Below are 144,179 nucleotides of genomic sequence, written 5' to 3'. Positions count from 1 at the left end.
GCGGCTGTGTTTAGACACTGCACGCATCCCCCGTGAGTCTCCTGCGTCTCTATGACTGTAGAGGTATTTATACCACTTTTTTAGTATATGGTTTGTGACTTTCCTAGGGCTAAACGTATATTGTGCAGTGAACAACCTTTACAACGCAACTTTTACCACGCAGTGCCTTTACGACGCAACTTTTACAACGCAAACCATTACAACGCATTGCGCTGGGGGGCGCTCTAGGATAGGGAATAGATTTAATATACTATCCAACACCTTCCCTAGTGTCCACGGGGACTGGAGTTGGAATAGTAAACTAAATAATTCACTATCCAGCGCCTAAAAGCACTATGCATTGTAATGGTATGCGATGTAAAAACCGCGTTGTAGAGGCATGCGTGGTAAAAGCATGCGTTGTAACGTCATACATCCATATTGTGCTAATTTGCTGTGTAATAAATAAGTTTACTGAATGTACTTTTGTCTCTAGCCTCATAAAGAGACTAGAGGGATGTGTTTAGATTAAATACATATATTTTATATATATATACCTAGTGTGGTTCTCCTTTCATTTGGTTATTCATGAGATTATAGACTGGTAAAACAAGCTGCTTTACATTCCTTCAAGACTTAGCCTGAAGGCTGCTCTCAACAGCTATCACTAGGATAGTTTCTATATAGGTTGTCCTTAACCTACCATCAAGAAGGGTCATTTGGACTGGTGCAAGGTGCCCACTAGAATAGTTGACCTCATATGCCAGGCCAACTTCTCACAGAAAGTATTAATAAGTAAGGGGGAATAGAGTAGAGATGGGTGGTATTCAGTAAAATCATTAATTTTTTTGGAAGTAACATTTGTCTTTCTGACTTTATTACTAGTGCGTATTTGGGCCTCTCGTGTATAACTGATGTAAGCTGAGTCACATGACAGCTGCGCATGTCCACTGAAAGTGAACCCGGAATGATGGGACGAAGTTTGAACCAAAGCCAAGGGCACCGGATGTCCCAGTCTGAGAACAGACGGTGTAAAGTACAACTGCATGGACCTACATGTTAGATTTTAAACAAATGTTGCAAATGAAACATGAATGCAGGTGGGAAATAAAAATATGAATAAAAATTAAGGGGAGGGTTTGTGAACAATGGTTTCACTGAATAAAGTGACATATAAGCATGGTGTCATGATCTTCCCCCCTTGCCTGACCAATTAGATCTCGTATTTTTACAATATTAAAACTTTAGTGGGTGGTACAATAAGAACGAAAGGTGTAATTGAGATAGCCTTAGTTAGTCGGACCAAGATTTGCTGGAAGCTGCAGAGCTCGGGATACTGTCTGTATAGTGGGTGACGATGACGATGGGAGAGATGCTGTGAGATGCTGAATGCTGCAGAGCTCGGGATGCTGTCGGTGTAGCAGGTGATGATGACGCTGGGGGAGATGCTGTGAGATGCTGATGCTGCAGTGCTCGGGATGCTGTTGGTGTAGCAGGTGATGATGACGCTGGGAGAGATGCTGTGAGATGCTGATGCTGCAGTGCTCGGGATGCTGTTGGTGTAGCAGGTGATGATGACGCTGGGGGAGATGCTGTGAGATGCTGATGCTGCAGTGCTCGGGATGCTGTTGGTGTAGCAGGTGATGATGACGCTGGGGGAGATGCTGTGAGATGCTGATGCTGCAGAGCTTGGGATGCTGTTGGTGTAGCAGGTGATGATGACTCTGGGAGAGACGCTGTGAGATGCTGATGCTGCAGTGCTCGGGATGCTGTTGGTGTAGCAGGTGATGATGAGGCTGGGAGAGATGCTGTGAGATGCTGATGCTGCAGAGCTCGGGATGCTGTTGGTGGAGCGGGTGATGAGGCTGGGAGAGATGCTGTGAGATGCTGATGAAGAAGCCGAATGCAGAACTTTCGATCCTAATTTAATTGGGTTAGAAAGAAGATTGTAGAAGAATATCGAGGAGGAAGAGAGTGTCAGAGAGGGGTGCGACGCAACCGTCAGTATTAGAGAGGTCAACTATCCTATCCTGAATCCTGTCCTGAAGTATTTGTCGCCTGATCTATCCCGGGGGACCCTTACCAGCCCTTTGGCCAGGGGGTTGGTCTTCAAACCATTCTTGGTAACTATATTTTCGCGTTATTTACTGTTGTTCTTTTCTCCCTGTCCTTTCCTTTTCTGAGCATTGGTGTAAAGATCTACTCCACACAGGAAATGAAGAAAGTAAGTTCTATTGTAGAAGAAGAACAACAGGTACCTCCAGCTTCCTCCTCTGGCTTCACAGCTGTCATTCAGCTTCTCCTAACAATAACATTCTACCATGGCAACAGGCCTACATTCCATATGTATAAAAACTCCACAATTGGTCATTGCGTGAGTCCAAAATATGCGTTTGATGATTAATTAATTGAATTTTCTCTCCTAAGAATGATGGTGACTGCTCTGTGTATTTGAGATGGTTCACATAAATGTAATTCAGATAATGGTTTTGATGAAGCAAGGTGAAGAAATTACTAATCAACTTAGTTTAAGAATACATTCATCAGTACACGTGGGATAAACTAATGTGCTATATGTTGCAAACGCGAAGAAAAGAAAATAATAAACTAACCTTGTCTATTGTCTTTGTCAGTATTAAATGCGGCTGTTTAACTAATAGCATGTGCTTATTTTGTGTGCTAATGTTATGTCTTTTCTGTGATGAAAGCTCATGGAGTTCGTGTAGTTCAAAGAAGAAAAGTAAATATAATGCTGCCTGATTGTGCTTTTGATAGGTAACATAATTAACGAGATTAATTAGAAAAGGGGGTGGGTAACAGAATGGGTCTCAATTCTTTAATTAATTGATGTCTTGTGTTTGTTTAATAATAGTTTCCAAAGTGAGGCCTAAAGGTGGTTCAGAAAACATGGCTGGCAGAGTTGCAGACGCAAAAGCTTGTCCAGAGTGAAGTCTTCGCACATGCGTAGCTGTGAAGATTTTTACTGCACAGTCATCGTTAATTGAAAAAACAGTTCTTTGGTTAAGTTGAACGTGCTCAAGGAGAAAAGGCTCAAGGACAGGAACTTAAAGTGTCTGCCAAGGCTAGGAAGTAAATGTTTGAAACTCGAGAAAAAGTAACTTTCTTGAGGAAGCTGAAAGACGTGGAAGTGAAAGACAATAGGGCTTATGTGAAGCCTGGACTTGGCCAAGAATCGGAGATGACCTAATATAATTTATCATGGACTGGCACAGGACAGCCAATGAAAAGCTCGGATTTGCTCAAAAGAATGTAAAATGTAGAAAGTTTAGCTAGAAAAAAAGGTATAAAACCTGACACTATGAGCAGGGAAAAAACTCTTACTTTCCGATTCCTGAATGACGTGACATGCTGTTGGACTTTTGGCGCACGGAAGGACAGCAGACTTTAAATGATTTTTGCTTTCTAGGTGAAGTGAGAAATAGACAGGGAAATAGATTTAGGGAATGGAAACTGTTATTCTGCTAATATTTCATGTTTCTGAGCTTGCTTTGAAATTGTCAGTTTATTATTTCATTTCTTTATTAAAATGCTGCTTTCTTGATTGCTTATAAAAGAAAGATTTTAAAACGTAAATGCCTTTATCTTTATGAAAAATAAAGTTAATAAAATTAGATTTGAAAAGACAAGCTGGTCTTGTTTATTCATGGTCTAGTTTCCATCAGTTGATCCAATCGCCTTAGTGGCCTGATTATAAATGATAAATGTTTAAAACCATGGTGCGAATAGATAAACTGCAGTTGTATGTAATTATGTAAATAATATGTGAGTAGTTTTGATTAATCACACCACCTGATTCAGTTGCTGAAAAATTGTCTCATTGGTATTATGGGCCTTTATATGTGTTTCATGATTAATGGTGAGTATGGAGGTGATAGGTAGCGTTTAGGAGACAGTTTTTCAAACAGAGCGCTGGATCAGTTTTAAAACTTCCGGGGTCTGTGGTTATTTACTTTAAATGAATAAGATAGAGTTAGTGTTAATTTCCCCCATCAACTAGTTCAACTAATGGTTCATCGACCAGAGGAAATAACTTTTTGATCAGTGAAACATTAGTTAGGAATAAGATACAACTAATCCTAAAATGATGGACAATCTTAAACTTCAACTACAGTGGTTTACTCGATTGTGTGTGTGTTAATGGGCTGAGGGGAGTATATGGTAGGGGAGTATCTGATGGTGGTACGCCGCCGGATCAATAGGGCCGCTCACAGGAACCCAAGAGAAGGCTAAGGAAGCCAAAGCTTTCGGTAATGTGAATTCCCACGACGTGTTATTCGGCTGGGTGCAATGCGCTGTAATTTTCCTGGGGAATGTCAATTCCTTCCTGTCGGCAGAGAGACAAAGGTCCCTCCTGATTAAGGTGGACATTAAGCTGGGGAACTTGGCGGGGATTGAGGCAGGAGCAGCGGCTCAAGGGGGGCCATGTCAGAGAGCCCTTCATCAAGGAACTAGGGACATTTGTGGCTACATTCACTTTGTTGTATAAGACACAGGCTTCGATAAGAAGATCTTTCACCCCTGAATTGTTTTGGGGCCGTCCGTGGTAGAGGGCGCTCGGCCGGCCTGAGGTTCCGTGGTTTTCGGGACCGGACTCCATTTTGTTTGCGTTGTTCGAGACGCCATTTTGTGTTGCCCTCACGTAGGCCGTGGAAGTAAACGAATGAACAAAGTTGCATGGGCTTCGTTGTTCATGTACGTATTAACTTGGCCTTTTCAACATGCGAGTGATCTGCAAGACGCTGACCCCGTCACCTGAAACTGACCCTTTCACGAAGCCAATTTCTCTAGCTGCTCGTTGTCTGAAATTGCCAATCAATGTTCAGGATATCGTTAACTTTTAGTTCGCTTGCACATATCTTATCCTACTCAACATCTGAATTGCTCCTTTTCTTATGTCTTTTCATTACATGGGTAGTGCTTTCAATTATGGGTTTGTCCGGCTTGTGGTAATCGAATTTGGGACAGTCCTAATAATTAACTTGTGGGTTGGTACGATGTAAAGTGAGCTTCTTGGAATGTAATAATATGTGTGAAAATGTATTTGATTCGTCAGAATTTGCCGCAGTGGGTGTGCATTCGTAATGAACTAAAATTCTAGATAAAAGGTGATGTCTTGCTCTACGAAAATTGAGCAGTTCCCTGAGTTGTACACTGTGTTGTATTGCTTGGTTTACTGTTACTATCTGCAGCTAATAAATTTGATCTCTGACGCCACCTAGAAGTATTCCATGTCTCTGTTTGCCAGAACAGGGGAACCCGAAGACTCTGGGCGTGTCCCTGACGCCCCTGGGTTCTGAAAACCCGGTTCTTCAGGCCGCTTCTACACACAAGGAACTCCTTGGGGTAAGAGCTTTTGCAAAGGCCAGCATCCATCCCGTTCTGGGGAGTTCTTCACCACAAGAAGAGGCCATAGAGGCTTCAATGCTGAGGGTGCCTCCCGGGGGCAATTTCAGTCTGCCCAATCAGGAGAGTGTTCTACTTTCTTACAAACTAAAGGTGGAGCGTTGTCTGGCTTTGCTTCTTCACAATTGGAAGGCTCTTCCCTCCGATGCATGGATTCTGCAAACCATACAAGGCTTTCAAATAGAGATTTACGGTTCCCCCATACAACGTTTGCGTCCTCGTCCTCTAGTTTTTTCAGGGGACCAGGCTGCCTTAATAGATCAGGAGGTAGAAGATCTGCTCTGCAAGGAGGTGATCACCCCAGCACATCTCCATCTTTGCAGTTTTTCAGAAATCTCTTCCTTTTAAAGAAGCGGGTAGAAGGCCAAAGACAGGTGATTAACCTCAAAGAAGCCAATGGGTAGTTGTTGTACTGCTATTTCAAAATGGAGAGCATACAGCTTTTGTGCTACCTCCTGAGGCTGGCCGATTGGATGGTTCGTCTTGAACTCAAGGACGCTCTGCATTTTTTCCCCCTCATCGCAGGTTCCTTCAGTTCTAGTGGTGGGACGAGGTCTACGAGTCCAAGACCTTGCCGTTCGGACTCTTCTCAGCCCCCTGGGGCTTTACCAAAGTCTTGAACGAGTCATAGAAGCCCTCAGGTCCAGCGTAAGAGCCTCTAAGATCTCCTCCTCATTGATCAATTCCTGTTTACTTTGTTGGGGCAGCTGAAAAACTCAGTTCATTTGCTGTAAAGCCTTGGGTTTCTGATCAACGAGAAGAAGTTGCTTGTGAACCTGTCTAAACAGACCACTATTCTGGGATTCATCGTCAAATCCACAGAGACGACTTTGAGTCTCCCTTCTCGGAAGGTGGCTAAAATTCAGTTGGAACTGCACAAGACTCTGCCCTACCCATGCAACCTCGCTACGCCAGATCACCAGAGTAGTGGGACTCCTGTCCTCCTTGATCAAAGCGATCCTTCTGGGCCTGCATTTTCTGGGCCTTGTATTACAGGGCCCTACAATGACTCAAGGCCTTCCAGCTCCACAGGAGCCTTCAGTATTCAGAACAGGTTCCTTTGACTGAGGAAATCAGGAACGAGATGCGGTTGTAGTTGGCACACATGGAAGCCTGAAACAAGTGCACCATTTTCGGCTCGGATCTGGATATAGTCATCTAATCCGATGCCAGCAAGGTAGGTTGGGGCGTCCGTTGCGAGGACTCATTCACCAGCAGAAAACGGTCTGTCGAGGAGCAATCATGGCCCATAAGCTGCCTGGAGCTCATGGAGGCTTCCTTTGCTGTAAAGGGCTGAACCAAGGGAAAGGTGAGTTGTTGTTTTTCTAAAGATGGACAACGTTTCAGTGCTACAGTACATCAACCATCTGGGCGGCACCGGATTGAAGATACTGGCAGACCCAGCCAGGGATCTCTTGGCTTTTCGGCTGTCCAACAATGTAGCCTTCACAGCAGTCATTTCCAGGAGCGTCCAACAAGGTGTCAGATTCGTGCTTAAGGGAGTGGTCTGACATGAGTCTCTGGCGAATTAACCCACAGGTCTTAAAGGCGTTAAGGAAGAGATGGGGTCTGTGCAAAGCGGATCATTTTGCATCTCACCTTGACCAAGAGGTGGATAGGTTTTTTAGTTGGAGGCCAGATTCGCTGGCAGCAGCGACGGATGTCTTTCTCCAGGACTGGATGAAGGAGAAGGGGTGCGTGTTTTTCACCTCTTTGTAATGATAATGAGTCTCTCAAACACTGATGCGAGCCAGCAAGCAACCATAGTCCTAATCATGCCATAATGGAAGTCTCAAGCTTGGTTTTTAGTTCTTGTGGAAATTTCCTGGGATTTTCCAATCCTTTTGCCCTACGCACCAGATCTCCTTTGGGAGGCAAATCCTGGTCCTTTCACATGAAGCCGTCCTTGGCCTGGGCTGGCGGAATGTTGCAGGGATTCTCTGTAGACACAGAACTATGCTTGGGACCACAGAGCCTTAGCAGGTATCACACTATTTTAAATTGGTCCCCACTCTGTCGCAGAAATATATACTTACTCAGACCAAGTTAATATATGCATCTCTTTTTTTATTGATAACCTAGCCTTGAAAGGATATGATTACTGGAAGGACAATATTGACTTAAAATCGGTATGGGGCACTTAGTCCTGGCAGGTCCAAGGTGCAGAATCACTATTTCATGCATGTCTGATACCTATGCAAACTATATTTCTTAATGACTTGGTCCAACCGGTCGGACAGGGTGAGCATTATGGCCGGGAGACATGAATGTTTGTCATTCTCAGTTCGTGAATACTGCATCTGGGTTCAAATTAAATAGACCTGATCCCCGTTACACCCAAACCTCACATTCAAACACTGTTACTGCTTATTCCGTAAGCAAATAGTTCAACAATGGTTAGAATATTCCACATTGTCTGCAGTGAAAACAACATCTTTCTCTTCTGTCTGAAGATATAAGCAAATTGGATGTCTTTATGGGTCTATAATCCCTACGTTCGAAAGGATTTGTTTATGATGCTTATAATGAACTTTGGAAATTGTCGCAACTGGAAGCCGCAGTACGTTTATGCCAAATTATTCAAGATAATTTAGATAAAGTGCTTGCTGTTGTTGACAACAATATTAATACAATGTCATCTCGTATTTATACTTTAAACAATATTGTGTCATCAGTAATTGATATTGTAAAAAATGAGGTTTCTACCTGGTATCATGGACAGAATCAACTTCGATCAGTTCGATCAGCCTTCCTTGAGACACCACGCCTCGCCGGACCCGCTCCGCGGGTCCCGCTTCGTAGGTTGGCGGCTTCAGCTTAACCCAGGGGCAATTTCTGCAACACCGACACCGGCAGGGCTGCGAGGGTAGAGCGGAGGACTCCAGTGTCCAGGAGTCTCCGCGCGCCCGTTTCCAGCTGGGCTCCTCTCCCTGCCGGCCCCGCCCCCAACACAGCAAGATATAACGGGCTGAGAAGGGCTTGTCTGGTGGATTCCCTGCTTAAACGCTGCACTCTCCGCACTTGTTTCCCAAACCTCGGACCCAGCCTTCCTTGAGACACCACGCCTCGCCGGACCCGCTCCGCGGGTCCCGCTTCGTGGTTTGCGGCTTCAGCTTAACCCAGGGGCAATTTCTGCAACACCGACACCGGCAGGCCTGCGAGGGTAGAGCGGAGGACTCCAGTGTCCAGGAGTCTCCGCGCGCCCGTTTCCAGCTGGGCTCCTCTCCCTGCCGGCCACGCCCCCTCGGTGTAACCTTCAAAAGGAGGCACCTGACCCGCTGCGCGGGAGCGCGCGGGAGGGCGCCGGGAGAAGCCCGGGACAAGGGCGGGACCGTCTGTGGCCGTCCGGGGCCGAAGGAGGCCGGGCCGGGCCCATTCCCTAAAATTGTGCTGAAACTTTGATCTAGGTCATGCCCTCGCCAACAGTGTGTGAAACCCCATCAAGGGAGGGAGCGTCCAGTACTGGGACATTGGACAATTATTTTAAACCTTCTAAGGGAGAGGTGGCCAAAGAGACCTCACTAGAGAAGCGTAGGGCGGAGCGTAGGCGCTCCATTGAATCTATGAAAACTAGATCTTTGACAGATATTGTTCCCTACCCAATCTCTCAAGAGGACTGTACGCTCCTTGATAGCCCAATTCCCCTGACCCTTGAGGACTTTCCCCTCCTACTCAGGGAAATCCCCTGTCCCTCAGGGTTGGCATCGGGAAAACAACCGGTCCTGGTGGCGGATACTCAATCCGTCACTCCGGTTAACCCTGTAGCTCAACACTCTCCTTTACAAATGGCCAAGAAGAGCAAGTCAAAACCTATTGTTGCTGTTGAGGTGCATAGGCCTCCGCCCAGTAAACGCATTAGGAAATCAATAGGGGGTGGGGGGAAACCTAAATTATCTTATCTTGATTTTGGCAAGAAACATACCAAGCCATTCCTTCTAGGGAAGGTGGGTGAGAAAGTCCCCACTATCCCTCCAGCAAAGGTTCAGAGCCCTACCCAGGAGGTTACTAACACGAACCTAGAGGTCAATGTTTCAACCAAAATCCCCCCACCCCTATCCCTAGAGAGTATTGAAATTCTATTTCGTTCCCTCCTGCAGCCCATTAGCGTTAGTTTAGAAAAAGTGGAGAGCAGGCTCACTTCACTAGAAACATCTCTTACTACCTTGAGCACCATAGTAAGTAAGCAAGTGGGATCCAAGCTCTCGGCTGGGGACCATTGGGAAGCAGGAGTTCTAAAATCAGCTAATATAGCCTTGCCCCAGCATGCGCCCTCTGCCCCTCCTTTGCAGCCACTTATGGCTATCAAATTCCAGGCACAGCACCACAATCAAGTTAACGGGCTAGAGCAACTATCAGATTGCCCTCCCCAAAGAACACAGATAGAGCATAAGGAAAGAGGCCAGGAAACCGGTAAAGGCACCCCACACTCTCCGGTTGGGCCCTCCCCTAGACCAAGGAGGCCAGATCTCCCGCCTGAAGCCAATAGCCTCAAAGTAGTCTTAGCAGGCGCTCCCCACTTACGATCAGGGGAAAAAGAAGATTATTTATCCCTTAAGAAAAAGGTTATTAAATGGCTCAATTGGAACCGACCACTACCGCCTTATTTAAATAATGAGATTATTATGGTTAGAAGGGTCCCATGGTTAGGGAAGACCAGAAAATCAATAATAGGGGACTGTGTTCTGGTAACTTTTAAAGATCAGGGTACAGTGCTGCATATCTGCGAAGGCGTTAATAGATCCCTGGATTCTACCATCCAGACCTTGCCAGTTTCCTTTTTCTTCCCCCCTATTCGCATGCATAGGGTCCCAATGCATGATGAATGGACAAGGGTGGATCATAGACGCAGTCGCAAGGACCACAGTCAACGTCAGCACTTCTAAGTGCCAGAAACACCGTATTCTCATTTTAATCGTTTCAATTGTTTGAGTGCCCTGGATGGGGTTGACTGACTTGCTGCTCATAAGCTAGATACCTGGGATAATGGGGCCAGCAGACTTTTGGAACTCTCTATTCCAAAAATAGGTTTAGGTTCTGGCTTGGCGGATGATCAAGGGGTTTCCGAAATTGAAATCTGTGGCCCTTTCCACCTACCTTTGTTTAATGAGGACACAGCTAAGGGAAGTGCACAGGACTCTCTGGCAATGGTCAACGGCTTGCTCAGCCATTCTGAGCCATCTTTTTCTATCGCAGTTCCTGTCTTAGGCACCCCGATGGAAGGGGTACCAGGATCTGATGGCCCCAATCCCTCTGACCTGGCCGTTGTGGCGTCTGACCAGTTGAAGTTAATCTACTGGAACATTGCGGGTCTGGCCAACAAACTGGGCGAGCCAGACTGGGAAGATTATATTAAAACGGGAGACATCTGCATGTTCCAGGAAACTTGGGCACGAGAGGACTATGGGCATCAAGGCTATGCATCATTTTCCATTCCAGCACGGTGGGAAGGCAAAGGCCGCCCGTCTGGTGGGCTTACGACCTGGGTAGCTTCTCATTTTGGATGTGTGGCCACCCGACGAATGCTCAATTCCGAAGATATACTTGTGGTCTCGTTAATCTGGCCAAACAATGTTAAACTTGTGCTGATTAATCTCTATTCTAGGCCGATGGGAAGGGCAAAGGAATCACCAACCATTGATGAACTTTCGAGCCTTTTAACTGAACTGCCGAATGATTCATATTACGTGGTGGGTGGTGACTTTAACTCCCATTTTGAGCCATTACCTGGCCTTGCGGAAGGGCTCTCAGTGGAAGAAGATGCAAGGTGGGCAGTTCCTGCGGTGGAAACATCCCCCGCGAAAGCTTGGTCCCCACTAGCGCTTCAAATTACTGCTCTTACCCTAAGGTTCGGAATCAGAGCCTGTAATGGGCGGATGAAATCCGATACTCCAAGTAAAACCACCTACAATAGACGGGGGAGAGAGTCGCGTTTGGACTATGTCATGGTCCAACTAACGAGGTGGGCTACAATCCGGGACTTTAGGGTGGTGGAAAGGAATGAGAGCGACCACAATGCCCTGGAGCTTGACTTGGTGCACCCAGGCCCTTTGGCCTTGGGGCCTACAGTAGAAGGGAATAAACCCGTACTCCACCTTGATCGCAGTAGGAGAAGAATTAGGTGGGAAAATATGGTTGCAACCAAGGACAAACTTCCCCTACTATATGCTGAGATTGTCCCTATTCTGGAAGTCGTGGGGAGTTCTGACATTAAGGGAAATGATATAGACTCCCAGACCAGAGTTTTTAAGGCCCATGAGGACCTTACAAAAATGGCGGCACTACACTTCACTAGTAGTCCACGTAAGACCAGAGCAAGGCCCAGTGGCAAAGCATTGTGGTACAATCGAGCATGTAGACAGGCTAAATCAGAACTTCTCAAAGTAGTCAAGGAGGGGGTAGGAGGAGAATGCCTGAAACATAGCAGGCAAGCATATAAAAGGCTCCTCAGCCAGGCCAAAATAGAATGGGAAGAAAATCAGTGGGAGGAGCTCACAAAGGCTTTGGCACTCCAAAACCAACGGTTGTTCTGGAGGGTAGTGAACGGGGGGTCAGGGAATTTACAATCGGCACTGGAGCCAAATATAGCGCCTGGGGTTTGGCAGGCCCATTTCCAGTCGCTCTATAGTTCTGAGCAAGGAGAACTCCCTGCATCTATCGAGGTGGCGGGGTCGGGCTACCAAGGGGAGGCAATTACGCTGGGCGAGGTCATTGCCGCTATCTCGGGCCTGGCTTCTGCAAAGGCGCCGGGACTAGATAGCCTACCGGGGGACCTCTTCAAACAGGAGCCCATCGTCTGGGCGCCTTATTTTGTGGCCCTTTTCAACAGTGTTCTTGGTGGGATGGAAATCCCTGGTACTTGGCTGGGGGCAGAGGTGGTCCCTATTTTCAAAAAGGGATCCCCTCTTCTTCCAGCCAACTACAGGCCAATTAGCCTGATTGACGTCCCCCAGAAACTGTTTGGCAGGGTCTTGTTGAACAGGCTTCAGGACTGGATAGAGGAGGTGGGAGCCCTCAGTCCCTATCAGGCGGGGTTTAGGAAGGGGGTATCCACAGTGGACCAGGTATTTAGATTGAATTTAATCTATTGGAAGACAGCAAAGTTCGACGGCGGCAGTCTGTACACAATTTTTGTGGACTTACGGGCCGCTTTCGACCTGGTCCCCAGGGGGAAACTCTGGAGCGTCTTGGCAGAGATGGGCGTCCCCCCAGACATCCTGTCAATCTTGCAGAGGCTCCATCATGGTAATTATGCCCGAGTGAGGTGCGGGAGGTCGGGGGAGTTGACTGATAGGTTCCCCGTTGACCGAGGGGTAAGACAGGGTTGTGTGCTGGCGCCGACCCTGTTCTGCCTTTTTGTCAACGGGGTAATCGCCCATCTCAATGCCACTGATTACACCGACGCCCCTAAACTAAATGGCCGTAGGGTGCCCGCAATTATGTTTGCGGATGACACCCTGCTGCTTTCAAAAACCCCTATGGGTATCCAAAGGATACTTGACTCCTTCACTGCATTCTGCCTTGACAGAGGGTTAGAAATTAATGCCACTAAAACCAAATTTATGGTTTTAAACCCGAGCCATAAACTGCGCCAGAATCCTCAACTGGGAACTGCGCGGCTCGAGAGAGTAGCCACCTTTGAATATCTGGGTGTGACCCTCAATGAAACTATGACCTGGGGATCCCACCAGAGTAGGGCAAATCTTAAACTCGTGCAATCTACTGGAGGCATTGCACGTATAATGATTGGGTCGACATACCGGCCATTGGGCTCCTTAATTCAGATTTATAAGGCCCAGGCGAGGGGAGCAATTATGTACGGGGCCGAATTGTGGGGGCACACACCTTGTCATAGTCTCTCTCTTACAGAAAATAAGTTCATAAGAAAGGTGGCTGCTCTTCCCCCGAGCACACCGCTTCTTCCATTGAGGCTTGATTTAGGACTACGACCATTAGCGGATGAGATAGGCTTGAGACCCTTAGCCTTTTGGCGCAGGCTATGGAGCAGTACTGATCTCACGGATTATAGGGCAGAACTGGTCGAACTATTGAAACACCCGAAGGTGCTTAGTGTCCCTTGGGTTAAAAACATTCAAACCACTTGCATGGACTTGGGGCTCCCTGACTTATGGACAGACCCGGCCACGGCAGCACCTAATATTTCTAAGAAGTCCCTGGCGATTTTATATCATGAACGCAAATTGGCAGGGGCCATAGCTGCCCAGTCAGATGGGTCCCTATCAGCTGTGTTCCTGCAAAGCAAGGATACTTATATGCTTGAAAAGGCCCTGGATCCCATTTATCCCATACTTGCCAGAAAATTGTATCTCCAGTGGCGGTATGGCACATTACCCTTCCGGTCTTTCACCAGTCTGTGGTCGTCGGCTGCCCCTGTAAAGCACTGCCCTGTGTGCGAGGAACGGGAGGAAAATGACCTGCATGTTGTCTTTTTTTGCCCAGCCTATAGGGCAGCCAGAAAGTATTGGCTGCTTCCATTGATAAGGAACATGGGTGGCAGGGAATATGCACCAATGTACAGGATTTTAAAAACTGATGTTACTGGCCCAACTGTTTTCGCACTCTCTAAGTTTTTTTCTAATGTGTGGTATACACGAAACCGTCTTTTAAAAAATGTTGGGTAGTGTTTAAACATCTTTTTAAATTCATTGCAAAGTTGTTTAACCCTGTACAGACTTTTTTTATATATGTAACATTTTACCCGTAATGATATTTGTATAAGTGTATTGTGCATCTTTTATGACCAAATGGTCGAAATAAAGATTGGAAATGAAAATGATACTGAAATACGAGGGTAGTATCCCAATTGTTTGCTCAGTTGCAGGTTTTCTATTTTCTATGTGGTGTACCCGCAGAATATTCTTAAAAGCATCCTTAAATAGTTAAGATGATGATTCGGCAAGAAATGAAATAAGGGCACCCTTGAGGATACCTTCTTATCACCCTTGCCAGTTTTATAACTAGGTTTTATTTTTAAAACGATCAGCTTTACCTGAGCTATGTATGTAGGTTTTCCAATTATGTCACAGGAAAATTGTTTTTTTACTTCTTATGCTTTTTAATGTGTGTATATTTTCTATATTGTCTTAATGTTTTTAAATGTGAGTACTGTTGCCTGCCTTGAGTAGTCTACTAGTCTACTACCATAATTGCTGTGAAAACTTTATGCTGAAGCAGCCTGCCCCAGTGTTAGGTCATGCCAATTGCCGCATAACATTAGTGGTAATACTAGCGGTCATCTTTTTATGATAATTGTTTTTATTTATATTATTTATTTATTTACACTATGCACTTTTCAAAAGTGAATCCCTGTCCTCTGCCTTGAATAACCCACTGTTATATCTACTGCCTTCGCTTTCTTTTGCTGAAATAATTAGGACAGAGGGCATCTTAAAATTGAGCGTGGAAATTATTAGCTTCATATGTGTGCCAGCAATGTCTACTGTTTTTTTTATCATTTGTTTCTCACTACATGCAATTGATTTTCTTTGTATTTTTAAATGTATTTGTATGTACTGTGTCTGCACTTTTAAGGTCATGTTGACCGAAATAAAGTTTATTTAATGAAGATGCCATACCAGCAGATGTGTTCTTAAGTGATCGCCCATCCTGGTGCCAGTACTTTGTGTGGTTAGCAAACTCTGTGGCCAGAGGTGCACCTATACCTACCTCTTGGATGGGCGCAGAAATAATTCCAGTTTTTAAAAAGGGAAATAAATCACTACCCAGCAACTATAGACCTATTAGTCCTATAGACTCTGCCCAAAAAATTATAGGTCATTTAATACAAAATAAATTACAAACCTGGATCGATGAAAACAATATTTTATCCCCTTACCAAGCCGGGTTTCGTCCCTGCACAAGCTCAGTTGACCAGGTCTTCTTTTTTATAGCTCTTTACTGGAGGAATGTGTTGCTCACCAATGGAACACTTTACGCGGTATTTGTAGATCTAAAATCAGCCTTTGATCTTGTGAGAAGTTGGCCTGGTAGGGGATGTTTCCAATTCTGGAACCACCTACTACCTGACCAAACAATCCCTTATGGTGTCTGGTTGTAAGTCAACCTTATTAGACAAGCTATCCTAGGGGTAGCATGGACTAAGCAGCCTAAAGGCTTAACTTAAGAGGTCGTGTTAAGCGAGCTGTTTTACCACATACAATCCTGTAATACCAAATGAAAGGACACCACACAAGTATATATTATAAAAATATATGTGTTTATTACTAAAAACAATCCCCAGTATTCTTTATGAATAAAGGGGCACAAGCGTTAAATCAAAAGCACTGTTTAAACATACAAGTTGCACAATTATGGATGAGGGCGGGGGGCCACTCAAACCATATACTAAACAAGTGGTATAAGAGAGGCCACTCGAACAGTGGTTAGGCCTAGGGCCTAGGGAATCGCTGGGAGCAGTCAGGACAAGCAATGCTGAAGTCGGGAATGGCCCTCGGGATTCGGGAGATGTGCGGAAAGCGCACGCATGCACCAATGTTAACCAATGGTGCGTAAAAGTCAAATAGTTAAAGTTTAAGGACACTTCCGCTGAACCTAGAGGAACAAAACTTAACACACAGACCCTAGAGGTGTGCACCAGTGTGGGAACACCGGCGGAGCAAAGTTACCTCACCCACAGGAAGTGGGTGCACAGGGTCGAAGTGGCGTCGGGTTTTGACACGCAGGCTCTTGGTGCTTGAAGCTGAAAGGGCTGCAGGCAGGGTGAAGACGAAGTGTCCGGTGGAGTCCAAGAGTGGACTCAAGTTGTAGAGTACCTGAAAGCAGAGGGGACAGAGTCTGGGTCACTCAGCAGTGACCAGGGTGGAACCAGGACGGAACCAGGCAATGTCGGGCGCAATCAGGTGGTCGTCGAGGCGCTTCTCTTCGCTGTCACGTGGGCTCTGGGGCATCTGCGACGTCCAGGAGCAGGTCACGATCTGTCCCACGCAGGCTCTCACCGTCGGTGCAGTCGGCTTCCGGTTTGGAGCAACCAAGCCTTGGTAAGAGCAATCCACGCGGGATTGGAAGATGGCGTCTCACTCGGACCAGGAAGGTCAGAGTCGGGGCTCCCTTTCAGGGGAGCTGGTGTGGATCTGGAGCAACCAGAATCACGAGTCTTCTTTTGTAGTTCGTCGGCACAGGGACCACAAGCCAGCTGGCAAGTGACCGGGCCAACGCGTTGAGCCAAATCGTGCCAAAGGGCCCCACGCAGCACTCGTCGAGTGTGGAGGGCTGAACTTCGGCTCAGGAGTAGCTCAGGGTGGGGGCTTCTCAAACCCCGGTGTACAGCTTCGAGGGTCACTCGTGGGCTGCACGGTCAGCGTCTCGTGGTCACTTCAAGATGGCGTGCCCCACGCTTCCGGTCGCCTCCACGGGTCTCAGCTTTGCAGGGACTGTGGATCGGGCTGTTAGAAGCTGGGCAGGCTTGATCTCGTCGATCTCAGTCGCTCGAGTTCCGGCGGGAACTGCAACCAAGTAGACGTCGAGGGCTGGATGGTGCCTGCTGCTGCAGGGTGGTCACTCCTTGACCACAAGGGAGATTCTTCGGGCTTCCACGTTGAGATGGAGGGCGAAGGGTCCAGAATATCGTTTCAAATGTTTCTTCCAGGAAATCTGATGTGCATTGGCACTGCTCCCACTCTTATTCGAATCTGGTGGGCGTGATTACCTGCTAGGTCCCCTCCTATGGGTGGGACCCAGGAAGTGGGTGGATACACCCCCTTCCTTTGATCCAGGCCGCCCTGGCACGAGGGCTGGAGTGCCCCAGAACCGGTTTGGCCGGATTATGCAAGGGGCAGCCTTGTGCGCCCCAGGCAGTGTCTGGTTTCTTTCAAACCTCCCTGCTACAATACACTATCTCCTGTCTGGAGGGCGGTGACACCCTCCTGTGACAGGAAACCCTTTGTCCAGGACCCCCTTGACTGGGTTTCGGTCAGCTCCAGGGGTCCAGACATTTGTCTGTGGCAGAGGCATCCATTTTGTGGATCTTAAGGCCTTTGGAGAAATCAACCGCATTAAAGTGAAGTAACATGTCTTACCCCTCTAGAGGGGTGGAATGCCATCCCCGTCGCCAGAACTGGCGAGGGGATGGTATTCCAAAGCGTATGACACCTTACACGACATGTTTTGATAAAGCCAAACCAGAGTTGCTAAATAACCGCGAGGATTATAAGGCACTTAATAGTATATGGTATGGCATTATCCTGAAACAGCTTAGGGATTTGTTCCCGACGGCTGCAGACAGGCTCAGCTCATGCTAGAGCTCCATCTCACATAAAAACCATGCACCCAGCCTCCAGGATTGATGAGGCCTTTCTATAGGAGTGGCTCACAGGTTTTCATGTGTCCAGATATAGGTTTAGACATAGGTATACTATATCTAAGCAAGGGGTGTGTACACCACCTTACCCCAGCTGAGTGATCAGCCAGTTGTGTCAATTTAAGAACCAGTCAGGGGTGGCAAAAGATATGCTGCAGCCCCTGGTAGGCCTTAGTGGCCCCTATGCCCTGTGCACCTATAGTGCATTCTACAGGGGCTGACAAGGAGTCCATTTCCAATTGGTATGTACCTAGGGTACATGGAATCCATTTTACAGAGAGAGCAGATGGCCTGGGGCCCTGATTAGCAGGGAACCAGGTCAACTAAGTCAAAAAACCAGCTAAACACAGGCAAAAATCTGGGGTAACCATAGTCAGGTAGCCACCTTCCTACATAACCCCCCCCCAAACGAAAGGAGATAAGGCTATCCTTGGCCAGGTAAGCCTATATTGCCTGAGTGGCCATATAAGGAAGTACCTGCACTAGCATGGGTACCCCCTGTCTCATGGTCCACTAAGCAGTCCCTCACCCTTTGGGTATTAGAGGGTCTCCACCATAGGGAATCACTACCTTGGGTGTGTTTATGCAAAGTTAAAGGCTGGTTTGGATATGGAGTATTGAAGCGAGGCTCTACTAATTTAGGGCTTAGCTTCCTCCAATTATCTTCCACCATGTGTGCCTTTCTCTCTTTAACTGAGTTGCACTGTGCTCTCAGGGTCAACCTCTGGCTACCTAAAGCTGGAGGCTGGGTCCCTCTGTTTGGCTTGCTGGAGGGACAGTTCAGGTTTGGGCCCCTTGGGTCCCAGGTTTGGCTGTGCCCAACAGAATCCATCTGTGGGAGGTCCCTAACTGTTTTTAAGGGGGCTCCCTCAGGAGTTTTTAAAGTTTTCACCTTACTAGGGCTACTAGTTTTGGTGCACCTAATCTTTTGATGGGGGTGCTTTATTTGACAGGGGGCCCTCTGGGTCTCACTGTCCTTCTTGTCCTCTGCAGCCCTGGGCTGGCTAAGGCAAGGTAGAGAGGGGCAGGTTACCTGCTCCAGACTGGGTCCCACCTGAGAAGGTTCCACTGACATCAGAGGTTCTGTCAGGCTAGGCCCAACCACCTCTGGGGCAGTTCCTTCATCAGGGGTAAGATCAGTTCCCTGAGGAGGCTGATCCTGTCCTAAAGTCTGGTGAGGGGGAGATTTCTCTTCCTCCTCCATGCTCTCAGTTGGTGTGGAGTTATCCATCATTTCAGGTTTCACAACACACGTGTCAGTTTGAGTTTGGGCTGTGGCCATCACAGCCCCACCAACCTTTTCAGGAGGAGACTCAGTTTGGGTTTCTGCTGTTACCATAACAGCTTTGCTATTCTGTTCAGGAAGAGCTTTTGCTAAAGATGGGGCAGAGAGTTTCTCAGCCCTACCAACCTTTTCAGGAAGGACATCTTGAATTGGGGCTGTAGCCATTACAGCCCCACTAACCTTTCCATTGGAATTCACCATTCTAGAATGGGTTTCCTGTTCAACCTCAGCCCAGGCTGAGATCTCCAAATCATTACCAAGTAGGCAGTCTACAGGCAAGTTTGGTGACACTGCCACTCTCTTTGGGCCAATGACACCTCCCCAGCTGAGACTTACTACTGCCATGGGATGATTTGTTTGGATTCCATCAATGTTTGTAACCTGGTATGTGGCACCAGGTAAAAGTTGCTTAGAGGGGACTAGGCCATCAGCCACCATGGTGATGCTAGCCCCTGTGTCTCTAAAAGCCTCAACTTTCAAACCATTGATGATGGGTTCTTGTCTATACTTGCTCAAAGTATTTGGGCAAGCAGAGAAGTTGGCAAACCCCATGCCAACCTCATAAACAAGATCATTGGGTGATGGGGACCTGGATAGGCCAGGGTCCACCTGATTTCCAAAAGTAAACCCACCCAGATTCCTGGGTGTGCTTCCACTTCCTGGGGGATTACTGCTGACAGTAACAGGAGGTGTTGAAGCTGGCTTTGGAGGTATATTTTCTTTATTGTTATTCTTGGGACAACAGTTGTCTGTTTTGTAATGCCCCACCTGTTTACAGGCATAACAATAAGGCTTTTTCTCAGTTGAAGAAGTGTCTTGGGACCCACCCCCATCCTTGGAGTTTTGGGGCCCTGGGGAAGTCTTTTCTTTATTTTTATCCCCACCCTTATCTTGAGGCTTGGTAGACTCCTTCTTCTGGTTACTGTCCTGATTCTTAGGCCTAATCCTGGTTCTGACCCATTTGTCTGCCTTCTTTCCCAATTCTTGGGGAGAGGTCAGATCAGAGTCTACCAGGTGCTGGTGTAAGAGCTGGTTCTGACAATTACTTAGGATCTGCTCCCTCATAATCAAATTATACAATCCTGTAAAGTCATGTACTTTGCTGCCATGTAGCCAACCCTCCAGAGCCTTAGTAGCACAATCTACAAAATCAGTCCAGTCCTGAGTCTGTGTCTTCTGGGTGTCTCTGAACTTGAACCTGTACTGTTCAGTGGTTAAGCCAAACCCATCTATCAGAACACTCTTCAGGACTTTGTAATTGTTTGCATCCTCATGTCTGACAGTGAGGAGCTTGTCCCTCCCTTTCTCTGAAAAGGAGTACCATAAGATTGCTGCCCACTGTTCCTCAGGAACCTGCTGTACCATGCAGGCTCTCTCAAGAGCAGTTATCCACTTGTGGATGTCATCCCCTTCCTTGTAGGGGGGCACAATCTTTGTCAGGTTTCTACTATCATAGGACCTGGGTTTCTCTTTAGGAATATTGCTGCCACCAGTGACATCTAAGCCACTTAATTTCTGCTCTCTTGCCAAGGCAAGTTTAGCTTGAGCTAAGGTAAGCTTAGCTTGACTCAGGGCTACCTCCTCTCTCTCTATCTGGAGTCTGACAGCCCTCATTCTAGCCCTATGCTCAGCTTTCTGAGAAGCACTCATGCCTCTCTCTGATTCTCTGGAGGCACTAGAAAGATGAGAGTCCCCTGAGGGAGATCTCACTCTTCTGTTGCCTGGGAGAATCACATGTTGGGTTCTGGGGAGGTGCTGGCCCTCTCCATTCCCCAGTAGGTCCAAGTTGGCCTGGCTAAGCCTACCAACTGGAACCTGGCTACCCTGATCCTGTACTTCTAAGTCCCCAGCATCTGAGTCCTCATCCAAGTCATCATCATCCTCCTCTTCAGGGGGATCAACTACAGGGGGGTTCTCTCCATTTCCTGTGTCTAGGGAAGCTGTTTTAGCCTTCTCTAAGTCATCCTGTTCTAGGATTTCTACCAGGGTTAGGCAGGTGGGGCTTCTGCCCCTTTTTAACCCTCTTGCTTTGCACAAGGCAATCAAGTCTCTGCGGGTTAGTTTGTCATATCCAAAAGTTGCCTGGGTAGGGTCAACTGTCACAGGACTAGACCCTGAGGCCTTTCCTGTGTCAGACATGGTTACTAGTGAGGTGTAAGTGGTGCACTTACCTACACTAAGTGTTTTCCTACTGGACCTTGCTAGTGAGTTGTAGTCAGGGGTGTGCTACTCCCTTCAACCTACAACTACTAAGTTCAGTAGAACTTAATATGCTAAGCTTTTGATTTTATATGTACCTAGAGGTACTTGATGTGATCTTTCAATTTGATATAAAGATTGCAATGGTAAAACAACAGCAAGCTCAAATCCCACCGCTGCCACCAATGTGAGAAGTTGGCCTGGTAGGGGATGTTTCCAATTCTGGAACCACCTACTACCTGACCAAACAATCCCTTATGGTGTCTGGTTGTAAGTCAACCTTATTAGACAAGCTATCCTAGGGGTAGCATGGACTAAGCAGCCTAAAGGCTTAACTTAAGAGGTCGTGTTAAGCGAGCTGTTTTACCACATACAATCCTGTAATACCAAATGAAAGGACACCACACAAGTATATATTATAAAAATATATGTGTTTATTACTAAAAACAATCCCCAGTATTCTTTATGAATAAAGGGGCACAAGCGTTAAATCAAAAGCACTGTTTAAACATACAAGTTGCACAATTATGGATGAGGGCGGGGGGCCACTCAAACCATATACTAAACAAGTGGTATAAGAGAGGCCACTCGAACAGTGGTTAGGCCTAGGGCCTAGGGAATCGCTGGGAGCAGTCAGGACAAGCAATGCTGAAGTCGGGAATGGCCCTCGGGATTCGGGAGATGTGCGGAAAGCGCACGCATGCACCAATGTTAACCAATGGTGCGTAAAAGTCAAATAGTTAAAGTTTAAGGACACTTCCGCTGAACCTAGAGGAACAAAACTTAACACACAGACCCTAGAGGTGTGCACCAGTGTGGGAACACCGGCGGAGCAAAGTTACCTCACCCACAGGAAGTGGGTGCACAGGGTCGAAGTGGCGTCGGGTTTTGACACGCAGGCTCTTGGTGCTTGAAGCTGAAAGGGCTGCAGGCAGGGTGAAGACGAAGTGTCCGGTGGAGTCCAAGAGTGGACTCAAGTTGTAGAGTACCTGAAAGCAGAGGGGACAGAGTCTGGGTCACTCAGCAGTGACCAGGGTGGAACCAGGACGGAACCAGGCAATGTCGGGCGCAATCAGGTGGTCGTCGAGGCGCTTCTCTTCGCTGTCACGTGGGCTCTGGGGCATCTGCGACGTCCAGGAGCAGGTCACGATCTGTCCCACGCAGGCTCTCACCGTCGGTGCAGTCGGCTTCCGGTTTGGAGCAACCAAGCCTTGGTAAGAGCAATCCACGCGGGATTGGAAGATGGCGTCTCACTCGGACCAGGAAGGTCAGAGTCGGGGCTCCCTTTCAGGGGAGCTGGTGTGGATCTGGAGCAACCAGAATCACGAGTCTTCTTTTGTAGTTCGTCGGCACAGGGACCACAAGCCAGCTGGCAAGTGACCGGGCCAACGCGTTGAGCCAAATCGTGCCAAAGGGCCCCACGCAGCACTCGTCGAGTGTGGAGGGCTGAACTTCGGCTCAGGAGTAGCTCAGGGTGGGGGCTTCTCAAACCCCGGTGTACAGCTTCGAGGGTCACTCGTGGGCTGCACGGTCAGCGTCTCGTGGTCACTTCAAGATGGCGTGCCCCACGCTTCCGGTCGCCTCCACGGGTCTCAGCTTTGCAGGGACTGTGGATCGGGCTGTTAGAAGCTGGGCAGGCTTGATCTCGTCGATCTCAGTCGCTCGAGTTCCGGCGGGAACTGCAACCAAGTAGACGTCGAGGGCTGGATGGTGCCTGCTGCTGCAGGGTGGTCACTCCTTGACCACAAGGGAGATTCTTCGGGCTTCCACGTTGAGATGGAGGGCGAAGGGTCCAGAATATCGTTTCAAATGTTTCTTCCAGGAAATCTGATGTGCATTGGCACTGCTCCCACTCTTATTCGAATCTGGTGGGCGTGATTACCTGCTAGGTCCCCTCCTATGGGTGGGACCCAGGAAGTGGGTGGATACACCCCCTTCCTTTGATCCAGGCCGCCCTGGCACGAGGGCTGGAGTGCCCCAGAACCGGTTTGGCCGGATTATGCAAGGGGCAGCCTTGTGCGCCCCAGGCAGTGTCTGGTTTCTTTCAAACCTCCCTGCTACAATACACTATCTCCAGTCTGGAGGGCGGTGACACCCTCCTGTGACAGGAAACCCTTTGTCCAGGACCCCCTTGACTGGGTTTCGGTCAGCTCCAGGGGTCCAGACATTTGTCTGTGGCAGAGGCATCCATTTTGTGGATCTTAAGGCCTTTGGAGAAATCAACCGCATTAAAGTGAAGTAACATGTCTTACCCCTCTAGAGGGGTGGAATGCCATCCCCGTCGCCAGAACTGGCGAGGGGATGGTATTCCAAAGCGTATGACACCTTACACGACATGTTTTGATAAAGCCAAACCAGAGTTGCTAAATAACCGCGAGGATTATAAGGCACTTAATAGTATATGGTATGGCATTATCCTGAAACAGCTTAGGGATTTGTTCCCGACGGCTGCAGACAGGCTCAGCTCATGCTAGAGCTCCATCTCACATAAAAACCATGCACCCAGCCTCCAGGATTGATGAGGCCTTTCTATAGGAGTGGCTCACAGGTTTTCATGTGTCCAGATATAGGTTTAGACATAGGTATACTATATCTAAGCAAGGGGTGTGTACACCACCTTACCCCAGCTGAGTGATCAGCCAGTTGTGTCAATTTAAGAACCAGTCAGGGGTGGCAAAAGATATGCTGCAGCCCCTGGTAGGCCTTAGTGGCCCCTATGCCCTGTGCACCTATAGTGCATTCTACAGGGGCTGACAAGGAGTCCATTTCCAATTGGTATGTACCTAGGGTACATGGAATCCATTTTACAGAGAGAGCAGATGGCCTGGGGCCCTGATTAGCAGGGAACCAGGTCAACTAAGTCAAAAAACCAGCTAAACACAGGCAAAAATCTGGGGTAACCATAGTCAGGTAGCCACCTTCCTACAGATCTAGTTCCTCGTTCCAAGCTTTGGGGGGTACTTGCTGAAGCTGGGATGACCCTGGAACTTCTGACGCTACTCGTCCGCTTACATGAGAACAATTATGCTAGAATCAGGTGGGGTGCTCAGGGCGAGGTGACTGACACATTCCCTGTCGAACGTGGGGTTCGGCAGGGGTGTGTCTTGGCACCGACACTGTTCTCTATCTACATCAACGGGATTGTAAACCATCTAAGCCGTTCCCCCACCGATGCACCGATCTTGGCTGGAGCGCGTGTGCCTGTTCTTATGTTTGCGGACGACACGCTCATAGTCTCCCGAACACCTAGTGGGCTCCAGAAGGCAGTTAACGCCTTAGGAGAGTTCTGTAAAGCACATGGACTTGAGATAAATACATCTAAAACCAAGTTCATGTGCTTAAACCAGAGGAATACCTTCAGGGGTTCAATAAAATTTTATGGTATCCCATTGGAACAGGTTGAAGCCTTCACATACCTGGGAATAAACCTCCAACGTAACCTGAGCTGGAAAAAACATATTGATATGGCCGTGTTAAAGTTTCATCAACTGGCAGGATTAGTGGCTCACAAACATACAATTTCATTGACCAAGCCCATTACCCCCGCCCTAGAAATTTACAACATGAAGGTAATCAGTGCCTCCCTATACGGTTCGGAACTTTGGGGTTTCTCCAACCTGAAACAGCTAACATTGGTGGAAAATAGTTTTCTCCGCCGTTTGATTGGGGTTCCCCAAAGCACCCCCACCATAGCACTGGCATATGATCTGGGTAAGAAAAATATCAAGGACTTGCCACGGTTACGTCCGCTACTATACTGGAGACGCCTTATGACCACCCCTGAACTTGTGCACTTTGCAAATGCCCTAAAGGACATCATAAGGGCAGACCGCTTCCATACGATCTTATGGTTAAATGAAATTAGAGGTTTGCTTAGTAAGCTGGAATTAGACCATCTGTGGAATTCTCCCAATGTTGAAAGTTTCCCACCAAAGGCTACATTAAAAAACATGTATTGGGAAATGGTATGGACATCTACCCAATGTACAGGCTCTAATACAAACCTAACAGGACACTACTTGAACATTAAATCTGTACCATCATGCAAGCCTTACTGGGACATTATCGAAAGGCCACTTGACAGAAAACTATACTTTCAGTTTAGAATTGGGACGCTTCCTACAAAGGTGTTTACTCGTAAATGGTCGACTATCCAGTAGATAAATGTCCCCATTGTAAAGATTTGAATACGGCCCATATACTGTTTGTCTGCCCCTTATATGTTAATCCACGACGTAAATGGATAAAACCAGTGTGCCTAAATCTAGGAACACGAAGGTGCACAGAGGCGCTGGGAATATTGGAATCAGACTGTACACCTCATTTAGCGATTGCTGTCGCAAAATTCCTAGGTTGGTCATGGATTATACGCACCTCTACTTTACAACAGCTAGACACCGTTTAAAGATATCTTCGATATGGTTGTTTGTCAGGATTTTATGTAGCTAATCTCGTAAAAGACAGCATTATGTTTAATAAGTTTCTTAAAAATTGTTGATTTTAATTTTGTTGTAGTATTTATTGTGTATGTAAGAATGCAAACTGCTTTTATGACTGCTGTCGAATAAAGCTTTGAAATTTGAAATTTGAATTTGATGTGCTGCTGCCTAAACGATATGAGAGTCTTTATCCTAATTTATCGTGGGCATCTGACAAAAGCAAAACGGATTAGGAAATAGGTCAAGCTCCAGTACAAAATTGGGCTCGTAGAGATTATAGGCCATATGTAGACACCGTAATGTACAACGGGCCCGAGCATTGGTAGATATGGGAGCGGAGGCCACTTTGATATATGGAAATCTCATGAAATTCAAAGGACAATATTTTACTATCACCGGATTGGGTGGTAAAGAGACCCCAACAGTGCAAACTAATCTTCAGTTGAGAATCAGTAAAATACCAAAAAGAGAATATAGTGTATTAGTGGTGCCCCTTTCTGAGAATATAATTGGAATTGATATTTTAAAGGGAATGACTTTACATCTGAGTGATGGTTATTACCAATTTGGCTTGAAGAGTTATGTTTCGACTAAACCTGTGAGAGTAGGACGTTTAAAATTTCCTCCTGTAAAATTACCTCAAGCGACTAAGATTATTTCAATGAAACAGTATCGAATCCCAGGTGGGCATGATGAAATCAGTGCTACTATTCAAGACTTGATGGATGCCGGGGTTTTCATTCCGGTCACTTCTGCCTGGAACAATCCCGTGTGGCCCGTGCGCAAGAGTGATAACTCTTGGCGTATGAGAGTTGATTACCGTGAATTGAATAAACATACACCTACTTTGACTGTTGCTGTGCCAGACACTGTTACTTTAATAGAGAGAATCCAAAAACACCCAGGGACATGGTACGCAGCTATTGACATTGCTAATGCTTTCTTTTCTATTCCTATTGCTCCTGAATGCCAGGAACAATTCAGTTTTACATGGAATGGCCGACAGATGACGTTTCAAAGTTTGCCCCAGGGCTATTTACATAGTCCGACAATCTGTCAACGGCTGGTGGCAGAGCACTTAGATGAGGTACCGTTAAGTTCAGGAGTGCAAGTTTGTCATTATATTGATGACATCATGATTCAAGGCGAGACGCAGGAACAGATTCAATCTCAGTTCGATCAAATTGTAACCCATTTGCAGAACAGAGGATGGGAGATTAATCCTGACAAATTGCAAGGTCCAGCACAAAGTGTGAAATTCTTAGGCATTCAATGGCATGAGGGAAATCGAGAAGTGATTCCACAGGTGAAGCAGAAAATGAAGGAGTTCGCAGTACCGCGAAATAGAAAAGAAGCTCAGAGATTCATTGGTGTGTTAACCTCCCAAAGGTTTTCCAATGCTGCGGGCTTTATTTATAATTTAGCCTCACGCATTGGAAATAAACCTGTGGATCTTCTTTTGGAAGTTTTTAGGAGCAAGTGTTTACCGATCCTTACTCACGGGGCTGGTATTTGGGGGTTTTCCAACAGCCTTGCTCTGCAGACAGAATCGGGTTTTGAGACGTTTCTTAGGTGTACTCCTGCTTGCACTACATATATTGTGTTAATTTGAAATTTTTATAGAGACCCTTGTGGGTATCAGAGCGCTTTACAGTAAATGAGTTTAGTTATGTCATATATAAAAGATATGAAGGACCAAGATACATAAACATAAGAGTGAAAACAAAAAGCAAATCAAACAGGATGAAGAGCAGGAGAGGCCTGATGAGTCAAGATAGTACAATAAGCCTAAGTAAGTCAAATGTATAAACCATCAACCGAGCAGACAAAAAGCAAAGCAATGAGGTATGTATAAGACATCACCTGTGCAGAAAGAAAGCAAAGCAATGAGGTACGTAGCAAGGGCGGACTGTTGAAGCACGGTAATGTCCATTATCTTGGTTAGATTGACAAGTTTGCTGAAGTGTATGGAAGTTCTCGTGAAAACATGGTACTTTGTTTAAGTGAATTTTGCCATAAGGATGCTTTTTACTTCCAATTTGAAGGGTGAGGTGGAGGGGTTCAGTCTTGTTTCCGGGGGAAGGGCATTCCAAATCCTGGGTGCCATTCCTGAAAAGGATCGTTTATAAGTTTTTCTCTTGTTGAATTTTTGTGGCTTCAGGAGGAGGTTTTCCGCACTTCTTGTGGGCCTTACATCCTATTGTGATGTAAGGCCTTATGCGTCATACATGCTATTTTAAGGTGAATTCTGGCTTCAAAGGTCAGCCAGTTTAGAGATTTTAGGTCAGGGGAGATATGGGTCCTTCTTTTCGAGCCAGTGTTGAGTCTCGCTGCTGCATTGGTAGAGGCTCTTAGGGGAGATGTAGTGGCTTTGGGGAGGCCGCATAACGAGACACTACCATAGTCCAGCCGAGGTAGGACTAGAGCTTGAACCGCATCTTGAAGTCATTGGCAGGCAGGAATGTTTCAGCTTCCTTAGTGTATTAATCTGAAAGTTTGCTCCCTTCGTTGCATTACTAATGTGTTTCTGCATATTCAGGGTGCAATCCCGAGTTTACCCAATGATTTTGCTGAATCCACAATGGTTGGTTGGACATTGAGTGCTGTAAGGTGTTTGATCCAATTGTGCATTATGGGGACTTTGGTGGGTAGGGCAACTAGGAGGAATTCAGTTTTTAAAGCATTCAATTTGAGGTGATTCTCTGCTAACCATGTTTGGGTGGTCTTAAGAGTGGTGTTAAGCAAGTTGATGTCGTCAAGGGTGTTGATGTTAAGGTACAGTTGGGTATCGTCAGCATACATGTGAAATTGCATGTTGGACGCTTGTAGCAGATCGGCGAGTGGCTCCAAGAATAAGTTAAAAAGGATAGCGAGGGTCCTTGTGGGACTCCTAGCGTAACTGGAACGGGTTTGGACAGGGTGTTGTTGATCTTGAATTTTTGAGTACGGTTTTGCAGAAAAGAGGTGAACCAGTTAAGCACTGATCCTGAAAGACCCATTCTTGAGTGTGTGAATTAATTTGCTGACTGAGTGTGTACATGTAATGTAATGTAATATATGTATACTTGTGAAGCGCACTGTTACCTCGTTACGTGGCGTCCTGGCGCTGTATACCACTGGGAAACCAGTCCTGGCTTTCCCTGTGAGAGAGCACCCGAAGGTGAAGCCAGGCATCCCCGGCGTTGCTGGGGCCATTGTGGAGATTAAGCAAGATATTGCCCAGAGTTGCAGAGTGGGACCCATGGTTAGCGTAGGCACCTAAGCGAGAATTATCGAGTCCGCGGACATTGACCCAAGACCCTGCCGCGTCGGGAATTGAACCCTGGTCCCGGGCCGACCTCTGCTTCAGGTTCTGCCGCTTCTAACCAGTGAGCCACACTTCTCTACATCAAATGCTTAACACTGTCCTCTGATACTGCCTCACTGCTCAACCAAGCTACCATTTCAGGGAGTAAGGTTCTATCTAACTTTAACCTCTGCCTACCTCTGGAGACCCTTGGACTCTATACACACTATACCTCACTTTGGTGCAGTATACAGAGCCAGTTTCTTACACTACCTCACTATATGTCTCTCCCAATTTACATGTGATGTTGTTGTCCAGTGGAAAGAGGAAGCTACTTCTGGGTAAACTTTTAGAACGCGGGAGTTACACACCCGGATGAAGGCAATATAACTCTGCTGGGGTCTGTACTTCAGGATAGCATCTTGAAATGTCAGAGTTATCAGTAAAACTTTTTAACATGGGATTTTAACACTCATATGTGTGGGGACATCAGGCAAGGAGGAGTGGAAGCTATGGGCTGTGCACGACAAGCAGGCTTACACATGGAACATACTCCCCAGGGTATTGAGCTTAGCTCCATCTTGCTTGAATTTGATCTGACATCTGTAATGAATAAGCTGCCTCCGGGGAAAACAGACATTACTCCCACCTTTATTGGGAGAGGGTATGAGACCTTTATTGATTTCACCTTTGTATTTACCACTTTTTACTCTCTGTTTACCGATTTTTCTGTGCAGTCGAGTGAATGTAGTGTCCACAACCCAATTTTTGTCTTAGCAGGCTGGTCCCGAACACTCAGACACACCAAGGTGGGCGGGGGGCTGGTGTCCCCCTTAAAGCAGTGGAAGCGGGAAGGAGCGTAACGTGGGGTTGTATTGTCCCAGAGCTACTCCATTAGTCCCTTTTAACTCAGTCTCACAGTGAGTTTGCCACCTGTCTTGATGATGATGCAAGTGCTCCGGAAATCATTGGTGCATTTGGATCCATGTCTACTGTCATAAGGAAGTTACTACAAGCCCCGGGTGGGGGCCGTAAGCAACCAGGTCCACGATGGTTTGACTCACGTGCTCCCACGCTTCCAGGAACCTGAGACTGGCCTTGGGTGTTAAGCACCAAGACCAGGGTGGTGGTCAAAGGACTAAGAAGAGCATATAAGGCTGCTCTAGCAACTCGCAAGCCTGACCTGAAGGAGGAGGCCTGGATTGATTTAGTGGAGGCTAGTACACTGCGTAATAGCTCAAAGTTCTGGGGCATTATTAACAGCCCATTTCTATCTGGAAATAATGCTAATTACTAGAATTACTAGATGCCCATGTCACAGAGGATGATTGGGTACATAATATCGAGGGTATCTTCCAGTCGGATACCCCTCCAATTGAGGCGCAGGAAAGGGTGGAAGGCAAGTCAGAACTTATTTTCACCATGAAAGAGGTAAGAGGCGGTATTCTGGGTCTGTCTAAAAACAAGGCCCACGTGCCAGATGGAATCCCGCCAGATCTCTACATCGCCCACATGGAAACCTGGGTGCCTGTCCTCACAACTGTTATCAATGCTGCAGTCCAGGTTGGCCGCTCAGATTCTTGGGCTTTATATAGTCCCGGCATTTAAAAAGGGAGATCGGTACAGTACCTATTGTTTTAGGCTCATTTCTCTGTGGTGAAGGTGGTGGGCCACATGGTACTTGACACACTTGTATCATGGGTTGATGAAAACAACTTTTTATCCGATATCCAAAACGGCTTTCGCCCAGGTCGTTCCACTGTGGAACAGTGTTTAAACCTGTACATGGTTCTGAACAAATACACTGTGGCTCGTTCCAGCCCCATATACCTAGCCTTCATGGACCTGTCCTCAGCATTCCACTGGGTCAATAGGTCCAAGCTGCGGCAGTTGATGTCCTCCATTGGCATTGACAGTAACATCATTTTATTTCTGAGGGATCTTCACCGTGATTCAACCACGGTTGTCCGCTATTCAAAGGACCTGAAAGTGTCCAGTTTGCTTGACATCAAGAGAGGGATGTGTCATGGGTGCATTTTAGCACCTTTTCTTTTTAACCTATATATTAATTCCTTAGCCAAAGCCCTTTTGGCCACAAATGCGGATTGTCCCCAGGTAGGCAAGCGTAGCCTACCAGTCCTTCTATACGCGGATGACGCAGTCCTCTTGGCGAGGACAGCTAAGGGCCTACAACTTCTCGTAAAGCTAAACAGTTCACTTTTAAACTCGGACTTTTGTCAATACCAAAGACCAATGTTTTCTCCTATTTGGGAGTAGTGTTTGACGATTCCTTGAGTTGGTGCCCTTTGCTTACTTGGAAGAAAGGGGATCTAGTGAAAGCTTTTGCAGCTGTTTTTGACTTTGCTAGCAGAGTGGGAGGGAAGCCAATAGGGCCTCTTTTGAAGATATATGAGGCTAAATATATCTCAAAGGTTAGTTATGGGAGTGAGACTTTGGGCCACATTGGGGTAGGGGCAGTGCAAAGTGCTGAAAACTCTTTCCTTTCGATGGGCCTTTCAGTCCCACAAAGCACCCCATGTTATGTCGTGCATGAAGAGTTGGGGATGCCTTTCCTCTCAGATGTACTGACTTTCTGTCCCCTGGCTTTGTGGCTTAATATTTGGGCTAGGTAAGAAAATATAATTCGCAAAGATGTCCCATGGGAATGCCTTTCACTTGACCATGTCTCAAGCATCCGATGGCTCCAGTATAGAAGAGTTGGGCTTACCAGGGTAGGTGGGAACTATTCGCTAACCCTGAGCGCATATGTAAGAGGGACCTTTCTCTGGTCAAAGAGTGTTTTTTAAGAATGAGCCGCTGTGATAGAGAGGGAAATGAGCTGTGTAAGCCTAGTGTACGTATGTACATCGTGTTAAAAACCATACCAACCAGCGTACCTAATCTTCTAGGGCTTAAAAGCATCCATAATCATTTTCAATGACTCGGTTTCGGCTCAACCTCTTCCATTACCTCATGGCACACCCTTGCGGCTTACACAGAGGCCAGTGCCTCATGCCCTGTGGCTGCAACAGTGAGTCTCCTCAGGACATGATGCACTTTGTAATGTTTTGTCGTTTTTATGCTGTCCCCAGAAAGTTATTGATTATTCCCATTCTCAAAAAAGCGGGTTTTAGGCGGGTGAGACCAGCTCTTATCTTTTTACAACTTTTTACTGGTTGCTGTTAGACTCAGGTCAAGCTGAGATTAAGTTCTGTACTGTAATTCATGAATTTTTATCTTGTGTTTTGATGAACTTAGACATATTATATTTGTCAATCTGTAACTTGGAAGATGTTTTATCATTTTATATATGACTTTTATGGTTTTCTTTTATAAAACCGAATAAAGTTTGTTGATAATAATCACTAGGGGATTCATTTACAGGGTAGCATGGTATCCCTCACAATAACTCCAGGAGTCACAGTCCACACAATGTTCATGCTTTGTTCCCCCTACTTCCAACCTTACATATACCCCCAATCACCTGCCCAAACCTCTCCCTGCTGATGCCAATGTGGTCCTCCGTCAACCCACAGACCATATTTTTGGCCCCTTTGAAAGTTCCCATACAATAAAAATGCTGCAGTTGTAAATACATATAAACTACCATTTGTTGTGTTTGAAACATTTTATTGAATAATAAAACCTAATAAACATAAGCTGATTATTAAAGCAAAAGAAAACATCAGTTGCTATGCACATAAGAGACAAAATTTGTACATAAAAATCAAAATACTGTAAAACAGCAAAGTTATGTAGAGCACAATTCTTAATTTCGGGCAATCTTTAAAGTTCAACAATAGAAACGTTCATAAAGAACAGGAAATACTAATTATTTTCCTTAAGCAATAAAGTCTTCACACTCAAATACTAAGAGAAATATACTGAACAATGAACATTTCATATGGAAATAGAATTCAATTTGAATGTTTTAACCTCCTCAGCCTTATTTGACTCATGATTAAAACCTGACTGCTTTCTGGAAAAGAACCACCTCATGGGGTTCAAAATCTCATCTTTTCCAACAATAGGATTCAAATGATAAACTTGAATTTCAATTCAATTTATTGATCTAGGCCTTTTTGGAGATCAACAATTTTAAATATATACTAATCCAGATATTTTTGTGAAATTGTCACCTAAACTTTAATTCAATCCACCTTCTAATCAAACACTTCCAGCACACATCACAGGATCACTTGTTGTTATCTTCCTAATTAGTGATAATTTTTCGGATGGCAACAACAATAAATATGTTTAGAATTTTACCTCCGAAAGCAAAAACATGTCATTTCTGAATCATGGTGCATAATAAAATGTAGGAACAGAAGGGCATCTTTAGGTATAGCATTCATTAAGGTTTGACCAGGCTTGAAACTAGAATTCCTGAACTTTTGGACATTTAAATGTCATATTTCAAAAGAGTTCAAACAGACCCAGCACGAGCTCCGCGAAAAATAGAAGATGAGTGAAAATGTGCTGAAAAGTAAACTATTGATGAAAAATACAGTGTTCAGGCAATGCTTGTGGATCTAATCTATTCAGATTTTAACTCCATAGTTTGTTCAATAAATTGACTGAGCATAATACTTGAAGTCCATCTCTCAGATCAGTTCTATTACAGTTTTAGTTGCGATAACACTAATAGAGATCATTGATAAATTGGTTTTAAAAGCCATGGGTGGAATTGATCCTTGGTCTAAATCTAGATTATTGTCTGCAATAGAAACCAGCACAAACAAATCAAATCTAAAAGGATTGAATATGTTTATTATAATGGTTCAGAGTAAACCCAGAAGACACACATTGTTCCTGAAACTCAGAAAATGTATCTAAAGATCATGATTACATCCTATTTTATATCCAGAGACTGCTTTAGCTGCGTTCCTGTTTAAGTTACAACATTTGCAAATATATTTAACAAAACATTAACGCTGGATGTCAGAAATTCTGTCTTTAAGTATTGTGTAAGAGTTATGTGTGATGGTTTTTATTTGATCTGAAGCAACACTAACACTAAATAGGTATGTGCACAGGTTATCATTCAACTAACATTATTAGCAAACTTAATTTGGAGGGAATTGAGAAAAATTGCCTCATGTACCAAGGGTTTTATTGTTAAAAAAATCCACTGGTTCAGTAATTCACAGAGTTTGCAAATGCTAAACCCCTTTTTGAAATGTACTAAGCCCATTTAACAATTCAGAATTTGGAAGGGGAATGTTAATAGTTTACCTTCTTAATAATAAATACATCCTTACGGTAATAGAGTCCCTTCTAAATACGTAAAACATCCTTAAGGTATGTATTGAGCTTTGAAACCATACGTGGGCTGAAAAACAGTAACAGGAGGTAGTAACCCAAGGGGACATTTGTAAATCTGAAAGTAAAATGGGGTGCATTAAAAATGCCTTTATTTAAAAGGAATCGCAGACACAGTAGTGTGCTGACTCCACAAGCAACCACTTTTACCAAATGGATTATTAGTACATGAACCTCAGTATTTCCTATATTGCTGAAATATAGTCTCTAATATTTTTGTACTGTTGTGTAAATATGTGTTTCTGTTATTTCAATATTGTCATGAAATGTACCTATTCTTTTTGTCAAACATATTGAAATATCTTTATCACAATTTTTGGGGCATTCTAAAAAGTGTTTTCATTCTCTAACTTAAAGCTTCCTAAGAAAAATACTGACGCCAGTTCCTGGTTTCTCCTAGATCATTTAGCTTTCTCACTAAAAAAACACAATATTGATTTGAGAGCGGTGGTTATTGTAGTCATACGAATGGGGTTAGTTTAGAAAAGACCAATATAGAACTTCCTTTATATTTAGAAATAATACTTGCAAAATTTATGTTCAATAATTTCAGATAATTTACTGATAAATATATCAGATAAAGATCCCCTAATTTCTTATACCTTGTGGTATCAAAAATCTGCTAGAATTAACAGACTTCTCTTCTAGATAAATCCAGGTATGAGAATATTAAATGCGATTATCAACTTTCCGTTATTTTAACACATTTTCTCAGTGCACAGAGTATTTTCCCTACATAGATCACAACATTTCATGCAATGGTCTGTGCTTGAACGTACAATGAAGGGGTAAAAATGTATTTCTACCACAAACAAGAAACCCTTGGGTCTATGAGAATTACTGTTGCAAATGAAGACCTAGCTAAGATGAAATATCCCTTTAAAGGGAAGATTTCCCTCACCCACCATAGTTGGCATGCTTCCTTATTGGGAATCTCCTTGCACCGTGATACAACCCCCTCACTGAGAGGAAGGAGTTCAGGCATATTTTGTTGTAGAGAAAGGTATAACTAAATACCACAATAATGAGCTCAGGGTAGTGGGGGCAGCAGAGGGAAAGTTAAAACTGGCTAAGTGTTTAGCTATGCAGATCAAGTAACAATGTGAAATAATTTCTATTAAAAAAAGAAGACTATAACTGGTTAATCAAACGTTTTTGGAGGTTTAGTATATATAAACAACTCCTTCTTTCTATGGTGTGTCATAAAAACGATGCTCTAAATTTTGGTAAGAGTACACAATGTCAAAAAATTCAATACTGCTTTTATATCAATTTACTTTTAAAAGCTTGAAGTAAAAGACAATTCTAAGTGGCATTTGGTTATGAGTAGGCGCTAATGACTATTTCCGGATGACAATGTAGTAAGCATTTTTTGTATAAGATGTGTTAAAAGTATGGGTAGGGAAAATGGCTATTTTGGCCAAAGGCTCCCCTTTCTATATGCATGCCAGTTTTAATTTGTAAACAGAATCACAATTTTTTATGTGGTAAACTGTAATGTTAGATGAATCTATTTTACTCTTCTGAAAAGCAAGGGATGACGATGAACCGTTTTTTTGTCCCTGGTTTTAAATGATTAAGGTTGGAACAGAAGAGGTGTTGGTTGACTTTGCCTCAGAAAATGGTTGTTTCCCGCCTGCTGCTTTCATGCGACTTAAATCCCTTCAGTGGAAGAGGCGGCTGCATGCCTGCATATATGGCCAGATCAGTACTTGGCTGTTTCGGTTCTACAGTAGGGCTAGAATAGAAGCTGTTAAGGGCTTCCCATTGGTGCAGCAAGTACAGTGGCACCAGCTCCCAGATGCCTTAAAGGCCCACTGAACCCTGATAACTGCTGTTTGTCACAGTTCAAACAGAGGCCTGAGGGGCCCACAAAACAATGATTATTGCTTTTTCCCACAGTCCAAACAGAGGGCAGGGGTCACATTTCCTTTCTTGCCTTGGGCCCCAGGGCACACTGGTTAGGCCACTGGTTAAGGATGCAGCAGGGAAAAGGTGGAGAGACAGGTGGATTATTTAAACAGCTCGATGATGACTTCATGCCTGGGTATTAAAGTATTCATTGCAATTAAAGACTGAAGCAGGAATAGATCTCATAATATAGGAAGGCCTATGTACAAATGCAGCTCGATTAACGGCTGCCTTTTTACTTCTCACTTCTCACCTCTCCTAATTTACAGTTTTATTTTAGATGCAGACTTAAATTGTGACCTATGAATATGTTTATCTATCTTTAGGTTCCAAATGACCCATCTTTTCCATATGCAAGTATCAGACAGGTCGGGAAAGCCTAAAGGCTTTGAACTTGATAAATCCATATTAATCACTGTCTTGAAATACAAATGGCAGCATTAGGCACGCAGAGGTGTAATCTACGTAATCCCATTATGTTCAGGGTACGGGAGGGTGTTGAGGGCATAAAGCACTTTGACAAAAACATTGCTGCCACCGTAGAAATTCAATCTTCCTTGTTCTACCCTAGTATACAAGTAGTACCACATTCTTTGTATACCTGAATTAAAACACAAAATAATACCGTATTTAAAGGCCCAGTTCAGAATTACATGGAAGGTGCACTATCCCAGACTACACAACGATGCAGTCTTTAGTGGGTGCTATCATCCCACACAGGGGGAGTACTCCAGATTATGCTGGAAAAAGCATGTTGTGCCCCAACGTAGGTACAGTTGTAAACCACCAGTCTGCTTACAAAGTAAAGTGTCTGGGAGCTATTAAACAAGGTGTCCCGTTTCCCCTGCAGGTGGTTGTGGTCTGTCACCATCCTGTCAGGTTGGGGTATACAATCAGTGCGCCTCCTGACTGCTTGTTTGCTCTTTCACCCGTGTCAGTAATACAGTGCAGTCGCAAGACAAAAGGTTTTCCCACATTTGAACGTGGCCATGCCCAATACAAAGGAAAACATGCCTGCTTAGAATCTTTCCTACGTGATCCACGCTACATAAAGGGCTATGGAAGTGTCTGCAGCCTCTTCTGTAGAACAAAAGCCAAAATGCCCATGGGACGCAGAAAGAGGGTGCACTCTGATGCTTCATTATGTACGAGGACCTTTGGTGTTCGTCTGTACTAAGCTAGTGACAGAGTTAGTGGAGTGTTTATTGCCCTCTATGTCACTCTACTTCTAAGCACTTAATACAGCTTGTACAGTGGCTATTGTCATCTGTTCACCTACATTATGCTTAATATAAATAGTGCACAATTTCGGCGGTTGTGTCTGCCAACAACGTGGACCTGATACAAGTAGCAGTACCTACAAGTTGGATGGTACAATTCAACAAGAGTCTAGGATACTCCAGCACAGATGACTTTGCATCAACATTACGGGGCATCAGTCTTGATGGCAAGCCAACTTTGTATACATTATTATCAGAGACTATACTTGCCTCTTGGATACAACTTTACAACAGAATTTTATGAATTTTCGTACAGTTGTATTTATATAAGAAAACAACCTACCCACCATAATTGATCTATCTATTCATCTTTTTGGGTTCTGGAGTAGCATGCTACTCGCTGAAAAGCAATTCAACACTTGGGGTAGAAAGCGCTATATAAATGCAAAACCTTCCCTCTTCTATCCCTCCACTCTCTTTTTCAACCCAACTAACAGACCAACATGTCCAGCTCTCAAATACATTTTATATTTCCCTACACTAATTCACCACTAATCATTTTTGGATCCTGGAGTAGCGTGCTACTTGCCGAAAAAGCGCTTCAAATTGACCCTAACGCACTCCGCTGCTCGCAGAACTCTGCGTTGAGCGGTTGAGTTTTTTTGACACTTTGCGGAGTTCTTCATTGCGGAACACCGCCTAGGACTAATTTTATCATGAAAATCTAGATTTCAGTCATATGTAAAGAAACAAGTGTGAGTAGAAACCTTTTGGGTGGAGAACATTTAAGACATTAATATTGTGAATTTTTTGTTAATTAGTTGATGTTTGCAAGTACGAACACTTCTCTGTGTCAAGTAAAGACCTTGAGAGTTTTGTAACTTTCAGATACTCAAATTGTGGATATTGTTGCAATTAAAACATTTTCAAGGCCTGAAATTTCTTTGGAGGTTGCATGCGGGCAGCCTAAGTTATCCTGCAAGAATTTCTTGATGAATCCTATTGCAACTACAATATGTGCTCTCTCATGTAAAGTCAGGTTGTTAGAAGCTTTTCTGCAAGCAAGATACGCCTTACTTTTCACCTGGTGTGGGTGCATTTCTCATGTTAAGTGAGATCTCCTTTCTGAGTATAACGTTTCTGGCTTTCCCCTCCTGTATAAGGCTTTAGTCCAGTGTGAATTCTCTCATGTGAAATGACATTGTATTCGTGAATAAACCTTATCTGACATTCCGAACACACATAAGGCTTTTTTCTCCCTTGTGAGTTTGCTCCTGACACGTGAGAAGTAATTTGTGACCAAAACTTTGCTTGCATTTCGAGCACTCATAAGGTTTTTCCCCAGAGTGGGATATCTCATGAAGCATAACTCTGTCTTTCAGATTCAAGCTTTTATGGCATAAGGATTTTCTCCAGTGTGGAGTTTCTCATGGCGAGATAGCGTTTTTCTCTGCAGCTTTTCTGGCATTCAGGGCACTCATAAGGTTTTCATCACTATGGAGTTGATTATGGTTAATAAGGCTGTGCCTATCAAAAAATAGGAATTTCTGGCATTCACAGCATTGGTAATGTTTTTTCCCTGTGTGCGTCTGCTCATGTAGAGTGAGATTGCATTTAAAATTGATGCTTTTCTGGCACTTGGAACACTGAAGTATTTTTGATGGTGTGTTTTCTTATGGTGCATGTAACCATCACTACCTCTGAGTCTTTTCTGACATTTAGAGCACTGATAATGTTTTTCCCCCAGTGTGGATTCTCACATGTGCAGTGAGATCATATTTACAGCTGAAACATTTTTGGCATTCGGAGCACTGATAAGGTTTTTCCCCAGTATGGGTTCTTATATGGTGAGTGAGATTGATTTTTTCACTGAAACATTTGTGGCATTCAATGCACTGATAAGGTTTTTCCCCAGTGTGGGTTCTTATATGTGTAGTGAGTATTCTTTTTTCACTGAAACATTTCTGACATTCAATGCACTGATAAGGTTTTTCCCCAGTGTGGATTCTTATGTGCCGTGTGAGACTACTTTTTATATTGAAACATTTCTGGCATTCAGAGCACTGATAAGGATGTTCCACAGAATGGGTTATTGAATGTTGAGAAAGACTTTGTTGGTTACAAACCCTTTCCTGGCTTTCAGAGCACTGATAAGGTTTTTCCCCAGTGTGGGTCTGTATATGCTGAGTGAGACTGAGTTTGTTTTTGAAACATTTCTGGCATTCAGAGCACTGATAAGGTTTTTCCCCAGTGTGGGTCTGTATATGCTGAGTGAGACTGAGTTTGTTTTTGAAACATTTCTGGCATTCAGAGCACTGATAAGGTTTTTCTCCAGTGTGGATTCTCACATGTGCAGTTAGAAGTGATTTACGGATGAAATGTTTTGGGCATTCAGAGCACTGATGAGGGTTTTCCCCAGTGTGGATTCTGATGTGCTGTGTGAGTCTACTTTTTAAACTGAAACATTTCTGGCATTCAGAGCACTGATAAGGTTTTTCCCCAGTGTGGTTCATTGAATGTAGAGAAAGACTTTGTTTTTTACAAAACCTTTTCTGGCATTCCGAGCACTGATAAGGTTTTTCCCCAGTGTGGATTCTTGTATGTTCAGTGAGTCTTTTTCTTACCCTGAAACATTTCTGGCATTCAGAGCACTGAAAAGGTTTCTCCCCAGTGTGGGTTCTTATATGATGAGTGAGACTGTTTTTGTCAATGAAACATTTCTGGCATTCCGAGCACTGATAAGGTTTCTCTCCAGTGTGAGTTCTTCTATGCCGAGTGAGATGGGTTATGGCATTGAAACATTTCTGGCAATCTGAGCACTGATAAGGTTTTTCCCCAGTGTGGGTTAATACATGTTGAAAAAGACTTTGTTTTTTACAAAACCTTTTCTGGCATTCAGAGCACTGATAAGGTTTTTCCCCAGTGTGGGTTAATACATGGTGAGAAAGACTTTGTTTTGTGCAAAACCTTTTCTGGCATTCAGAGCACTGATAAGGTTTTTCCCCAGTGTGGGTCCTTATATGTACAATAAGGTCTCTTTTTTTACTGAAATAATTCTGGCATTCAGAGCACCGGTAAGGTTTTTCCATAGAGTGGGTTAATACATGTCGAGAAAGACATTGTCTGTTACAAAACCTTTTCAGGCATTCAGAGCACTGATAAGGTTTGTCCCCAGTGTGGATTCTCATATGTTCTGTGAGATAAGATGTAAAGCTGAAACTTTTTTGGCATTCAGAGCACTGAGAGTGGTTTTTCCCAGTGTGCATTCTCTCAAATTCAGTGAGATGAGATTTATGGCCGAATCTTTTTTGGCACAGGTAACTTTTTTCCCCAACTTGAGTTACTTTGCTTTGATTGAGGCGAGTTTTAACACTGAATTTGTTCTCACAGCCCGTGTTTTCATAAGGTGTATTCCTTGAGTTAATATCTCTACATTTAGTTTTCTCTTGCTTATATGCCACAGTAAGAGTGAACCCGATTTTAGAGTCGGGCTTGTTTAGATAATGTTCAGCATTTATTTTTAAACTAAATTACGTGTAATCTTCTTAACACTTAAATTGAGCACAATATGTCTGGATGCAGCCCTTTAAAACCTGTTGAAATGTTTCTAGCAAATAACAGTCTTTTGGTTATAGCCTCTCCGGTAGCAACTTATTTTGTGACTGAAGTTTTTCTCAAATCTATTTGTATAGGTTCTTAGCAATGCAGTGATAAGGTGTTAGTCTGATATTTAATGATTAAACTGATAAGTACATTTTTGCACTGGCATAATGGCAGTAACTGAGAACATTAGAACATGCACAGTAATATTGTGTCTCACCAGTCGCAGAACATCAGTTCCTTTTACCCTTTCTATGTTTGGTGGAAGGTTAAGGATTGTAGTTCTGAAGACGAGGATTTATTTACATTAGCTATAGCGCAACGGTGCTCATTTAATCCATTTTTATATTTAACAGTTTTACATATCACTCCTTCACAACAGATAATGTTGAGGCAATTTACATAGAATTACAGAACAGTACACAATAAAAAAGAAACAATCTGAGATGGTCATGAACACAATATAGGGGTGAATTTTTAAGGTTTTCGCCAGAGTGAGCAGAGTGGGTCGCAGTGTTGTATCCCGAGGCAGATAGTCTCAAACTTGCGTAACTGGTTAAAAACGGTTGTTGAACAAAGGTGATTTTCCAATCTTTTGGTTGTTAGCGTGTCAGCTTCGGAGTCTTCTTTCAGTGTCTTTTCTTTGATGGTCTGCAGAAGAAACCTTTTGTTATATCTTTCTTTTATGCAGTGTGTGCTTCCACTCTGGAATTACATGATGCTTTAGATAATGCGTGCTTTAGATGAACGTTATTCTGTCATGCTGAGGCAATTTGTCTTTCTGATAATATTTCAGATGAGGATGTTGTGATTGGTCTTTCTGGCATTATCTCTGATGCTGTGTGGATAGATGTGGCTTTGCTCTGGGTTAATGAAATGTAAAATTAGAGACTTCACTTACATGTATAGTACCTTCCTCAGCTCCCACTTCCTCGCCACACCTAGATTTTGGAAATTGTTTAAACTTAGAACTCTGGATGTCAATCAGTTTTTCAAAATAAACCTTCTTATGCCACTAACATTCAGTTGGCTGGTGCTAAATCTTGCTTTCTTCGTCTGTAATTTCAATCACCTATAGTATTAAAATTAAATAGTTAATACATGTAAATATCCCCAAAAATAATTTACAAGCCATATCAATGCAGAATTTTGAAAGTGTTGAGCTGTTCTTCATACAGAGCAGAGTGTAGAATTGTAGCCTGAGAGTACTTGGATCGGTGAGTGAGGATTTGTAGAATTCCCAACATTTTATTAAGCTCAGAAAGGATACATGTACCCTATGGACTTGTAACATAGAATCCCAAAAGCAGACATTAAAGTCATATGGACTGGCACCAAAAAGATATTTAAAATAGAATACTATTAATTAATTCTGATGTAGATTTCTAGGATGGGAATTTCCCCTCCACGGACAACAGGCGTTTCCCCCGCCCTGAGTTACCACCTACTTGTATCTGGTATCCTGACTTTTGAGCTCTGGCCTCTGCCGCACGCAAATCTATTGTATGTTGCGAGCCAATCCCTCAACTATGGTCCACAGTATGAATCAAGGGCAATGAAATTAAGGAGTACTTTCATGTGTTCATTTTATTCCACCTGATTATCAGTTGTTAGGTTTTTCTGCACCTGGATTTACCGGGTGCAGAAAAACAGGACGCAATCTTTTACCAGACAGAAAAATTAGACTGAAAAGACCCACAAGACTCTGGGTGCAGCAGAAGCAGCCAAGACTTATGCTGTTTTTTTACTAACTGGGGGAAACACACAATTCTTCCCTCTGTTAGAAAATGCTTACCTCTTCCCTCCCCTGCTTCACCCATCTCCCCCCAACCAACCACATGCATATATCTACCACCTGCTTAAAACAAGTGGTAAATAAAAACACTATGTAATAGTGAATGGCATGTGGTTTGACAGGGAGAAGAATCTGTTCCTCGTGGCAACTCCCCAGTCCATGGCGTCAAACTTGTAACTGCATGTTACTGGGATAAATTTACCACAAAACAATTACATAAGATTTTTCTGCCACCCCAGTACTATGCAACTTCAAACAAGGGACTATGAGAGATTTTGGACCGGTCCTGTGACCTGGAGGGTCACACCAAGTGTGCCCTCATTTAAGGCAGAACAGCTAGAGCGGTGGTGGCAATACACCCTGTTGTAAGGATCAATAGCCTGATGAGATCTTTGCATCATGGTCAGTGTAGGGGCGTCCTACTGACACACCCATGTAATGCTCCATTTCTATGCCTGTGTCCAGACTTTGCAATAACATCAAGTGCATGTTTAGGGTGTTGGTGTGCATAGCATAAATGCAATGTGAGAGTGCGACAGAGTAAACTGCATCACCTGCCTGCCAGTTGTGTAAACAAGTGGGACCATATATCCCTCTTTTATACCCTTGTTCAAAGTCCTCTGTTACCAAGGAATAATGTGCTCTACAAAGTACTCAGGTGCCTGCTGTGGCACCAGGGACGGTGTCAGCCTGACAGTTTATCTAAGTTGAGGGGACATAATCTGCAGGGAAGGGAGTTTGACTATCCAGCAGGAGGACAACGCTGTCCTGGAAGAAGCAAGGTCCAACACATCCCCGTTATCTGTAGGGCGGGCCGGAAAGCCATCCAGCTGGACCAGCTAGTCTGAGGGACCCCGCCCCGCCAAGACTCTCCCAACAGTTGAAGGCAGATAATAAAACTCTACGACATGATTGTTGAGGCCCAGTAGGACGATTGTGTGCTGCCAACCGTCCCGTTCAAGGTTGCATTTGACAAATTCCTAACACAACAGAGTCTGAATCTACTGACTTCCTGGAGAGCCTGTGTTGGGCTTTTAGCTGCTGAATTTCTGACTCCTCTGTGTCAGAGGCCCATGAGGGACTACAACCACTCCAGTGTCGAACACCCTGTCTGAGCTTACGCCTGTGTTCCAGCCGGCCACAATGTGGGCTCAATTGCTGATGGTCAGGCCTCCAGAGGGGCTGCACTTACCGACAGGCCAGGTGTGACTGCTACCTTGGGACTGCTGATCTTCAGGCAACTGCAAAAAAAAGACAGAGTGGGTGCCCTACAGAATGCTGTAGTGTAGTTACTATATTCCCAATAGGCTCTGTGCATTGGAATAACATAAAAGATAGTTTAGACGTAGGACTGAGGTCATCTAGGTCTCTATTGAATATGTTAGACTTAATTAGGTTTGCCAGCTAGCTCAGAGGTCACTAGAAACTTTCTCGAGTAAACAAGAAGGTGTTAACTTTCCTGAATAGACAAGAAGGGATTCGTTTCTGACAACCGCATAAACATGACAACTTTGCTACCCCCAGAATAAGGAGTATATCTCCAGAGTCGCGGAAAACAATAGACAGCTATTTCACTCAGTCAATCGTGCATGCTTAGTTTCACCAGGAGTGCAGAGAAATAGAGAGACGGTGTTTTCAATAAAAGTTGTTATTTATTGAGCGGTCCTCTTTCTCATGCAAGAGAAGTGAATTGCCACAATTGCAATACTTGTCATGAAGTAAAGTGCGTACAGTAAAAAGAGTATTATGAAATAATACTGTAAAAGCATTTATATGGTTTCTGAGCCGTATGATACTTAAAACTGATAAAATATATACATACATAAAATCATTGACTAAAAGTACTCAACTGGCGCTTCTAAGATACGCCTACCCCGGTGTACCTGACCTAAGCCTAATACGTGGGAAGGAGTAAGTGAGCTGCAGTTTAAGTTAAGTTAGTTTTTGCCAAGAATCTGAATCAAGAATTCTCTAAGGATCTAATCAGCTACGTACCTTGGTTATAGAATGAAGGAGCTCTTGTATCTCTTTCTCAGGACTCGATCTCCCAGCAACCCGCAAGGGTGACTGGAAACACTGGAGCTGGATTTCTCGGCAGGAGAAAAGACAGCGTCTCTCTCAGTGCGTCAATGGGAGGGTCGGCTTCCTTCGACTCTCGTTACAGCTGTGCTTCGGGTAAATAGATAGCCGATCTGCTCCAAACCACCGTGTGTTTGCTTAAGGCAAACGTTGGTATATTTATACCTGGAAGGTGCAGAGTTTGACGTAAGGTTGGACATAAGACGTCACTAAGAACTTACAGTTCTTTCTGGACTCCAGGAGTTCTTGGACAAATCAAAACAAAAGCAGGGGGAATTCCCGGACTGCTGGAGGCTTGGTTTGTTTAAAGAACATGTTGTACTTTCTAGGAGTCCATGGGAGTAGCCTTGCCGTATTTGTACTGCATTGGCTATGACTAAATATGTATATGATTCTTATGCCTTCATAAGGATATGATTTGTTATAACCACATAAGGGCATGAATCTGGAATATTTAAATAGGGTCCTAGATACGTTTACAACACCCACTCCACGTATAATGTCCATCATTACTAAATACTAAGCAATACTAAACATATAACGATGCATTTGTTTTCCAACCCACCCCAAAAATAAATAAAATGCATTTGAAATGGTATATGGTATATACACGAAAATGAGTATTTATACTGTACGTTTTTCAAGCAGTGGTATAATTCAGATAATGCATATATACATTTTGGCTGAATGAATTGCGAAAATTACATTTATGAAATGGCTCTTAATACAGAAGAGAAGGTCAAGACCATTTCATCACATATTTATACAATACTGTACATGTGCTGGAGGCTAAGTTAAAAATATTGTCTCTAGAGTCTCTAAAAATAGAAGTTCTGTTCTCTAAGAATAGTTCTACTTTAAGCAGAGTACCATGTGCCAAAAAAAAAGTTAATATTTTGGGAATGGAAAAATAATTTCACTTTCGGGGGGAAAAATAGTTCCAATTGTTTTCAGTAGTGTTGTTTATCAAAAACTGAAGTCCGAATTCAGAGTTCAGGGAACGCTGTGTGCTCGTTGTTTCAAAAGTTATTCTCGTTGTTAGGAGAGAACATCAAATCAGACAGGCTTGCGAAAAATTGGTCTACAACAGTAGGTGAAAGTTCGACCAAGTTCGAAAAAGCTGAAATAGTGCATATGTGAGAATCATTGCCATCATCGATGTCTGGATCAGCAATGCTCACAGAAGGTTGTACCTGTGTGGTGCTGCTTTCATCTCATACTTCACCGCCACCTAATTGTAATGGTGAAGTCTCAACGAATGCCGTCATCAGAATAGGTAGCCGCTGGGGACAACACATTGCATGAGCCATTACCGAACCAAGCAAAGTATTGATATCCATTGGTACTGCGGATGGTAGTGTAAGACAGACTTCCAACACGCATTCTTCTCCGCATAGCAGACATCGAAGCACAGGTAAGATGCAATCTTGCCAGATTGGTCTGAATGAAAGAAACCAGGTAGTACTCAGATCTCTTAGCCGAGGACTTTAGTAATCCGTTCTCGGTATCGTATAGCCAGGATCGTTTCTTCCATTGTAGCCTGAGTTTTGTCTGTGGCTTGGCTTGCCATATCTGAGCAGAATGAACAAAAATAAAATTCCTGCTACGAGTCCCAAAAGAAGAGGCAGGCCGCCGAATGAAGAATGCACAAAATTCGGGAAGATGCCCAGAACTGTTTCAAAGGGTGCTAACAGTCCCGAAAAAATTGTCTTAAATACAAGTGTGATGCCACTGGTATCAGACATGTTTAAAATTTGGCTTAACATTTCTACGAAATGCACTGGGCAATTTGTTGATAATAGGGTATGTATCTCTGCCGCTGTCCTTGCAACTTGCAGATCATACGTCTCTTTGGACGAGGTTAAAGGCACAGTTGTCTGTAAAAGAATAGACTTCATTCTGCTTAATGTATCAATTCGAATAGAAAAGATATTCAGAGAAGGCCCTATTGCTGTCTCCTTCTCTGGTTTGCTGTTTGGATACAATACTTGCATACAGCAAATGACCCTGGAAGTAACGCTCACGAGATAGGCTATTCCTGGCACCATGCCACAACAGCTGTGGTCACTTGTTATAACATAGCCGCCGTTGAAAAGCTGTCTGCCAAAAGGCTCTATCTGTGTTGCAGGGGTGCCATGCAGGTGACATGAAAGGTTATTTGATGAACCTTCGCAGGCTCCATGTAAGTTACTACCTTGACACAGAAGTGTACCGCTTAGTGAATTTTTACAGTTGTTGCCACTAAGAAATACTTCTTTTTTCCCTTCACTATAACATTTATGTGTATAAGGTAAATTCCAGGTTGACTTGATGTATCCTTTACCCAACCTTTCATACAGGCCTGCTGGTATATACTTTTGGCAATATTGAAACTGAAAAGTTGTTATCGGAATTGTAATTGTACCATGTATTATTCATTCAATGACAGGTCTCTCTGACATTGTCAATGGTAATCTCTCAAGTTTTTCAATGCTCAGAATCGTATAGTCTGCTCCTTTTTGTGCCAAACTGATTTGTTTATCAGTAAGGTTAAAGATAGAAAATAATGACGTTATGTTGATTACACGCCATGGCACGTAGCCTGAACGCAGATTTTGCAACGTCCAGCCTAGCTGTACAATAGAACGCAATTGGGACTGGCCATATTGTAACATTAGCAAGTCCTGCTCTATTATATCAATAGCAGATGATACAATGCTGTTCAGTGAATAAATTATGGAGGACAGAGTCGTTAACCCATTGTCCACTACAGACAGTGATTTTTCCAAATGTATCAATTTCTCGTATTTTTTTAGCAGTTTCAATTTGCGTCACTTTCCAAGCTTCGTTGTAAGCAGCGTATATACCGGCATATATGAAACATTTTTGACCCTGTTTGCGAGGTCCCAGTATGAAATCTCGCAAGTCAGCACCTTCTTTAAGTAAAGTTAAGTGTTGCTTAATTTCAGGCAGTGTGGATTTCTGTAGCCACTCAAGGCATAGTTTTCCTACACTATATGTTGTAACTATCCCTGGATGTTGTCTCTGGGAATATCTTGGGTCTGGCCTGTTCTGTTTGAACCCCTGTGTTTTGTTCAGGAATCTATCTTGGCAGTTATTTGTGTCTGTGGGCCAGATAAACCATTTTTTCCAAACAGGATTTGTTCTGTTTTGGTGTAAAATATGGGATACGTCTATCTCTACATCTGTAGTGCTATTACTATCATGGGCTTTGGAATAGACGGATTGTTTAAGTCTTTTATCTTGGCCAAGCCAAGACAGGTTGTTTGCTGAATGGTGTCATTCAGGAATATTATCTGTTCTGGGATCATGCAGGTTCTAAATAATGATTCTAAACCTTGTACCTGCCAGTCTTTTGTACCCCAGATGGTTTTTGTCTCAATGTTGTTTTTCCAAAAATCAAAACCAAATGTAGACATTTTTTCATAAAATTTTTCAGAATAAATCAATTTAGTATTTGTCAACATGTTTTTCATTCCTGTCTTATTTAACAGTTTAGAATAAAACGTTTCTGGATCAGTGTTGTTAAACCCTGAGAAGTATGGGAATTTCTCATGAAATGTTTTTGAGCTGCCTTTTGGCGGAGTTGGACAATGTTCCATTGGTTATAATTAAAAACATTTCTAGGATTAGCAGATTTATGCAAATAGTGATGACCATAATGATTAAAACAGTACATTTCTTCATAATTTGATGAACCCTGTAAATAATCATCCTCTGTGAATTTAGCTGACATTTGTAAATCTGACATCATATTATTAATATTTTCAAAGTCCCAATCATCAGAGAAAGTACTTGGTGATACAAAGTCACTTAAGGAAACCTTGAATTGATGTGGATATTTCAAGAGCTCAATCGGGCCATAGATTTCGTAATCGGTTGTGTCCCATGCTATCCCACCGGGTATAGGATTGGCTGTGATGTTCACTGATGACCGTTCTCTTTTTTCGATGTGAGAGGATCTGTGAGGCTTTAGGACCAAGTTGATGTTCTGACTTGCTGTGTCCATTGTACTATGTTTTCCATCAATAAATCTACCCAAACTTAAAATCAAGATGAGCCACAGAAGGAGGAAAAGTACACCTAACACAATCCATAATTCAATCCATGTTGAAATCAGATATGTTTCTTTGAGTTGATGAAAGAGTTCAGTTATTTTTTCTTTGAAAGTTTTTGTTGCTGGCGTTTCTTCATGTTCACTTGGATCATCAGAACAGTCATCTAAATTGATGAAGTAGCCAGATGCAGTTCTGTCAATTGTTTGAATTGCTTCCGGATTTTCATTTATCTTTGGATATGTATGTTCAGAGGCTACATCATTGTAGACTGGTGTTTCTTGACGAACTATTGAAATTTGGGTTTCAAGAGGCACAAGTTCCATGGCTTTGTTGCATAGTCCTTTTTTTATTCACTGCAGGTTTATCAAATGTGATTAGTCTCTCAGTTTGAACCTCTTGGATTGTAGCAAGATTTGGTCTTCCGCTATTTCTTGGGAGTCCACTGGGCCTACAACTTATTATTGGCCACATGATTGTGGGTTTACCAGGTCGATTGATACAACTCTGTTCTCCTTTTTACCAGCAAGGGGCGGTAGTACTAGTGATCTTGTTCCGCTGACAGCTAAGACAGGTACTGCTTTTCTGTAAGAAGGCCCAAATTCCTTGATCACCGCGATCTTTTCTCTGACCAGATCCCCAATCTTTGGAATCCAGACAGGTCTTGCTGGGACAGGTGGTTTTTCTTCAGTGGCCGTTGGCTTTAGCTTTGTGTTACTTAGACTTCTTCTTGTTTCATTTAAGTCCTGTAAAACAGCCAAACGATCTTTGATATCAAAGGCTTTTTGTTTCACCACTGAAGTCTGACAATCTAGATCCTGAATGATCATTCTAGTACCAAACAAAAGTTCGTACGGAGTGATATCTCCTAGAGAATTTCTTGGCAGATTATTAGGACTACGTTGGACACTTGTTAGATGTTTGACCCACCCGTCACCCGAACCTAATACCCTCGCTGTTATAGATTGCTTTATGTCACAGTTTTATCTCTCCACTACCGCATTTCCCTCGGGATGGAATGGACTAGAGTACCGCAATGCAATGCCCATGGTGGCCATGGCCTCCTTGTAAGCCCGAGAGCTAAACGCAGGACCCTGGTCAGAATGTAGCATCCCAATTGCGTATGTGCCGATAAAGACTCGCATATGTTTTATAACAGATTTTGCGTCAGCCGAGTGCTGGGGCCACATCTAAATGAATCTCGTCTTAATAATTATGGGATCGCATTTCTCCGTCTGGATTTCTGCGTATAGATAGCCTAATGCTTTCTAATAAAGGTGTCCTGGTAATTGTCTGGTCCGGTTAACAACTGCGATCTCTATTGCAGTTTTGACAATTCATTGCAAAGTTATAAATGTGCACGCTCATCCCCGGCCACCAGTATTGTGATTGTAATTCTATTAGAGATTTCAAGATCTCTAGGTGCCTCAGACCCAATCCCATGTGTGCTTCTTGAATCAAGTAAGCTCTCCGGTTTGTGTTTTGGAATTACTCTATCCCCCACTCCAGGGATTTGAGCAAAAGGAACAGAGTTTGCATCAATTATGTATTTATTTCCGAGTGGATAATTTAGAGGTAACGCCGCATAGTTGCCTTTCATTGAGGTTTTTACTGCTAGTAGCGTTTCACCGTCTATTTGTTTTCTAGTATGCTTTTTTGTAGCTACGGAAGCCGATTGAACAGCTTCCGCTGTGGCTCTGTTAGCCAATGAATTCCCTGCAACGTGAACACCATCACGTTGATGACTCAGTGTATGTATCACGTGAGTCTTTCGTAGTTCTTTCTGCAAAAGAACTACCTGTTCCCAAAGTTTTTTATGCTTTACTGTGGCACCTGTCTCATCTTTGTAACCGTTTTCTGATCCATGTCTGCATGTCATTATTGTAAGACTGGACGCAGTAATGCGAATCGCACACTATTAGTGTGGGGAATTCGCGATCGGCATTTTCAAGCGCCATCTTTAAAGATCTTATTTCAGCTCGCTGAGCTGTACAGTTTCTGAGTGATTCAGTTTTGGTGATTATCGGTCTGAATTTACCTAAGCGCCAGCGACCTTTGACAATTGCGCACGCTGCATTATAAGATTTTTTATCCACAACGTAGTGTTGTGCAAATCTGTCCGTGTAGATTACACAGGTGTATTGTTCGAGAGGCAGAATTGCGATTGGCAGAGGATATTCATGTTCGTATTCCAGATCTTCTAGTTTTTTCATTTTCGGATCAAAAGCGTGTTTCACGTCTTCTGAAGCAAGATAATTTTCCCATTGTATCCATTTTGGATCTAATGCCACAGCATTTGGAATGCGTGGTCTTGTTACTGCCTCAAGGGTTGATACTGCTGTTAAAACAGATATGCTCTTGCCTTGGGCTAGGGCTCTTTCTTTTGCTACAGCAGTTTGAACCGCAGTCAGAATTTTTTCAGTTGAACTGAATTTCATTTCAGCTTGTGTGTACAAGTTTGATTTATAAGATATTGGCACCGTTTCTCCCTCATTAGTGGTCAGGTATGTGAATTTGCATCTTCCTGGGATGACTCGGATTACAAGGTTGCGCACGTTTACGCGTGTTTGCAGTTTTGTTTTGGTTAACATGTCTGTTTGTAATGATCTTAAAATTTCTGTGTGTTTCTGAGTCCAATTAATTGGTTTGAAATCAGGTTTATTAATTCGTATAGAGGTTTAAACCTCTCTGCATAATTTAGAATGTATGTTCTTCCGAAATTCAGGAAACCTAGTATTGATTGTAAGTTCTTCAGCGTTTTTGGAGCTTGGAGTACTGCACACTTCTCTAAGAAGTTATCTGCTAGGCTTTTGCCTTCACTTGATAATTCATATCCTAAAAACAGGACAGTTAGGTGAGCAATTCGTGACTTTTTAAAGTTGAACTTGTACCCTTCAGCTGCGAACCCAAGTATTATGGTGTTCACTCTTTTCAAGTGTGTCTCCAGGTCGTCGTCTGTAAGATAGATGTCATCGACATAAGATAATGCCTCATCATCATACATTTGTAGTAACTCTGTTACCCTGGCTGAGAATAATCCTGGGCTATTCTTGAATCCCTGTGGGAGACGGCAAAATTGTTTTTCTGCCCTCATTGTTGAGAAAGCGGTCAAATACCTGCTTTCAGGTGCAATGTTTTGACAAAAGAAACCATTTGAAATATCTAATGTCGTTTTATATTTTTTGCGCACAATGTTATTCATTAGTGCTGCACTGTGTGAGTTTTGTACTGCAAATTTTTTGCAACAAGAGTTTAAGTGTCTGTAGTCCAAAACTAGACAATATGAATCGTCTGGCTTGGAGACAGGAAACAAAGGATTGTTCATTTGTGAGGTGCATGTTTCAATCACCCCCTGATATTCAAGTTGATCTAAGATGTCCCTGACTTGCTTTTTAGCTTCTTGCTTAACAGGATACTTACTGCCTCTGTGCAGTCAGTTGATTTTTTAACTGGATTTTATGGTGAGGAGAATCCTCATCCCATCCTACATTATTTTTATATAATGCAGGGGCTTGGGCCACTGCCCATTTTCTAGCAAATGTGTATTTTTTATGAATTGCAATTTGATTTGAGAAGGCAGGCATAATCATTTCTTCGCCAAGTGGGCACTCCCTGACAAACTCTGGTGGCCAGTCTTTTTCTGCTCGAAGGATATCATAGCCTTTCGAAAGGTTATCCCAAAAGAGACTCCTTATTTTCCTAGTCTTGTCCCCCTCTACACGCAATGTGATTTCATATAATTTATAGGGTATGCTAACTCTGGTGTCTACAGTTTCCACTTGAATGTATTCATTTGTGTCCATTGTCTCCAGAAGATTCATCAGGATCTTGCGAGCTATGGTCACTTCTGCTGCGCTGCTTAGCATTGTCTGGGACAACTCTCCGTTTTTCAGCTGTGTCCTCAAAATCCTCGGCATGTTTTATTTTAATACTAGCTACCGTCTTTTTTGGAAATTGTGATTTTTTACTTTGATGAGCAGGTTCCTTCTCTTTGGACTTGACGTGCTCTTCTTTGGGTTCTGACCATCCTCTTCTTTCCGATTTCTGTGAGGAATTCTGAAAAGATCGAGAGGGACGTGTATCAATATCTTGATATCTGTCAGGTTTTCTCAATTTATCCCTATCTCTAAGGTTGTATCTTTTTTCAGAGGGCTCTCTGTGGGGAGACTTGCCACCTCGTTCTGGAGATCTATCTCTCCGTTGAGGAGATCTTCCTCTGCACTGGAATTTTTCTCTGGGAGTGGTTTGTTTATTACCCTCCCACCACTTTTTTGGAGTATTGAGATTATTTTTAATAAAGGTTTTTTCAGGATTTTCACTTAGTTGTGGTTTTAGTGGTTTCCCACGCAAACTATCTCTACCTGGTTCTTCATAGGATTTTTCTATGATTCTTGCAATTTCAAAAGGTTGTTCTGTTATATCTGTTGCTTTCAATTTCTGGCGGATGGTTGTACCGTCAATTGCCAATTGAACTAATTCTCTATATGCCTTTGTTAATTCTTTTAGTTTAACTAAAAGTTCTTCGCTTGACATTTTTCCAATGTCGGGATGTGGTGTGTAGCTGGCTAGAACCGGCCATGTGGCTCCTGGTCTACCTAGTGGACCGAGCCTGGTAATGTGATTTTGATGTTTTATGGCGACATTAAACCAGAGCAGGTGCTCTTGGTATGTTAGTGGAATTTCAACGTCCTCGAAAGGGGAGTATTCCTCTGGAGATTCCTCTATTTTGTAATAGTGGAAATCGTGTGTTATTGGATTTGCTTCAGGAAAATGTATCCATGAATAGAATACCTCTGTCTGCCGATATTCATGGGCCTCTACCACAAATATGACTGTACCACCTCTTAATGATAGTCCATTTTTTATAAGTTTAATAGTTATAGTTTTTCTTACATTTACCGGAATGATTATAGCATTCGGGTCTTCATTTTGGAGACTTGTGTCATCCGCTAGAAGTTGATCTGCTATTCTAGCTCTCTCCCTTTCATCGTCACTTTCCACCATTTTACTGATAGAAAGTTTTTCGGTTGCAGAGCAAGTTTCAAGGAAACAAAGATTAGGTGCACAATATTTTGGAACACTATATCCTTCAACGTTGACTAAACCAAAAACTAATACATAGGAATCTCTTCCTACTAAGTTCTGGTGGATATTAACCTTTTACCCACTCCAGACGTATATTGGAGTTTTTACGGGAAAAACGGGTCTGTGTGAAAAGCACGACTGAGTTACTCTAGTATCTAGCGTTAGATTATCGCCTTACCAAATGTTGGGCGCCATGTAGTGTAGTTCCTATATTCCCAATAGGCTCTGCGCATTGGAATAACATAAACGATAGTTTAGACGTGGGACTGAGGTCATCTAGGTCTCTATTGAATATGTTAGACTTAATTAGGTTTGCCAGCTAGCTCAGAGGTCACTAGAAACTTTCTCGAGTACACAATAAGGTGTTAACTTCCCTGAATAGACAAGAAGGGATTACAGCTGCATAAACATGACAATTTTGCTCCCCCCAGAATAAGGAGTATATCTCCAGAGTCGTGGAAAACAGTAGACAGCTATTTCACTCAGTCAATCGTGCATGCTTAGTTTCACCAGGAGTGCAGAGAAATAGAGAGACGGGCGTTTTCAATAAAAGTTGTTATTTATTGAGCAGTCCTCTTTCTCATGCAAGAGAAGTGAATTGCCACAATTGCAATACTTGTCATGAAGTAAAGTGCGTACAGTAAAAGAAGTATTATGAAATAATACTGTAAAAGCATTTATATGGTTTCTGAGCCATATGATACTTAAAACGGATAAAATATATACATACATAAAATCATTGACTAAACGTACTCTACTGGTGCTTCTAAGATACGCCTACCCCGGTGTACCTGACTCAAGCCTAATACGTGGGAAGGAGTAAGTGAGCTGCAGTTTAGTTCGTTTTTGCCAAGAATCTGAATCAAAAATTCTCTAAAGATCTAATCAGCTTCGTAATTTGGTTATAGAATGAAGGAGGTCTTGTATCTCTTTCTCAGGACTCGATCTCCCAGCAACCCGCAAGGGTGACTGGAAACACTGGAGCTGGATTTCTCAGCAGGAGAAAAGTCTCTCAGTGCGTCAATGGGAGGGTCGGCTTCCTTCGGCTCTCGTTACAGCTGGGCTTCGGGTAAGTAGATAGCCGATCTGCTCCAAACCACCGTGTGTTTGCTTAAGGCAAACGTTGGTATATTTATACCTGGAAGGTGCCGAGTTTGACGTAAGGTTGGACATAAGACGTCACTAAGAACTTACAGTTCTTTCTGGACTCCAGGAGTTCTTGGACAAATCAAAACAAAAGCAGGGGGAATTCCCGGGCTGCTGGAGACTTAGTTTGTTTAAAGAACGCGTTGTACTTTCTAGGAGTCTATGGGAGTAGCCTTGCCGTATTTGGACTGCATTGGCTATGACTAAATATGGATATGATTCTTATGCCTTTATAAGGATTTGATTTGTTATAACCACATAAGGGCCTGAATCGGGAATATTTAAATAGGGTCCTAGATACGTTTACAACAATGCAGCACTATATCCAGGACAAAAGCGCTCCACAAAAGCCTGCTGGTGGGTCATTGCTCTCTCGAGTTTTCGGGGGTGCCATTCAAGTGTCGGTAAAAAGGAAAGAGACCCAGACAAGACTGACTCATCCTTTGAAAGGGTAAGACACTTACGACAGCATACACGCATTGGGGTGACTGGAGGGACAGAACTGACACTATACTATATTCATGGTACTCCTAAATGCCCCTAGTGGGGAAGAGGGGATCAGAACCGGACACACCTGTCTGCAGCACATGGTAGTCTGGCATGCCTAAACTATCTTTTCACCCAGACTGTCCATAAAGATGATTTTAGAGCTGGTACGCACATAGCAGGGGGGATCTCAGACCATTCGCTGGTTGAGATGCAACTCGTTGGTCCGATTGTGGACTTCATGCTACCCCCAAGGGTTGATCCGTGATATTTAAAAAACAAGACGTTCAAAGCTCGTATGAGAGATGGAGCAGACTTCTATTTTAAGGAGAACGGGCGGCCTGTTGAATCAGCTTGTGTGCTATAGGATGAATTCAAGCCAGTGATCCTTGAGGACACTGACAACAAGGGGACGGAAATACTGGGAGAGACTTCCTGAAAGACCTGACCCTGCCAATGCTAACGAATGACGACCGAGACGCACTAGACCAAGACCTGACAGTAGACTAAATAAATAAGACAATAGGAACCTTGCAAACAGGGCACGCAACGGGGCCTAATGAGCTCCCCATAGAATTAAATAAAAGCATGAATGATAAAATCAGGGAGTACCTCCAGAGGAGGTTTCAGACTGCCTGAAAATAAGGGTGTCTCCCAGAGGACCAAAGAATGTCTGAGGTGGTGGTCATCCCAAAAAAGGAAGAACCAGCAACTGAGTGTGAGTCTTATAGACCTACCTCCCTGCTTAATTTTGAGACTAAGGTCCTTGCGTAGGCCCTGGCGATCTGCCTGCGGACAGTAATTGCAACAGTGGTTCATCCTGATCAACCGGGCTTTATGCCACACCAGGGAACGCGCTTATATCTCCGACACCTTAATGGCATACCACATGCAACAGGGGATTCCTTTGCTGAACCAGAGGCGCTGCTGTCAAGCTCTTGTATGTGGCCCCTCTAGCGTGCATGCACGCCAATAAAACAGTCTCCCGAGTCTTTGCCATCCGACAGGGATGTTCCTTGTCTCCTATGTTCTTCTCACGTGCGTAGGTTCGCCACGACCTCTCATATGGGGTATTCCAGTTGATCAGGAGTGGGTCGAGAGAATCTCCCTCTACGCTGACGTTTTGCTGTAGGACACATAATCAGCCTTCTCGAATGAACGAATCCTATACATTTTTCACATATTATTCAGGATATAAGATCAACTGAAAGAAGTCCTTAACATTCCTGCTGGTGGCAGGGACCCTGCGGCTGCACTCTAGGTGCACAGTTCAGGAGGCACTACATGGCTTTAAATATTTGGGCGTGTTTATTACAAGAGAGCCACAGGCAGGAACATACTCCCGAAATTAGACCGTCTTCGCTGGGATCCCCCACACTTGCGGGTGCTCCCGCTCTCCTTACTGGGCCGGGTGGCCCTATTTAAAGTGATGACCCTCCAGGGTCTCCTGTACATTGTGCAGAAAATGTCCTTTAAGATCCCACCAGACATTTTTTTTCAAAAGGTAGACTGAGAACTTTGGCTCCTGTTGTGGGATGATTGCACTTCGTGCTTAGTAAGGTGTAGAGGGGAGATTAAGGTGGACTGGCGGTCCGGAGCATTCTCAAGTGTTACTGGGCCATGCAGCTGGTGGCAGTTAACAACTGGGTTTTTGCGGACCGTGAGGATCCTGCTTACCGGGTAGATAGATTGGCCATGGGCAAGAGAGGTTACCCCACCCCGGTGCTGTATTGAAGAAAGTATGAGTGCACTCTACCTACTCATACCCAAACAGTGGTAAGGGTGTGGATGGAGGCTACCAAGTGATTAGGCTGAGAAGGTAAACTGACTGAAATTAGTCCACTGTATGATGGTGATCTCTTAAGTGCAGTGGGAGGATTGCAGGGCTTAAAAAAATGGGGATTGATTAGCTTAGAGCGGCCAGGCGATGTGTGGGGGGGACAGGCACTTGTGTCCTTCACGATCCTACAACAAAGGTATGAATTAGGTGACTAAAAACGGTTCTGACATTTGCAGGTGGGTCACACTCTGCAAGGTCACATCTGGGAAGGGGGGAAGTTGCTTGATGCATCCCCACTGGAGGACCAGCTGCTAACTAATCCCCTGACCGAAAAAGCCATCTCAACCATCTATAGGAAGTTGATCTACAATTCTCTGGATCCCTTGGGGATGTTTCAGGCGGCCATTCACCAACTTTTATGTTTTTCAAAAACAAGCTTCCAAAGCTGGAGTTGGTTTTTCAAAACCAATAACTAATCGCCCTCACACCCTTGGAACTTTCTCCCTGATTAATTTACTCCCAGGAAGTGGGATTTATTTAAAAACAAATTCTCATCACGATTGCCAGATATTCCCTGGTGGTCCTGAATAAGAGAACAAGCATTTGCAATACGATAGGTCTCGCATTAATTAAGTTTGAGCTATTGGCATTGCTAAATATTGCAACACCAATTGCAACAAAAGTCTATAAATTGTAGGCCAAAAAAAGTTATTTATTTTTGTAGCAATGGTGGCATGCTGCACTTTAGATGAATATGTTTAAAAGTAAAGTGCGCCATACTGCGATTGCTACAATAGTTAATTGTGGATGCGTTAACAATTGATGTGTGCACGGACTGCTGGTGGAGTGTGTGTGCCTGTAGAAATTGTGCACTGATGGCTGGTGGTGTGGGTGCCTGGTGGAAGTGTGCACTTACGGCTGGTGGTGTGTGTGCCTTTTGGAAGTGTGCACTGACAGCTGGTGGTATGTGTGAGCCTGGTGAAAGCGTGCACTGACGGCTGCTGGTGTGTGTGGGTGTGCCTGGTGAAAGCGTGCACTGATGGCTGGTGGTGTGTGTGTGTGTGCCTGGTGAAAGCGTGCACTGACTGCTGGTGGTATGTGTGTGCCTGGTGAAAGGGCGCACTGACGGCTGGTGGTATGTGTGTGCCTGGTGAAAGCGTGCACTGACGGCTGGTGGTATGTGTGTGCCTGGTGAAAGCGTGCACTGACGTCTGGTAGTGTGTGCCTGGTGGAAGTGTGCACTGACGGCTGGTGGTGTTTGTGCCCAGTGAAAGCGTGCACTGATGACTGATGGTGTCTGTGCCTAGTGGTTGTGTGTGTGTGTGTGTGTGTGTGGTTGTGGTTGTGTGTGTGGTTTTGTGTATGGTTGTGTGTGTGTGTGTGTGGGGTTGTGTGTGTGGTTGTGTGTGTGGTTGTGTTTGTTGTTGTGTGTGGTTGTGTGTGTGTGGGGTTGTGTGTGTGGTTGTGTGTGTGGTCGTGTGTGTGTGGTTGTGTGTGTGGTTGTGTGTGTGTGTTGTGTGTGTGTGTGGTTGTGACTGTGATTAAGCTTGGATTTTCTATTTTCACGCTGCAGTTCAACTTGCCCAAAATCACACAGTGCAGAAGCAGAGACGCCGTGATTAAGCTCAGATTGTGTAGGAGGAAAGGGGAAGTGAGAGGAGGGAGAAAGCAAAGGGGAGGCGCTGAATAGGGAGAGAGAGAGCGAGGGAAGGGGGTGAAAGTTGGCGAGCTGTGGCACAGCGAGGAGGATGCTAAGAGGTGGTGAGCCCACAAATTAACACGGAGAGGCGAGGCAAGCAGAGTCTTGAGGCAGGCGCCTGCTCCGAGTCTCCAACATGTAAATCACACAAAAGCCACATCAAAGGGACAATCATTGCATCGGACAATTTGCAAAGTAGTGACATTTCTTCTGAAGTACTGAGGGAGAGAAACTAAACATAGGGCGAAAGCATGGGGATTAAAGCTAAAGGGCTCTAGTCATCAAGAGTATCTGGCTGTTGGCAAAGCCACGTTTAGAAGGAGGGGCGGGGATGACGGTTGATTTAATATGTTCAGTTACCAAAAAAAAGTAATGTGGAAATTTAAAGCTCATTATAGCAAGCTTTACACTCTTCTTTTTTGCAGGCCGTAGTTAATATTAAATTCCCGAAACCTATTGGTCGGACTGGATCTGCCACTATTAGTCTTTAATTTATGGAAAGGGGGGGGGGGGGAGAGTATATGTACTATTTCCATGGCTCAGTTTCACTGTGGTTTACAGAGGTTTTCCACCTACTGAAAGACAGTCGGCAAAACAGTAATGAGGAGAAAAACAAGCTCTCGGCATTGCATGGTGGGGGCGGGGGAGCGGCTTCCTTTGAAGTCTGATGCCGAGGCTCAGACAAATGGTGTGGGTGTGCGATGTTGCGGGAGATGTGCACACACCCAGCTCACATGAACTGTACCTAATCCGCAGTTAGGGGAGACTTTTCGAAAGCCTTACTATAATCTCGCCGATGGCTTAGATGAGACTTAAAAAGGAATATCGTGCCACATCATTTCATATACTGGCATCTGCCATCAGGCGTGCATAGGATCAGCAACAAATGTTTTTTTGCACAGCATCGCCCAGAAGCCTTGGCAAAGCCAATGGGACCCAAAGGCAACACCTGTTGGCTTTACCAGTGCTTGTTTTATTTTCTTGGTAAGGTGGTGGCAGAGGCTTTTCGCTTTCAAGGTGGGGATGAAGGAAGCGGGAGGTGACTGAACGAGGCAGAGCTACTATGTTCTTATGTGTTATTGATGTGTGTTTCATTTTTTTTGGGGGGTGGGGGTGTCTTCTGATCTTGCCTGGCTGCTCTAGGGGATTGAAGGATGTGTTCGGAACATATTTAATAAAACATTATGTAATGCTTCACACTGCACGTTGCCATTTCTGAGCGATGTAATGAGCCGTCGGAAGTGTTACTTTAGTTTATGCTACTCAATTTACCGACTTCAGAAAGATGGCAGTCCGATCCAGCCATGCCTGAATTCGTGACTTGTAGCTCAGTGGGATGTTGGTGCGAGCGTTGACTCACTGGGCTATCTCGCGAGTGATGACGAGTTATTGGTTTTATATACTGTCTATTAAAAGGGAAGGGGCGTGCCTGTCCAAAGGCGGGCTCGGGCTCGGTCTGGGGGGGAAGTGGGGAGGGTTAGGGAAGGGGTCTGACTGGAGATCTTGAGCTGCGGGGCCTGATGGATGCTCGTGTCTAAACCCGCAGCCCCTCCCCCCGTCGTCTAACCTACTTTCCCTTGGATAACGCGGTTAGCCGGATTTAATCTAGGGGGGGCACACCAGCTGTATCCTGCCGCCCAAGCCCGCAGGTGCCGTCGCTTCCTGCGCTGCAGCACCGCACTGCCCCACCCTCCCGGAGCAAGGCTTTCCATACCCATTGTGTCTTACCACCCTCCTGTGGTGGCGCCCCCTCGTAATTTTGGCTCTCAGTTCTTGAGTGAGATATAAAAGTGCTGGTAATCGCTGTCTCAGAGTGCCGAGAATTGCGGGTATCTCCCATCCATGGCACTGTTCCAGCCATCTGCTGGGCACACTGCCAGCCACAGAGCTGGCCTCACCCCTCAGTTGGCACTGTGGGCACTGCCTCTGTGGTTGGCAGCCCTCTTCTGGGCGCACTGTCCTCCCCAGAGCTGGTCTCGCCCCTCGGTTGGCACTGTGGGCACTGCCTCTGTGGTTGGCAGCCCTCTGCTGGGCGCACTGTCCTCCCCAGAGCTTGTCTCACTTCTCGGTTGGCACTGTGGGCACTGCCTCTGTGATTGACAGCCCTCTGCTGGGCGCACTGTCCTCCCCACAGCTGGTCTCGCCCCTCGGTTCGCACTGTGGGCACTGCCTCTGTGGTTGGCAGCCCTCTGCTGGGCGCACTGTCCTCCCCAGAGCTTGTCTCACTTCTCGGTCGGCACTGTGGGCACTGCCTCTGTGATTGACAGCCCTCTGCTGGGCGCACTGTCCTCCCCAGAGCTGGTCTCGACCCTCTGTTGGCACTGTGGGCACTGCCTCTGTGGTTGGCTGCCCTCTGCTGGGCGCACTGTCTTCCCCAGAGCTGGTCTCGCCCCTCGGTTGGCACTGTGGGCACTGCCTCTGTTTTTGGCAGCCCTCTGCTGGGCGCACTTTCCTCCCCAGAGCTGGTCTCGCCCCTCGGTTGGCACTGTGGGCACTGCCTCTGTGGTTGGCAGCCCTCTGCTGGGCGCACTGTCCTCCCCAGAGCTGGTCTCGCCCCTTGGTTGGCACTGTGGGCACTGCCTCTGTGGTTGGCAGCCCTCTGCTGGGCACACTGTTCTCCCCAGAGCTGGTCTCGCCCCTCGGTTGGCACTGCCTCTGTGGTTGGTAGCCCCCTGCTGGGCGCACTGTCCTCCCCAGAGCTGGTATCACCCCTTGGTTGGCACTGCCTCTGTGGTTGGCAGCCCTGTGCTGGGCGCACTGTCCTCCCCAGAGCTGGTCTCACCCCTTGGTTGGCACTGTGTGCTGTGGCTGGCTGGCCTCTGATTTGAAGACATAGACATTTTCTGCCTGTTTTGAAGAAACTACCTCAATCCTCTCCGGCGCCGGGACCCAACTCTCCTTTCTCTCTTTCCAGGGGCGTCAGATCTGATAACGCCCCCCCCAGATTACCACGCCCTCCCCAAACTTGGCCGGTGCTGACTTGCACCCCCTTCTCGGTGCCAGTGACGTCTCCCTCCAGTTTCCTCCTCGCAAATACCTCCAAATCTCCCACTTACCACACCCCCTCCCCCCTCCTCACTCTATCCTACAAGTGGGCAGTGAAATCCCTCCAGCTGGATCTCCTAGTTGCCAAACCTTACTTGACGGCCCTAAATCTGTGAACTGCAGCTGCTCCCCCCCTTATTAACTACTTTAGCTGTGACTTCCCCGGTTGGCAGTGTTCCCCCCCCACTCCCCCGCCCCCTGTTGACACTGAATTTAGCCCATCCGATCACTTGGTCCGCAGTGCCAACTCCAACTCCATTATTTGTCATTAAAGCCTTAATCTGCCCCCTCTGCCCACGGCCCCGCCCCCTCCTTGGGGGCTCTCTGTCTGGATAGAGTGCTCTGTGGCGCTGGAGCAGGGGCCCTCGCTCGTCTGCCCCCCACCCCCAGTACAACCAGTGCCGGGAGTGTGAGGGGCCTGAGGGTCTGGGGAAGAGTCACATCTGGACTGCAGGGCCCTGGAGATGCGGGGACAGTAAGTGGGGGCGGGTCTCGGTGGGAGGCTGCCCCCCTCCCCTCACCGAAGCCTCACTTTATCCTCAGCCTGCAGCGTCCAGGGTGGGGCCGGCGCCCCAGGCACCTCCCGTGAGGACTCTATGTAGGATTGTCTAGCGCCTAGAAGCGAGGAGAGGGGTGGGCTGCGGGGTCAGCGTCTCTGTGCACCACTTGCACTGGTGTGTCTGTGAACGATTGTTTCTGATGTGCCTGTGAGTCTGACAGACGGGGGCACCATTCCAGCTCTGAGTGTGCCCAGCTCTGAGTGTGCGTGTGCCCAGCTCTGAGTGTGCGTGCGTCCAGCTCTGTGTGTGCGCGTGTCCAGCTCTGACTGTGTGTGCGCGCGTCACAACGGCCCATTTCAGAGCCACCTAATAACCCCCTGTCTTTCTCTCCTCAGGTGTGCGTGATGAGAGTCCTGCCCCCCTTCACCCTGCTGGTACTCCTGCTGTGCCCCTGGCATGCCACGGCCCACCCTACCTTCCAGCACCCGGACACAGCCTTCAACCACTTGGCGCTAGACCGAGAGACGCGCATGCTGTATGTCGGCGCTGTGAACCGCCTCTTCCAGCTCTCGCCAGACCTGGAGCTGGTGGGCGAGGAAAAGACCGGCCCGGTGGATGACAGCCCCGACTGCCTGCCGTTCAAGGACGTGCGAGAGTGCCTGCAGGCCCGGCCCACCGACAACGGCAACAAGCTGCTGGTGGTCAACGGGTGCGGCCGGGAGCTGGCCGTGTGCGGACAGGTCTTCCAGGGACTCGGTGGCCGAGGTGCTCTACTACCCGGTGGACCCCGGGGACAACCAGTTTGTGGCCGCCAATAACGTGCGGGTGACCACAGTGGCCCTGGCGGGCAGCACCACGGATGGACGCCAGCTGATGATCGTGGGGCGCGGCCTGACGGCCAGGCTGTCCGCCGGCATTCCTCCCATCACCGTGCGCCAGCTCAACCAAACGCCTGTCTTCTCCAACGAGGGCCTGGGCAAGCTGGTGGTCAGCGACTTCTCAGACTACAACAACCACTTCATGGGGGTCTTCGGCCACGCTGGCCATGTCTACTTCCTCTTCTTCAGGCGCGGGCCCATGACACAGCTGGAGTACGCCAGCTACGTGGCCATGGTGTGCGACCAGAATCTGCTGCTTTCCTCCTACGTGGAGATGCAGCTGGTCTGCCAGGACTCCAAGGGCAAGAACTACAACCTGGCGCAGGCCGCCCACCTGCAAGCCCAGGAGGGGGGGGGGGAGCAGCCACGCTCTTCGTGGTCTTCGCCGCTGGGGTGGCCTCCATCCCAAGCGCCACCCAGGACACGGCCATGTGCGCCTTCAGCCTGGAGGAGGTGGACGCGCAGCTGGAGAGGGCCAGGATGCTGAGCTACACCAAGGCCAGCCGCGACGAGCAGCGCCAGCAAGTGGCAGTCATCGAGTATGGAGTTACCTCCAGCTGTGGGATGCTGCCAGAGGTAAGCTGGGATGGAAGGGGGATCTCCTGGGTTTCACCTCAGAGTATGGGGTGACCACCAGCTGCGTGCTGCTGCAAGAGGTAGTATGGGATGGAAGGCGGATCTCCTGAGGTACACACTCAGAGTATGAGGTGACCACCAGCTGCGGGACACTACCACAACTAGGTTGGGATGGAGAAGAGATTTTCTGGGGGTCACAATGTAAGGAGTGACCTCCAGCTATGGGATACTGACAAAGGTAGGTTGGGATGGAGATTCCATCTCTTGGGACTCACCTCAGAGTATGGGGTGCTCACCAGCTGCAGGGTGCTGCCAGAGGTAGACTGGGATGGAAGGGGGATCTCCTGGGACTGACCTCAGAGTATGGGGTGATCACCAGCTGCAGGGTGCTGCCAGAGGTAGACTGGGATGGAAGGGGGATCTCCTGGGACTGACCTCAGAGTATGGGGTGCTCACCAGCTGCAGGGTGCTGCCAGAAGTAGTCTGGGATGGAAGGGGGATCTCCTGGGGTTCACCTCAGAGTATGGGGTGATCACCAGCTGCAGGGTGCTGCCAGAGGTAGATTGGGATGGAAGGGGGATCTCCTGGGGTTCACCTCAGAGTATGGGGTGATCACCAGCTGCAGGGTGCTGCCAGAGGTAGCTTGGGATGGAAGGGGGATCTCCTGGGACTGACCTCAGAGTATGGGGTGATCACCAGCTGCAGGGTGCTGCCAGAGGTAGACTGGGATGGAAGGGGGATCTCCTGGGGTTCACCTCAGAGTATGGGGTGATCACCAGCTGCAGGGGGTCTGCCAGAGGTAGACTGGGATGGAAGGGGGATCTCTTGGGACTCACCTCAGAGTATGGGGTGCTCACCAGCTGCAGGGTGCTGCCAGAGGTAGACTGGGATGGAAGGGGGATCTCCTGGGGTTCACCTCAGAGTATGGGGTGATCACCAGCTGCAGGGTGCTGCCAGAGGTAGATTGGGATGGGAGGGGGATCTCCTGGGGTTCACCTCAGAGTATGGGGTGATCACCAGCTGCAGGGTGCTGCCAGAGGTAGAATGGGATGGAAGGGGGATCTCCTGGGGTTCACCTCAGAGTATGGGGTGATCACCAGCTGCAGGGTGCTGCCAGAGGTAGACTGGGATGGAAGGGGGATCTCCTGGGGTTCACCTCAGAGTATGGGGTGATCACCAGCTGCAGGGTGCTGCCAGAGGTAGACTGGGATGGAAGGGGGATCTCCTGGGACTGACCTCAGAGTATGGGGTGCTCACCAGCTGCAGGGTGCTGCCAGAGGTAGACTGGGATGGAAGGGGGATCTCCTGGGGTTCACCTCAGAGTATGGGGTGATCACCAGCTGCAGGGTGCTGCCAGAGGTAGACTGGGGTGGAAGGGGGATCTCCTGGGGTTCACCTCAGAGTATGGGGTGATCACCAGCTGCAGGGTGCTGCCAGAGGTAGACTGGGATGGAAGGGGGATCTCCTGGGACTGACCTCAGAGTATGGGGGGCTCACCAGCTGCAGGGGGTCTGCCAGAGGTAGACTGGGATGGAAGGGGGATCTCTTGGGACTCACCTCAGAGTATGGGGTGCTCACCAGCTGCAGGGGGTCTGCCAGAGATAGACTGGGATGGAAGGGGGATCTCTTGGGACTCACCTCAGAGTATGGGGTGATCACCAGCTGCAGGGTGCTGCCAGAGGTAGACTGGGATGGAAGGGGGATCTCCTGGGACTGACCTCAGAGTATGGGGTGCTCACCAGCTGCAGGGGGTCTGCCAGAGGTAGACTGGGATGGAAGGGGGATCTCTTGGGACTCACCTCAGAGTATGGGGTGCTCACCAGCTGCAGGGTGCTGCCAGAGGTAGACTGGGATGGAAGGGGGATCTCCTGGGGTTCACCTCAGAGTATGGGGTGATCACCAGCTGCAGGGTGCTGCCAGAGGTAGACTGGGATGGAAGGGGGATCTCCTGGGACTGACCTCAGAGTATGGGGTGATCACCAGCTGCAGGGTGGTGCCAGAGGTAGACTGGGATGGAAGGGGGATCTCCTGGGACTGACCTCAGAGTATGGGGTGCTCACCAGCTGCAGGGGGTCTGCCAGAGGTAGACTGGGATGGAAGGGGGATCTCCTGGGGTTCACCTCAGAGTATGGGGTGATCACCAGCTGCAGGGTGCTGCCAGAGGTAGATTGGGATGGAAGGGGGATCTCCTGGGGTTCACCTCAGAGTATGGGGTGATCACCAGCTGCAGGGTGCTGCCAGAGGTAGAATGGGATGGAAGGGGGATCTCCTGGGGTTCACCTCAGAGTATGGGGTGATCACCAGCTGCAGGGTGCTGCCAGAGGTAGACTGGGGTGGAAGGGGGATCTCCTGGGGTTCACCTCAGAGTATGGGGTGATCACCAGCTGCAGGGTGCTGCCAGAGGTAGACTGGGATGGAGAGATCTTCTGGGGTTCACCTTGGAGTAAGGGTGACCACCAGCTGCTGGGTGCTGCCAGAGGTAGTTTGGGATGGAGAAGAGATCTCCTGAGGTAGGCCTCAGAGTATGGGGTGACCTCTGGCTGCAGGATGCTGCCAGAGGTAGATTGGGATGGAGAGGAGATCTTCTGGGGTTCACCTTATTATAGAGTTTTGTATAGCGCGAACAAGACCCTTGGGTATCAGAGCGCTTAACATAGAAAGTGAATTGGAGATTAATATGTAAACAAACAATTCTACATAAACAAACAAGCAAAGCTGAGGTAGATGATATACGTTGCTCACGCATGTGCAATTTACATTAGGAGGTAGGGTTAAACTTAACCTATATCATAAGCTCTGAAAAACACATTTAAGTGAATTGGAGATTAGTAAATATACAAACAATTCTACAAGAACAAGCATAGATGAGGTAGATGATCTATGGTACTCACGCATGTGCACTTTACATTAGGAGGTAAGGTTGGACTTAACTTATATCATAAGCCAATAAATTGAGGTAGAGGATTAAATAGTTTTGGATGTGAAGTATGGTTGTATGTTCATATTGACCTGGGGTAACGGTAATGATACAGCATAGTCTTAAATGAGGTGTCAATCAGGTGTCTTCAAAAAATGCGGGTCTTCTCCCGCCAACATTCCCCGGAGAAAGAGGTGTCCTCAATTAGCCATCCTACAATTTATGTCGGGTTTTCCCCTTCTGGTGACATAATTGTTCAGTGTTAGGACAGCGATGGACCATAATATTGATTAGTAGGCTTCCCTATGTAAGGTATCTACTCATCAAAAGGCTCTTCACTTCCCGCTTGAATGTTACGATGTTATGAATCTTCCTGATGTTAGGGGGGAGCGAGTTCCAGTGTCTAGGGGCAGCTCCTGTGAATGCTCTGTCATAGGTTCTTTTCTTTTTGAAGAGGGCTGGCCGCAGTAGCAACTCTTTGGCGCTCCTGGTTGGTCTGTTGCCTCCAGATATCTCAATTTTCTTAGCTAGGTATATTGGAGTATTGCAATGAATCGCTTTATGTGTGATACATAATATCTTCATTTGGATTCTGGCTTCATAGCGTAGCCAGTTTAAAGCTTTCAGGTGGGGAGATATATGATCAAATTTTCTTGATCCAGTGATGAGTCTTGCCGCTGCATTGAGGCATGCTTTTAGTGGGGCTGTGTGCGTTTTTGGTAGGCCAGCTAAGGTAGTGCAGCCATATTCAATTCTAGAAATAACTAGCGATTGGATTGCTAGTTTAAGATCCGCTTCAGAGATGAAAGGTTTCAATTTTCTTAAGTAGCTCAGGTGGAAGCGGGCACTTTTCGCCATTGAATTAATATGGGCTTTCGTGTCTAGGTTCTCGTCTAAGATGATTCCTAGCGATTTAGCTGAGTTGACTAGGTTTGGGGTGCAGTTTAGTGCAGTCACCAGTTTGATCCATTCTTTTATATCCGTATTACTCCTTGTAGGTGAAATTAGTAGGAACTCTGTTTTGTTACCATTTAGCTTCAGATGATTGGTGGTTAACCATTGCAATGCCATTTTTAATGACTCATTCATTATTTCAATGTCTTCAAGGGAGGCGATCTTTATGTAAATTTGCGTGTCGTCAGCATACATGTGGTAGGATATCTGAGATTTCCGGAGAATTTCTGTGAGAGGTTCAACATACAAGTTAAACAGATCTGGGGATAACGTCGATCCTTGGGGGACTCCTATTGAGTTAGGGCATGGAGGTGAAATCGATTGGTTGACCAGGAAACGTTGTGTTCTGTTCTGTAGGAAGGACTCAAACCATTTCAGCACTTTTCCGGACAATCCCATCCTGTCCTGCAGCCTGGTCAATAATGCTTCGTGATTTACCGTGTCAAACGCCGATGATAGGTCTAATAGAATTAGTAGGCATGCTTGATATTGATTTTGATTACCTTATAGTAAGTGTTGGACCTGGCCCTGCCCAGGTGCGGGTGGCATGACCTCGTAGTAGTTGGCAGCCATCTTGTTTTAGTAGCTTTTCGATCCAGTCCCCTTATTATTTATCTGACCCAGGGAACATAGGAAAAATATGAGACTGATACCCCTAAAATCAGAATTACGTGATACACTCTTTAGGAAGAGTGCTCTCCACCTCCTAGGTCTAGAAATAGGACTTCTGGACCGGGACTATCCTCCAGGCAATCTAGCTGGACGATACTGCTATGATGTGTATTCCCCATCTGGAGACAGTGACAGGGCCTGGGGAAACTCCGCCATCTGGTATCTGCTGTCTGCCCTTTAGATTAGAGGGGAGGAGTAGTTTCGGGCTGCGTCCTGGCCTTCACAATGCCGGCGCCGCTTCCTGCTGGGCGGCTGACGACCCTACCTTCCTGCTTCAAAGGATGAGGTGGCCCATGACGGGAGCCACCCCCGACCGGGCCTAAGGGAGGGAAACCCCCGGCCTACATGAAAGGTGATCAAAGAAATTTTGAGGGATAAAAGAAGGACGCTGGAACTAGAGAATCAGATCTGCTAGGGGAACCTCCGAAGAGGTACCCCCGGGAGCCCTCCTAAGGCACGACGGGTGTGCCTATCACCAAGAGCCCTGCTGACGCTGTCGCGGCTCCAAGTCCACGCTATCCACAAGGGCCCTGCTGACGCTGTCGCGGCCCCAAGCCTTAGCCATCACCTGAGCCCTGCTGGCGCGGCTCCAAGTCCTCGCTATCCACAAGAGCCCTGCTGACGCTGTCGCGGCTCCAAGTCTTCGCTATCCACAAGGGCCCTGCTGACGCTGTCGCGGCCCAAAGCCTTCACCATCATCTGAGCTCTGCTGATGCTGTCGCGGCTCCAAGTCTTCGCTATCCACAAGAGCCCTGCTGACGCTGTCGCGGCTTCAAGCCTTCGCTATCCACTAGGGCCCTGCTGACGCTGTCGCAGCCCCAAGATTTCGTCATCACCTGAGCCCTGCTGATGCTGTCGCGGCTCCAAGTCTTCGCAATCCATAAGAGTCCTGCTGACACTGTCGCGGCTCCAAGTCTTCGCTATCCACAAGGGCCCTGCTGACGCTGTCCCAAGCCTTTGCCATCACCTGAGCCCTGCTGACACTGTCGCGGCTCCAAGTCCTCGCTATCCACAAGAGCCCTGCTGACGCGACCAATCACAGCCAACACGCGTTTCGTCACATCCGTGACTTTCTCAAGGCTCTTGAACTGCTCGAATAGTTGTTGGAAATATCAGTGGCTCTGTGATAACGAATAGAAAGGTCCTCTTCAACTGGCATTCAGTAGTTAAAACATGCAGGAACATTCCCTTATTTCCTATTCGGTTCTGAGACAGGAGATACGTCCTCCTTCGAAAATCTTTCGTAAAGATGTCAAAATAGTAGCATCAATGATTCCTCGTCATGTGGTCAAACCGCGTTCAATTGTTTAGGGCACTATGATAGGACCTTAAAACATGCCGAATCGTTCCTTTCTTTTCCATTCAGTTCTGAGACAGGAGATCTGCCTTTCATAAAATTATTTCCATATAGGTTTGTAAACAGTAACATTAATGATTCCTCGTCATATGGTCAGAACAGTATTCAATTGTCAAGGCTCTATGAAAAGACCCTTAAATGCCGGCTTCATGTAGCCTCTGCAAATAGTTCCTCCCATATCGGTAGCCGTGGCATGACGAGGAATCATTGACGCTACTGTTTTGACATCTTTATGAAAGATTTTCGAAGGAGGACGTATCTCCTGAGCCTTGAGAAAGTCACGGTGGTGACGAAACGCACGTTGGCTGTGATCGGTGTTCTTCACAACGAGGACTGGACCACAATGCATATTACACAAACATCTGTTGAATGAATATAGTGACAAATTGTAATGTGCCAGTCCTGTCTTATTATTCTTAATACATTTACCAAGAATGTTCTAATTGGACAGTTCTCGTGGTATCCTGAAAGAGGAAGAATCTCTCCTCATCTTTGTGCTTTTGGTGAGATAGATAGTGTATCACAATTGAATTGATGTGAAATGTTAGGAGTGCTGGGGTTTCCTTCATGTTGATATAGTCCTAGCCCTGATTGGACAAGTCCCGCCATCTTCAAGATCGTGGTGTGAGAAAATGCCATCTTTCTTGCATGGTATGCCCCCACTTTTTGCTGAATGGCTGATGTACTTTGACTGAGTGTGCCCTGGGTTCCTGCCAACCAGCCATCTCGAAATTGGACTCATACCCGTTACCAAGAGTTGATGAGCTAATCGAGAAATTAGACGAAGCTCGATATATAACCACACTCGATCTTACCAAAGGCTATTGGCAGGTACCACTTAAACAGGAAGACCAAGGAAAAATCGCCTTTAGCACCCCTAATGGGTTATACAAGTTTACAGTACTGCCTTTTCAAATACATGGAGCACCCGCGACGTTCCAAAGACTTATGAACAAAGTTCTTTACCAACAACAAGAGTACTCCTTACCCTACATAGACGATATCATAATATTTAGCCCTACCTGGGAACAACATCTCGTCCATTGTGGAAAGATATTCCAAGCACTTAGGACTGCAGGGCTCCACGTGAACTTCAAAAAGTCCAGGATAGGCTTCACCAAAGTAAAATATTTGGGCTACCTATTGGGGAATGGGGCTACCGCTCCTCAACAAGAGAAAGTGAGAGCAGTCTTAGAAACCCCCTTCCCCACCACCAAAAAAGGCATTAGATTCCTTTTGGGCTTACTAGGCTACCACCGCCGGTTTATACCCAATTATTCTGAAATAGCAGCACCACTAACCGACCTACTGAAGAAAGAGAAAAGGAACAAAGACCTGGAAAAAATCCCCCACAGGCCGCCAGAAAGGCATTCCACGAGCTCAAGCGAGCCTTAACGTCCAGCCCTATCCTTATTTTACCCAACTTCAGGGAACCCATTATCCTACAAACAGATGACTCGGAAGTAGGTCTGGGGGCCATTCGTTCCCAACAAACAAAAGAAGGCCTTGAGTGCCCGGTCCTCTTTATCAGCCGTAATTTATTTCCAAGGGAGAAGAAATATTCTACGGTTGAGAAAGAGTGCTCAGCTATATAATGGGCTGTAGAGAAGTTTCACTATTATCTGGAGGGATCTCCTTTTGTCCTGTATACTGATCACGGCCCCCTCTTGTGGATGAGTCATAACAAAGGGAACAACCCCAGTGTCCTCAGGTGTTTTTTGGCTTTGCAACCCTACTGTAAATGGAAAAAATTAAAATCTGTATTTGTAAAGCACGAACTACTTACCCATACGGGTCTCAAGGCGATGGGGGCCGCTGTGGAAATTAAGTGAGATATTGACCAGAGTCACAGGGTGCTGAGCTCAGCTGCCGACGGAGCCCAGGATCGATCAGTGAACCCTGTGCTCCGAAGTCAGCTGCCCTGGCCGCTGCACCACACCTCTTCACCATTCTACGAGATGGCATTGACTACTCATTTGAGGTCCGTCATAGAAAAGGGTCTGATAACGGCAATGCTGAATTCCCTCATTTCCCCCGAACGGGAAACGTCTGGGGGTGGGGTGTGTCAGGTAGCCCCTGTGGTACACAATGGGATAGAGGATAAGGAGTGCCATGCAATCTCTTCATATATTTCTCCCCTCCTATATTCACAGTCCCGTTTTACCAGTTGTCCGCTTTGCTGTCATCAAGAAGTAGAGAGAGGGGAATTGGCAGGCAGCCCCTTTAAGCCGGAGCTGAGGACGGACATCAGAGGATACACGCTTTAAGAAGGTGGGGTGGAGAGTGCAACAGGTTGGTCAGTAGTTGATCCAGCTACACGCAGCATGGGAATGCGAGATGGAGAAACTAGCAGGGGAAGACCGGAAAGACGGAGAAGACCTAACAGCCTTCAAAAGAGAAAAACGGAGCCCAGGGGAGGTCACAGCTTGTCAGCGAGCGGAACACCTGAAACTGGCGGAGGAGGGAAAGCCGAAACAGAAGGAGACCAGACCTCACTGAAGGACGCAGAGTCACCACGCCACGGCCCCGGAGGGACGTGGCTCTTCCAGGTGAGTGGGCGTCTACAGGGCTTTTGGAAAGGGGCTGAGTCAAAGAGGGAGGGGAGGCTGAGGGGGAAAAAGAAACCCTGGGAAAATGAAATAAGTGAGACAGAAAAGAAAGACAAGAGCAGAAATCAACGGCTACTCTTTTTCTTTTGGTTGCTCCAACCTCTACACCCTCCCTTCACATTTATGCATAGCTATTATTTATCCCTAACATCCTCCCTTGACTAAACCATAAATCAAAAACACTTACCTGAGTATTTTCCTTCTGTCCGAGGGACGACGGCGGCCGAGGCTCACCTAAGGGACTGAAGTGAAAGACCTTGTGGGAAAGAAGAATATAAAAGAGACAATCAATCATTGTGATTTCCTGTAATACTAATAAAAAGTGCATACCAAGAAATTATTCAATGCAGTGTGCTCCTTCTTAACCGACTCTTCTAGAACGGGGAGCTACATACTTTGCCTAGAGGGAATGGGAGACAGACACACAGAGACCAACAGAGACACACACAGGAAAGCATAGTAGGACAACGCTACATACAGTTGTTCTATGCTTGCATATGTACATTGTTTTAGAAAGATGGTGGAACTATTCATTTTGTTCAATGTGCTTATACTGCTAATTACTTTTATCTGATTCTATTATCATTGCAGCACATACATTCTATACAAGAATTACGATGGTTCGATTAATAATGAAAATGCTAATGTTATGTTATTTTAATTTGATATCGCGCACAAATTACCCCTAAGCAGAAACTACTTTAAGGAGAAATTTAGGATTGGTACGTAGAACCACTCTATCTTTGTGAAGTTGAAAGAAAGGCTCTTGTATAGTTAATGCCTGAAGTTCCTCAACTCTCCTTAGTGAGGTTATCGTTACGGGGAAAGCAACTTTCCATGATAGGAATTGTAACGGACATTTGTGCATTGGTTCAAAAGGCAGGCCCATTAGCCTTGTAAGGACTATGTTTAAGTTCCACTCTGGAGCAGGGGGAATACTTGGCGGTATAACCCTTTTAATCCTTCCATGAAGACTTTAATCACTGGTACTCTGAAGAGAGATAGGTGTTGTCTATTTTGCAAGTATGCAGCTACGACTCCCAGGTATAAACAAATGGATGTGTTAGTTAATCCACATTACTGTAAATGCAACAGTTAACAAATGATGTTCTGCACAAACGCATCAAGATGATTGATATTGTTGTTGTTACAAAAGGAAACAAAATGTTTCCATTTGCTGCATAACATGCTCTTGTAGTAGGCTTACTAGCTTCCTTGAAAATATTCATATAGTCTGGTGGTAGTTGTAAATAACCAAACTCTACGACTTCAGGAGCCAAATCTCTAGGTTGAGTTCTCTGGGAATTGGATGTCTGATTTCTCAATGGCTCCGAGTGAGGAGACAAGGTGTGAGATGTAGCTTTTGATGTGGAACTACTGAGAGTTCTAAGGATGAGAGTACCAAGGTTGACGAGAACATGTGGGGGCTATTAAGATGAGTGAGGGACATTTGTCTGAGCTTCCGAACTAGTAATGGAATTAGCAGGAGAGGTGGAAAAGCATAAGCAAATATCCCTGACCAAACCATCCATAGGGCATTGCCTTCGGATGCTGGGTGTGGGAAACTGGATGCAGAGTTTGGGCTTTTTGCGTTGTGCACTGTTTCAAACAGATCTATCTGTGGAAAACCTCAGTTTTGAACGTAGGGAAGAAGAACTTGGGGATAAAGTTCCCACTCGTGTACTTGCTACCTGTGTCTGCTGAGCAGGTCTGCAATCTGATGGTCTACTCCTGGGAGGTGTACTGCTAGGAGATAGATTTTCTGGTGAATCGCCAAATCCCAAATGCTTTGTGCAAGGTGCGACAGCTGGAGAGAGTGAGTCCCTCCCTATTTCTGTAGGTAGTGCATTGCTGTGATGTTCTCTGTGCGTACTCAGACCGTCTTGCCTACAAGTTGGGTGAGAAAAGCTGAGTGCTAGAAACACTGCTAGAAGTTCCCGGTAGTTGATGTGGAGACGTGTGTGTTTGTCCGACTGCAGCCCTTGGACTTTGCAATGTTGAAGATGGGCACCCCAACCGGTTACTGTGGAATCGGGTCTACGAAAGGCCGCCCTTTTGCTAAGTTTTGAGGGTTCCACCACTGCAGCGAGCGATGGTTGCCGCTGTCTACCAACACTAGGTCGGGGTCGCAAATTGCGAGGCTCATTAATATTAATGAGCCTCCCGCAATTTGCGAGCCCATTGGGAATGCCAGCCCTACCAGGAATGGTGGCCTGCTGAGCTCAGCAGACCACCATGTCTGGGACTGCTTTTTAATAAAGCAGCATTTTTTTTCTTTCTGTGCAAGGTGCGACAGCTGGAGAGAGTGAGTCCCTCCCTATTTCTTTAGGTAGTACATTGCTGTCATGTTGTCTGTTCAAACTAAGACAGTCTTGCCTACAAGTTGGGTGAGAAAAGCTGAGTGCTAGAAACACTGCTAGAAGTTCCAGGTAGTTGATGCGGAGACGTTTGTGTTTGTCCGACTGCAGCCCCTGGACTTTGCAATGTTGAAGATGGGCACCCCAACCGGTTACTGTGGAATCGGGTCTACGAAAGGCCGCCCTTTTGCCAAGTTTTGAGGGTTCCACCACTGCAGCAAACGATGGTTGTTGCTGTCTACCAATACTAGGTCGGGGTCGCAAATTGCGAGGCTCATTAATATTAATGAGCCTCCCGCAATTTGCGAGCCCATTGGGAATGCCAGCCCTACCAGGGATGGTGGCCTGCTGAGCTCAGCAGACCACCATATCTGGGACTGCTTTTTAATAAAGCAGCTTTTTTTCCTTTCCGTTTTTTAAATGCAGGCCGTTTTTCTTAAAGGAAAACGGGATGCATTTTAAAAAAATGGAACGTTTTTGTTTCATTCTTTAAGGTCCCTGGGACCACTGCCGGCCCTTAAAAAATGTTATTAGACACAGTCACAAAGTGGATGGTGTACCCTGGGGACCCCTTTGAAATTGCGACTGCAATGCCACCCTCTTGAAGAGGGTGGTCATTTGCAAGTGTTTTGCGACCGCAATTGTGGTCACCAAACATTCACACATAGCATTGCGGACGCAATTAGGGAGGGAATGCCCCTTCCTAATTGCGACTCGCAATTCCTAAATAGCGAGTCGCAAATAAACTACAACTCGCTATTTTGTAATTGTACACGGCCAACAGTGATTTTGCATGTGCAAACAGGTTCGCAAACCCGTTTGTGCATGCAAAATCACGTCGTACATCTGGCTCCCTGTGATTGATTCCACTGACTCGCTAGACATTGTTGCAGAGGACACAGGTGAAGCCTTGCATGAGGTACGATTGCAACGCAGGATGCCATCATTCCCAGGAGTGGCATGAAGACTTTGGCTGGTAATGATTGGTTGAGTTGAAATTGTAATAGTGTGGCCTGGATATTGTGAATCCTGGCTATATTGGGAGTGGCTAGAGCATTGAGAGTGTTGATGGAAGCTCCCAGATAAGATTGCACTTGTGCCGGACACAGGTGAGATTTCTGTGCAATTATTGTAAAACCCAACTGGTGAAGTAGATGTACTGTTGTCCGATTGTGTAGTGTCCTTGGTGAGAGAGAGGATCATCTGGGTGTCGTGGGCGTAGAATACTATACGATGTTGAAGAGCGTGTGGCAGAGCGACGATCCTTGTGGTACTCCGTGTTGGACGGTGACCTCAGGGGCAACCAGGAAGTGTACCTGACCACCCTGGGGCCCACCCTCCTAAGTACAAAAGCCGAGCGCTGGCGAGAGACTTCTCAGGAGGAGAGTCTCGAATCTAGGATCGTACACACTATACCAGCACCACACGACAAAGAGACACCACACCGTAGCTTCTTAAGAATGTTCTTTATCTCGTGATGCAAAAGGATCTTTATGATCAGCAAAGGCAGGTATTTACAAATAGGGCAAGGGCCCAGAAAGTCTCTGTCAGGATGGGGGTAGCGGGACAGTCTTATGGTTCAGTGTCAATATCGGTGCATATCCGGCGCACAGCTCTCAATCCTTGAGCCGGGGGATACGATGTGATCTTTGGGGATCCAGCGGGACCAGGAGAATCAGGGAGCCGCGAGTCACTCAGCCGGGCTCTAGCAGGATGTCAGAGGGCTTACGATCTTTAGGGGAGCCGCGAGTCACTCAGCGGGCTCAGGTGTTCCGAGGTCTGCAAGGGAGCCGCGAGTCACTCCGCTGGGCTCAGGTGTTCCAAAGTCTGCAAGGGAGCCGCGAGTCACTCAGCTGGGCTCAGGTGTTCAAAAGGCGCAAGGGGAGCCGCGAGTCACTCAGCAGGGCTCAGAGTTTCCAAAGGCGAATCTGTCGAACGTCCCAGAGCATCCCCAGTTATAGGACTGCTCCTCTTTGATCTCCTGACTTCTGGTATGCTGGGGTAAGGACGTCTAAAATTGGTTCTGGAGGCTCGAGAACATTGTCCTCGGATTTCGGCTAGTCTTTAGAATGTTTTGGCTCAGAAGCGAGATTGTGTTTCGAAGCGGAGGGTTTTGGCTCCGAAGCATGATTGTGTTTCGCGGCGGAGGGTTTCGGCTCCAAACCAGATTTGTCCTTGGAGCATGATGATTTCGGATCCAAAGGTAATTTCTTCTGACTCGATCCAGAGCTGGAAGGCTTGACGGTTTGTTTTGGTGCCGAGGGACGTGGCGTTGGAAACATTGTCTCGGTGCCAACTTTGGCCAGAAGGCAGAGGTGGTGCCGTAGCCTTATGAGTTTTAGAAGAGGATTTAGGGGGCAAGGGTTCTTCGGTACTCACTGTACCATGTCCCGAAGGCACATCTTGGAACTCCAGATAGATTTCGAGCTCGGAATCAGACTCTGGAATCGAGAGGGCCTCTTCTTCTACGGAGGATGCTTCTATCTCTTCTTGGTCAGATTCTTCTGCAAAGATATCCAGTGTGTTGAATGCTTTGGCGCTGCCTCTCTCGTCATCGAGCCTGATGATCGGGTAGAGTCCTCTTGGACCGCAACGACTTACAAGCGTCGCAGTCTTCCTCCTTGTGCTCCGGAGAGAGGCATAAGTTACAAACTTGATGTAGGTCGGTGCGAGGGTACTTGGTGTGGTACCAAGGAAATAAATGGAATGGAGTCCGTTCCATTTGTAGAAGGCTGGCCCTACGTAGCCCGACGGTTGCCCGCAAGGTTTTCTATCGAAAATGGATAGTTTGTCGATTGATCTGAAACGCAGAGAACAAAGAAATGCATACTGAAACAATACTGTCGAGGGTAGAGTGGACTGCGCAGCGAGGGGAACCCGAAGAACGGTTTCGGAGAGCAGCAATACACATCCAAACCTGTTGGGGGTAAAAAACAATCTAACAATGGAGTCAATGCCCATGTGCACTATCACCAAAAGGAGGAGTCGCCTTGCCTCGTGACTGGAAAGACTTCTTCAAAGAAAAACAACTTGCAAACATCCGGACCCAACACAAGATGGCAGGAGTATGCAAAGCATTTACATCTACAGCATACATGCCTCAAACATAGGATTAATGGCCCCAAATCCCTGCAGTGGTATCTGGTCATGTTGTGGCTGAGTGTGCCATGTGATGTGGCAGGCTATAGTGCTTGGTGTGATTTGGTCATTTTTGACAAGGTGGAGTGCTGAACGGTTTGGCAAATTTTGATTTTCTTTGTTTTTGGGATCGTGTGATATAGTGCGGTACCTACCGTATGATGTAAGTAAATTACATTGCTAATATACCATAAGGATGTGGGGTGAGTGTTATTATGGCCGAAGCCTTGCTGATTATATGTAGAATAACAGGTCTGGGAGGTCACTACTGACTAGAGCAGGCTAGCAGCTACACAGGCCTTGGGCATTGATCCTATTGAGGATAATATGTGACGGGCCACTATTTACTGGAGCTGGCTAGCAACAACGCTGGCCTCTGGTATTCATTACGAGCAGGGTAACAATACATGTCAATATTGACTGGAACTGGTTGGCAGTAGAGTTGACTTCTGGTTTTGAATATTAGCAGGATTTAAGGTACAGGGGTCACTACTGACTGGAGTTACTTAGCAGGATAATAGGTCTCAGGGGGGCAATACTGACTGAAGCTGGTTAGTATGATCACTAGTCCCAAGGTGCTACTAATGACTCAAGTTGGCTAGAATGATAACAGGTCCCAGGGGCCAGTACTAACAGGAGCTGGCTAGTAGGCTTACATACAGGTCCAAGGGGCCACTACTGACTGGAGCTGGCTAAAAGAATAACAGGCCCAAGGGTGGTGGGGTGCGAGTGGCACCAGTGACAGGAGTTGACTAGCAGCATTGACAACCTTTGGTATTGATTAAGTGCAGGATTACAGGTCACAGGTGGAACTGCTGAATACAGCTGACTAGCAGCAGTGGTGGACTCTAGGAAGAAGGAAGTGAGAAAGCATAACTGGATATACTGGTTTCTTTAACACCGATTTGGTTCCACATGAATGCCACAACGTACATTGATATATTACATTACCAAATTACAATATTCTTATATTCATTTGACGTGACTGTTCGCTTTAATATGCCTGCAAAGTTACATGATTCTATTAGGGCTCAGAACCATTTTATTTAGTGATGTCCATCTGCACACTTTTCTGCATCTTGTAGTAAATTGAATATTGACAAACAGAAGTGTTATTTCCAGAAACAGTGAATTCTGTAGTTTGTCTGTGTATCTTTGATCTGCACCTCACGGACTCCTCACATTCCTCTCGAGAGAAGATCCTGCCTCCTACTCATTAGTTTCGTTTCAGTAACTGTTTCTATCACGTGTTCATGTTTCATTGACTGGTATTAGGAGAAAAGTGCATAAAAATACATTGTGTAGCATTAGCATTATATAGTCCAACTTGCTTTAGGGTGGATGCTCTCGTCCATTGCAAAGACAATTGTCACTTGTTAGCTTGCTTGGCCTTTTGCGATTTTTGCATTAAATGTATGATAGATGTGTTGGCCTCCCGGTGTGTTGTGTTTTATTTTACATATCATAAGAGATGAAGAGGAAAATGACAGTCCAGTATACACATTCTTCATATAAATCAACTCACAGTATACTGTTCTGGAGGTTCAGTCCCACAGACATTATCTCTAACTGAACGCCCTAGGAAGCATGTGCTTTTCAAACCAGTTGCCCTCTGATGCGGCGTCCTCGCTATTGGATAAGTCAATATGTCCTGAATTTTAGGAGGGTTACCTTATCTAGTGCACTCTGTTAGACAGTGCTCACCTGTGGTAGTAAGAAGTTAATAGGAACCTTATCACCTATGCACGGTGCAGGGCTTTGAGTTACAGAGCTCCTTACGCTGTGGAGAAGATTAGGTCACATTTACTAATTTTCCCATATTTGGTCCTGATGAAATGCCAACAGATTGATCCATGACTACACAAGGCATGAAAAACATTGACCTGAATTATAGACCCCAGCTTACCAGCAGGTCCATAGCTGATCGACACTTTCACACAGTGATAGGGGCCATTAGTTCCTCAATTTCTCTGCCACTGTTTTTAATCTCAACAAGGACAAGGATGATCACAATAACTATATTGTGGCAACTGGTTGATAGTTGATCTTATATTCAGGCTTTCACCAATCTCACATCCTATGACACAACATCCTCTGTCCTGCTATGCTCATCCGACGTACTTAATAAAAGATCTCCAACAAAGTGCCCTCTTGTGGTGCCCGCCAGGCATTGTAGTGCCGGCCTGGTGAGGAGTATAGCCCAATGATGAAGCATGCCACCTTCAGGTGAGTGAACACAACTTGTCCTAAAAGCACATGCTTCCTAGGGTGTCTGCGTTCAGTTTCAGATAATGACTCTGGGACTGAATCTCCAGAACAGTATACTGGGATTTGACTGTTTTATTTTAACAAATGTACATAGTCATTCACTGACAGTGAGCCGATCGTGAGAGATGCCAGCCTGCAATGCGTGGTGACGAATAGAACCACCGGGGCAGTGTGACCCCCTGTGCACCCTGACGGCTGCCTTTGCATACAAGAAAAAGAATTGAAAACAAACTCAAAACTGCGACTGGATTGCTACGTCCCAGTTATACTCTTCACCATAGGAACCTAGGACGGTCCTACCTTAATAGCCACTGGATGGCCAGATGTAAAGCGCTCCTGTCCTATCTATGTCCTGATGAAGACCCCAGAATGAGGTTTCCACTAACCCTTACACCAGACGGGGTCGAAACGTAGACCAGACCACACCTTTTTCTCTACGCATAGGATAAAATAAATGGAATAAAACAAATCCCATGTAAAAGAGCAATACGGAACTACTGATCTTAATCAGACTGTAAAGGTTTTACTGAATTGCACTGTGATTGTTTTATGGTCACAACACCTTTACCCAGTCCCCACACGTATTCCATCACACCTATCCCACCTAACTACCTCCTTTCCTTTATCATCGAGAGCGCGTTGATATGCAACTATGTAAATAACATGTTAAAACTCATGACTGATACAAGTTATACATTTGATTTGTTTCTAATCAATTGATCTATATGTTTTTCTACAAGTTTTTTTGATTCATTGAATTGATTTATATGTTCTTTACAAACTTTTCTGATCCAAAGATTTCTGGAACTTATTGATTGATGCTAAGTTTCCGTTCTACTATGTGCGAAAATAAAATATGCACTATATAAATGGACTGGTTATGATTTGAGACACGCTATGTTCATATGTGACATTTTATGCTTTGAAAAGAAATACTCTCTGACCACTTCATACGTAACTGTTTTTAATCTCAACATGGACCAGGATGATCACATTAACTATATTGTGGCAACTGGTTGATAGTTGATCTTATATTCAGGCTTTCACCAATCTCACATCTTATGACACAACATCCTCTGTTATACTATGCTCATCCGACGTACTTATTAAAAGATCTGCAACAAAGTGCCCTCTTGTGGTGCCCGCCAGGCATTGTAGCGCCGGCCTGGTGAGGAGTATAGCCCAATGATGAAGCATGTCACCTTCAGGTGAGTGAACACAACTTGTCTTAAAAGCACCTGCTTCCTAGGGTGTCTGCGTTCAGTTACAGATAATGACTCTGGGACTAAACCTCCAGAACAGTATACTGGGATTTGACTGTTTTATTTTAACAAATGTACATAGCAGATATTGGCGCTTGCTTGTTTCACAAAAATTATCGGATACCTGCCTCGGAGCGCACTTCTTACAGACGAGTACAGGGTTATCATGTTGCTGCTACAAGCTCCTTACCTGTGAGAGTTATCGGGATCGATGCAGGGGGCAGACCCAAACCAGCCACACGTGGCGATCAAAGACAAATACTGAAGAATTAACAGAGCTTCCAAGCTGGTGACCATTACTTAATTGACCTTGAAAATAAAAGACACGTTTTTAGTATTCTGGTGACTCGTGACCATAAAAAACAAAGGATATAAATTCAATATTGTGTCAAATACTTAAAAAATGGAACTGGGTGTGCTGAATCTGATGTTGCCCCAGGTCATGCGTGACACCTTCCACCACTATTGCTTATGGGACTTGTAGTTTTGTTTTTCTCATTAAAAGGATGGGTTCTAAAGTCCCAGTGTTCTAAGCGATGTTGGTTAAAATCAGAGGCCTGAGTGAGGGTGAAGCAGGCTCTGCTCTGCTCTGCTTAGCAGTGAGATGAATGACAGTTCCCCAGCCCTTCCATTCTTTGACAGACAGAGGCTCGTCGGCCATTCATATTTTTTTGCAACAGCAAATAATCTTTTATTGCAACTTGTGTCACTGAAGAGATAAAATCCATGGAAGTGTTTAATTAACTACTGACAAACATGAACAATCAAGAACATGAGTTTCTGGAAAATTATCAAGCACTCAATCAGAATCAGCCGCCCTTCACACCCAGGAATTCTTGAGGCTTTGGAGAGGATGAATTGCACGTGGTATAAGAAGAACAATACATCGACTCAAAGCTCACTTCTCAGGGGTGTACTGAACTGCCAGCCTCATGGCACACTTAGACAGCTCTTCACCTCCTCCTCCTCAAACTGTTGACCAGCTATCAGGGCAAATGAGCCTGCAGCAAAGTATCGCTGGCTTGGTTCCACACCGGACCAGGCAAGGTGGTCAACTCCATACTCCTCCAAGTCAGCAAGCACTCTGGTCGAGCCAGTCCTAACCCCACATGAATGTTCCCCATCACAACTATTTTAATGGTACTAAGTTATGTTTCTGCCAAATGATTGAGTCAAAAATTGAAAGTTTTACTATGAATGCTGAAAGAGAAATCATTACGTTTTTCAATATTTCTGAGTCTGCCACAGTACACAGGAGCATTATTTCTCTACAACAGCAAATCATGTATGTGCCCTGCAGAAAGCATGTTTGAATGAAACATGGAATGCATTGCAGCCAAAAATCCATGCAACAACATAGAGTACAAGATAACTTGTGTTATTATTCCAGCAGAACAAAATGCCATTCCTAATGTGTACGTCATTTTAAAGACAAACCCAGAAAAATGTACAGTGTTCTTCTTCTGCCTGTTAAAAGACAATCTCCATTAATGTGTCAGGAAATAAAATACTATGAGAAATCCTACTCTATGGCAGGGTGCTTCCTGCCACTATATTTCAGGTTACTTGCAACATAATCTGATTTATACATACATACTCCAGGGTGCTGCCAGCTATCAGGTCTGCACACAGCAGTCTGGAGCCACTCAGGAAGGAGGTAAGCTCTTCATTTCATGTTAAGCCCTTAGGTTACATTCACAGCCTGATGGGTCCGGAGAACTTTATCCTCGCTCTAACTGCGCCGACGTAGCCCAACATAGTCTGTGTTGTGTGCTGGGTGATGCCTGTCATCTTATTATCGTTGGCGGGAGGATGAAGCTCTGATATGAGCTACTACAAGAAGAGCAGAGAAACAGGACCACAGATCGCCACAGAGTGATAACTGCCCAGAAGCTGAAGAAAGAACTCTGGAACAGCAAACCTCCTACACCCTGGAGATTCTCCAGAGTAAGCAAATGATGGTAATGAAATGCAAATTGCAGCATTATGGTCACTGTAACACTGGACAGGGGACGGGAGGAAAAGAACCGGATAATGTTGAGTGGTGGCGTAGTGAACTGACGTCCTCCCCCTCTCTGTCTCATTATCAGCATAACTGGAACAGGGCAGAACCTTGTTCCTGGGACCTAGCCGACGAATTGGATGACGGCCCCTTTAACTGGAAGACACACGAGTACGCAGCTCCGGCCCCTGATGACGACGCGGGATTCCTAGTGGGTAAAAACGCGGAAGAAGATGTCCTGGCGTGTGACGTCACCGACCGAGGATCGAGAGTGGGAGAGCGGACCGGAGGAGCAGAGAACGTAGCTTTTGGAGGCGAACCCGAGGAGGACAGGAGTAAGCCAGGGGGCCACCGAATCCGTGGAAGACGGGGTTCTTGTAAACCGTAGCCGCGTGTGTGCCACAATATATGCCTAACCTTTCTTTGTCCTCACCGTGTAAATATACCCCTTCTCACCAGTAATCACGCCTCTGCACCCTCGCACGTTTAATAAAGTGTTTAGCACCTTAGTACAGGTGTCCCCTGCACTTGTCCGGTTCCCTGTGGGAGAGTCCAGATAGAGTACATATCTTGACGACCTGTAACTGTTTCTTTTCCCTGGCGGAGTCCAACGAGGAGTTAGGAAGAACGGAAAATCCCCTGAAGTCTGCTTCTTAACCATCTGGAAACAAGACCATAACCAGACGCCATCACGCACCCCAGAGCTTTTCAGAGAGACACCTTGACAACCTGTCATAAAAAGACGTTTTCCAAAATAAAACCTTACCTACCCCGAACTGGTCTTAGGTCTCTTCTTGATCCCACGCCACAGTCACACACTACAACATCTTTCCCTTTAAACTGAAGATAACAGCCTACAATAACAAGCATTTGCAATGCAATAGGTCTCGCATTTACACCAGTTTGAGCTTTTGACATTGTAAATGACAATGCCTTTTATGTTGGTCTTCATTTTTAAAACATAAATAAATGGCATTGTAAGTTATAATGCCAATAGCTTGAATTCTCGTAAATACAAGATAATGCCTTTTATCATAACTAGAGAAAAATTGAGCATCCCATCAACTGCCAAGACCTTCTCCGTGTATGCTAGATAATTTAGATGCCTAGCAAATATATTCATGTTAGCATTACAAGAAACCTGATCATTACAAGAAAACGTAAATACACCTTTGCAAAAAATTTCCGACATAAAATGTAAAAGTGAAAGAGTATTTGTTTCAAGATTGAGCGTTTTATGCCTTGAGATTACCGGTGAAACGTAATTAGAGAGGGGATAATCCCCAAGTGAAATAGTAAACATGTCCTATGTTCCCTCTGTACCAAGGGAAATGAGAGGTTGATATGACTTTTCCAAGGCATGTGCATACATATATATCTATATATATATATATGCAAGACTTTCCTGTGCAACAAATTAATTCACTAACATACCATTTGTACAAGGTCAGTTAATATCTCTGCACAAAAACAGCATGCATGATCAAAAAATAATTTAAATCTTAAATAATTGTAGATATCAACATGTATTTGTAGTATACATGAAATGGGTTGCATTACTTGACCTCTGCTCCACATGGGAGTTCACTTTAATTAACTATATGTCGAACTATATTGGCTACAACGTTATATTTCATATACCAAAATAAATATGATTAAAGTCTGACAGAATGAGCACAAAAAAAAACCTATAAAAAAAAGCATTTGCAATGCAGTAGGTCTCGCATTTACACGGGTTTAGGCAATTGGCCTTGTAAATGACAATGCCTTTTATTTATGTTTTGAAAACCAAAACATAAATAAAGGGCATTGTCATTTACAATGCCAATAGCTCGAACTGCATAAATGCAATAGTTTAACATGAAGCTATATAAATTTTGCCTGGTCAGTTATGGAATATAACATTTTTATTATATTACCTTGTGTTAAGTTATGTGTTAGGTTTTGTTGTGGCATGTTTTATGTGATGTTAGGCTGCTCTATGTTAAATTACTCTATGATCTAAAGATTCAAGCACCTGACCTATTCTGGGTATTTTAGTTCTGGTGCCCCCTTCATGGAAAATATGGAATATCATCTTTTGTTTCGTGAAATTTGCAGTGTTTTTTTTGTTATCAGTTTTGTAAGACTGGGATCACAACCCCCATCACTGGTGTACAGCGGCAGGAAGGTGCCACAGCCTTATGGAATACGATTACCTAATGCTTGTACGATTAATTATGTGAAACAATCTAGTTTAGTTTACTCAGGCCAGGCAAACAGCGGGTTTGCCTTGTAGCGGAAACAACTAATGTAGATATAATAATTGTGTGAATATTCAGTGTTTCACAGTGGCGACACCACGTGTGCTTGACAATCGCATCACATATGGAGCTGGTGACCGCACTCTGCCTGCAATGTGAGAACGAGCCGCCATTTGTCACTATCCATTATCTAAAGCTACGCGTCTTTTAACTCCTGAGTGCCTGGGAGGGGTTGGGGAGGGGCATTCGAACACTGAGGGGTCAGTCCCTGTTGCAATTGTGGGAAAGAATTAAAGATGGCGTGTCACACTCCTAGAATTTCGGCATTCTGAGGCCTGCTAAAATCAAGGGTCCTTTATGTACCTTGTATAGCCTGACGGAAAGTATGCCATGACCAGGAGTGGGAATCCCACCAGTTGTATCTTTTTTTCGAATGCACACCCTAAACATGAGGACTTCGAACATACCTGCAGTAGTCCTGAAATGGATTAGAACTTTTTTTGTGCAAATTATGTGAGATAAACTCTCAAAAGAAACTAATGAAAGTGATAAACTAGGTTCGAAATTGTGCTCTTTCATATCAATTCAGTGACAAGGTGGTTGGTATTTACTCACTGTGTGTGCATGCGTGCTTGTATTTCGTGGCTCTGTGGAGATGACCTCTCAGAAGGGGATACTTGCCCCCAGAAGGCTATGAGACGTGTGGGAGGGAGACTGGCCTCTCAGAGGCCTGGAACCTTGCCCACTGTGTGGATGTGTGTCTCGGGGCTCAGTGGGGAGCAAGTGACTGGCCTGTCGGAAGGCACAGAAGTTCACCTCCGAATGAGAGGGGGTCACCTCTCGGAGGCCACTGATTCTCGCCCACCATGGGGCAGAGTGTATGGAGGCCGAGTGGGGCCATGGAACTGTTCCCTCAGAAGGAAAGGTTACATCTAAAGAGACACTCTGTCTTCTGCGTGTTCCTTCCGGGTCACTGGTGCACGTGTACTTCAGAGACGATTCTACCCGAGACATTTTCTATAGCCGGTGGGGACTGCTTGCAAACTGCGTGGTATGTTTGATTTGGTAGTACACCCTATTATTATTTTAAATGCTGAAAGCATTACTGCGTCTGGTGCTTTCGTTACCAGCATTTGATGTTGCCCGAGGTACTCCTCGCATCCAGGCTTGGATTACACGCCCGAAGCGTGCCCACCATGAACATCAGCCCTGTTGGTCTTTGGAAGCACTTCAGTGGTGTGTTCGTGACTTTGTGGCAAATAGGTAACTGTTTAGTTCCCTTCAATAATGACCTTTAAGTTGGGGTCCTCGGGGGCTAGAGAAACTCCCTTTCCTTAAACAAAACCACCTTTGGAAGAGAGGAGCTCACCGTTGCTCCTGTTTCCACCTACTCTTCCAGAAGGGACTGGGGAGCCCCGTACTCCACGCACCCTGCACCTGTAACGGCCCTCTCCCACAGGAGGAGCGAGGAAACATCGTCAGGACACCCCGAGGGGAATGACTCCCTCGAGGAACGGAAACCCTCAGCCATGCAGTGGCGTCAGGCAGGCGTCTCGGAGGCTCCAGCACTCCATGGAGTGTGTGTCCTTGATGTCAGTACACTGCACGGCATGCACTGCACGGCATGCGCAGCCCGGCTGCAGCCATGCTGGCTACCCGAGAGAGACGTCTTCATATAAATGCTTGGTGCCGAATCTAAAGCTAGCAGAGGGAGGGACGTCTCCACACAGCCCCTGGGGTGGGGGGGAGGTGGTGGTGCTGGGAAGAGCCCGCAGCGCTCACTCAGGCAACCTGCAAGGTACGGGAATCAGTTTGCACTCATATACCCTCAGACCAGCTGTGTTGTCATTCACTTGACACCACACATAGAACACCCCGTGACTACTCCCTAAAAACACATCAATGTAGTGTGTGCGTATGAGTTGTGATATCTACTGCTGGCTGCTACTACTAAGTAGGCAAATGCAGCTATAGCCTGTAAATGCCTACATGATCGGGTGTTTCCTGCACCTTTCCCACAATCTCTTTCACATACTAACTGTGCCCTGCACTTCCCCACATGAAGGGAACTCGCATCTCAGTGATCTTCCAACGTGTCTCGTTCAAAGATTCGGATGGCGGCAGTTGTGCCCCCCCACCCCCCCCCCCCCCCCTTTGACCAAAGTCCTCCAGAGTTTAGGGGATGTCTCTGCTGCACGGAAGGAGGCAGTGGGTTGAAACCCTTCCCAAGTCCTGCTTACTTGGTGATGCCATGAATCCGGACCAACTGTATGAGGGCTCTGCAATCTAACGTCTTATCAGTTCACCCCAGTCCCCCTGAAAGTACACCAGTCCTGAGAGGATGGGGTGCATGGTCTACCCTGGCCTCTCTCTGTCCCGGTCACACTACAGCCTTCCCCGGGTGAGGCAGAACTGCCTGCCCTCCTATGAGGGCTCCAGCACCGTCAGTCAGCCCTCCCCGGGCCTCCACTCCCGCCTCTTAGCTCGGATGCATACACCCTCTGACCCACTTCGCTACTCTGTGCTCTCCCTGCTCAGGATTTCCCTCCAGACACCTCTCCCAACTCCCCGGCCTCCGATTAGCAATTTAACGCGCCTGCATGCTCGCTGCCGAATCCCGGGCAGGCTCAACAACCCCCCCGCCGCCCCCCCCCCCCACACACACACACACATACAAAGTGATCCTCGGGCGGAGAGCTTGCTGCCAGTTGTGCTTGTTTATCTTTTAAGTTGTATACGGCCCACAGTTGCAGACTAAAGGGAATCATGTATGTACGTGACAATGTCCAAACATGATCTGAAGAGTCAGACGCCGAGGTGCACACTTTTAATCATGCCCTGAGAAGTGTGAGCCCAAGTTTCTGATCACAAGTGCACTTGTATCACCTCATTTAGCGCTGCACAAACACACACAACATAATATCACAATGACCCATGGTGTCAGTGCGCTCTATAAGCACCCCTTACAATACAATACAAAGTGGTGCCACGTGACTGGTAGGAGACAGTTAAATGTCTGCGATGGTGTGTTCAGCTTTGGGGGGTGGGGTGCACAAGTGAGTTGAGTTTTGTGGTTTCGCATGTGTGTCCTCGGGCCAGGCTGCTGGAAAGTTTCTCTCTAGGGTGGGAGCGTTAGAGAGGTATGGCTGCAGGGTACGTTTTCAGACGGGAATGGGGATCAGTTGTACAGTAAGTGTTCGGGAAGTGGGGAGGGGGGATGTGCGACAGGATAATTTGATTTTCAGAAGACTTCGATGTGAGCATGAGTTTTAAAGTACTCTCGCGATGCTGGCCGCAGAGGTGGTGCTGATGGCCACGGCCAGCCCGGGGATGCAGGCTCCACCGCTGATGCCACAGCTGCCCGGGAGGAGGTTGGGGCTGCTGCCGCCTTAGCTGGTGCTAATGCTGCTCCCTGCGCCGCCGCTGCCAGGGGTGGGGGAGTTGGATGCTGCTGGCAGTAAGGGCTCTGGCAGGAGGAGTCCTGCACTGGAGGCGGTCGGAGGGGCTGTGGCCGGAGTGGCCAGGCGCGGGGAGGGCGAGGAAGAGGCGGTGGACGAGGACGAAGAGCTAGAGGAGCACACAGAGAGTGCCGCGGCTGCAGGGGCACCAGCTGGGAATGGGGAATTAGAGCAGCCTGTATGGCCATGATGGTACCCAACCCCGTTCCGCCAGCAAAAAGATATTTAAAACACATTTAAAAAGAAACGCATATATAATACAACAACACAAAAGAAAAAATCCTGAAAAAAACGCCTTACATTGTGGAAGCGCTCTCCCTCTTCTATAATGGAATCAGCAAACAGCTAAGCACCTGCAACGGTCCAGCACGAGGTAAAAAAGACAGAAAACCACACGCACAAAAAATAAAGCTAGCTATAGCTAAAATCCCTCGGTTACTCACCAGTAATGTTCATGATTGCCCTTATGTCCCATTCATTACAAAGTGTCTCTGTAGTGACGTGGGCTGCGCATAACCAAAAGCTGCCTACGGAAATAATAAGCAAAAACAAAGGTGATTGGCCCATGCTGCCGTTTTTGCTGGGGCCACGACGCACCGTGCAGTTCAAAATGATAGCGGACCAGAGAGGGAGCATGTCTCAAAGGAGTTCTGCATCCTGATTGGCTGTTTAAATAGAAACCTGTGGTGCGCGCGCACCACAGAGGAGCCGACGCGGGAATCGAAACTAGTGGTGCGCGCGCACCAGAAGAGCGGGGGCAAGGGAGCGCGAAGACGCCGAGATGAGGTAGGGGATGTGTGTGTAAGTGCCGGGGGTTCTCTGTGTATGTGTGTGCGTGTGTGTGTGTATGCGGGGGTTCTGTATGTATGTATGTGTGTGTGTATGCGTGGGGGGGGCTGTATGTGTGTTGTGCATGTGTTGGGAAGAGCCTGCCGGAATCGGAGCGCGTGTTGACGCGCGCGACCTGATCCTGGCAGGCTGCTGCTTGTGTGCGCGTGCCAGTCTCTTGTCCTCTCCCTTTCAGTCCTTGAAAGCCGGAATGATAACAATAGTCTCGCTCTGCGACAGCAGGCCTTTGGCCTGCAATCGCAGGGCGAGACCTAAAAAACTAACCAAAAAGCAACAAAACTAGAAAATGCATTTCCAAAAGCTGCAAAAGAGAAACTGTTAATACAAATGAACAATATTAAACGTTGTTGTTACCTTAGTAATGTGCTTGTGGTGTCGGAAGATAACTTTCTCTTATTTGGCTTCATAGATCCACCAGTCACGCCATCGCTATTAGCAGACAGGCCACTGTCAGCAGCATCATAACTTCAGGCAGACCAGCAAAGCGGATCTCACCACTCACATTGGGAGGACAGACTCGTCTCTGCTACATACATCCACTCTGTTCTCAAATTTCCTTGGGGCTGCCAAAATGCAAAGAGCTGCAATATATTCGCCACACTTTCCTGACTACCTTGTTTTAAAAAGTTGTGACATTCAAGCGTGATTCTTGATTCATCACCAAGCTGAATTTTTTTAGAGGTTCTATTGCCACACAATACTATTCCCATATTCCAGTTTGTCCACAGGGTGCTTCAAGCCTGGTAGGTTGTCTCCTGCCTGTTTTGCAGATAATTTCAGATAGTTTCTGTAAGAAACTGAATTATTATTTACGGTAGATGAGGAACAATCACAACCGTTGTCAGAATGAACTTTCAAAGCCATTCAATTAACCTAGGATCAACCCCCTGGTACCTAAGCACGGAACAGGCAGGCTTAACTTAAGGTAATATGTAAACTATTTATGCAGAAACCAAAAAAGTAAAAGTCAAAATGCAAAACAATAAAAAACCCAAACCAAAATAGAAAAAAAAAGTAAAATGTATTGAACAAAATAACACTAAAATGACAAAATCCAATAAGGGGAATGAGATATGAACTGTAACGCTGTAAGAATCACAAGGTGCCAATGGATGAGGGGCCCGGGCATGGATTAGTCTCTCTGGAGCTGACTGCCAAGTCTGAGTGAACTTGTTCTCCCAGTTGAGCAGGAAGTCACTATACCGGAGGAAGGGCTTTAAGTGGAATGAAAAACCTTGTGATGGCTCCCAGAGGGACGTGGTCGATGTAATGAAGGACATGGCTTAAAAACCCAAACTGAAAATACATGCTCGGCATAGTGTCTCGCCCCACTGGTATTTTGCTGCTTCGCCATTCCATCCATATATAACAAGTAACATTACATCTACTACAAGCCAGGACTATTGGCTTTGTCAATGGTTGTTAGTTGCATAAGATAAATATGCAACAGCAATGGCTTCAAAGCTTGAGGGGGGCTGCTAAGGGTGAGAGGGGGCTGCGAGAGGTGAGAGAACTGTAGCTGGTGTGAGAGCGGCACTGCAAGGGTGTAATGGGTGCTGCGAGGATGTGAGAGGCGCTGTGGGTTCGTGAGAGGACGCTGTGAGGGGTGCTGCTGGGGATGAGAGTGGCGCTACTAAGGGTGAGAGGGGCTCTGCTAGAAGTGAGAAAGAACTCCAGGTGGTGTGAAAGCTGCACTGCTTGAGCCTGGTGGGGGTAACAGATGTGCTGAAGAGGGAGCGAAAGGGCACTGTAGTAGACAAGCAGTAATTCGGGGGTTAGAAGGGTAACACAGGGTTCGGGGACGGCGGCTGCAGAGGGCAAGGGATGCCCTGCAAGGGGGGAGAGGGGACATTGCTGGTGGGAGAAGGACACTGACGTGTACCTGGGAGCTGTGCACGAGAGGGGATCGCTGCAGACTTCATCGAGGGCATTGAAGAGGGGCGGCTGGGGGCACTACCACAGTGAGGAGTGCCATGGCAGTGGCTAACAACAACAAAAGGATGGAGCAGATAGAGTGATAAGTGTGTAAACGGGCGCCCCTCTGGTGTGAGATTGGATGCCCCACGGAGGGAGGCCGATCAGCGCGTCACTGGTTGAAGGTGTAACTCGGGGAGTGATCAGAGGTCTGGTAGTGAGCCGTCACAGTGAGATCTTGAAAGGAGTGAGTTTGTATGGGAGGGGAAGACCCTGTGTACCGGGACTGTATGTGCACGCGTGTGGTTGAGGTGTGGATAGGGCGCACACTGCAAGAAGTCACTGTGGGGAGATTGGATGTGTGCACGGGTGATAGTGAGTGTATGGAATCACCGTGTGAAGGTTGCATCCGTGCAGGTGGTGAGGAAGCAAGGAGAGGGTGAACCAGTGAGTGTAATGACTGTCTGCTGGAGGGCTGTGTGCAGCGATGAAGGGCTGCTCGTTGAAGGTGTGTGCAGCGTGATTGTGAGGGGACTGTGAGTGCAGGTAGTGTCTGAGAACAACTGTTGCCAGCAGTGCGTGATACGTCACCGATACCCTGAAAACGCGCTGGCGGTATATATATCGCTGTGACACCCCTCATGGAAAGTGCGTGCAAGGCGCGTGTCTACAGAGAAATGTGTGCACCGGGAACCATTGTGCAGACGTTATATCAGAGGGAGTGTGTCAGTGAGATTGTGCATAGAGAGGCTTCTTGCAGAAAGTCACTACAACAAAGTGTGTGCAGGGGGAGTGCGTGTATGGGGGTCACCAGTTAGGAAGTCACCACAGCCGATTAGGAAGTCACTGCCAGAAAAGTGTGTGCAAAGGGGGTCACCAACTAGGTAGCCACTAGCCACTGCAGGGAGAGTGCGTGCAGGGTGAGTGCGTGCATGGTGAATACCAGCTAGGAAGTCACCGCAAGGAAAGTGTGTGCAAGGTAAGTGCGTGCATGGGGGGTCACTGGCTAGGAAGTTATTGCAACAAAAGTGTGTGCAGGGCGAAGGCATGCATGGGGGTCACAAGCTAGGAAGTCGATTTAAGGAAGGTGTTTGCAGGGTGAGTGCATGCATGTGGGTCACCAGCTAGGAAGTCGCTTTAAGGAAAGTGTGTGCAGGATGATTGCATGCATGGGGGGTTACTGGCTTGAAAGTTATGTGGCCTACACTGTCATCCACTCGAAGGGTGCTCTGTTCTGTATTATTATATGTGTGGTATACGAGGCTCCTTGTCCACCACCACGTCCACCACCACCACATCCACCACCACCACAATGTCCACCACATCCACCAATACCACCATGTCCACCACCAACATGTCTATCATCATCACCACGGCCACCACCAAGTCTACCACCACCACATCTACGTCAACCACCACGTCCATCCCCCAATTCCACCACGGCATCCACCACCACCGCGTTCAACACCACTGCGTCCATCACCACCACGTCCACCACCACCACATCCACCACCACCAACTCCACCACAACCACCACGTCCACAACCACCACCATGTCCATCGCCACCACATCCATCACCAGCACGTCCACATCGTCCACCCCACCATGTCCACCACCACCACCACCATGTCCACCACCACCACACCCACCACCACGTCCACCACCATCATGTCCACCACCACCATGTCCACCACCATCACCACGTCCACCACCACCATGTCCACCACCATGTCCACCACCATGTCCACCACGTCCACCACCATGTCCACCACCACCACGTCCACCACCATCACCACGTCCACCACCACCACATCCACCAACACCCCATCCACCACCCCGTCCACCACCACCACCATATCCACCACCACCGCATCCACCACCACCGCATCCACCACCACGTCCATCACCACCACCACATCCACCACCACCATTTCCACCACCACCACCACCTCGTGCACCACCACCACATCCACCACGTTCACCACCACCATGTACACCACCACCACGACACCCACCTCCACCACCACGTCAACCAGCACCACACCCACCACCACCACGTCCACCACCACTACCACCACCACCACATCCACCACCACCACGTCCTTCATCACATCTACTACCACCACATCCACTACCACCACCACATCCACCACTACCACTTCCACCACGTCCACTACTACCACGTCGACCACCACCATGTCCACCACCATCACGTCCACCACCACCACGTCCACCACCACGTCCATCACCACTATGTCCACCACCACTATGTCCACCACCACCGCATCCACCACCACCGCGTCCACCACCACCACTACATCTACCACCACCACGTCCACCACATCCACCACCACGTCCACCACAACCACTAACAACACCATGTCCACCACCACGTCCACCACTACATCCACCACCATCACGTCCACCACCATAACATCCACCACCACCACGTCCACAACAACCACATCCACCACCACCACATCCACCACTACCACGTCCACAACCACCACCTCCACCACCACCATGTCCACCACGACCACCACGAGGCCACCACCACGTCTACCACCACCACGTCCATCACCACCACATCCACCATGCCCACCACCACGTCCACCACCACGTCCACCCCCACATCCACCACCACCACGCCACCACCACCACCACGTCCACCACGGCGTCCACCATCACTATGTCCAACACCACCGTGTCCATCCCCACCTCGTCAATCACCACCACGTCCACCACCACCATGTCCACCACAATGTCCACCACCACCAGCATATCCACCACCACCACCAAGTCTACCACCATCACTATGTCCACCACCACATCCACCACCACCACCACCGCACCCACCACCACCACCATGTCCACCACCTTAATTTCCTATGCAATGAATAACGTTAACAGATTTTTCAGGGCGCATCCGCAGAAAAGTCCTCTTCCTGTTGGAAATTAAGAGAAATTTAACCCCTCACCTAAACAATACATTTACGAAAAAAATGGACCGAATGAGAGCCGTGGCCTGCGGCCTTGGTGCTACAGTAATATTACACCTGGAGGCCAAGAAACCAAGCGTAGAAGCCCTGAGATCACGGCCGCCGTGCCGCAGATGCACACACCGCGGCGGCCTTCTGTGGGTTCTGCCCCGGTAGCTCGCGTGGTTTAATGGAACAGGCCATTGGCTTTGAATAGATTGCACGGGCTTCCCAGGGGCGGGATACACTTACAGGGGCAGATTTAATCTTCCATGAAAAATCAGTGGGATGCCAGTGGAGCATGGGACAAAGAGGCGCGAGTGGTTTATAGCCGCTGCCAAAAGGACCACTGGACATAACTTCTTCAAACAGTATATGTCCATCTTCACCATTGACCCAGTAATGCACACCAGAATCGGAGTCCTCAAGGACAACTGTGACAATCAAACCACACACACAGGTATCTAGGTAATCCATAGGATTGCTTCTGTTGTGGGGTGGGAAGGGGGAATTCCATAAATCTAATGCCATTTAAATATAATTAAATTGGGGACTTTACTGTAAGGAAAATAGTACTTCAAGGAAGTAAGCGGCCACTAAGGCATTTATGCCACACACATGTTTATTTGTTGACAGGAAAATACACTATGTAAAATGTTTCAGTAACTGACAGCTTTTGGTTAAACCTGGGCAGAATCATTCAAATTCAAACTTTGTTGACAACGAATTAGAAATGTATTGTTGTGTGTACAGCGCCCTAGGCCATAAGAGCCCACACAAAAGCTTCAAATTTAAGTTTTCTAATGTTACTAAAAAGACCATGAGACTGAAGATAACAAGCATTTGCAATGCAACAGGTAGGCCATTTACACGAGTTTAAGCTATTGGGATTGTAAATGACAAAGCATTTTATTTATGTTTTGAAACCCAAAACATAAATAAAAGGCATTGTCATTTACAATGCCAATAGCTCAAACTTGCGTAAATGTGAGACCAATTGCTTTGCAAATGCTTGTTCCAGTTTGTTGCGGGTCCAAACACCCATTTGGTAGCAAGTAGTGGGTTTACTTCAACTGCCTGGTATTTAGTAAACATCAAATGAATTGCTAGTGAGCTGCCAACTATCAGGGTCGCACTGAGATAGAGAATATTTACGGGCACCAAAATAAAAATGCTCACCATTAGTGAATAGCTGAAGAAGTGGCATCTATAAGCTAACTGTAATGCACAGTTATCATGCAAAAGGAAATTAATAATAGACTACTGCGTAGAATATCTATGCAATGCAGTAAAAAAAGTACATAGATATGCAAGTCAGATTCAGAGAGCACTATATTCATTCTATATCATGCATTACAATATTTTAGCTTTTTCCCACTGGAAACTTGCTCTGCCCAATAAAAGTCAATGTTAACATGTTCCCCCACGTTTCATTAAAACTCTCCCACATTGTTGTACCAAAATACATTTAAGCCTTCTTTATTTATGTACATGAGGGTATACACTGCTCAAGTGAGTGCTTATATTACGTGAATCACGGTTCATTACCATTAAAGAGAGGCATATTAGACTTGCAATGTCCTCTGAAACCTATTTTTTGTTTTGTTTAGGACTCGTGCCCCCTGTACTTTTCATTTTTGTACTTGCGGTTTGCTGTTTTCAGTATCTGTATGGACTTAAATATACAAAAGTGATGTTATTACAATCCTTAAAATAGCAAATGTGTCACAAATTGTGGCTTACGTGAGGACGGAGGGACAGGAGACTGATTAGTTAAGTGGTGAATAAATACACCAGCCTCGTCACACTCACACTTCTTTGAAAACTTGACAAGCCTGTCTGCTCAACTGCGACCCCTTTTCGAAGAACATGGAAATACACATGTAGCTGGGGTGGTCGCCGGGAGGATCTAGATCAGTGATACTCAAAGTACGGCCCGGGGGGCGCATAAAGCCCTTCAGGTCTTTACTTGCGGACCCCTGGGCAGCAGCAGCACTGGGCTGCCGTTTACTTGACTTAGAACTAACATGAAAAAGAAACGTACATATACAGCAAACACTTATTTAAAGGTTAATTGCAGTTAGGAAAAGGAAGTAACTAGGCCGTTAACTTTAGGAACACCTTCATTCTTAAAGGCAGCCACTAGATATACATGCTTTGTTTCCCTACCCCGACTTTACACCGTGCTGGCATCAGTGCGGCCCTCGGTCACACCACAGACCAAACTTTGCGAAAATGTTTGTGAGTACCTGTGACCTAGATCAACAAAATGCGGGAGTAGTTAGACAGGAGGACGAAACAGAACCTTGCATCTCTAAAAGGCACAAACAGGAACCAATTAAAACAAGCATTGGCATAGCCAATAGGTCTCACCTTTGGGACCTTATAAGTGTTTAGCCATGCAGCAGTTGATGTTGTTGCACCAAGGATATTGTGCTGGATAACTAAACACGTATAAGGTCCCAAAGGCGAGACCTACTGGCTATGCCAATGCTTGTTTACCTGATGGGCATTGGCTGACCGCTGCCTGGTTACTGAGGCCCTGGTGAGGTTGAGACATATTTGGGGGAGTTTTATCCTCATCAGATGATGCTGTGCAGGCCCAGCCCAGGTGCAATGAGGCGCATCGGTGCTGCCTGGGAGTGCGTTGCCAATGCTTGTTTACCTGATGGGCATTGGCTGACCGCTGCCTGGTTACTGAGGCCCTGGTGAGGTTGAGACATATTTGGGGGAGTTTTATCCTCATCAGATGATGCTGTGCAGGCCCAGGTGCAATGAGGCGCAGTCGGTGCTGCCTGGGAGTGCGTTCTTTCACTTTCGATTGACGGGGCTGCCCCCCTCCACTCTGGTGAGAGCCACAAACGGAATTTAGGTCAATATTCTCATCACAGACTTTTCAGGTGAAACAAATGTCCCCGTTTGCTGAGGCCTTGAAAAGAGCGACCCAACTCCAGCAGTGAGGGCCAATGAGCATTGTTGAGACAAAATAATCAACAACAACAACAACAAATGAATCCCGGACAGCAGGCTGGAGTCCCTCCCAGCAGCAGACAGTCTTTGTATCCCATGGCCTCACCTGGTCGCCGGGCCTCACCTGGGGTTTATTTCGGGGCCTGGGCTCCCTGCTGAGGGTCATGACCTCACCTGGGGTTTATTTCGGGGCCTGGGCTCCCTGCTGTGGGTCTGGCCTCACCTGGGGTTTATTTCGGGGCCTGGGCCCTCTGTTGAGCCCGAGTGCAGGACTGAACCATGAGCGCGGGGTAAAGAGGCCTTGGATTAACTGCGCATGCGCGGAGGACAGACACCTCTCCCACCAAGGACCACGAGGCGCCTCGCGACACAGCAAACGCTGAGATTTCAGGGCAAAGCGTCTCGGGTTGGCTCCTCTATATTGGGGGAAGTGTCTTTGCTCTGCGCAGGCGCAGTGAGACTGAGTATCTTCTGTCCAGGGCACAGGCTGCACTCCGAGCAAGGCCCTAACTCGGCGATAGAAAGGAATGTCTTCGCTCCGCACATGCGCAGCAGTGACGAGCGGTCCTGCGCGTGCGCAGCCGTGAGACGCCATGTTTTGTTCGCGCGCCTGTGGCTCGGCGTGAGCGTGCGCGTCACTCCTGGGGCAATAACACACCGGGACACACTCCTTACAGGCAGCCGGGCCCCCGGTGCCGGACTCAGCGGGGCTGCCCCCACCTCTCCCCAAGGCCCTGCAGCCTCCACTGAGCGGTGCACAAGGAGAGGTGAGGCACTCTAATCCCAGTTTCCAAGCTCCATTGGTACTGGACTCTTTGCGCATGCTGGAGACAGTGTCTGTTTTCCGCGCATGCGCAGTTGCCCGGCGCGTGAGACTGACCATGCTAAGCCTGGCGGCAGCAATCCCCGTTTCTAAGGTGCGTTGGTCGCTTTGTATCTGGGACATTTAAACAGCCGCGGGGGCTGGGGGAAGCTTGGAGCTGCTGCTGCTGCGCCCCCAGTGTGGTCATGGGGCGGCGGGGGGAGCATTGAAGTGTTGAAGGAGCCGAGTCAGGCACCGGTCACTCCTTGTACAGACCCTCCGAGGGACCATAAGAGGGTCAGTCACCGGTCACTCTTTGTACAGACCCTCCGAGGGATCATAAGAGGGTCAGTCACCGGTCACTGCTTGTACAGACCCTCCGAGGGATCACAAGAGGGTCAGTCACCGGTCACTCCTTGTACAGACCCTCCGAGGTATCATAAGAGGGTCAGTCACCGGTCACTCCTTGTAAAGACCCTCCGAGGGATCATAAGAGGGTCAGTCACCGGTCACTCCTTGTACAGACCCTCCGAGGTATCATAAGAGGGTCAGTCACCGGTCACTCCTTGTACAGACCCTCCGAGGGATCATAAGAGGGTCAGTCACCGGTCACTCCTTGTACAGACCCTCCGAGGGATCATAAGAGGGTCAGTCACCGGTCACTCCTTGTGCAGACCCTCCGAGGTATCATAAGAGGGTCAGTCATCGGTCACTCCTTGTACAGACCCTCCCAGGGATCATAAGAGGGTCAGTCACCGGTCACTCCTTGTACAGACCCTCCGAGGGACCATAAGAGGGTCAGTCACCGGTCACTCCTTGCACACACCCTCCGAGGGATCATAAGAGGGTCAGTCACCGGTCACTCCTTGTACAGACCCTCCGAGTGATCATAAGAGGGTCAGTCACCGGTCACTCCTTGCACAGACCCTCCGAGGGATCATAAGAGGGTCAGTCACCGGTCACTCCTTGTACAGACCCTCCGAGGGATCATAAGAGGGTCAGTCACCGGTCACTCCTTGTACAGACCCTCCGAGGGATCATAAGAGGGTCAGTCACCGGTCACTCCTTGTACAGACCCTCCGAGGGATCATAAGAGGGTCAGTCACCGGTCACTCCTTGTACAGACCCTCCGAGGTATCATAAGAGGGTCAGTCACCGGTCACTCCTTGTACAGACCCTCCGAGGGATCATAAGAGGGTCAGTCACCGGTCACTCCTTGTACAGACCCTGCGAGGGGTCACAAGAGGGTCAGTCACCGGTCACTCCTTGTGCAGACCCTCCGAGGGATCATAAGAGGGTCAGTCACCGGTCACTCTTTGTACAGACCCTCCGAGGGATCATAAGAGGGTCAGTCACCGGTCACTGCTTGTACAGACCCTCCGAGGGATCACAAGAGGGTCAGTCACCGGTCACTCCTTGTACAGACCCTCCCAGGGATCATAAGAGTGGCAGTCACCGGTCACTCCTTGTACAGACCCTCCGAGGGATCATAAGAGGGTCAGTCACCGGTCACTCCTTGTACAGACCCTCCGAGGTATCATAAGAGGGTCAGTCACCGGTCACTCCTTGTACAGACCCTCCGAGGGATCATAAGAGGGTCAGTCACCGGTCACTCCTTGTACAGACCCTCCGAGGGATCATAAGAGGGTCAGTCACCGGTCACTCCTTGTACAGACCCTCCGAGGTATCATAAGAGGGTCAGTCACCGGTCACTCCTTGTACAGACCCTCCGAGGTATCATAAGAGGGTCAGTCACCGGTCACTCCTTGTACAGACCCTCCGAGGTATCATAAGAGGGTCAGTCACCGGTCACTCCTTGTACAGACCCTCCGAGGGATCATAAGAGGGTCAGTCACCGGTCACTCCTTGTACAAACCCTCCGAGTGATCATAAGAGGGTCAGTCACCGGTCACTCCTTGTACAGACCCTCCGAGTGATCATAAGAGGGTCAGTCACCGGTCACTCCTTGTAAAGACCCTCCGAGGGATCATAAGAGGGTCAGTCACCGGTCACTCCTTGTACAGACCCTCCGAGTGATCATAAGAGGGTCAGTCACCGGTCACTCCTTGTAAAGACCCTCCGAGGGATCATAAGAGGGTCAGTCACCGGTCACCACTTGTAAAGACCCTCCGAGGGATCATAAGAGGGTCAGTCACCGGTCACTCCTTGTAAAGACCCTCCGAGGGATCATAAGAGGGTCAGTCATTTCATGGTTTTGCAGATTCTGTTTTCTGAGGAAACCAAAGCCCCCCTCAAGATGCCACATTTGTCATACACCAGGTACTCCTGCAGTGCAATTAGGATGATGATAGCAAGATATGGGCTGGATCTGTGCCTATACCTGCGTACAATGAGTGTCATTTAAGCAATACATATTCGGAGGCACGAATGTGTGTTTGTCGACATGGCCGAACAGACTATTCAGTGGACTAATAATTACTGTATCGAGTTACTCTTTCTCTTAACTATAATACACTTGCACCGATTATATGGGGCCCCGGACTGAAAGCTGGGTGTTTCCGGTTATCATACCAGATTTGGGCACACATACTCATCCAATATGGCGTAGTTTACCTATAGACTACATTTACACAGATATGATTCATTGTCTCTGTATAATGTGTGTGTGATGTATCGATCTCTGACACTACATTGTTATGAGCAGCTCTATAAAACAAATAAAACGTATATGAGAAGGTAAGTACCCTTCCATTTTCATAACTTGATTTTGATAGAAAGTGTCACTCTAAGTGTCACACATTTGGTCGTTTGAAGTCATTCATAAGTACACTGAAACTATGAAAATGTCACACATAAGCAATCTGAAACCTTGGCAGCTATGGAGATTTAGTGTGCCTCACTCACATAAATGCACTTTTTGCATCAGAGAGTGATTGATACTGCCAGGATTCTGTTCCAGTGTTAGCCAGCCAGGTGTTCGCTTGGGAACATTTAAGGGATGCTACTAATATTATGATAGTAGTATACCAGGGGGGTTAGCGTTCTTCTTTGCCGCTTTATGTAGCTCATACAGTCTCAATCTCCCTGATGTACGTACTGTACTATGCAAAGGGAGACCAACTTGGCCCTTCAAAAGAGGTTGGAGAAGCAAAGATCATTCATGGAAATGAATTAATAGTTCAAAATGTAATTTTAGATTAGGAATAAAGGAATAGGTTATCTGATTTAAAATAATCAATACTGTGTCTGTCAAACTGTTTTTTGTAAAGAGAGTACCACCAATCATTGTTCTTTTTATCTTTATTCCTTTCATAAGCACCCAAGCGCAAGAGGGCACCTTCATAAAAAGCTGCCACCACCACCAGCGCCGTGGAACGTTTGAAGACAACCACAACCAGGTTGACTCCCACCACCAGCTCTGCAGCCTTGGCAGATGGTTCTGCCGACCCCAGTAAATCATGTTTATTATTATTTCTAACTTGTAACTATTCCCACTAGTAAAAGTATGGCCTTGTACATTTATACTATTTACTTTTCTTCAACTTTACTATCAAAGGTTTTTTATCCCTTCATTTTCCAGTGTTTTTCTATCTTGTGCGGCTGACTTTCTCCTGTCTGTAACTTTTTTCTGGTCCCCTGTTAGGTTTTGCATGGACATCGATTCACCAAAATGCCAGGGGTAGCAGAAGTGACATCACACAGCCTTTGACCTTAATGAATCATAGCATTTGTAAAGCACACTACTTACTCGGGTTTATAGACGAGGGTTCGTCTGAGAGTGGTGTTGGGGTCGGTGGGGATCTGGAAGTGGAGGTGTTCGGTGGTGCTGAGGGCTTCGTCGGTGTTGGGCGATTCCTCCTCCTACTCCGTTGGTGCGGTCCCTGCTGGTGATCTTGTAGCCTTCCGGGATGGCTATGGCGATGTCGGGTGCCGAGGAGGGGTTCAGCTAGGTCTCCGTCAGGAAGGTGACGTCTGGGGTGGTTGAGTCGAGTAGGTCTCAGAGTTCAACTGCGTGTTTGCGGGCAGAGCGGGTGTTGAGAATCAGGGGAAGTTATATCGTATGACCTTTAATCCTGAGTCTTTCCAGGAGGTGAAGTCATATAACCTTAATCCTTAGGACATCACAAGAATTGACATCACTAATATTCTATAATAACTGCATCATTATTATGAAAATACAAGTTAAACAAATGTCTGTTTTAATTTCCACCTGTATTATGGTGCTGATATGATCTTCGAAAGTGGTGGGAAATAATACTAGCTCTGAATTGTAGAAAGTGAAGCAAATGAGCCAAACCTCCTCTATGGAGTGTGCAGAGAGGTTCAGAAACTGAGGAAATGTTTTTAAGTATTGGGTCAAATAGTGCATTGTAAAGCACATTTTTTCAAATAGATTAGCTAAAAAGGGCTCTCATGAAAATATTCATGTCTTTTCCTATTATGCCAAGGCAATCAACCCCATTGTTTCAAAATGTGATCTAGGGCCCCTATATGTTAAAAAATATCTCTAGCATGTCAGGACCAGCATTTGATCATGGCTGCCACGCTCCCATTTCCCACTGTTGTGCTCCCATATGCAAAGACTTACCTCCAATGTGCAGTAATCATATCTACAAAAACATCAGCGAACACATACAGAGGAAAAACCCTTTAAGTGCAGCTAGTCAATCATCAGTCTTAAAAAGGCATCAGCAAACACACACGGGGGAAAAACCATACCATTGTAATGAATGTGGAAGTAGTTTTCATGACTCTTCCGCATTAAGGATTCATCAGCAAAATCACACAGGGGAAAAGCCTTTCCAGTGCAGTGAATGTGTGAAAAGCTTTAGTCAGCTATCAATCCTGCAGAGTCATCAGAGAACACACACGGGAAAAAACATTCCATTGCAGTGAATGCGGAAGTAGTTTTAGTAACTGCTAAAACCTAAGGATGCATCAGAGGACACACACGGGGGAAAGCCATACAAGTGCACTGAATGCAGGAAAGGCTTTAGTCGCTCATCAGTTCTACACCACCATAAGCAAAAACACATCTTCATTGAACACACATGGAAATAATCCAAGAGATGCAGAGAATCTGGCAAGACCCTAAGCACATCAACAATAATACTGACCCATTTGTGGACACACACAGGAACATAAAAGTGCAGTTAGTGTGATAGAATTCTTGACTAGAAGGAAAGAAATAAAACGGAGATATTTGTGGTATTATGAAAGTGTCTATTCTCAGCAAATGTTAATTTCTCTACATGGAGGAAAAACCAAGAAGTACCAGGAAGCTTATTGGGAGACTAGCATAATGTGGAATAAAAGAAACGAAACATTGTATCTTTTCGAGTGAAACAGACAGAAAGAAAAGCATCCAAGCACAACTGATCACGCTACTGGTTAAAGCAACACTATGAACAATACTTGGACTCATGGGTATTTTCAGCGAAATTTAGGGATTAGTGATGAAAACCCAATAACCCATAAACCCAAAACAAATGTACTCCCATGGAATGCTCGTCCAAAAGTCAAAGGTAGTTCCTAATAGTGAACAGTGTAGTATACACGTCATTCAATCAGAAGGATGGTAAAGAGGCTTTACTCCAGGGGAGTGACAAGCACAGGAAGAGCCAACACAGGCTGACGCACAACATGCAAAATAGGCAAGCTACTGACAACATTTATCAAACAATATCCTAGGATAAAAGCTAGATATGAGCATAGTTTTTGTTCTCTACACTAAATAATACAATCAACCACTCACTCACTCGTGTCTCTCTTTAATGAAGAGTGCTGTTATCAAATTTCCTGATACTCATTGTACGAAACATAGATGGAAGAAAGGCTGAGTCAGTCATACCGAGCTGACTGGTGTTCTGCCAGTTTATATTTCTATAAACCCTACCTTGGGAAGGCAAGAATAACACTATAACGCTATAAACTCTAAAGTAGAAAATCACTTGTGGGAGGGAGGCAGCAACTTGAGTCAGTCACACGTAATAAAAGAGGCACATATTTCCCCTATTGGAATTTATATCATAAGACAAACATATATGTTCAAAATCTGACTCAATGCCGATGAATATAAAAGATATTTGAAAACTGTAGACTGTATGAAGTGCTTTTTTAGTGTCATCACTGCCAGACGTTCATGGGCATGTGGCATTGTTAAGAAATCGTTTTGGTGTAATAGTGGAGGAAGAAGGTGTTAGACAGATGCTGATAACATAACATATAACAAATCGAAATTGATCAGCGTGTGGGGGCCATCGGTATATGTATTACACTGAAAGCTGGACTACCTGATCAGGATTTTTGTTTTTTGTCCTCATCTTGCCAACTCGCTTGCTAGGGTTGATCTTACCCCACAAATGTCCGGGAGGGGACGGAGTACATCTCTGCAGAAGAATACTGCTGGTTCCACTTCCAACTCCTTTACGAAAAGGGGACCACAACACAGGAGAGGCCAGGACCCACATCATGTTTGGCTTAATCATTGGACCCACTGATGTTATCTCTCCAATTTACCAACATTGTCCAGATCTTATCCTGACTCCTTGGGTCACAGGCCATATCAGACTGGCTCGTATAGATGAGAATTTTGAGGCACTCAGAAAAAGATGGGGGACTTTCAGACTTCCAAAGCCTACATATCTCCCGCCTCGCCACCAAAACCACATAGAAAATAAACTTGGGAACAGCAGAATGTATTTGTACATCTTCCTCTTGGTTGAGTCCAAAAGAAAACAAGACAAGGGCTTACCTTAATCTGTTTACCTATTACTTCCCCAAGAAAATCACACACCGAGGTCCAGTAAGAAGCGATCTTCGGACACAACATAAACATGCAGATCATCTGCTGATGGAAGCATACACCTTGGGAAGTTGTAGATATTACCTGTGACCTTTGATAACTTCACTGGGGACCAATAAACTCTATGGGTGGAAAACAGATGAATACGTTTAAGCGAGGCGGGTTTTACCAGAGTCCAGAGAGATTTGCTTCAAATATCCATCCCCAAGCTCCTTTGCACATAAATTTGAGATTTCAATCTCGATCTTTTCATCCGCCTCCATCAAGGTCCAATACCAGAATGAGACTTCCTTTTCCCATCGGTCGACTCTCATGACTTGATCGAACTTAGAGTTGTAGAGTGATGGCGGTAGAGTGGTTGAGTGAGGGCGGTAGAGTGGTAGAGTGAGGGCGGTAGAGTGAGGGCAGTAGAGTGAGGGCGGTAGAGTGAGGGCGGTAGAGTGAGCGCGGTAGAGTGAGGGCGGTAGAGTGAGGGTGGTAGAGTGGTAGAGTGAGGGCGGTAGAGTGAGGGCGGTAGAGTGGTTGAGTGAGGGCGGTAGAGTGGTAGATTGAGGGCGGTAGAGTGGTAGATTGAGGGCGGTAGAGTAGTAGAGTGAGGGCGGTAGAGTGGTAGAGAGGGCGGTAGAGTGAGGGCAGTAGAGTGAAGGTGGTAGAGTGAGGGCTGTAGAGTGAGGGCGGTAGAGTGAGGGCAGTAGAGTGGTAGAGTGAGGGCGGTAGAGTGAGGGTGTGAGGGCGGTAGAGTGGGGGCGGTAGAGTGGGGGTAGTAGAGTGATAGAGTGAGGGCTGTAGAGTGAGGGCGGTAGAGTGGTACGGGGAGGGCGGTAGAGTGAGGGCGGTAGAGTGGTAGAGTGAGGGCGGTAGAGTGGTAGAGTGAGGGCAGTAGAGTGGTAGGGGGAGGGCGGTAGAGTGAGGGCGGTAGAGTGAGTGTGGTAGAGTGGCAGAGTGAGGGCGGTAGAGTGGTAGGGGGAGGGCGGTAGAGTGAGGGCGGTAGAGTGAGTGTGGTAGAGTGGCAGAGTGAGGGCGGTAGAGTGGTAGAGTGAGGCCGGTCAAGTGAGGGCTGTAGCGTGAGGGCGGTAGAGTTGTATAGTGAGGGCGAGATGGTGGTAGAGTGAGGGCGGTAGAGTGAGGGCGGTAGCGTGGTAGAGTGGTGAGGGTGTGAGGGTGAGGGAGTGTGTGAGGGTGAGGGAGTGTGTGAGGGTGAGGGAGTGTGTGAGGGTGAGGGGTGTGTGAGGGTGATGGGGTGTGTGAAGGTGATGGGGTGTGTGAAGGTGAGGGTGTGTGTGAGGGTGAGTGGGTGTGGTGGTGTGAGGGGGTGGGGGTGTGAGGGGGGTGAGGGTGAGGGTGTGGGTGAACAGCCACTATCAGCGGAGCAGAAGGCAAGAAAAACGAGTGCAATCAGGAGAGCAGAAGGCAAGAGAACAGGCACAATCAGGAGAGCAGAAGGCAAGAAAAACTAGTGCAATCAGGGGAGCCGTAGGCAAGAGAACAGGCACAATCGGGGTAGCAGAAGGCAAGAAAACGAGTGCAATCAGGGGAGCAGAAGACAAGAGAACGGGCACAATCAGGGGAGCAGAAGGCAAGAAAAACGAGTGCAATCAGGGGAGCAGAAGGCAAGAGAACAGGCACAATCAGGGAAGCAGAAGGCTAGAAAAACTAGTGCAATCAGGGAGCAGAAGGCCAGAGAACAAGTACAATCAGGGGAGCAGAAGGCAAGAGAACAAGTACAATCAGGGGAGCAGAAGGCAAGAAGAAGGATTGCAATCAGGGGAGCAGAGGCAAGAAGAACGAGTGCAATCAGGGGAGCTGAAGGCAAGAGAACGAGTACAATCTGGGGAGCAGAAGGCACGAGAACGGGCACAATCAGGGGAGCAGAAGGCAAGAAAAATGAGTGCAATCAGGGGAGCAGAAGGCAAGAGAACGGGCACAATCAGGGGGGCAGAGGCTAGAAAAACGAGTACAATCAGGGGAGCAGAAGGCAAGAAAAAGAAACTGTCTCACACCACTGCGGTTTTGTGTTTTAAACACAACTAGGACATAGATTGCACGACCAGAGTTTTCCTAATGCAGACTGCATAAATGAAACCAGCGGCACCGTTCGCTTTTGTCAAACAAGCTCTTGGCATTGCTGTGGGGGTGCGGGGCGGGAGCGCATTGCTTTGAAGTTTGAAGGGGGGGGAGCAGCTTGGGAGGCAGCATTCCATTGCGGTGCGAGGCTGATGGGTTTGACGTGCACGCGCGTCTCACACGACTGGTTCACATGAACTGGACGTAATCTGCGCTTGGTCAAGAGTTTGTTTTGCCTACTATATACTCTCGCTATTAATCCCTGCGGGATATAATAGCGAGACCTAACAATGTACATATGCAAGCATATAAAAACTGTATATAGCGTTTTCCTACTATGCTTTCCCGTGGTGTAGCACGGTTACAACAAATTTTTTACAACGCACTACCATTACATCGCAACTTTTACCACGCAAACCATTACAACGCAATGCGCTGGGGGGCGCTCTAGGATAGGGAATGTATTTAATATACTATCCAACACCTTCCCTGCTATCCACGGGGACTGGAGTTGGAATAGTAAATTAAATAATTCACTATCCAGCGCCTAAAAGCATTATGCGTTGTAATGGACTGCGTGGTAAAAACCGCGTTGTAAAGGCATGCGTGGTAAAAGCATGCGTTGTAGTGACACCAATCCTTTCCCGTATGTGTGTGTCTGTTGGTCTCTGTGTTTCTGTCTCCCATTCCCTGTAGGGAAAGTATGTAGCTCCCCTTTGTAGAAGAGTCGGTCAATAAGGAGCACACTGCATTGAATAATTTCTTGGTATGCACTTTTTATTAGTATTACAGGAAATCACAATGATTGATTGTCTCTGTTATATTCTTCAGTCCCTTAGGTGTGCCTTGGCCGCCGCCGTCCCTCGTACAGAAGGAAAAGACTCAGGTAAGTGTTTTTGCTTTATGGTTTAGTCAAGGGAAGATGTGAGGGATAAATGATAACTATGCATAAATGTGAAGGGTGTAGAGCACAGCTTTCCAAATTTTTCTTGTTGGTGACTCACCCTTTTGTGAAAATATTTTCAGGGACACGGTAACACGAGAAAGCGCAGCGAGCATGCCCGGACCACCAATGGTGGGTTCGGGCCCCACACAGACACACCCCACCCCACACACACACACCCCACACACACCACCCCACAGACACCACCCTACAGACACACCACCCCACACACACCCCCCACACACAACCCCCCCACACACAACCCCACTCACCCAACACCAACCCCACACACCCAACACCAACCCCACACACACACACACACCCCCACACACACACACACCCACACCCCCCCCACACACACACACCCCCCACCCCCCCCACACACACACCCCCACACACACACCCCCCCACACCCCCCCACACACACACACCCCCCACACACCCCCCACACCCCCACACCCCCACACACACACACACCCACACCCCCCCACCCACACACACTCCCCACACACCCCCCCCACACACACACACACCCCACACAGAGAGACTTGAGGGGCACTGTTAAAGGGTACTAGTGAGGGAATCAGTGGCAGAGGTGGCCTTTCCCCCCATCTGTCTCCCTCCATCGGTCTCCCTCCCTCCCTCTCTGTCTCAATCCCTCTCTGTCTCACTCCTTCTCTGTCTCCCTCCCTCTCTGTCTTCCTCCCTCTGTCTCACTCCCTCTCCCTCAGACTGTCTCCCTCCCTCCCTCCCTGTCTCCCTCCCTCCCTGTCTCCCTCCCTCCCTGTCTCCCTCCCTGTCTCACTCCCTCTCTGTCTCACTCCCTCTCTGTCTCACTCCCTCTCTGTCTCATTCCCTCTCTGTCTCACTCCCTCGCTCTCACTCCCTCTCTCTCACTCCCTCTCTGTTTCACTCCCTCTCTGTTTCACTCCCTCTCTGTCTCACTCCCTCTCTGCCTCACTCCCTCTCCCTCCGACTGTCTCCCTCCCTCTCTGTCTCACTCCCTCTCTGTCTCACTCCCTCTCTGTCTCACTCCCTCTCCTGACGACCGTCTCCCTCCCTCTGTCTCACTCCCTCTCTGTCTCCCTCTCTCTCTATCTCCCTCCCTCTCTGTATCCCTCCCTCCCTCTCTGTCTCCCTTCCTCTCTGTCTCCCTTCCTCTCTGTCTCCCTTCCTCTCTGTCTCCCTCCCTCTCTCTCTATCTCTCCCTCCCTCTCCCTCTGTCTCTGCCTCCATCTCACTCTATCTCTCCCTCCGTCTCCCTCTGTCTCTCCCTCCGTCTCCCTCTGTCTCTCCCTCCGTCTCCCTCTGTCTCACTCTCTCTGTTTCACTTTCTGTCTCCCTCCCTGTCTATCTCCCTCCCTCCCTCCCTCTCTGTCTCACTCTCTCTCTCTGTCTCACTCTATCCCTCTCCCCCGACCAACATATTCTGTGGGTTCCATAAGGGTCTGTGACAAAGAGGAAAAAATGTTGCTTTCATTCTTAAATCTTTTTTATATTTTCCTGTATTGGTGGTGCCCAGGTGCGCAGCGCCCCTACCCACTCCCTCCCCCGCACTCCTCCATGTCCAAGGCTCACACGGGCATTCTCCATTGAACTGAATTGTTTATGTTTTTGTTTTCGTAAGGTTACAAGCCGCAGCGTGCAGTATGATGTAAATGTGAAAGCTTCTATAGGGCTTCTTGGCAGCTTTTCTTCCCAATGCACCGCGATCCCGGGGCTGCCCCAAACCCCAGGTCAACCCCCTGGACCCAATAACCCACCGTATTCACTCATTGAAGGGCCCTTTGCCAAATGGACTATCCACAAATGAAGACCATTTAACGTGCTAATAAGGCTTTGTTGTTATTCATATAAGAGCCCCTGCAGCGCCACTCTGCCTGTTGCTGGAAGGCCCGCGGGGGTGATCTAAACAGCATACTAAAACCGGGACATTTGGATGTTTTACCCGGATGCTGTTGTAAAACCCGGACATTTCTCTACTTTGGAGAAAAGTGTCGGGACACTGGGACACTCCGCCAAAAACGGTGGTCACCCTACTTCAGCACCCCTCCCCCTGCCCCGTCGTGTGTGGCAGCCCGGGACCGCTCACAGCCGCACCCGAGCACTTCACAGGTCTTTAAGACCTTGTGCATGTTAATAGGGCTTTGTTGTTGCTTCGCCCCTTCTAAGAGCCCTTGCAGCTCGACTCTGCCGATGCGACACACCTGCATATGGGTCGCGCCACATAGTTTGGAAAGCTGTGGTGTAGAAGTTGGAGCAACCAAAAGAAAAAGAGTAGCCGATGATTTCTGCTCTTGTCTCTGTTTCCGTCTCACTTATTTCCTTTTCCCTTGGTCCCTTTCACCCCTCAGCCTTTCCTCCCGTCCCTCTCTTACTCAGCCCCTTTCCAAAAGCCCTGTAGACGCCCACGCACCTGGAAGAGCCACGTCACTCCGGGGCCGTGGCGTTGTGACTCTGCGTCCTTCAGTGAGGTCTGGTCTTCTGCTTCGACTTTCCCTCCTCCGCCAGGTTCGGGTGTTCTGCCCGCCGACAAGCTGTTACATATACAAGGGGGTCCCAGTACAGATAACAGACAAACAATTGAAAACTAAATGAAAATACAACTAAACTGAAGTCTTATCACACTTGTTTTTACTCACAGTGTGATAACATAGCAAAGGATTACACAAATTACAAAACCAATAAAGGCATTTCATAATCATCATAGAAAAATGTGTGCCCCAAGGGAAGAGGGGAGAAGGGGAGGCAGTGCAGGGTGAAGGTAAAATATAGCAGATCTTAACTTCTATCTAAAGAGTAAACATTTCTTCATAGTTTATAAAACAGTCCGTAATAGCCCTGGCTTCAAATGTGAGCCAGTTATGAAGAACGACATCAACTCTTCATGACCATTTAGTTAGACAACATGCTCAAAAAGCTCCTGCATGTATCAGGTTAACTGTTAGCTTAAGCCGTTGTTGAGGTGAAATCAAAAGTTGACGTTTCGACCCCAATATGAAGGTAGGCGGCAGTTACAGCCTTAAAGCGCAGACAAGCTGTGACCTCCCCTGGGTTCCGGTTCGCTCTCTCGTAAAGCTGTTAGTTCTTCTCTGTCTTTCCGGTCTTCCCCCGCTGGTTTCTCTGCCTCGCGTTCCCATGCCGCGTGTAGCTGGACCAACTACTGACCAACCTGACACGCTCTCCGCCCCCGCCTTCTTCAAGTGTGTATCCTCTGATGTCCGTTCTCAGCTCCGGCTTAAAAGGGCCGCCTGCCGATTTCCCTCTCTCCACTTCTTGATGACAGCAAAGCGGACAACTGGTAAAAGGGTTCAGCCAATAATAAATGTCCAGAATGGAGTATCCGTGATCTTTAATTTTTCTTCAATTCTTTTTCTTCACATGAACTCATGAGACAATTTTCTTCACACACTTGTATCTTTAGATCTCCACAAAACAGCCAACATGCATGTTTCGTCTTTGGTGCATCAACACCATAAAGACTTCCTCAGGGCTGTAAATACAAGATACAAATAAAACCAACATCAGGTACTTCTCCACTCATGGTGGAAGCTAAGCCTAACCTCCACCAAGTGGAAAACCCAGTGTGAACCTTATATCCCTATAGGGTCATTACGCCGCACAGAGATAGGCAACAAAGAAAAGCATAAGTCCAAGTGTAATAACAAAAAGAAGAAAGAAATATTTAAAAAAAGTAAAAAAGTGAAATAACATAATTCAATGTAAGGACCTCTTACATAGCAACCACCAAGAATGACCCAAACATTCATCTGATAGGACATGCAGCGTGAAAACCAGCCCAAAAGGTAAAGCTACTTATTCCTAAAACTCACCTAAAGCAACAATCTGTAGTTCAATAATTTCCTTTATAAGTATTTAAGGCGAGTAAGCACAGCTAAAAATAAACATATAATAAAAACCATAATAATTATTTACAACATTATACCTATATTTACAATTGGATAAACAGCATTAGAAAACATCAAAAACCATATTAGTGGTCCCTTACCTTAAACGAATCTCTAAACGAGGCATATTATTAATTCTGTGCTTAAGAAGGGTATGAGTTTTTGCCCCACACCAAAATGTGATATGTCAAATGTTAAAATTGATCTGTATAGATTTGTACGCAATCTCAAGATTAAGAAATATTTTGCAAATGCTGAACAAAATAAACCATTGCAACAAGCACCAGTATATGTGGGTAACCAATCTATCCAAGATATCAGAGACACTGTATTACTGTTATCTATTACTGATAATGAGCAAGATCCGATCACTTTAGATCAAGTTGTGAGAGACCTGGATCTAAATACAGTTGGGAGTGATGACAGTGGCTTAAGGCAAAAGTCTAAGTGGACACCGCAACTTACTAGTGGTAACAATATTGAGGTCTTCCATCGTATTGTTAATCAAGAGCTTGACAAATATGAAGATCAAATGCTCAGTAAATCTAGTAGGCCCTATACCCCACACAATTTAACTAAAGGAGAACAGAATGCCCTTAAATTATTGAGTTTAAACAATCAAATTGTCATCAAAGAAGCAGATAAGGGTGGAAATATAGTTGTGATGGGAAAAGAGATGTATGAGGCGGAATTGTTGGGTCAATTGGAAAATGCAGAATGTTATATAAAACTGTCTAACACTCTGATTTTTGATATTATACGAATTGTTAACTCAGAACTTAGAGATTGGAATATCAAAGGCTTGTTGAATGATGATGAACATGCTTATCTTAAGATTGTGAAACCACATTATCCGTGCATCTATACATTGCCCAAAATTCATAAAAATGCCATTGGAACGACTCTCTGAGTTCGTTGATATATTCTTACAGCCCCATGTTCTTAACCTAGCTTCTTATATTAGAGACACAGGCCACATCCTTAATATTCTGGCAGATTTTAATTGGGACAATACTATGACCTTAGTCACATTGGATGTCGTATCCCTGTATACGAATATCAAACATGAACAGGGATTGGATGCACTAAAATATTTTTTGTACAAAAGACTGATGGAGCACTCTGACATGTTAATCACTATGTCACGTCTTATTTTAGAACATAATGTATTTTTGTTCAACCAGGATTGGTATAGACAGAAGTGTGGAGTCGCCATGGGTTCCAGATTTGCACCATCTCTGGCATGCCTCTTTATGGGGAGGTTCGAGATGGTGCATGTCTGGGGCCCAGGGGGTGCAAAATGGCAGGAGAACATTCTGTATTATGGACGATACATTGACGACTGTTTCATTATTTGGACTGGTGATACCGAGAGACTTAATGAATTTGTAGGCCATATGAATAACAATCAATTTAACATGTCCTTTACAATGTCATCTAGTAAGGAGAGTGTTGTCTTCTTAGACACGGAGCTATTTATTGCTAATGGTACAATTAATAGTCGTCTCTACAGAAAAAGTACCTCATGTAACTCAACTCTATATGGTAGTAGTGCTCACCCCAAGGGACAGATTGATGCTATCCCATTTGGGGAAATGTTTAGAGCTCGAAGAAATAACAGTAGGGATGAGGACTTTCACAATTGTATTGAGGATATGGAAGTACGCTTCCTAGAGAGAGGTTATCATAAAGATACTATTTGTGTGGCCAAGAAGAGATCGTTGAAGTTAAATAGAGGTGAAACATTGCGGCCAAGGGGTGAGAAGAAAAAGACTAACATCATTAGGTTGGTAACGAATTATCATCCTTGGTCCCATAAAATCTATAACATCCTAAAAAAACATTGGCACTTGTTGAAGTCTGACCCAAGTATAAATACTTATATGAAGAATAAACCAAGTATCTCATATAGAAGGGGTTTAACAATACGTAGCATGATTAGCCCTAGCTATCCCAAAAGTGTCAACAAAGGACCCTCATGGCTCCATACTTACAATAAGGGTTCATTTAAATGCGGGCACTGCAGTATGTGCAAATTTGCAGAAAATGGTATTAAGGAATCCAAATACAATGGGCTTGCGAAATATAAGATCTTTCAACATATTGATTGTAGTACTAAGTATGTTGTGTATGCTATCAGGTGTAAGTGCCAAAAGATCTATATAGGAAGCACAATTAGGTGCCTTAAGGACAGAATCGCAGAACATTTCAGGGCTCTCAAAAAATTAGATCTCAGATACCCATTGGCCAACCATGCTAAGAGTTGCCCTAGTCAAAGGGGACATTTATCATTTACCTTTCATGGCATAGAACATGTCTTCGGTGATAAACGAGGTGGCAACAGGGAACTCAAGGTGCGCCAATGTGAGGCCAGATGGATACTCAAATTACGGGCGGTTGAGCAGGGGTTAAATGTGGATTCTGAACTTCAATATTTTTTGGGATGTTAAATTGTATCTCTTTGGCAACATTGACTTGATCTTGTGTTGTGATAAACTGTAAACATCAAGATGACCTTGATTGAATGGAATAATAATGATGATTTTTTTGAATGTATTATCAGTCTCATACAACTGTCTGTATTAAGGTCATTATTGGAGATTCTTTGATACTTTGCAATATTGGAGGGCATGAACGAACTGGTCTAGAACTTTCTCTGTCCCCATGTGTTTAGGTGTCAACCCCTAAATTGTAAATATGTACAGTAATTTCTCTCTTTTTTCTTATATGTGACCTGTTCACTCTAAATTCTTTTCTTTTGGTGTCCAACTAATTTTTGATTATCACTTCTTATTTCTTCTTATTTTTCTCATTTTATTATTATATAGTTCTTCACTTTTTTATTATTTTATTATTATATACTCACTGCAGGACATGCGAGCAATGTGAGAGGTTATTCAGGGTGCACGATATGCTATATACCGGCTATTTGTTGATAGTAATAGCCCAATATAACGCTATCTGTTTATATATTATTACCATTACATGGACGAACCCACTCCAAGATGGCGCCCATGATTTTCGGTTGCGCAACATCGGAGTAGTCCGTCTTCTAACCAGGTGTTTTTAACTAGGCGGCACGGCGGTACGCCGAACGATTGTTTGTTTCCGTGGGCGAGAGGCACGACTATACTACAGGTGAGGAGAGCGCTCTTAGATATTATTTTCTCGGTACACAGTTGTTTGATGAGGGTTTTTAGATATTCGGCTACACGCCGAACGCCTCACAGATTGCGTGGACGAGAGGTACTACTTTATTTAAGGTGAGGAGAGCGTCTATGGATGTTACACTGTCCCCGGCTTAAGGTCTAGTACAGCGAGATCTCTGTAGGACAATAGTTAATCACGGACATTGGCATGACAGTGATTTTGGCATACTACTATATTTAAATGTTAAGGGTATTAACTGGTTTGTCATGATAAAACGCGAATTTGAATCTATTTTCTATAATGTCATTGAGTAATTGCTGCTGTTACCTCTAATGATGGTGACCTATATTTGTAGGTTTTAGTTGTTGTAGACGATGATACTTTGGCAGTTGTGTTTTATACATTAAGGAGTTACTTTTCTCACACAGGAGTACTACACTAATATGTGTGAAGATAATCATATGAGGAAATTAATAATATGCCTCGTTTAGAGATTCGTTTAAGGTAAGGGACCACTAATATGGTTTTTGATGTTTTCTAATGCTGTTTATCCAATTGTAAATATAGGTATAATGTTGTAAATAATTATTATGGTTTTTATTATATGTTTATTTTTAGCTGTGCTTACTCGCCTTAAATACTTATAAAGGAAATTATTGAACTACAGATTGTTGCTTTAGGTGAGTTTTAGGAATAAGTAGCTTTACCTTTTGGGCTGGTTTTCACGCTGCATGTCCTATCAGATGAATGTTTGGGTCATTCTTGGTGGTTGCTATGTAAGAGGTCCTTACATTGAATTATGTTATTTCACTTTTTTACTTTTTTTAAATATTTCTTTCTTCTTTTTGTTATTACACTTGGACTTATGCTTTTCTTTGTTGCCTATCTCTGTGCGGCGTAATGACCCTATAGGGATATAAGGTTCACACTGGGTTTTCCACTTGGTGGAGGTTAGGCTTAGCTTCCACCATGAGTGGAGAAGTACCTGATGTTGGTTTTATTTGTATCTTGTATTTACAGCCCTGAGGAAGTCTTTATGGTGTTGATGCACCAAAGACGAAACATGCATGTTGGCTGTTTTGTGGAGATCTAAAGATACAAGTGTGTGAAGAAAATTGTCTCATGAGTTCATGTGAAGAAAAAGAATTGAAGAAAAATTAAAGATCACGGATACTCCATTCTGGACATTTATTATTGGCTGAACTGTTTTCTGAAGAATTGTGAAACGACACAAGAAGGGTTATATACTTTTTGCTCAGGGGGACCTACTAAATTGAGACTTTATTATTGCAATTTTCATACATTTTCATAAATTGCAACTTGGCAGTATAGGGTGGTGACTGTCTGGACTCCCTTAGTAGCAGATTATAAAATTATACACAGAGTAACACTTTAACCATCAGACATTGCGCAGAAATACCTTACTACCCTTTGGTTGGAAAGCAACTGGTAAAAGGGGACTGTGAATATAGGAGGGGAGAAATATATGAAGGGATGGCATGGCACTCCTTAGCCTCTATCCAATCGTCTACCACAGGGGCTACCTGACACACCCCACCCCCAGACGTTTCCCGTTCGGGGAAATGAGGGATGCGTGAAAAAAAATCAGCAACTTGGTATGCAGAGTATAAGAGATGACAATGCTAAAACTAGTGCCCATCCTGGAATAAAAGAAGTCACACCTAAAAATAGCTTATCCTAAAAACCCACCTTCTAAAAACAAGATACCAAACAAAAGGAGAATCTTAGGAGCTTCAGGTGATGTCCCTAGTGTCTGATTACCGGTGTTTGTTTAGGTTTACAGGAGTCCAGAGGTTACATAGCAAACCTTGTCTATGCATGCCGTGTATTTTTCATTCATTATTGTAGTATTTATGTAATCCACTCATCGCGTGCCAGAAGGGAAATGTATTTGGCTACAGTTGTTTGTATAGCTCTAGACTAGATCTGATCTGTGTCTCCTGCTCCACAGCTTGTACCCGTAAAAGTGCATTAATATCACGTTCCCTTGGAAGCAAATCCACTTGTATTCCAGTTTAAGCATATTTATTGAAGGTTTCACTGAAATATGGGATATTTGCTACCAAACATCTCAGCATAATAAACCTGTGCTGATTGCAGTGTCCGATTTATTAAAAATTGCACACAGAGTGCCCCTTAGAGGGGTCCCCTAAGATCTACCAATCCTTAGTGTGGTCATCGACTGGCCCGAGCCAGTCTGCTACCACAAGAAAGTGTTCTGTCCTCATGGGTAGAGTGCCTGCGCACTCTGAGGTCGAGAACGATGCCTTTCCTGGGTGGAGGTGTTCACTCCTCCCCTGGTCAGGAAGAGCCATCTGTGGCATAGATTTTCAAAGGACTTGCCGCCTTTGTAATGCGACCCCAGCCTCTCCTGTTAGAGGGAGCAAGCGATCTTCATGTCCTCACCCCCTTTTTGGCGCGAGGACAGGTGGGAAACCTTAGATAGAATAGGAGGTGTGCCCCCCGTCCCCTCTGCCAACTCCACCCCTCAGGTGCTGAAGGCGAGGTGAAGTACACTTTGTAGTGCCCACCATCTTGAAGATGGTGGGACTTATCCAATCAGGGCTAGGACTATGTCCCCTTCCCACAGGAGGTGGGCATGATAAGAGGGTGGAGATACCCCTGGAAAGTGGCCCATTGGCCACTACCTTTTACTCCCTTGTAACACCCTTTAAATCAAGAGTTTAGGTGGCATCCCTAGACCCTGAATCTCAGTACCTGCCGACCTAAGAAGAGCTGGGCACTGCAGCCTTCTCTGCTGGTGAGGCTCTGTAGAGAACTACGGACATGGTCCCAGCCCTACTGGCCTGTCTGCATCCCTGGATGATCCTGAACCAAAAGTCAACTCGTCTAGTAGCCCAGCGACCTCCAGAACCTTGGGAGGACTGCCGTTGGACGTTCTGTGGATCATGGATCATAATGCTCCGTCCATCACCACCTTTGGTTTTTATTTGTTCGCCCTAAGTTGGCAGGGTATGCTCAGACGTGAGTCCCTTGCTCATTTTGCCACTGGATTCAAGCAAGCCGGGCGGAAGACGGCTGTAACGCCAGAAACCGGTCCTCGGAAGCTTGTTTCCTGTCCAGGGAAGGCATTGGCAGTTCGGGCTGGACTGTTCCCATGAGGCACAGAGTCAGACTGATTAGCATATAGCCATATCTGAACTGCGGTGGCAGAGCGGGCTAAAGAACGGTGATGGATTATACCCAGATCTTTTGACTGGGTGTGAGTGTTTGATTGGTTCAGATGCTCCGTCCATCACCACCCCCTTTTGTATAGTATATAGAGAGCCAGCTTCCTACACTGGGGGGCCAGCGGTAGGGTACACAACTTTGCGTTTGCTGGACCACTCTGACAATAAATGACAACAAGATTCAATCCAGAAATTGCCTTTCGTTAAATTGTAGTTTTGCAAATTGACTATTTTTCCAAATTTTGAAATATGTCAGGGCCCTGGTTCGGTCCCCTTGAGTACAGCTGTTTCAAAAGTCAAACTCTTGCTTTAGTTAGGAAACCAGTATTAGGGTATTTCCTCTCCAAAAAGGTTCCCAACTTTGTAAAGACAATGAGTGCTAGAAGTAGTCACTCAGAAGAGCTGATACAGGTGAAGGAAATCGACCTCACACCTTATGTCTTTAAATATAAAATAGCTCAGAGGCTTGGGTAAAACCTACAGGTTCAGGACTGGGTCAAACCCTACCAAAGCAAAGCTCCAGGATCTTTTGGCAGAATATGACAAAGAGCATCCAGAGGATGACTCTGGTCTTACAGATCAAAATACTGACAGTAGGAGTGACCGTGTGACACCCCAAGACAAAGAAGCCTCTTCAGACGAAGAGCTTGCTCTGCAAAGACAAGCCAGGAGGGCAGCTTTAGAAGCCCAACTCCTAGCTACAGAAGAGAGAGAAAGGAGTTTGGCCGAGGACCCATCTTTGGTGGCATCACAATCATAAATAAGGAGAAAGTAGATTCCTTTGACCCTAAAAATCCCAAAGGGATTGGCCCAACATTATTTGAGGGTGATGATATCACCAAGTGGTTCATTGCTTTTGAGCGGGCCTGTCTTAGCAGGCAGGTCCACAGGAAGCCGTGGAGTGCTATCCTGTGGGAAATGTTCTCAGAAAAATGCAGGGATAGACTCCTGTCACTCGGTGAGAAAGAGGCGGAATCCTATGACCTCATGAAGGGGCCCCTAAGTGAGGGCTTTGGATTCAGTACGGAGTATAGCACCAGTTTCAGGGAGGCTCGAAAAACCCAAAGCCAGGCCTGGGTTATTTTGTAGACTATTCACTGAAATCAGTAGGAGGTTGGTTAGTAGGTAAGAATGTGCATGCCTTTGAAGGGCTTTATCATTTATAATAGAAGGAGCATCTTTTTAGTAATTGTTACCAAGGGAAGGTACATCAATTCCTGGTAGACCTTGGTCCACTTTCTCCTCCAGAGTTGGGGAAGAAGGCAGACCACTGGGTCAAAACAAGGGTGACCAAGACTCCTGCTGGTGGAGGGAGATCAAAAGAAAGAGGCCAGAAAGCGACCCTAGGGAAATGGGGTAACTTGAAAAAGAAAGATTCTAATTCAGGCCCCCAAAAACCTGTTCAAGAGAGTGGGCCCAGAGACTCTTGACAGCGAAAGGGTGGGTACCAGGATAAGAAATGGGATCCTAAGAAGGCTTGGTGCCATGGCTGTAGGTCACTTGGGCACTGAGCTTGAGACTCTGGCTGTAAAAACAAGAAATATACCTCTGGTCCACCTGCAGTACCTGCAGCTGCCAATCTCCAGATGGGATCTCAGGAGAGCAATGGCCATGCCAATGAGCTCTCTTAGGCGACTCAAGAAGGGATGTGGCCGTAGCCACCTTAGCTGCCTGGCCCACTAACATGCACATGGGTTTAGGGAGGAGGCCTTGGGAGACACTGGTGCCAGCATCACCTCGGTGACTGAGCAGATAGTTTCCTTGGAACAGTATCTGCCTGGAAGGACCTTTCCAGTCATCAATGCTGAAAATGTGACAAAAACCCATCCCGCAGGCGAGGGTGTCTTTTGATTTGGGAGAAGTTGCTGGCAACGAAGAGGTAGCAGTCTCTTCATCCATACTAGTTGATTGTTTTCTTGGCAATGATTTGGAACCCTTAGCCTTGGCTGAGGCAGAACTGAGGATCCATGCAGAAATGCTTGGAACCTCACACTGGGTGTGTGTGTGAAAATCATAGCACAGAGCAGAGCCTGGTTGTAAAAGAGGTGCTAAAGTCTGGAATAATGACCCAGTCCTCCAGTCCTCCCCCAGTCCTCCATGAGAAAAGGCAGGAAAACTGGAGAACCAGCTTCTAGTCAGACACCAGACCGTTCTCCTCAGGAGGAAGAAGGGTCACCCAGAGACAACTCAGCCTCTGGAGCTGAAGTTTTACCAGAATGAGCTTTTGTCCCTGGGGCGACCCTCTAGGGAAGATCTGTGCCAGGGACAGAAAACCTGTCCCACTCTTGAAAACCTGTGACGGCAAGCTGCAGCACAGGAAGGAGGTGATGGCAGTGGTGCCCACAGGACGTATTGGGAGGAGGAAATCCTTTACACTGAGGCCAAAGACCCCAAACCTAGTGCCACTAGGAGAGTGGTAGAGCCTCGGGCTTTTGGGGAGTTCCTGCGCCTCTATTTGTGCATTATAAGCAGCCACATATACAACTTATTCTGTCCAGACTCTTTGAGATTATGAACAAACGGACTGTGCTTCTCGGCTTTCCATGATAGAACTTCGGGTCAGAGTTGTATATGACGTATTGCTTGGCGTCTGTGCAGCCACATCTGCTTTAAGATCAGGTAAGTAACTCTCAGAAGCTCTTGTTAAGCCATCTTCCCTTCAGTGGGGAAAACTTGTTTGTATCTTTCCTAGAGGACCTGGTTATGACATCCCCGTAGCTGGACACCTTGACCAGACCAGAACTAAAGCCCAGGGATGCACCAGAAGGTGAAGGAGATTTGTAACTCTTGTCCCATCTGTCAAGCCAGTGGCACGACAGGTGGGCACCCAAAGGCCCCCTTAATCCCGCTTCCAGTTGTTGGTGTTCCCTTTGAAAGGGCAATGATTGACAATGATTGACATTGTTGGTCCCTTGACCCCCTACAGCATCAGGGAACAGTTCTGCTGGTAGTAGATCATGCCTCCAGGTATTCTGAGGCTATTCCCCTCAGGACTACCACTGCCCCTGCAGTGGCTAGGGCCCTCATTAGCATCTTTACCAAGGTGGGCTTCCCTAGGGAGGTGGTGTCATACAGAGGTACCAACTTCATGTCTGGCTACTTGAAGCACATGTCGAAGGAGTGTGGCGTGAATTACCGGTTCACTACCCTCTACCACCCACAATGTAATGGCTTTGTTATATATATATTTTTTTAGAACTTTATTTTAATTTTGTCAACATACAACCTGGCAGTCAGAGTATACAGAGACATATCATACCAATATGTTCTACGTAAGTAGGTTAATCAAGAAGCAGTCAATAATTACACATGCACTAATCTGCTTTCCCATTCTCCAGGTGATCAATGTGTCCCATTCCCCTAATTGGGAACGTACCTTATAATTATCATGTGGAGATACCTCCCTGCTCATCCCCAGTGTCGTAGTGTTCTGCCTCGTCAGTTTCAGAGCCAGAGTCTGTGTCTGTTGTCACTCGGGAAGCAGGAGCTAGGAGTTATCTGTATGAGCACGGCAAGTGTTTAGTGTATCCTTAAATATGTCATCCTTTCTGCTAAGGCGCATATGTGTCTCCTCAGCTAGGGCCCAGTCGAGTGCATCTCTATGCCAGAGCGCAATCGTTGGGGCATGCTGGGACAGCCATGTGATTGCATTTTTACGTCATACCAGTACCATAGGCGACTGACCAAATTTATAGGTTATCTTGCGCCCTTCTGGCATCTAAAGAGGCTTAATAAGCAGCATTTGGGTGTCAGATCAATACTTAGTTGTGTGGCATGCACCATTTCTTCGACAGCTTGTTGCCAGAAGGAGTGTATTGCATCGCAGGGCCATGGTTAATGTAAGAAATCAGCCCCCACAGTGTTGCAGCGCAGCCATATATCTGGGCAAGACATGACCATTCGATAAAGGTCTTGTGGCGTTAAGTAGGTTCTTCGCAGAAAATTATAATGTATCAGTCCGTGTGTAGTGTGTGGTATCTACTGTACAGTTTAAAATGAAGCCCTTTAGGGGTGCGAGGGGTCCTGGCTCCTCCTCTTCCTTTCGGGGATGTTACAACCAATACCAGAAGTACCATCCCTATCCGGGCCAACCGCGTTATTCCTCCTCCCTGCAACAGCAGTTGTTTCGACAGCCGGAGTCTGCCTCTTACAAGCAGTACAGAGGGAAATCCTCCTGCTGAAGTAGAGATTCCACAAAAAAGCAGTGCCAACTGTCAACCGCTTTTCCCATCAATCCGACCAAACTTGGAGGATCTCCCATTTCTTCTCCAATTGGTCCGCAATAACTACAGATCGATGGGTTTTGGACATAGTGTCCACAGACTACACTCTGGAATTTGTGAAATTCCCTCCAAATTCTCCCCCCAGACGTCCTCCTCCTGCCCGTCTGAAGGAACTTGTATGCTAAATCAATCTCATGTTAAGGAAAGGAGCGATCAAAGTGTACCGAATCTTCAAAGGGATGCAGGCTTCTATTCAAGATTCTTCCAAATCAAGGAAAAATCGGGGAAGTGGCGCCCCATTCTGGACCTTCGTTCCCTCAAAAAGATTCTCAAGAAGCAAACTTTCCGGATGTTGTCTCTCCAAGAAGTGCTTCAATTACTGTTTCAAGGGGATTACAAGCCAACACTGGACCTTCAAGATGCCTATTTTCATGTCCCTATTCTACCCAGACACAGAAAAATCCTGCGCTTCAGAGTGGCTGGCAGAGATTTCCAATTCCAAGTCCTTCCAACTGGCCTTCGCTCTGCACCCGAATGTTCACTAAGGTCTTGGCACCGGTGGCAGCATATCTTGGTCAAGCTGGTGTCCAAATATTTTGCTACCTCGACGAATGCCTTATAAAGGCACAGTCGTTCGCAGTCGCAAGCAGACACACTCAATCATGCCTGTCTCTGTGTCTTTCCATCAATCTGGAGAAGTCTCAGTTCGCCCCCTCTCAAGTGAGGACCTTCTTGGGGGCCATCATAGACACACAGCAAACAAGGGCTTTTGTCTCAAACGAAAGACAACAGCGGATTTCCAAACTGGCAACACTCCCCTAATTCCCAACTGTCGCCTCAAAATGGGACCCCGACTGGAGGAACTTGACAACCAATTGCAACAAGTCTCAGGGTCCTGCGACGATGTCATCAACATCACGTCTCTGATACAAAGAGCATTGCTATGGTGGACTCGCATACCAAACATCTCAGCAGTTCATTTGTAGTGGACACTCCAAGTTTCATCCTCACGACAGATGCCTCCCTCGAGCCCTCACAGTCAAGGGGAAATGGGACACCCACCTATGAACTTGGCATATAAACCTTTTGGAATTACTGGCGATATTCCCGGCTCTGAAGTCCTTTTGCACCCTCATTCAAGGAGCTTCAGTGTTGATCCGAATGGACAACACAACAAGCATGCATTATGTGACCAAACAAGGGGGCACGAGATTCACTTTGCTATCCCTACAAGTTCAGCAAATTTGGGATTGGGTGATTCAACATCAGATCACTTTAACAGCAGTCCATGTTCCGGGGGTGTCCAACCTTCTAGTGGATTCCCTGAGCAGGTCGGTCTCGTCAAACCACTAGTGGGAACTTCATCAGCCGACGCTGGACCGCATCTTTCAGCTTTGTGGACACCCCAATCTGGATTTATTCGCAACCAACCTGAACCGCAAAGGCCCGTTCTATGAAAGTTGGCTTCCTCACTCATAATCGTGCGAGAATGCGTTTTTGATGAACTGGTCAAAAATATATGCTTACGCTTTTCCACCGATTCCTCTAGTCCCAAGGGTATTTTGGAAAATGCGGAAATAACCCTGCGGCATTCTTCTCATAGCCTCCAGATGGCCTCGCCAGTTCTGGTTTACGGAGCTCCTCCTTCTGTCGGAGTGCAATCCAATTTGGCTGCGTCCAATTTCGAATCTTCTTACTATAAACCACGGCCTGATCTGCCACCTGAATCCAACTGGCGCCTGAGCACTATGAGTTTGCTAATTTGATTATTCCTCTGGACTGCAAGGAGGTCCTCACTAACGCTAGAGCACCCTCCACTATCAAAACTTACAACCTCAAGTGGAAATGGTTCTATCTTTGGTGTGAAGCTTCAAATTCAAATTCTTCAGTTTAACTCTTAGAAGACAGAGATTCTACACTGTGCAGTAGGTATAATCTCTCCTAAACTTCCGCTTGAGTTTTGGCAAACATCCCCTGCTACTCCAATGGCTCCCAGTAGCGTGGTACGAATTCTGGGAGTCATGGTTGACAACAAATTGACATTAGAAAACTGTCAACAAAACAGCTGGAAGTTGTTTTACTCTGATCAGAGCATTTCGGAAAATCCTTCCGATGTTCTCTTAACAGAACAGAGCGCTGATAGTCCGGAGCACCATCCTCAGTCAGCTGGACTATTGTATTGCCCTGTTACTAGAATCCCAACAATATCTGATTGAGAGATTGCAGAGAGTACAGTCCATGGTGGCCAAACTGGTACTAGTGCAACCACGCCGCTCCTCCACCTCCCGGGCACTCTCAGATTTACACTGGCTGCCAGTCTCGCAGATGATACGATTCAAGGCACTATGTATAGTATTTAAGGCTCTACATGGTCAAGGGCCCAAATCTCTGCAGGAGAAACTGACATGGGATGTCCCTCCACGAGCACTGCGCTCCTCATCGGCTAATCTGGTGAGGGTGCCTAGAGTTAGGAAAGTCAAATCAGGAGGTAGGGCCTTCGGTGCGGCAGCGTCCTGCCTTTGGAATACTCTTCCATTTGATACAAGATAAATGGACAACATCCTGCAGTTTAGAAAAAGGTTAAAAACCTGGCTCTACCCTCGGGTATGCTCCTTGGCATCCTGCTAACTCCTTCCAGGCAGGGGACACTGTCTCTCGGCCCTAAGCTAGTCGCCTGTATCACAGGGCCTGGTTACCCGTAGGGGGTCAGTTGCGCTTTACAAATAATTATAAAATAAATGTTCACCCTGTTCACTCTACGCCAGAGCAGCTTCTGCCTTTTTTCGTACAATTAGAAAAATCCGGTCTCTCTCACTCTACCCTGAAGGTTTTTCTGGCCGCAATCTACAGATTCCGGCAGGATGGCTCCAATTCTCTTTATTCTTCAAGAATTATTCAACAATTTTTCAAAGGCTTATTTCAGATGTTCCCTCTAATTCGACACCCGCCTCCTCCTTGGCATCTGAACATTGTGTTGGCACAACTCATGAAGTCCCCATTTGAGCCCATTCGTAGGGCTGATCTTAAATTCATCTCCTGGGAGACATCACTGCTTTTAGCTCTTAATTCGAGTTAGCGAGATACAGACTTTTACTATCAAACCACCTTTTCTTCAATTCACCAAAGACGCTGTGGTGCTCAGCATTAATCCGGCCTTAATTCCTAAAGTTCCATCTGATTTCCACCTGAATGAGCCGGTCATCTTAAAGACTTTTCCACTAATCCACAGTTGCCAGCAGAAAAGACTTTACATTCTCTAGATGTTAAGAGATGTTTGACATTTTATTTGCAAAGAACAACCAGTATCCGTAAAACTGATCAGCTCTTCATAGCCTACGGCAGGATGCGTAAAGAACCCCCAGTTGCTAAACAGACTCTTGCACGTTGGATATCTAGAGCAATTTCCTTTTGCAATCAGCAAGCAGGCAAGACACTTCCTGCAACGATTAAAGCACACTCTACTAGCGCAGTCTCCTCTTCTACTTCTCTCTTTGGTGGTGTGCCTCTTCCTCAGATTTGCAGAGCTGCGACCAAGCACTACTGTCTGGAAGCTGCCAACAATGCTGACACTGCTGTGGGGCGAGCGGTGCTACGTAATCTTTTTAAGTAAGGTGAGCTGTTTCTTACCTCCTCCTGCACACATTGTATGTATGTATATATTTCTGCTTTTGCAGATGTGCCCATGTTTACTGCTATATTGCAATATACGTATATGTATTCTCTCGTACTCTGTTTACGATTTACTTATGGTTTACTAATGGACAATTCTCGAATTACTGCTATCTACTCTGATCCAAGCATGTGAATCTATGAAAGATACCCCAATACTGGAGAAGAACATAAGTTACTTACCTGAAAACTGTGGCTGTCCAGTATTGGTATCTTTCATAGATTCACATGCGATCCACCCTCCTCCGCTCAGAGGCTCCCCTCTTCTCCTTGGCTCTTATGCCACACTTGTGCTAAAAAATCGGAGAGCCTGAGCCTCTGAGGAGAAGGTTCCAGAGGGTGCTGTCGCCTGATTGGCTGGAGTTTGGACCATATCTAAGGACTTGGACAAGTTATTAAAGTGACAAGTTTTTTCCTGTTAACTTCTATGTTACAATACTTCCTATTGCTCTTTCAGCTATGCTTTCGCTATGCTATTGCTATATTGCTATTTATTCTATGTACCGTGGGACTCCCACTTCGACGACGGGGAATGATTCAAGCATGTGAATCTATAAAAGATGCCAATACTGGAGAACCACAGTTTACAGGTAAGTAACTTATGTTCATCTTCCTGATCTTCCGGAGCGGAAAAAAAGCAGGTAGAGACCACCGTCCCAATCTGGGATTTCACAGATCGAACGCAGTCAATTGTGATGCCAAGGCTTTTAGTTGATCTAGATGGTAGGGGTGGGTTTCCCAACTCAGTCGGACAAACATTAGCGTTCCAGGGCCAGTTTTGTCTGGGTTTAAATGCAGGTGGTTACTGTTCATCCAGCTACCAATATGTCACATGGTAGTTTGAAAGTTACTAACGGAGGCTGCAGGCTTGTCGATTTCCAAGATCAGTTGATGATCGTCAGCTTAGTTGAAAGTGCATACCTTTCTTTAGCCTAAGGATTGAATTAGAGGATACAGAGACAGATTGAAAAGGTGCGGTGACAGGGAGGAACCCTACGGCAGCCCACAAGTCAATTTGACTTTAGAGATAGAGAATTGGGCAAAGCGTACAGCTTGAGTGAGATCCTCTTGGAAAGATGTAAGCCACTTAAGGGTCAGACCCTGTATCCCTGCATTACTCACATTATCCACTAAGCGGGCGATGAAGACTCTGTAGAGGAAGGTTAGTCTCATCCTCTTTCATTTGTGGGGGGAGGGTGTCATGAATACACGTGCCTCTTTTGGACATAGTAAGCCCCCACGTGTTGCCTGGAAATATTGTGGTTTCGACTGGAAGTGCACAGAGGCCCTGCCAACCAGGCCTCCTGTGCCAGATCTCATTCCCTGAACTGTTCCCGTCATTTCCACATTGGCACCCCTTTAGCTCACATATAAGTGCCTAGTAAAAGGTACCCCTGGTACCAAGTGCCGTGTGGTTAAAGAGGGTCCCTAAGGGCTGCAGCACAAATTATGCCACCCTAAGGTGCCCCTCACCAAGCGCATGCACACTGGCACAGCAGCCTAACTGTCTTGGTGCAGACAAAACTGAAGAGCTAACCTGTGTGCCATTCCCATGAACACTGCTAGAAGGGTGTCTTACCCATATCTCAGGCAGGGAGTTAAAGTTCACAGATGTATATAGTGCGACTCATCACCCGTGATGGTTTCCAGACGCTGTCTATGGTCACGGGGTGATAAAGTGATTTGGCCAGAATCACAGGATGTTGCGCTGAAGCAGAGACTCGAACCCTGATCCCCAGTTCCTGAGTCGGCAGCTCTGGCTGCTGCACCACATCCCCCCTCCTGTGAGGGCATATCTGCATGAAATGCCCCTGATGCCCCTGCAATATCCTAGTCGATTCCTGGATATTGTAAGTGACCAGGGAAGTCATAGTAAGTACCTAGGCTGGACACTAGTCATTATGAGTTCGCCGATTCAGAAAAGGGGGTGGTGATGAACAGAGTGTCTGAATTAAGCAGACCACTCTTACCCAGTCCAAAGATCAGGGCTTGATCCATCACCGTTATTTATCTCACTGCCCCATCCCAGCTCAGAACCTGGCTATATGCAAATTAGTCTGTCCCTGGCCCAGTGCATCATGGGAACAGGGCAGACCAAACTACCAAGCCAATTCTTCACCAGAAAGGAGACAAGCTACCGGGGACCGGTTTCTGGCATTTCAGCCTCTTCGGCCCGGCTTGCTTGAATCCTGATGGAGCAGTGAGAAAGGGACTCATGTCTGAGTATACCCTGCCACACCTATAGTGGCCAAAAACGATTCAGAAAAGGGAGTGGTGATGAACAGAGTGTCTGAATTAAGCAGACCACTCTTACCCAGTCCAAAGATCAGGGCTTGATCCATCACCGTTATTTATCTCACTGCCCCATCCCAGCTCAGAACCTGGCTATATGCAAATTAGTCTGTCCCTGGCCCAGTGCATCATGGGAACAGGGCAGACCAAACTACCAAGCCAATTCTTCAACAGAAAGGAGACAAGCTACCGGGGACCGGTTTCTGGCATTTCAGCCTCTTCGGCCCGGCTTGCTTGAATCCTGATGGAGCAGTGAGAAAGGGACTCATGTCTGAGTATACCCTGCCACACCTATAGTGGCAAAAACGATTCAGAAAAGGGGGTGGTGATGAACAGAGTGTCTGAATTAAGCAGACCACTCTTACCCAGTCCAAAGATCAGGGCTTGATCCATCACTGTTATTATCTCACTGCCCCCATCCCAGCTCAGAACCTGGCTATATGCAAATTAGTCTGTCCCTGGCCCAGTGCATCATGGGAACAGGGCAGACCAAACTACCAAGCCAATTCTTCACCAGAAAGGAGACAAGCTACCGGGGACCGGTTTCTGGCATTTCAGCCTCTTCGGCCCGGCTTGCTTGAATCCTGATGGAGCAGTGAGAAAGGGACTCATGTCTGAGTATACCCTGCCACACCTATAGTGGCCAAAAACGATTCAGAAAAGGGGGTGGTGATGAACAGAGTGTCTGAATTAAGCAGACCACTCTTACCCAGTCCAAAGATCAGGGCTTGATCCATCACCGTTATTTATCTCACTGCCCCATCCCAGCTCAGAACCTGGCTATATGCAAATTAGTCTGTCCCTGGCCCAGTGCATCATGGGAACAGGGCAGACCAAACTACCAAGCCAATTCTTCACCAGAAAGGAGACAAGCTACCGGGGACCGGTTTCTGGCATTTCAGCCTCATCGGCCCGGCTTGCTTGAATCCTGATGGAGCAGTGAGAAAGGGACTCATGTCTGAGTATACTCTGCCACACCTATAGTGGCCAAAACGATTCAGAAAAGGGGGTGGTGATGAACAGAGTGTCTGAATTAAGCAGACCACTCTTACCCAGTCCAAAGATCAGGGCTTGATCCATCACCGTTATTTATCTCACTGCCCCATCCCAGCTCAGAACCTGGCTATATGCAAATTAGTCTGTCCCTGGCCCAGTGCATCATGGGAACAGGGCAGACCAAACTACCAAGCCAATTCTTCACCAGAAAGGAGACAAGCTACCGGGGACCCAGTGTAAGAATTGGCTTTTGTAGTCTGGTCTGCCCTGTTCCCATGATGCACTGGGCCAGGGACAGACTAATTTGCATACAGCCAGGTTCTGAAACTGGGATGGCGCAATGAGCTAAAAAACGGTGTTGGATCTAGCCCTGATCTCTTGACTGGGTGAGAGTACTCTGCTTAATTCAGAGACTCTGTCCATCACCACCCCTTGTTGTAAATAATTTTGTCCACCCTAAGCGTGGAAGGGTATACTCAGATGTGAGTCCCTTGCTCATTGCACCATCAGGATTCAAGCAAGCCGGGCCGAAGACGCCTGAAATGGCAGAAACAGGTCCCCGGAAGCTTGTTTCCTTCCCAGTGTAAGAATTGGCTTTTGTAGTCTGGTCTGCCCTGTTCCCATGATGCACTGGGCCAGGGACAGACTAATTTGCATACAGCCAGGTTCTGAAACTGGGATGGTGCAATGAGCTAAAAAACGGTGTTGGATCTAGCCCTGATCTCTTGACTGGGTGAGAGTACTCTGCTTAATTCAGAGACTCTGTCCATCACCACCCCTTGTTGTAAATAATGTTGTCCACCCTAAGCGTGGAAGGGTATACTCAGATGTGAGTCCCTTGCTCATTGCACCATCAGGATTCAAGCAAGCCGGGCCGAAGACGCCTGAAATGGCAGAAACCGGTCCCCGGAAGCTTGTTTCCTTCCCAGTGTAAGAATTGGCTTTTGTAGTCTGGTCTGCCCTGTTCCCATGATGCACTGGGCCAGGGACAGACTAATTTGCATACAGCCAGGTTCTGAAACTGGGATGGTGCAATGAGCTAAAAAACGGTGTTGGATCTAGCCCTGATCTCTTGACTGGGTGAGAGTACTCTGCTTAATTCAGAGACTCTGTCCATCACCACCCCTTGTTGTAAATAATTTTGTCCACCCTAAGCGTGGAAGGGTATACTCAGATGTGAGTCCCTTGCTCATTGCACCATCAGGATTCAAGCAAGCCGGGCCGAAGACGCCTGAAATGGCAGAAACCGGTCCCCGGAAGCTTGTTTCCTTCCCAGTGTAAGAATTGGCTTTTGTAGTCTGGTCTGCCCTGTTCCCATGATGCACTGGGCCAGGGACAGACTAATTTGCATACAGCCAGGTTCTGAAACTGGGATGGTGCAATGAGCTAAAAAACGGTGTTGGATCTAGCCCTGATCTCTTGACTGGGTGAGAGTACTCTGCTTAATTCAGAGACTCTGTCCATCACCACCCCTTGTTGTAAATTATATTTATTATGAGTTCGCCAGCTCCATGATTGCCTCACTGAAATATGTGATGTTTGGCACCAAGCATCTCAACATAATAAACTTGTGCTGATTCCAGTGTCGATTTTAATAAAAATTGCACACAGAGGGCCCCTTAGATGGGTCCCCTGAAACCTACCAATCCTTAGTGTGGTCATTGACTGGCCTGAGCAAACCTGTTACCACCAGAGTGTGTTCTGACCTCAGGGGAGAGTGCCTGCGCACTCTGAAGCTGAGAACAATGCCTTTCCTGGGTGGAGGTGTTCAGGTCTTCCCTGGACAGGAAGAGCCATCCGTGGTGGGGAGCTTCAAAGGTCTTGCCTCCTTTGTAATGCGACCCCAGCCTCTCCTGTTCGAAGGAGCTGGCCTCCATCCTGTCCTCACCCCCTTTTTGGCGGCAGGACAGGCCGGAAACCTTAGATAGAATAGGAGATGTGCCCCCCTCTGCCAACTCCTCCCCACGGGTGCTGGAGGCTAGGTCAAGTACACTTTTCAGTGCCCACCATCTTGAATATGATGGGACTTATCCAGTTAGGGATAGGACTGTGTCCTCCTCTCACAGAAGGTGGGCATGTTAGAGGGTGTAGACACCCCAGGCAAAGGGCCCATTGGACATTACCTGTCACTCCCTTGTAACGCCCTTAAATCTAGTTTTTAGGTGGCATCCCCAGTCTCTGAACTACAAACTAGTTCCCACAAGCCGCTGTTACTTATCTGCAAGCAGCCTCTGTCCGATTGCCCTAGTCCCCCTTAATTTATATTGGGTTTCCAACCTTGAACTTGCACTTGGGCGCCCCTGTGCCGCTGGTGGTGCACTGTTGGTTCTGAAGTGAACCTTGTCCAATACTGACCTTAACTTCCGAAGAATGGTCTTGTAAGGAGATGCTCCCCGTATGTATGTTGAAAGTTTTCTTCACCCCATAGGTTAACATTGCAAAGTCTGAAAATTGCACTAATTGTCCACTTTTTATATTGAACAGTATTTCTATTGCAAAACGTATTTACTCAAGATGAAATTCTGTGGTTCCGCAAAATAAATCTAACCAGGTATCATTCTTAAATTGGTCTCAGATTTATTCAATGAGTGTGTGTCATTTATTGCACCTGTGTGTACAACAAATGCTTAAAACTACCCTCACATATGTCTAACTGCTCCCCCACACTACCACAAAAGAGCATTATTATTATCTGCTTTAACCTCTGTAAAATCTCTGGGGATCCACTGGACTCTCTGCACACTATACCTCTTTTTGGTATAGTATGGTGAGAGCTGGCACCCCACGCTCAGGTACTCACACTCAGACATAGACAGACAGACACTGACACACACTCTCTCTGTCTGTCTCTCTCACACACATTCTCACACATACCCACCGTACCTCACATAAGAAACATATATTTAACTTCTAAATGACACCTTCAATTAGGACCATTAGTAAATAGGTTCTTGCAGAATTTAAAAGATCCTACTTCTGAGGATATCTGGGCAGTCATCCCCATGACAGGAAAGAAGAAATGCAAATGAAAAAAATGCTTTAGGAGGCTAAGCATTCTTAAATTAAGAAATGAATGAAAGATAAACCAGGAATAGAGAGAAACAGACAAAGAAATAAGAAAGAAAAAAAAAGAGTAAAATAAAGATAATAAAAACAAGGGAATAGAAAGTACGAAAGAAAGAAATGAGGCTCCCATATATTATATTCAGTGGTGCTTGTAATACGGTGGCCAAGATATCCGTCACGTTTGTGTCTGAGTAACCCGGCCAGCGAACTCTAAATCAGGCTCTTGACACTTTGAAATGTTGCTGCTGTTAACTGTGCACCATTACTTCCTCAGAAGTCACGGGCAAGAGGCTCCTGGTCGCCTGTCACATACTTTTTATAATTACAAGGGTGTGACAACACCACATAACACCGCATAAACAACAAGTGCAAATTAAACCGCAGGGTTCAAATAAACCCCCACACACACCGTAAGATTACTCTGTACTAAACACACAAGCCTCAATAACAGGTAACTAATACAAAGACTGATGGACATAATGAAGCAGACCTAGAGATACATGCATAGCACAGACAAGATAAAGGTCTTGATTTAGAGTTTGGTGAGCAGGGTACTCCTTCACAAGCGTGGTGGAGTATCCCGTCCAACAAACGGATGGTCTGCCTGTAAATAGATCGGACAGCCCTTCCTCTCTAGATCAGGCTGTCTAATGTATTTTTCTCTTATTCAGGACCAACAGGGAATACATGGCAGTCGTGGTGAGAATTTCTTTTTAAATGAATCCCACTTCCTGGGAGAAAATTAATCAGGGAGAAAGTTCCAATGGTGTGAGAGTGATTAGTTATTGGTTTTTAAAAACAAACTCCAGCATTGGAAGCTTGTTGTTGAAAAACACAAAAGTTGGTGAATGGCTGCCTGAAACATCCCCAAGGGATCCAGAGAATTGTAGATCAACTTCCTATAGATGGTTGAGATTGCTTTTTCGGTCAGTGGATTAGTTAGCAGTTGGTCCTCCAGTAGGGATGCATCAGGCAACTTCCCCCCTTCCCAGATGTGACCTTGCAGAGCGTGACCCACCTGCAAATGTAAGAACCGTTTTTAGTCACCTAATTTATACTTTTGTTGTAGGATCGTGAAGGACACAAGTGCCTGTCCCCTCCACACATCGCCCGGTCGCTCTAAGCTAACCAATCCCCATTTTGTGAAGCCCTGCAATCCTCCCACTGCACTTAAGAGATCACCATCATACAGTGGAGTAATTTCAGTCAGCTTACCTTCTCAGCCTAAACACTTGATAGCCTCTCTCCACACCCTTACCACTGTTTGGGTATGAGTACTTTCTTCAATACAGCACCGGGGTGAGGTAATCTCTCTTGCCCATGGCCAATTGATCTACCTGGTAAGCAGGATCCTCGCGGTCCGCAAAAACCCAGTTGTTGACTGCCACCAGCTGCGTGACCCAGTTATACTTGAGAATGCTCCGGACCGCCAGTCCACCTTAATCTCCCCTCTATACCTTACTAAGCACGAAGTGCAACCATCCCACAACAGGAGCCAAAGTTCTCAGTCTACCTTTTGAAAGTAAATATCTGGTGGGATCTTAAAGGACGTTTTTTGCACGATGTACAGGAGACCCTGGAGGGTATTCACTTTAAATAGGGCAACTCGGCCCAGAAAGGAGAGCGGGAGCGCCTGCAAGTGTGGGGCATCCCAGCGAAGCTGGTCTAATTTCTGGAGTATGTTCCTGTCTGTGGCTCCCTTGTAATAAACACGCCCAAATATTTATGGTTTAAATCTTTATTAATTTTTAGACAGAAGAAAAACAGGACCCTCAGCTCCCACGACAGAATGCAAAGGAGACCACAAGGTCGCAATTTTTAACATTACCACAGGCAAGAAGCATGGAGCGAGTCGACAGAATCAACAAGAGAAGAACAAATAAAGAATTTTCCAAACTAACCCCCCACCCGCCCCACCCGCCCCTTGTCCACCGAAAAACATAAAATTGGAAGGGATAAAGGGGAAGGCTACGCCCTGATCAGCGTCGTCTTGTATGAATTTTCATGGAACTGTCACTAGGAGTCTGCGTGTCTGGGAGACGCAGTAGTCGAAGATATCTGGGGCATTTCAACTCTCGAAATTCGGACACCAGGAGGGTCAAGAAGGGTCACCACAACTCAGGGAACTCCGACCCCCTACCAGCCAGTGTGAGCGTGAATTTCTCCATACCCAGTATCATCCAAAGCCGTTGAAGCCAGCCGGAGAGTGTAGGGATTTGGGCGGTGCGCCAGGGGATCAAGATGTTCTGCAAGGCCTCCCCTATGGCAATCACTATTAGTCGTCCCCTTCGGGATTTAAGTGGATTCATCAATGGGTTAGGCAGGCCCAGGAGGATATAGGAGGGAAAACGAGAGAGCCGAGTTTCTAAGTGAAGATCTAGTTCATCCAGTACTTGGGACCAGTATGGCTGTATGTGGATGCAACTCCAGAGGATGTGTTCCAATGTTCCTTTCTCCCCACACTCCCTTCAACAACAGATCGCTACATCGAGGGTCAAAGCGATTCACGCGCTCCGGCGTATAGTACCAGTTAGTAACTATCTGACACATGAAAGTATGCCTTAATTTCATTGCCCTTAATTCATACTCTGGACCATAGTTGAGGGATAGGTCTAGGCATAGTCCTTGCAACACACTATAGATTTGCGTGCGGCAGAGGCCAGAACTCAAAAGTCACGGTACCAGATACAAGTAGGTGGTAACTCAGGGCAGGGGAAAACACCTTTTTTCCGTGGGAGGGAAATTCCCATCTCAAAAATCTACATTAAAAATAAATTAATAGTATTCTTTTTTAAATATCTGTTTGGTGCCAGTCCATATGACTTTAATATCTGCCTTTGGGGTTCTATGTTACAAGTCCATAGGGTACATGTTTCCTTTGTGAGCTTAATAAAATGTTGGAAATTCTACAAATCGTCACTCCTACATCCAAGTACTCTCAGGCTACCATTCTACACTCTGCTTGTAAATTATTTTTGTGGAAATTTACATGTATTATGCATTAACTATTTAATTTTAATACTATAGGTGATTGAAATTACGGACGAAGAAAGCAAGATTTAGCACCAGGCAACTGAATGTTAGTGCCATAAGAAGGATTATTTTGAAAAACTGAAGGACATCCAGCATTCTAAGTTTAAACAATTTCCAGAATCTAGCTGTGGCGAGGAAGTGGGAGCTGAGGAAAGTACTATATCTGTAAGTGAAGTCTCTAATTTAGCATTTCATAAACACTGAGCAAAGCCATATCTGTGCACACAGCATCAGAAATAATCCCAGAAAGACCAATCACAGCATCCTCATCTGAAATATTATCAGAAAGACAAATTGCCTCAGCATGACAGAATAACGTTCATCTAAAGCATCATGTAATTTCAGAGAGGAAGCACACACTGCATAAAAGAAAGATATAACAAAAGGTTTCTTCTGTAAACCATCAAAGAAAAGACTCTGAAAGAAGACTCCGAAGCTGACACGTTAACAACCAAAAGATTGGAAAATCGCCTCTGTTCAACAACCATTTTTAACCAGTTACACAAGTTTGAGACTATCTGCCTCGGGATATAACACCTCGACCCACTCTGCTCTGGCGAAAACCTTAAAAATCCACCACTTTATTGTTTTCATGACTATCTCAGATTGTTTCTTTTTTAATGTGTACTGTTCTGTAATTCTATGTAAATCGCCTCAACATTATCTGTTGTGCAGGAGTGATATGTAAAAACTGATTAAATGAGCGTCGTTGCGCTATAGCTAATGTAAATAAATCCTCGTCTTCAGAACTACACCTTACACCAAACATAGAAAGGGTAAAATTAACTGATGTTCTGCGACTGGTGAGCCACAATAGTACTGTGCATGTTCTAATGTTCTCACTTACTGCCATTAGGTCAGTGTAAAAAGGTACTTCTCAGTTTAATCATTAAATATCAGACTAACACCTTATCACTGCACTATAAGAATAGTTTTGAGAAAAACTTCAGTCACAAAATAAGTTGCTGCCGGAGAGGCTATAACCAAAAGACTATTATCTGCTAGAAACATTTCGACAGGTGTTACAGGGCTGCTTCTAGACATATTTTGCTCAATTAAAGTGTTAAGAAGATTACACACAATTTCTTTTAGAGATAAATACTGAACATTATCTAAACAAGCCAGACTCTAAAATCTGGTTCACTCGTACCGTGGCATATAAGCAAGAGAAAACTAAATGTAACGCTAGTAATACACCTTATAAAAACACGTGCTGTGAGAACAAATTCAGTGTTCAAACCCACCTCAATCAAAGCAAAATAACCCAAGTTGGGGAAATAAGTTACCTGTGCCAAAAAAAGATTCAGCCATCAATCTCATCCCACTGAATTTGAGAGAATGCACTCTGGGAAAAACCTCTCTCAGTGCTCAGAGTGCCAAAAAATGTTCAGCAGTAAATCTTATCTCACTGAGCATATGAGAATCCACACTGGGGAAAAACCTTATCAGTGCTCTGAATGCCAGAAAAGGTTTAGTATTAAACGGAGTCTATATCAACATGCATTAACCCACTCTGGGGAAAACCCTTATCAGTGCTCTGAATGCCCAAAACATTTCAAACTTAAATCATTTCTAACTGCACATTTGAGATTCCACACTGGGGAAAAACCTTATCAGTGCTCTGAATGCCAGAAATGCTTCATTTACAAAAACAGCCTCAAACGGCATACAAGAACCCACACTGGGGAAAAACCTTATCAGTGCTCTGAATGCCAGAAATCTTACATTGCAAAATGCCATCTCACTCAGCATATAAGAACCCACACTGGGGAAAAACCTTATCACTGCATTGAATGCGACAAATGTTTCAGAGACAACCCCAGTCTCACTCAGCATATAAGAACCCACACTGGTGAAAAACCTTATCAGTGCTCTGAATGCCAGAAATGTTTCTGTGGCAAAGGAAGACTCACTAAACATACTAGGACCCACACTGGGGAAAAACCTTATCAGTGCATTGAATGCGACAAATGTTTCAGTGACAAACGCAATCTCACTCGGCATATAAGAACCCACACTGGGGAAAAACCTTATCAGTGCTCTGAATGCCAGAAATGTTTCTGTGACAAAAGAAAACTCACTAAACATACTAGGACCCACACTGGGGAAAACCCTTATCAGTGCATTGAATGCGACAAATGTTTCACTGACAAACGCAATCTCACTCACCATATAAGAACCCACACTGGGGAAAAACCTTATAGGTGCTCTGAATGCCAGATATGTTTCAGTGAAAAAAGACGTCTCATTCAGCATATAAGAACCCACACTGGGGAAAAACCTTATCAGTGCTCCGAATGCCAAAAATGTTTCAGCCAAAAATCTAGTCTCACTGCACATGTGAAAATCCACTCTGGGGGAAAAACATTATCAGTGCTCTAAATGTCAGAAAAGATTCAGAGGTAGAGATGGTTACATGCACCATAAGAAAACTCACCATCAAAAATGATTCAGTGCTCCAAATGCCAGAAAAGCATCAATTTTAAATGCAATCTCACAGTACATGAGCAGACGCACACAGGGAAAAAAACATTACCAATGTTGTGAATGCCCGAAATTCCAATGTGATAGGCGCAGCCTCACTAACCATAAGCGACTCCATACTGATGAAAAACCTTATGAGTGCTCTGAATGCCAGAACATTTTTATGTACAAATTTTGTCTCATGTGCATAGCAACTGATGTTTTGTTTTGCTTTAATAATCAGCTTATGTTTATTAGCTTTTATTATTCAATAAAATGTTTCAAACACAACAAATGGTAGTCGATATGTATTTACAACTGCAGCATTTTTATTGTATGGGAACTTTCAAAGCGGCCAAAAATATGGTCTGCGGGATGACGGAGGACCACATTGGCATCATCAGGGGGAGGTTTGGGCAGGTGATTGGGGGTATGTGTAAGGTTGGAAGTAGGGGGAACAAAGCATGTACATTGTGTGGACTGTGACTCCTGGAGTTATTGTGAGGGATACCATGCTATACTGTAAATGAATCCCCTAGTGATTATTATCAACCAACCTTATTCGGTTTTATAAAAGAAAATGATAAAAGTCATATATAAAATGATAAAACATCTTACAAGTTACATATTGACAAATATAATATGTCTAAGTTAATCAAAACACAAGATAAAAATTCATGAATTACAGTACAGAAGTTAATCGCAGCTTGACCTGAGTCTAACAGCAACCAGTAAAAAGTTGTAAAAAGATAAGAGCTGGTCTCACCCGCCTAAAACCCGCTTTTTTGAGAATGGGAATAATCAATAACTTTCTAGGAACAGCATAAAAACTACAAAACATTACAAAGTGGATGTATGACGTTACAACGCATACTTTTACCACGCATACCATTACAACGCGGTTTTTACCACGCATACCATTACAACGCATAGCGCTTTGGGGTGCTGGATAGTGAATAGTTTAATTTACTATTCCAACTCCAGTCCCCGTGGACACTAGGGAAGGTTATTGGATAGTAAATGAACCTATTCCCTATCCTAGAGCGCCCCCCAGCGCAGTGCGTTGTAATGGTATGCGTGGTCAAAACCGCGTTGTAATGGTAGTGCGTGGTAAAAAATGCGTGGTAAAGGTTGTATACCTTACAAAGTGCATCATGTCCTGAGGAGACTCACTGTTGCAGCCACAGGGCATGAGGCACTGGCCTCTGTGGAAGCTGCAAGGGTGTGCCAAGAGGTAATGGAAGAGGTTGAGCTGAAACCGATCATGGATGCTTTTAAACCCTAGAAGATAAGGTTCGCTGGTTGGTACAGTTTTTGACACGATGTACTTACGCACACTAGGCTAACACAGCTCATTTCCCTCTCTATCACAGCGGCTCATTCTTAAAAAAACACTCTTTGACCAGAGAAAGGTCCCTCTTACATATGCGCTCAGGGTAAGCGAATAGTTGTCACCTACCCTGGTAAGGCAAACTCTTATATACTGGAGCCATCGGATGCTTGAGACACGGTCAAGTGAAAGGCATTCCCATAGGACATCTTTGCAAATTGTATTTTCTTACCTAGCCCAAATATTAAGCCACAAAGCCAGGGGACGGAAAGTCAGTACATCTGAGAGGAAAGGCATCCCCAACTCTTCATGCACAACATAAAATGGGGTGCTTTGTGGGACTGAAAGGCCCATCGCAGGAAAGAGTTTTCAGCACTTTGCACTGCCCCTACCCCAATGTGGCCCAATATCTCCCTCCCATAACTAACCTTTGAGATATATTTAGCTTCATATATCTTCAAAAGAGGCCCTATTGGCTTCCCTCCCACTCTGCTAGCAAAGTTAAAAACAGCTGCAAAAGCTTTCATTAGATCCCCTTTCTTCCAAGTAAGCAAAGGGCACCAACTCAAGGAATCGTCAAACACTACTCCCAAATAGGAGAAAACATTGGTCTTTGGTATTGACAAAAGTCCGAGATTAAAAGTGAACTGTTTAGCTTTACGAGAAGTTGTAGGCCCTTAGCTATCCTCGCCAAGAGGACTGCGTCATCCGCGTATAGAAGGACTAGTAGGCTACGCTTGCCTACCTGGGGACAATCCGCATTTGTGGCCAAAAGGGCCTTGGCTAAGGAATTAATATATAGGTTAAAAAGAACGGGTGCTAAAATGCACCCATGACACATCCCTCTCTTGAGGTCAAGCAGACTGGACACTTTCAGGTCCTTTGAATAGTGGACAACCGTGGTTGAATCACGGTGAAGATCCCTCAGAAATAAAATGATGTTACTGTCAATGCCAATGGAGGACATCAACTGCCGCAGCTTGGACCTATTAACACAGCCGAATGCTGAGGACTGGTCCATGCAGGCTAGGTATATGGGGCTGGAACGAGCCACAGTGTATTTGTTCAGAACCATGTACAGGTGTAAACACTGTTCCACAGTGGAACGACCTTGGCGAAAGCCGTTTTGGATATCGGATAAAAAGTTGTTTTCATCAACCCAAGATACAAGTGTGTCAAGTACCATGTGGCCCACCACCTTCACCACAGAGAAATGAGCCTAAAACAATAGGTACTGTACCGATCTCCCTTTTTAAATGCCGGGACTATATAAAGCCCAAGAATCTGAGCGGCCAACCTGGACTGCAGCATTGAGAACAGTTGTGAGGACAGGCACCCAGGTTTCCATGTGGGCGATGTAGAGATCTGGCGGGATTCCATCTGGCACGTGGGCCTTGTTTTTAGACAGACCCAGAATACCGCCTCTCACCTCTTTCATGGTGAAAATAAGTTCTGACTTGCCTTCCACCCTTTCCTGCCCCTCAATTGGAGGGGTATCCGACTGGAAGATACCCTCGATATTATGTACCCAATCATCCTCTGTGACATGGGCATCTAGTAATTCTAGTAATTAGCATTATTTCCAGATAGAAATGGGCTGTTAATAATGCCCCAGAACTTTGAGCTATTACGCAGTGTACTAGCCTCCACTAAATCGATCCAGGCCTCCTCCTTCAGGGCAGGCTTGCGAGTTGCTAGAGCAGCCTTATATGCTCTTCTTAGTCCTTTGACCGCCACCCGGTCTTGTTGCTTAACACCCAAGGCCAGTCTCAGATTCCTGGAAGCGTGGGAGCACGTGAGTCAAACCATCGTGGACCTGGTTGCTTACGGCCCCCACCCGGGGCCTGTAGTAACTTCCTTATGACTGTAGACATGGATCCAAATGCACCCATGATGTCCGGAGCACTTGCATCATCATCAAGACAGGTTGCAAACTCGCTGTGACACTTAGTTAAAAGGGACTCGTGGAGTAGCTCCCACTTTACGCTCCTTCCTGCTTCCACCACTTTAAAGGGGACACCAGCCCCCCAGCTCACCTTGGTGTGTCGGAGTGTTCGGGTCCAGCCTGTTAAGACACAAATGGGGTTGTGGTCACTACATTCACTTGCCTGCACAGAAAAATCGGTAACCAGAAAATAAAAGGGAGTCGATGCAAAGGTGAAATCATTAAAGATCTCACACCCTCTCCCAATAAAGGTGAGAGTAATGTCAGCTTATTCATTACAGATGTTAGATCAAATTCAAGCAAGATGGAGTTAATCTCAATACCCTGGGGAGTATGTTCCATGTGTAAGCCTGCTTGTCATGCACAGCCCATAGCTTCCACTCCTCGCCTGACGTCCACACATAAATGAGTGTTAAAAATCCCCTGTTGAAAAAATGTAATGATAACTCTTACCTTTCAAGATGCTATGCTGAAGTACAGACCCCAGCAGAGTTATATAGCCCTCATCCGGGTGTGTAACTCCCGCGTTGTAAAAGTTTACCAGAAGTAGCTTGCTCTTTCCACTGGACAACAACAGCACATGTAAATTGAGAGAGACATAGAGTGAGGTAGCGGAGATGCCAAGGACAGCTGAGAAACAAAGGTGATAAGTCCCCACTTGGCTCTCCCTGACCTGGACGGGGTAGCTGGAACGAAGATGGTTTAATACCCATCCGGGTGATAATTGTTGTCTACAGCCCATGTTTCCTGGAGGCATATCACATCAAAACTCTTAACAAGGGCCAACCATTCGGTGTTCTCGATCTTGCTCTCCAGCCCCGCGATATTCCAAGAAAGAAAGTGACACCCTCGGTTCACACTCAATACCTGTTCTGGGGAAATACATTTTCCTGGGATGCGGGTGCCACAGGGTCCGGGAGACCCACACATCGTTAATCACAATCTTCCAATGAGCTAGGAGGAGTAAACCTATTTGCTGTGTTTACCCCTGTCACCCCCTCTGCACAACCCCTATGGTCCACCTCTTGGAGCAACTCGTGCTGGGACCGTAGTTGGTAATAATTGGGTCTGTAGAAGTATCCCAGCGGAAGTGTCAAGATTGCTGAGTTCCAACACCTGTAGTTAGACTGGGCAACCGTGCTTAAGATTCGTCTTACCATGACTGGATTGTTAAAATTGATGATAATGCAGTCCCCTGCCAGGATTTCTTGGCGCTACCAACCCACTGTGTCTGGCGCACCATGAAAATTTTGTTTTCCACCCTAAGCCCAGGGGCAATGTTTTAATTGAGCCCGTGCACCACCTTATTGTTCAGCTGGTAAAAGTCTTCCTTGCTCCCGGGGTTGAGGCATGGTACTCTAGCTAACACCACAACACGCGTCGTGGACTCTGGTAGGAGATGAACAGAGCCCAAACTAGGATAATAGTTATTCTAGTCCCCAGAGGCATGGCTTCCAGCCCTTGCCACCTATCATCGGAACTGTACAATCCGCCCACTTTGAAACCCTGAGATTGCAGAGAATGAAAAGATACTGGGTTCTGGGTGCCCCCCGCACCGCTCCGGTTGGCTGGACGGTGCTGAGGGTCAGTCATGGGCATAATAGGTGCCGTTGTATCTCCTACCATGTGACTAGGCTGCTTCGTGATAGACACTGCTCTGTCTCCTGCTTCTGTGCCACTACTACTGGGACTGGAAATGGTGGTTAAGATCGTAGGCCTTGTATGAGGGATACTTGTGGAGAGAAGGACACGGTCCCTTTGCAAGTAGCTATCAGTGCAGACAGGTTGCTTTCCAGTGCAGAAAGTCGGAGTAGGATGGGGTCCAATTTAGTTCCAAATGCTGACAGCAAGGCTGCTTAGAGCATGTCTAACCAAATAGCATCCAGGTTAGGCACTACTGGGTGGACTGCTGAATATCACTTTGATCCAATGTTCTTTCTGCATTTACAAGGGCCCCCAACCGAGGGGCGCTTCCTCTTATCGCCTCTTGGGCCCAACCCATTGCCCGGGGTCATGCCAGGGACTGACCTAAAAATTGGCGACTGGGCATCCTATGTATGACTTTTATGGTTTATTTCTTTTATGAAACCAAATAAAGTTTGTTGAATCCCCTAGTGTTTAGAAGAAACATGAATTAGACAGTACTGGACCTTAAAGTAACACGGGTAACACAGGAAGTAACTTGATTGGTATGAAATACAATCTTAGGTACCACTATCTCCTTATTCCTTTAGTCTCTTATCTG

General features: G+C 46.1%; 2 protein-coding genes and 1 long non-coding RNA gene across 5 annotated transcripts; 1 reads left to right on the top strand and 2 right to left on the bottom strand.

The window, feature by feature from the left end:
- Nucleotides 1–38,982: 38,982 nt before the first annotated feature.
- LOC144806173 (uncharacterized) lies at nt 38,983–40,841 on the bottom strand. The gene has a single exon (XM_078672593.1). The coding sequence runs from the start codon at nt 40,663–40,665 to the stop codon at nt 39,118–39,120; it is 1,548 nt and encodes a 515-aa protein (XP_078528719.1). The 5' UTR covers nt 40,666–40,841; the 3' UTR covers nt 38,983–39,117.
- Nucleotides 40,842–41,373: 532 nt separating this feature from the next.
- Nucleotides 41,374–82,043, bottom strand: LOC144806165 (uncharacterized). The gene is made up of 3 exons (XR_013605708.1): nt 81,848–82,043; nt 72,820–72,888; nt 41,374–42,071 (listed from the first exon to the last, which is right to left on the bottom strand). It is a non-coding gene; the product is annotated as an uncharacterized LOC144806165 (long non-coding RNA).
- A 16,629-nt stretch (nt 82,044–98,672) lies between these two features.
- LOC144806176 (uncharacterized) lies at nt 98,673–138,944 on the top strand. Of its 3 annotated transcripts, none has more exons than XM_078672598.1 (5): nt 98,673–98,839; nt 102,152–102,286; nt 108,536–108,590; nt 136,191–136,361; nt 136,542–138,944. In XM_078672598.1, exon 5 carries the CDS (start codon nt 137,535–137,537, stop codon nt 138,576–138,578), a length of 1,044 nt encoding a protein of 347 aa, XP_078528724.1. In that variant the 5' UTR covers nt 98,673–98,839; nt 102,152–102,286; nt 108,536–108,590; nt 136,191–136,361; nt 136,542–137,534; the 3' UTR covers nt 138,579–138,944. The 3 variants fall into 3 exon arrangements, with proteins under 3 accessions (XP_078528724.1, XP_078528723.1, XP_078528722.1); XM_078672597.1 differs by adding an exon at nt 116,134–116,209 and having other exon boundaries at nt 136,191–138,944; XM_078672596.1 differs by lacking the exon at nt 98,673–98,839 and adding an exon at nt 98,877–98,989 and having other exon boundaries at nt 136,191–138,944.
- The last annotated feature ends 5,235 nt before the right edge of the window (nt 138,945–144,179 follow it).

The sequence above is a fragment of the Lissotriton helveticus genome, assembly GCF_964261635.1.
Source record: "Lissotriton helveticus chromosome 1_1 unlocalized genomic scaffold, aLisHel1.1 SUPER_1_unloc_50, whole genome shotgun sequence".
NCBI classification, from domain to species: domain Eukaryota; kingdom Metazoa; phylum Chordata; class Amphibia; order Caudata; family Salamandridae; genus Lissotriton; species Lissotriton helveticus.
The sequence above is the reverse complement of the archived record's forward strand: the minus strand, read 5'-3'. Positions and strand labels throughout refer to the sequence as shown.

What these genes read in the sequence shown, in the direction of transcription:
- LOC144806173 (XM_078672593.1), bottom strand. Translation starts at nt 40,665, where the DNA reads ATGCACACTGGGAAAAACCACTCTCAGTGCTCTGAATGCCAAAAAAGT.
- LOC144806176 (XM_078672598.1), top strand. Translation starts at nt 137,535, where the DNA reads ATGCACTCTGGGAAAAACCTCTCTCAGTGCTCAGAGTGCCAAAAAATG.